Source organism: Pseudopodoces humilis, chromosome 3 (assembly GCF_049639895.1).
Source record: "Pseudopodoces humilis isolate 2021_Gansu_Grassland_sample_001 chromosome 3, ASM4963989v1, whole genome shotgun sequence".
Lineage (NCBI taxonomy): Eukaryota > Metazoa > Chordata > Aves > Passeriformes > Paridae > Pseudopodoces > Pseudopodoces humilis.
This window is the reverse complement of record NC_142202.1, coordinates 103,511,092-103,655,270: the sequence shown is the minus strand read 5'-3', so window position 1 is coordinate 103,655,270 and position 144,179 is coordinate 103,511,092. Positions and strand designations below refer to the sequence as shown.

The window sequence follows — 144,179 nt, the reverse complement described above, 5'->3', positions numbered from 1 at the left end:
AAGCAGTGCCTGGATTACTGCTTAGATTAGGTGACATTATGATATTTCTGCTGTGACTAATGTGTAGCTTTTTTACATACATTTATTTAGATTTTGTCTTCCATTTTTTTCAGCTTGAGATGTAATTTAAAGACAAACAATAAAAAACTATGCTTTCCCCACATTTCAAAAATATATTTTTAAAAGAAAATTAAAGACAAACAGTTGAATGTCTTTATTCAGTAAAGGCCCAATAACATCTCATTGCCACCCAGTAATCCAGCCCCAGCAGGAGGACACAGAACAAAATGATCTCCAGTGTGAAGTAAGTTCTTGCTGTGATTCTGAATTTTGGGATGTTTTCCTGTTTGCTTTGAACTCCACATTAAAACAAGGTAGAATAAATATTTCCAACAACAGAAGAAGACTTGAGAATGAAATATAACTCACAACTCTTCCTGCACAACAAGCCTCAGTCACTGGGAGCAGGCACAAGAACACACACAGAGTTAAAGGACTCGTGAAGATTGAAGGAGTTTGTGTTTGGAAATAAGCAAAATCTCCCACACCAGTCCTGGTCAACTTTTTACACAAACAACATGGCTTGAAGTCAAGGGAAGATTTGCCTCAGGAAGGGCTAGAGGGTTGGATTCAATATACTGTTCATTAGGGCTATTTTCCTTTTCTTTATGAGCCACATGGGAATCTATCTCCCTGGTTCAACTGACATGAACCATTTTGTTTCAACAGTATTTTACTGTTCTAGCCTGTACACTTTATTGATGTTGATTATAATTTGGTTGCTCACCAACTTATATTGAAATGAAAAGCTGCAGTCCAAACCCATTTCTGTAGTGATTTAAGAACAGCTAACACGTACAATGCTTGGACTAAACTTTCTCATTAAATACTTATTACTGAAGTTTTTATTTTTGCTAAGAAACCTTATAATACCAAAGCACATTTAACTTACATACATTTTTTAAGTGTATAACACTTCTAGATAGACTGTTAACTTAATGAGAACATTAGATAAGCAATGAAAATGATTAAACACTTAGAAGAAGTACTTGTGGAATGTCTGAAAAGAGTAAGATTCAGCCTGGACCTTATAACTTAACCATGTGCAATAATTAATGTTATATATATATATATAGATATTTAAGTTGGAGAATCTATTTTGCCTTACTGAAGATAATGAAAATATTAATGCACTGAAAACAAAAATAAACTTTTCTCCCTAAAAATCACTTCATTTGTCAACTTCCTTGCTATGAGCCAGTTGGGGAAAAAAATCTCAGCATGTCTTTTTTTAGATCATATTTTTAAGATTGATCAGAGTACAATTGTAAAAGGAATGAAAATTTGGAAATTTATTGGTTAACTATTTAGTTAATAAGCTAACACACACTTTAACATCTCTTAAAGTTCAAAATACATTTCTATGTGTTGCCATTTGTTTTTGTTTATATAAATCAAGAAAGGTATAAAAATATTATGCCAAACTCTAAAACCATAATTGCAGTCTTACTGAGCAAACACAATTTTTTCACATATATTTTCTTTCCCCTTGAAAGAGACATGAAACAGACCCTGGACTGAACATTACTTAAATCAGTGTATTGCTAGAGGATGGCTTTACAGTCCAAGATGAAACATGACCTAAGATCCTATCTAGAACAGATGTGAACTGTAGACTATCCATGGTCAAGGAGAAAATTTTCATCTGGAGCAACTGTTTCTACCTAAGTGTCTACAGTGGGACATCTCTGAAGGTTTCTTATAAGTATGCGGCACTCCCTCCTGAATCATGACTGATCTGATAAGACTTAAGAATTTTTTTTCCTTCCTCAAATCCAGTTCCAACTTTAAAATGCTGCCACAGTAGTGCCCCAGAGAAAACCCAAGCTCTGGAATGTGACTGTCAATATGAGTAAACTGTTAACACACCTTTGGTCTATGCCAGCTACCATTTCCCCAGATGGCAGCTGAGCCCAGTTCAAGGTGAGTACATAAATCCCAGTAGATTCTTTGGATATGGATAACCTATGTTGCAGAGAAAGTGGTTAGGTGTATGGATGTGATCCATGCTGTGCCATCTGCCCTCAGATCCCGAAATCAGTCCCTGAAACATTTTCCTGACAGCACAGGCTTAGTCTTTGTTTACAAGAAATGATACAGTAATATGGAAATCATGAACTCTGCCCTTAGGAGGATGTGGGAAATCCTAAGAATATCTCTGGAAAAGAAGAGGGTACACAAAGACTTGCCTGTGAAAAGAATGAGAGTACCTACAAACAGCTGTTGCTGAGCAAGGACAAAGAGCAATGCCAGCTATTAGTGTGCTGCTGGGGACACAGGTGGCTACAGTGAGGACAGCAGGATGGAAGGGTTGAATGGGTGGTAGGAAGAGACAAATGTCGGAGCAACAACTTTGTAGCAGTGTCCCTACAGTCCTTCTGATTGCTTTCTGATCTCCTTGTTGGAAAGGTCACTGGCCCAGAATGACTCATATCCACAGTGTTCCTACCTTGAAGTGGTTGTACTGCATCTAACAGAAAACCCACTGAGACCCAAAGACAAATACAAACAGCAAGTGCCAAGACAAGAGCATAATAACGAGGTAGGCAGCTAGTAAAACTGCATTACCTCCACTGCTCATAATTTAGGGACTTTCCAAGCTCAGCAGGTTTCTCTTGCTTTAGTTTGTCTGTTTCTCCTCTTAAATTGTGCTATATATAGCATCCTATGCCAAGGAACTCCACCACTTAACTGTACTGCAAGTGAATGAGCCTCCTGCCTGGTTTTATGCCTTCCTTCTAGCTCCTGCTAAGCAATCAAGCCTTATGGCCTCCTCAGCATCACTCTGGGCTGGATCAAGTTTACCATGATAGCCTCCCCATCATTGCTTTACCAGATGTGGGAGACCCCATTTCTTCAGCCTTCAGAGAGAATTATCCACATCTCTGCCTTTGCCTAAACTATTTTTCACTGCTGCTGTTATATTTGAGTGATTGCAGCACCGTGCACAACTATTCCAGTTTTTGTAAATTTTATAGAGGAGCACACCAAGCTCTCATTTTAAAATCCCCTATTCCATTCCTAATTTCTAACAATTGGCTTATGCTTTTGTGAACTCCTGGTAATGTGAACCGATTGTGTCCACACACTGAAGCCCTTGGAACAAAGCCTGGCTTAGCACTTGTCCCATGGGTTTGGCACAAACCGATGCACTGACCTCACATGATCTGCACAAAGTTTGCCTATCACACTCTTCCCACTGTAAGCTCACAGCTGTGGCTGCCCTGCCACATCCCTGTCAGCAGCTCAGGATATTCTCACAGTCCTTTCTTTCCTCTCATGTCCTTTGTCACCTCAGCCCAGGGTAGCCTGAGTTACCCTGCCACAAGGGCTAGATCTCCTCCTGCCCCCAAGTGGCCTAACTTCAGACTGAAATTCTGGCATTTAAGAGGACATACTTTTTCTGCTTGCCCTAAATGTGAAGAATTCATGCTTCACCATCTGTCACATTTATAATTTTCTTCATAGTGACAACATGGGTGTAGATTGTGGGCAGAAGGATGCAGTGGGAGGAAAAAAGCGTGCATCATCTAATGACGTGAGTATAAGTGGAAATAGGTTTTGTAAATAGATGTTGGATGCTTGACTGATTCACTGGATCAGTCCTCAGACTACCTAAAAAATGAACAACAGGTTGGTCAAGAAGACACCTAATTTCTCATCTCCAGAACGGATCCTGGAGGTGACCAAATACATGGCACAGACAGCCTGGGGAAGAGGGCTGCGGCTTGAAGCAATTAAAAGGTTGCTGCAAAGAGGAACAGAATAGTCTGTTCTCCAGATCCCCTGACAAGAGGAAGAAAAACAGTATGTTTAAATTGCAGGAAGGGACAATTAGGTTAGACAGTGGAAAGAACTTTCTGACGGTGAGAAGAGTTAAGCCCTGGAATTGCTCGCCTGGCAACTGGTGCTGTTTTTCTTGTTGACAGGTTGTAAGAACAGGTTAGACAAACATGCCAGGAATGGTTTAGGTCTACTTGATCTTTTCTTGGGTCAAATGGAGAGATAAGATCACTTCTGTTCTTCCCAAACTCACCTGCTACAATATTATCATTTTTCATCCCATATTTCTAAAGATAAAAATGGATTCTTTTTCCACATTTTTCACTACTGCAAAGAATAGGTTGTTGTATATGTCTAAAAATTCTGACAGACACAAAACCACATGCTGTGCTTGTAAAAGTCAGAAACTCTACAGTTAAATAAAGGATCCCTGTCCAGTTCTTCCAGTTTTGCTTCATGTGCAGAAACTAAGTATGACACATTTCTTTTAATAATACAATATTTACTCATTAAATATATTTACCCCCTTCTTTGGAAGTCTTTGCCTTTTATCTCCTGATTATTTCACAACCTGAAAAGTAAAATGGGTGTTATGGCAGAAATCTCTTTTCAGAAGTTGTAAACAGAAACCACTTCAGAATACCTCTGGTCAGAGTTCATATTTGTTTGGCTTTGATTACAAAATTACACATATCTGCTTAAAGTATTACAGCCAAATACTGGCCCAGGAGGGATTATATTCCCAGTCTTGAGATTAATGCATTGTACAGCCCCTGGTCATGAAATTTAAAAGCATTCTAAATAGTGGCCACTGGCCGTTTTATGTGACAGCCTAAATAATTAGAAAGGTCTGTTTCAATCCCATACCCATTGAGTACATTTTTGTAATGTTTTGCTGCCTGGAAATGGTCTCTGCATCAAAATGTAGCACTAAAACGAAAATTTATCCTGTATCAGCTAGGAATCTGCAATCTGTTTTATGATTCTACAAGGATGTATAAAGGAAATAAGCTATAGCTATCCAGTAGAACATTTCCACATTCAGAGATTATTCCTGAAATTTATTCCTTCGGCTTCTGTCCAAACAGTCCACACTCAATATTTTCCTCAGTGTTTTCTTGACTTCTTATAACCTGTGTGGAAATCCTCGTATTGCTGGTTGGAAATAACCAACATTACATTGCCTGAATTCACAGGCTTCGTTTCTGGCTTTAAGAGAAGCCTCATGTTTGAGATTCGTTAAGCATCTCCCCATCTCTATAGAGATCTACTGAGGTGTAAGTAGTCATTCCCAGAATTGTTTCTCCCATGTCACCTTCTCCATAAATACCCAGGTCTTTGCAGTTGATATGTTTAAGCCATGAGCATGCTCTACTTGCCACAAACTGCTTAGAGATTGTGCTCAGACTACAGTCAAAGGCTTCAGAGTTTATGTTCAAGCTTTTCTAGGAAACTCTCTCACTAGTCAAGTGTAATCCTCTGGGCCTGTCCAAAGCATCTCTAATTTAAGCTACCAAAATGCAAAGGGACAACTTTTTTGTAACCAGAGAGGTGATTATGGGATATACACCTGCCTGAACAGGACTCTCATCTGAGACAGCGTGATAAAATTGTCCTCTCCAGGATGTGCAAATTTAATCTTAAATTCTAAACTGTCAGATGGGTGCTTTTTCTGCAGGGAAATCATATGTTAAACATCTGTCTGAGCTTAAAAAACAGGATCAGGAGAAAGCTGACGGGGCAGAGAGATTGCTATGGGACAGTTACATCTTTAGAAGGTTATTTCTAAGTGTGTCTGCCTAAGTCAGCTGCTTATGCACCAAAAATCGATCCTCTTTCTATTCACAGAAGCTCCCTTCTATCAGGTGCTTCAGGCATGTGTCCTTTTGGAGTGCTGCAAATCACCTCATGTAATAGTGCTTTCCTTGTTCAAAGAAATGTGAAAATAAAAACTGTCAGTGTTATAAACATCATGAATGAGCAAAAACTTTTTTTAGGAGCTATGAAACACTATTATGAGGGACTGAATTATTCTTGTTGACAAAGGCTGATTTTCTAGGAAAATTTGCTGACAGTACAGAAAACAGTAACTCTCCGCTGACATCCTCTGTCAGTCTTAATGTAATGGCAAAGGGGTTGTTAGTAGCTCAGACACATAAAGCACTCCAGGTTTTTTGAAAGAATAACTAGATGTTGATACTCTATTTTAAATACATTTATTTCTAAAAAAATTACAAAATCTTTCATGTGGAAATTCTATTAAAAATATATACACTCAAGATGTAATACCATGGTAGTAGGGGAGGTGGGGGTGTCTTTCCTTTTGAAGCAGCAATAACATTTATGAACTTTGTATTTCCCAATTTTTTTTTCTCCACAGTTTTTTTTCCAAAGGCAGGAAAATGGTGTTTTCTAGTTCAGAGAGGATGTGTCGTGACATTGCTAGTGTCTTGGCTTTTTTTTCCTTTCCTTCCTCTTTAGGTTCTTTAGAGCTAGATACACAGAAGACAACAGTCCCATGGTTTATCTATAGTCCAGAGACTCAAAAACAATGAAGCAAGGTGAGTGAAACTTCCTGTTGATGACAATGTACCATAAAGAGAAAGAAACAAAAAAAGAAGGGAAGGTGACACAAAAAATTACAGTCATATTTGAATCATCTGTGTGATTGCCTTTCATATTTTAAAAGTTTTTAAAGATTTTTGTGACTAAAAAAGCAAAGGATATCCTGAAGAATACCTAGGAATTTCCACTTATTGTAGTTTACATGCATACCAGATCCACACAAGAGGAGCAAGATGTGCAGGCCAGAAGAACAGTGCTGGATAGCCAGGAAAAGAAAATAGGCCAGAGTAGATATCACTATGTTTCACAACTCAGTGGTGCCAAAGAAAAGGTAACAAAGACATCAGGTGTGCATGGGCTAGAGTGCAAACGAGCAGTGGGACTCCTGAAACAACAAAGTGCACTTACATCCAACTCCTGCCCTCAAAATGCACCACATATTTTAGGAGGTCTTTCAGAAGTATTAGGAAGACACTGAAGAGGAACATCAATCTGAACACATAAAAGTAGCATTGCTCTTATACAAAGCAGTGCAATAGTGGCACAAGAGATAAGGAGTAAAACTAAAAGTAGTGCATTGTCTGCAGTTAACAACAGATAAACGCAATAGCTGGCTACACAACGTACTCTACATCTTCAGAAGCCCTAAGAACACATGGGAGTTAAGGGAGACACCTTGCCAGATCAGTATGGAAGATAAAATCTGACAGTGAAACATTTGGCTGAGCAGTAGGGTAGCATAAATAACCAGAGAAAAGAACAAACTGTGCTGGACCGTTGCAGGAGATCATTCAGACTGGTAAGGAAAAGAAATCATTACTTTTTGTTACACCTTCTGAGGACACTCCAGAAGTCAGTGCAGTGGGGTTAGCAACTCCACAGGAAGATGTTTTGCCTGTATACTTTTGCTGTATACCTCACTGAAGCACCAAGGAGGATGAATGTGTTTGGTGGCAACCTGAGCTGACACATTACAACAGCAATGTAGAGAAAAAAGCACAGCTCCAGCAGGAAAATCAGTCAGAAGAGTCACACTGGATGAGATCAGTTCCAACCTGAATGGCAAAATCTGTCTCAAATATGCTCATTTCAGCTCTAAATATAATTATTTTAGTCATAGCCACTCTTGATTACTATCAGTAGATATTCCTGTGAAAAGACATTATATTATTCAAGATCTTCAAGCCAGTGCCATAAGAAAATACACCATGTTAACATCCTGGTTCTCACACACTATCTAAAAAGGGTCAATCATTATTTGTCTGATATTTTAAGCTGCAGTCACCCAACTGTCTGCAGTCACAGACAGCTTGACATGGCCACCTTTAAATTCGAGTTGTCACTCACACTTTTTGTATTACAATAGACATTATTAGAATATTGCCCATGTGAACCACTGGGGAAGTATCTGCACAGCAGCTGGAGTCAGGAACAGAATGATGGGCAAAGCAGGCAGTCAAGCAGTCCCATTAATGGACAAAGAGGATTAATAAAAGGCTGGATTTACCCACTCTTTATAACAACCTATGTTCATTCCCCTTTTCCTGTGCTTCAGCTGTTTCACCACACACCTTTCCACTGAGCAGCAGAGTAAATAAAAACTGGTCATGCTGGCTGACATTGATAAAATCAAGTTCACAGGCAGATATTTCAAGCCCTTTATTAGCAAGGCCATAAACTACATATGCTGTTTGATTAGGATATGATGAAAAGAATTTATTAGCAGATGTGTATTCAGCTACACTGTTTTACTGGCAGCTTTATGAGATTCTCTCCTAGGCTGACAGGTGCGGCTTGCCAGCTGCCTTGTACAGCAAACAGGGGATGGAGACCATGCCATGTGCAATGATTTAATCAGTTACCATCAACTGCTGGAAAATAAACAAGGTTTTGTGCATTTCTTTCAGTCCCATGTATATTAATTGAAACCAAATATTACAAATGACACTGAAAGAGAGTATTGCTGATCAGAGGAAACTTAAATTTAATACGACACAGCCATGTAATACATAAATATAATAAAGCACAGTCATGTAATACATAAATATTTGGTTAAAAGATAGCAGAATTTTGTTAAACTTGGCAATGGGAAGTCTTTTGAAGTCTCATTTGTCAGTTTCCATTCGTGGGACAGTCAAATCTAGTCATTTGGGTCACAGCTGGCAAAAGAAAGATGATCCTCTTGGTTTATTGTTCTGATACAAAATTGTCATTACAAATTGAAAACACAGAGCAAATAAAAGAGGGCAAATGGGGAACTTGTGTGGTTACATATTTTTAACTGTTGCGTCTGGCTGTACTTTGCTTAATAGGAGTTGCAGAATTCAAGATGTCTATATCCTGGGTCTCATTACTATTGTTTAAAATTTCTATGCCACTAGTTTACAATTAAAACGTTCTTTCTCAATTTAGTTCTCATATCCCATGTTTTCAGTGCTCTAAATATGTGTAACCTGAACTAATATTTTTATTAAGTGTCTGACAGATGCCTTGAAACATTTTTATTTTAAATATTTGCATGTCAAAATACAGATATAGAAGACTTTTTTCCACAGCCAAATGAGAATGTTCATACAATGTAAAGGAAAAGTAACGTTTTTCAGCAAACTGAAGAAAGAACATTTTACAGAAGATCCTTTGTTTTCTGCATGTTTTTGACAAAGCATGATTACACTGTAAGCAAGGACAAGTCAAGAAGAGCTGTAAAGCAGATAAAATATTTGTCAAACTGATTGCATAAGTAATTATAGCAGTGGTCTGTTAAAAATTATTAAAATTGAAGCCATGGAAGCATTTTGAAAAAAGTAGGCTATTCTTTGAAGTGTCAGTACATTCAAATTCTTTCTCTCAGCCTAAGCATATATTCAGATTTTAGTAGAGTTTCTGTCCTGGTTTAGAGTCAATGAATTGACTAATCCAATTCAATTCAATTCAATTCAATTCAATTTAATTAAATTCAAGACTCTCTTGAATTAGAGGTGCTAGAGAAGGAACAGCATCAGCAGCAGAAGACTTTATTCTCTGGGTTTTTTGGAGTTTTTTTGATCATAATAATTTATCTGAAGGAGATTACATTTGTTCTTTTCTATTTTAGTGGTTTGAGAGAGATGAGTTTCTAGTAGTGACAGCTAGGGTATCCAAAACTGTAATAATAACTGCAGGCCACATTAGGCAGAAATATTATGCTTTATAATGGATTATGAGGTACTGATTTGCTTTCATTTACTCCTTTTCTCTTCATGTCCTTTGTTGTGTTTTCTTGCTGAAGCACAGACCACAGTTCAGTCTTTTCAAGATTTTACAAGGAAAAGTGCATCAAGAACATGTGATCTGCAACTGATTGGAAAAAAAAGTTTAATATACACCTACCCTTGCAATCAGCTTCTGGGGATGCCTCAGAGAATTTTCCTTGAGAAGGTAGTAAGCAAGTAGTAACTCAGTCTAGACTTTTCCATGCAAACATCCTCATCATATTGCTGTTCTGTATTTCCAGTTAAAAGTTTGCCTTAGGACATATATGTATGGAAACACTCCCTGCACCTTTCCCATGGAGAGGCTTTCCATGTAACACAACAGCCTCTCCATCATCTTGGGGTCCAGGCCATGTAAGAATGGGTTCCTCTCAGAGCCTCTGTAGAGAATCTATACTAGTAAAATAAATTACATTGTGACCCCAAAGCTAATTTAGTATGATATGGTTATCTGTCTTTACCTCCAAAATAAGGTGGCCACACTCAGACTCAACATGGGGAATATCTTTATCCCATACATTATCCTCAAACCACACCTGGGAATCATCAGGGAGAGTGCTAGTTATCTTGAGTCAAAATCAGGCAAAGCACCATTTAACATTACAGATAATGGAGTTTTAGTGTCTGTGCCTGTGCCCTGTTTAATTTGCTGGTAAAAATGAAACCTTAGGATACAGCTAAAAAGTCTGCAGTCTGGATCCACAACCACAACAGACTTCAGGATGTTATAAACCCATCATAGGATACATTTATATTGCATGTCAAGCTCAGGTCAGCATTCTGGATCTGAACTCTAACTTACAGACACTGCAAAAATTTACAGCCCTAAAACAAGGTTGCAATTCCCTCGATGGCAGGGGTTTAAGTCCTTTGGGCTCCTTAGGTCCAAGGTGAGCTAGCATATGATGTTCAGGTCTATTTTGTAGGCAGGAATGATCAAGGGCAGTTTGAGGAAGTGCCTCTATTTTCCAACATCTGGGTACAAACCAGGGTTTGCAGAAATGCCCTGTCAAGGCACCAAGGAGCATGAAGGAGTCCTACATGGCTGTTCCTTAGCCAGCAGGAGGACTGTTCACCATCACCTGCTAAGCAGGCCTCACACAGTATCCCCTAGGACATAGATTTAAGGCTATGTTTTGAGTATTGCAGAGTGAGAATATAATCCTCTGTAAGACTGTTCCATTTGTTTGCAAAGTATCAGGTGTGTCATCCACTGGACTTATTTTCCAAGCAACCTTGGTCTTCCTCTGTCTAAAAGAGAACTCTACCATGCCATGCCCTCCGTGATCTATCCCTAGTTAGCTCAGGCACAGCATGACTATCATATCAGAGATACCCTGTTCTTGTTTCATAAGCACCTTTAGATTTCTCCTACAGGCAGACAAAGGCTGCCTCTACAGAAGCAGATGATTGTTTTACATGTCAAAGTACAATCTCAACCTCTCCTCCAGTGGCTTTGGGACTTTAAAGAGCATGCATATTCTTAAGTGTCAACATGTACACATATTAAGATATAACACAAAATCTACATAGCTGGCTGTGAAACCACTCTGGTTAAATGTCTGGAGTGCAAAATATCATCTAGTTGCAATAACTGATTGATTTGAGATAAGCATATTCACTACATCTACACAGTTGTGGTCAATATTTCTGAGATATTTCTGCTTCTCAACACACGCGTAAAAGGGTAACTTATTTCTCCTTTGTGAATCTCTGCCTTCTGCTCACCTCACTGCTTCAACAGACTGGCATACCTCCAGAGAAATGCTACAATGATTAGGCTCTTCTCAGTCTTTTTTGGCCTTAATGATTTTCTAAATAGAATTAGTTTCATTTTTGCTCCCCAAACACACAGAAGCACCAGACAACATTTCATCTTCGGCACAGAGCCCCACCGAAACAAATTCCTAATGTTATTTATATGGTATTTTTATATGGAGAGAAGTTATCCTCTGGAACTCTGCCAAATATATTGTACAAGTAGGTGAGGGCTTAGAAACAGCTGCTAATCTCAGAGATGGCAACATGCTTTCATCTCCAGGGTCTTTGTTTAAATTCCTCGTTACAGATTATATACACCTCTGGATGTACTTTTCTTGGAGAGATGAATTTAACCACCTTGAATCTTGGCTTGCAGTCTAACTTCAGGATTGCTGCAGCACACCCTAGATACAAATACAAGTTTATTGAAAAGAAATAGTGAAATTCAGTGCTGGAACTAACAGTAAATTTTCAACCCCAGAATTAAAACTGCCTCTTTTTACAAAGTTGGCAGATTTCACAGAAAAATCATAAATATTTTTTAGTCTTGACATCCGCAAAAAATAAATGTTGGGTAGCAAAAAATGAATATGACTTGAGAAAATATCTTCTGAAAGTCTAACAAAATTGTTGTCACTTTTGCAGATAGCACACTTCCATTTTTAAGCACATTCTTTTTGGTACAGGCCAATGCTTCTGACCTGTCTCAGTCAATTTCCTCTAGAAATGTCCAGTCATTACACCCATGGTTTTGGTGTAGGTCAACAGAATGTAGATATGTATACATTCCCAAACCCACCTATAAGACGGCATCAAGCACACTGAATGATGTGTGATGACAAAACACACTGCTCACCTTACACTATGCCTTTCAAACACTTCTACATGTCATTAAACTCATACTGGTCACAGAAGAATTTTCTGACCATGAAAACTTGGTGGGAACTCAGTTGAGTGGTAACAGATGGAGAGCGATGAGGTTCAGTGTAACTACACATGTAAGACACGTCCTTGGTGCTCATCACTTCTTGAAGGGCTGGGCTTTGAGTTTTGACTCAAACCATGGCACACTGGTAAATGCTTCTCACCTTGTTGGCTAAATAGGAAAGTGTGTGGCATGTCCAAAACATTTCTCCTGGAAAGAAACAGTTTGGGGCTGCAATGAAGGGCAACCTGGGAATTGCTGATAAAGCTGAGGTGTTTTTCTCCTCCCAACAAAGATGCTAGAGTTAATTTGTTGTGGTTTTGTCTGCACAAGACCTATTATATGGGTTGTAATTTCACGGGATGGAGACTGTGAACTCCCAGGTCACTTGTAAACTGATCACTCCCCAGCCTCTCCTCCTTGTGCTTTTAAGTGTTTTGAGCCTGGTAAATTGAAACCTGAAGAAACACAGAGCTCTGATCTTTAGGACCTCTAGAGCAAACCTGGACTTTTGCTGATTTGCTCTAGGAAGTAACTGCTTACTTACCCCATAATTAACACCACAAAGCTGATCTTTGGAAGATAAAGTATGGGAGGTCAGAGACAGGATCAGGGAAAAGGGCTTCATTAGAACTGCAGCATTTGCGGCCTGATTTTCTTCTCATTTGCATCAGATTGATCCTGGAATTGTTCCGCTAAAGTCAGAGGTGCTAACAACTATAAAATCTGTCTGGATTAGAAGCAGGTCATTACTATCACATCTAATGGATTTTAATCCATAAATTTAGTAAAAACAGAAACAGAAATTCCTAGTTAGCTACATGACTACCCACACTTTCACTCTTATCTCACAACAGAGGCTGCATTAGCACTTCCTTACAAGTTCCAATTTACAGCAAGGTTTCAGGCACATAAATAAGTCTTCCAGTTGATTGACTTCCTTTAGCCAAGCAACTAGGTACAGCAGAATTCATAACATTGAATAACACCATTAAACAAGCTTTGTATAAAATAACTTGTTTACCAGTTTTTATTTGCATTTTGCTGCTGGAAATTGAAAGTGCTATATTGTATTAAAATGAGAAGCAGGGAAAAAAAATAAAGACAAAAAAAAAAAAAAAAAAAAGGAAAAAAAAGGAATAAGAAAGTCCAAGCTCTCAACTGGTGGAAATCAGAAAGACCACACATGGCCCTCATTTCCTCTTTGGCAGGTTGATTTCAGATTGACATACAGTTTATATTAGTGAGGAGTCAATGAAAATATGTGCTATAATAAGTAAAAGAATAAGTTGCCACTGCTAAACTAAGATTTTCATGAAAAATAACAGCTAAATAGGTATTACATATGTGTGTATATATATATATGTATATAGATATGTATTTATATATAGATATATAGATATTTAGGCATTCCTTTCCCGCATCTAGTTTTAGACTCAGATTCCTGCTTTCCACACAAATGCATTTACACCACAATTTTTTTATTGACAACCATTTATATCAGAAATAAAGAATCATTATTTTGAGGTTAGAACAAGATTTATTTATACTACAGGACTGGATCCCACCACATTTTAAAATTACTGGATGAATAGTTTTTGTGTGTCCCTCATTTTGTGTCTTTGTCACACACTGGATCCCACATTCAGTCTTTGGCATGCGATAGTTATGCATCCCAAAGATGTTTTCCTCATAAAGCTGGCTGTTTACTTTTTGCACAGCAATACCAAAAGCTAACGCTCCTTCTTTTTAAGAGGGTCAGGGTCTTTGGATCTATTTTAAAATGAAAAATGAAATAGTGCAGCTCAACTAAACTTCAGAACATAAATCAAACATCAAATAATGGAAAGTGCAGCCTCCAATTTCTTGCCCAGAATATATGAATACTGAAGATGGATAAACAGTCTGTTAATTTGCCTTCTTGTTTTAGTCTTTATCTCAAATGTAATTTTAATACACAGGAACTGAACTGCCTAAAATAAGTTCTGGCTTGCAAGCAAGAAGGCATCATATTACCAGTTATGGACATGACAGTCCTGTTTTATGATTATGCCAGGGAATATTCTGGGTGCTGCAACTCTGCCACTTACAGGTTTAAACTCTAAGAATGGTCCTTGGCACGGTTTTGTTAAAATTGCCTAGCATTTCCCAAACAATTTCCAGGCATAGTGCAGAAGTTAATATGGGACAATGACTGCTCAGAACAGGCAGATTGAAATAGTCTACATTTTGGAAATAAAGAAAACTTAATACTATGTAAATGTCATGACAATGTTAGCTGGTCCCATGGTCAGAAAAAAGGCACTTGCACTGTTTGCTCTGTAGTATAAACTTAGCCTGTATGACTAAGATACCTCAGCACAGGAACACTGTATTTCTGGATGCCTCCTCCCAGAAACCTTACCAAGTAAAAGGAAATCTGTGAAAGAGTAGCAGAAATATCCAGAAGGGGCTTGCCCCCCACATAAATCTCCACTTTAAAAACTTAGAAAGATGTGAGTTTTTAAAAGCACTTAAAACTCCAGAATGTTTTGTAGCTGACTGGGCGATAAGAGTGACAGTGTGAATACCAAAACTTTGTGCGTAAATTCCTGACTGCAAATAACAGCTGACCTGTAGACATCATATGGCTTCCACAAATATTCTTCAGTGCTGCAGAATTTTTTGAGGCACCTCCAGGAACTCCCAAAACACGTGCAGACCCTCTCTCTAGGGCTCGCCCTGGCTGAGCAGTGGATGGGGTGCAGAAACCCCTGTGAGGTGCATGCATGCTGCATAGAGCAGTGCTGTGCAAAGCACCTGGTAAAGACACGATGGCATTTGTCAGAGTGCTGAACCTTGCTTTCAGTTCAGGGATCACTCAGGCCTTTGCTTTCCAGATCTTCATTGCTCTGTGCTAATTCTTCTCTGTGATATGGAATCATAGAACTGTTTAGCTGGAAAAGACTGGGCTGTGTCTGTTGTCCACATTTCCTCTCAGGTAAGTGTGTCTCCCCCTGGGCAGAGACGGTCTCCACCCAGCTTCTCTGCTGTTCAACCTCCTCAAAAGAAATTGTACCTGTAGACCAATGTTGAGGACACTTTCCTGGATCTTTAGTCCACTGACCAAGTAAGCTTTCATTTTGCTAAAGTAAACAGGGATGTTTTAACTAACTCACAAGGTTACTCAGCTGGACCATTAGTAGAAAATGTGGCTCCGGAGCATCCCAGGTATGAGAAAAGAGTGTTTGGGGCATACATTTTCCATATAAAAGATAAGATGCATCTCATGCAAGTGAATCAAGTTTAATATAAATTAAAATAGCACTTTTTCTTTCCCATGTAACTCTTTCTCTTGATGTTCAATGCGTGATCTACTAGAACAAAGTTGACGTGAAAATGATGTACATTCACCTTCCAGAAGCTGCTGGTCTCAGAACCAATTCCATCTTCATCAGTGTGCATGCTGCCAGTATAGCTCCTAACGTGGAACAAGCAATGAAGGCCCATCAGCCCATTGTCATTCATCAGGGGCTTCTGATTATTTTACTAAGCAAAGGGCATGAAGCCATAATCAGTAAGGAAGGAATGTAAGATAATCAGAGAACCTTAAAAAGAAAACTTCATGAGTGCTATAAAGTATTCTTCAGTTCATAGGGTTCTGTTGTGAGGTTTTGTTGGTGTTTTTCTTTGAGGGGGGTTGTTCGTTTGGGTTTTTTTTTTGCCTTAAGCAGAATAAATTAATAGGGAAAAAAAAATTATTGGGGAATGCTTCTATTTTTAAAATAAAGAGCAACAGAGAACTTGTCAGATCTTGGAATCTTTATTGTTCCTTATTTTATGTACAAAATGTGAGCCGTATACTGTTGAGGACAGCTAAAGAAGGGGATTGAGTGGGAATGTTACTTGATTCAAACCTTACCGTTAACAAAACTCTCCACTGTCAAGAATCTGTCAAGAGAGTTCCTGTATTCAAATGGACAGCAAATTAAACATATCACTAACCTCAGGGAACCTAGGAATACCATAACAAGGAATATTTTTAGCCCATTTGGCTACTTGGGGGTGGTAAGTGTCTGCTCTCATTAAAATCTTACAACTGTTTCTCCCAAATGTCAAAATTGTAAAGCTGTTGACTGATGCAGCTGAGATAACCCAGGCAGTGGTATCCTAGTAATTTAGGTGACAGTAGTCTCACCACGACAGTGTGAGGGAGCTAATTTAGTTTTCAGGGAAATTAGGAATCCTTCCAAGGTAGGTATGCTGGCTTAGGATACCTTCAGAATCCAACTCATTGTCTTGAGTGTCAAGCTATGTACAGTGGGTGAAGAAATCCACTGGTCTGGCCTGGAAGCTCTGCTTTTGTCTTCACTTCATGAACTTCCTCTTCGCTTCATGAGTTTCAGGGCTGTGGAAAAACCCAGACCAGGATTTTTAGCTGAGTTAAAGCTCATGCTATGTAAAGTAGAAAAAAAATTTAAAAAAAGTTACACAGTCAAAACCAGCAGTGCAAAGAGACATCCACCATTGGCAGGAAGCCAACAGCAATGTTAGAAAATACAGAACAGAATATGTACAAAACCACCCCTGTCATTTTGTAAATGTGTGTCAGAACATGGAGAAAATATACATCTGTGTTACAAAAAATAAGGTCAGATGTGCATGTGCATGTTTTTACGTGGAAAGAGGAATTTAATTCCTTCCCTGAGTAAAGAACTTTACTCTTCCAATATTATGACTTTTTCATTGCTTGCATAGGAATAGTTCAGTAAAACATACTCTGGGCTCAATTCATTCCTACCTCTGCCTCTCTGGTGACTTCTCTGAGTCCATGAGGAAGAACCATTCACAAGTCACTGTGCTATTTTAAGCTCCTTTAAATTTTGGCACATAAAACAACTACAGTGACCAGAGGAGCTGTTACTGCTTCTGGCCCAACCATTCTCAAAGCTCAAAGAACTGAAGGTGTCTGGACCGTGAGAAGACAGTAAGCTGGAAAGTCTATTTTGGTTAGTTTTAGCAATATAGTCGAGAAAGGATTTCTTAGGAATGGGGCATTTACATGGGATTGAGAGGATGGGTGAGGAAGGAACATGTGTGCTTGTCCTTCTGCTCAACTAACCCAAATAATGTCTGGCAGAACTGAGCATGCACAGCCCACGGCAGCCAGAGCTGGCACGTTCTCAGGCTTGTCCAGAACATGAACCTAAAAAGTTTCAGATTCAGTTCAGAGTCTCAAAATGTGTGAGAAGGCTCAAAACCACCACATCTAGACTGCACTTACATAAGACTATTAAATTAATTAGTCTTGCAGCACAGTACAAAGTGTAATTCAATCCTGGTGATAGATCGGGAGATTAATCATAATTTACAGCCTTGTGAAGGCAGATACGCACATACACACACACACACAAAAGTATGTAAAAGGAAAGAAAGGAAAAGAAAAATATTCAAGCACTCAGAAACTTTAGCTTCCAGTAATAATTAAATGTATTGATGACATTTTTGAAAGATAAACAATTTCTCCCTTTTTCTCAGTTTTTTGTGGATTATAAAACTGGGGTTTGACTGCTTCCAGTTTCTAAAAAAAAGGAACTAAAAACAAAAGCAGACAACTGGGGCTTTTTTTTTAAAAAAAAAGAAACCTTGATACTTAGGATAAATTTTTTTCCTGGCTTCTTTTTTAACAATTAAAAAATATCTACAAAATTGACTTTTCCTTGAAAAAAGACTTCAACTGAAAATTCAACAACCTCCAGTGCTAGCCCTGGGCTAATATGGTCTTCTAAATTAGACATGAACATTCTTACACCGGTTTTTGAGTTTGGGGGAAGGGGGGTTGTTTGGTTAGGTTTGGTTTTCCTTTTTCTTAGTTATTGATCAGAAAAAATAACTTGAATTTCAAGAAAGTGAAACTACATTATAGTGTAGAGAACCCACAGAAACCTTTGTAGAGCATTTGAAAAATGAAAAATACCATTTTTGGCCCTAAGCCTTTCACGTACCATTCAACAGTCAACACAAAGTCAGTGGCAGATCTCCAATATTATATAACCTGTCTATAGCATTTGAAAATCATGTTCATAGCTAAAAAGTGGTTGTGTGTGCTATTACTTCTTACAGAAAAGGTGTGAGATCAGTACATTCCTTGAAATGCTTTTAATTTGTAGAGGATATCTATAATTTAATTTTTTATTTTTTTTTCTCTTTTACAATGATGTGCTATTTCTCCATTTTGGTTGAAAATCACTTACATCAATAATAAGAACAGCAGATTTGAATTCTCACAGTTGTTTACTGCAGTGACAGAAATCCCCTGAACACAATTATCTCGGATGAAGATTTTCATGTCCCTCACTCAGAGCCTTCCTAAACACAATGTGTTTTGCCCTCAGTTGACTGAGAGGGCCTGAGTTTCAGAGAATAGGGCTTCAACGCTTCCTGCAAGTGTGACAGCTTCAAAGTATGTCCAATGAGACCCTAGAACCACCAGTCATTTTGGAAAAATGTTGTTGCTGTTTCTCTGATCCATTGTCTTTTTCAGAGTGGCACAACTGTGTTTGCTGTGCACAATTCCCAACAAACTGATTGATGTGGAAGGCAAGCCAGGAAAATCTCTGCTCCACCCCACTTTGCATGTTCCACGGTTAAAAATGTTCAATAACTACCCAGATGGGGAATATATTTTTTCCTTTCTGTTCCTGTACATATTCCTTCTGCAAATTGCATTATTATTGGGTCACTTGCAGGCTGTTGAGTTCATTCTACAGCTTGTAACCCTTTGCATAGTCTCCCACCTACCACACTGCTCTGGAAATGCCACCAGTGAGCTTCTGCCATGAAATGTTCCTGTAAATAGGAACAAAGGGAGCATATGGATCCTTCGATTAATCCTTGCTACACACACACACACACACCCACACCCACACACACCACGCCCCAAATGAAACCCACGAGTGGTCAGAACGCTTTGTGTGCAGCCCTGGGCTGTAATGACATTTGTGTTATATCTTGCTCTTGTTGGGGTGTTATATAACCATCATCACTCGAGCCTACATCTTCATTCCTTCTTGGGTTACATGACCAGCACTGAGATTAGGAACAGGTTTCAAAGTATGTCCACATACTGGTAATTTATCACACACACATTACACAAATAAATAAATAATACACACATATATATCAACTTAATTGCTGCACATGTAAGTACCCGACTTCACATAATGAATACTTCAAGAAAGCCTATACCCCAACAGATATTAATTACTCTGTCTGAACTAGAGGCCCCACTTTTCTCCTAAACATGCTACATTCAGTAGACTATTAGATTTATGCTGTTGCTCATCACTGTGCTGCTTAAACATTTTATTTGCTAAAACAAAAGCAAAAATGAAAACCCCAAAGGAGAGAATTTTATTTTTTTTATAAGGGATATAGAAAAGGTAGGATAGTTTTGGAGCAAGACTCACAGAAAATTAACTTTCCAGGTTTTGTCTGCATTGTTTTATTTAAACTGTTTTGGTGTCAAAGGATAAGAATATTGCAAGTATTATCTTTGGAGGAAAGAAATCCTTCTGCCTGGATATACTTCTGGATAACTTACATAACTTTTAGTTTACACCAGTGCAGCTAAGAGATGATTATTTTTTTCTGGTAGTGGGTTTGTGCCATCACCCAGAGCTGGGTTTTTCCCCAGGAACAGACCCATCTTGGCATATCCAGCACCAGTAACAACAGAGGTACCAACACTTCCTCACAGGAGGAAATTCCAGCTTATACAGGGTCACCCTCAATTTCAGAGGAATTTTGTATGATTTAGGATCACTAAAAATTTCTGGTCTTCATCACAGCCAGTCTGAAAAGGATGCAACCTTGTAGGCTGGAGGTACATTAGACACAACCGCTCTGCTTGTGTTTTGCTCTGTTAAAAGGACACCATTATTCTAAGTCCCAAGTAATTGCCAAACAGTTACACTTCAGCAAATTTCCATGAAAGATATACAAGTCCCCAGAGATGTTCTGGCACAGGAGTGTTAAGTGCAGCATCCTTATATTTTAAGTAGGTGATTCTTTGCTACATAAATGTCCCAGTCTGATGCATGCACAAAGGTAAGATGACCCTCCAGAGACATTAAGAGGCTTTTTACCTCCTCTGTGCCTTATTCACAGGCAGGCAACATCCCACCTCCCCTCTCCAGGCTTGCTTTGCTTATTTGTGTTTATGGTACACAAGGCAGTAGATAAACAAAAAGGAGTTTTAGACACTTTCTGTTCTTAGCTAAACCTTTTAGTTACACATTAGGGAACAGAAGTGTGGTACGACCCTCTGTTTATTTGTGGTTCTTTTAAGTGATGTCCAGAGACCTACATTTCATGGTTGTTTGAAAGTTTATATAACAGTGGGAAGCTGTTAAACAGCAGTTTACCTTCACTTTTTTCTTTTTCTTTTTTTTTTATCATGTAAGGGATTTGAAATTAACACTCATTCTACAATATTATTTTAGATATTATTCAATATTCCCAGCTTTCCTCTTCCTTTAGAATTTATATTTCCTGTAAGTAATGAGAAGAGCATTCATGTAAACAAATCTAAAATATATTTGGTAACTATGCACTTTAAAATAGCCCTTGAAATTTCACTGTAAGTTGCTGTTCAGCTGTCTGTAGAAAGATAAAAAATAAAAAAAAATTGTAATTAAAAGAAAAATCTGCACTCTTCAGATTAGACCAATGAACAAGGTGAAAAGTACTTCCAAAAAGAAATATTTTCATTTTACTTCCTTGCATTCTATTCAGTAATACATAATTCAGTCTTTTAAATTAACTGGATATGTTTTTTTTAAAATACTCACAACATCCTTGCTCGTCTCCTAGTTCCTAAAGTTTGTCCTGTTCAAACACCCTGAGGATCTCTCTAGCACTACAATGCATTCAGGAAATAAGCTTTTCTTTCATATGTCTAAAATCTCCCCTTTTTTCTTTATAAAATTTGACCATAATTCTGTTTCCTTAAGAGTCAATGGTACTTTTGCTTTGCTATAGGATTCACTTCTTTTACTACCGTTATATAGTGGCAGCTCCTTCCAACACAGAACACTTCTTCCATTTAAAAAAAAAATAAAAAAAGAAATCCAAATAAAATAAATACTTTATTTAGCAACCAGATCTTAATTCAAAGTCACTTTGGGATATTGGATATGTTGTTTTCCTTCAAATCATCTTGAACCTTCAAACTAAGAAATATAAAACAATTTCAATGTAAATCATTTAGCATATAAATTTGATTTGGACTAAGAAGTAACTGTATAAAAACTGCCAAAATTTTACTGCAAAGTATGCATTTTCTTGGCTCCTTACATTAGGATGAAAGAAAATCCACTTTTTAATTATGAATTTAAGTGTTTGGAAAATAATTTTCAGCCTGAAAGACAAGCCAGTTTTGTTGTTTTTAAAATTATTTGTGTCCAGGAATTTTTCTGGGAGAACATAGATGGAATTCATAGTAAAATAAATTTAATGTAATTCCATCATTTTTTTGGAAAGCTCACATGACAGAGTCATATCCCATTAATTCACAGTGATCACAAGAAGGCCAACTGAAAACTACAGAATAATACAAACTAGAGCCAAAAAATTTAAATGGTTCACTACACAAGACCTCATTTATTTTAGGTTTAAAAAAAAAAGACATGTTGTCTTCCCCACGATAACTTTGTGCAACAACTCTAACTTAAATGACCATTCTGTAATGAAAACAATTACCTTTTAGGGTTATGAATTCTCACGGTATAATGTTATGCATTTATATTTTTTCTGGAACACTTCTGGATGCAGATCCAGACTCTGCTACAAACATGTAAAATATTCTGCACTGCAAGGCAATGACTGAAACAAAATTTCTCATCTAAAGTTGTTGAAAACTCCATAGCTCACAAATTTGTCTTATTATCATTATTAGTATTTGTCAAGCTATACTATATATATTCTTTCTATATATACAGAGAGAGAGAATATTCTATTCTCTAACTCTTCCTAAAAGAAAACCTTGGTGAGTGACAGAACTGCAAATCCAATCAAATACCATGAAAAGTGGCCATAATAAACTTTGCTATAGTGAAACTCCACTTAAGGGTGCAGCAAAATGAAAATCACGGAGCACATTTATGCTTTTTGACCGAGACAGTGCATTTACGCAGACACTTGAAACTGCTGACAGCAAAGTTTTTCAGGGAGGGAAAGAGTCACACTGAATATCTTAATAGGTATTAAGAATAATAAGCAAGATTTCTGAGAAAGCTCCCCAGTACTGCTCTCGATAGAGAGCAATCAAAGGCACTAACTGTAACTTTTGAACGTTTAACCAAAATCTGTCTCGTAGTTAAAAGACAGATGTGGTGTGAAAGCTCTAATTTACAGCTATTAACTTCCCCCTCCTCAAACATATACAATGAGAAGAAAAAAAAAAATCAAAAAGAAGAGACTCAAAAGCTATAAAGTCCTGTTTAGGCCAACAAGTTGTTACATTTCTTGAGCAAGGACAATTTTCTTAGTACAATCATTTCCTTCAACAAGGTAACTCATGTAAACACCATCAGGGTTGTACTGTTTGTTCTGTGCTGCCAGATGGGGGATATAAACCATGCAGAAACAATTTCAGATTTCCACCCTGATTAGTTCATCTTGAATATTTTCACAGTGTGAATCTGGAAGTCAGAAGTTTACATAATGGTTATAAATTAGGGAGAAATCCTGCTGCCAAGAAAGTCACACTCAAGCAAACAAACTGTCTCCTTCCTAACATGTTTTAGGTGTTGCTTATCAAACACATTCTGGGCTGTAGGTGGAAAAAGACCTTGAATTCCTCTTCGGTTTTTGGATTGCTGTTTTCCCACCGCGGGCTGTTTAGTCACAGCGGTGATTGACCCGCACCGTCCCCATCCCGCGCCCGGTGCCCGGCCCGGCGAGCAGAGCTTGCGGCAGCCTGCAGCTCCCTCCGGGGGCCAGCCGAGAGCCCACAGCCTCCCGAAACCCTCGAGGAGCTTTGAGCCATCGGCCAGAGAGAAACTTCACTCAGGAAAACATACCCCCTGCAAGTCCTCGAGTCCTTCACACCAGAGTTTTGCTACCAGGCAGCCGAAGGGGTGACTTGTCCTGCATCCCTGAACTTCTCTCATCCACGTTGTGCCTTACTGAGCTTCTTCAGAGCATAGCTTTGGCTGGTTTTTACTGTCACCCCTAAACATAAACCTTAACTCCAGTATTATTTTACAAAAACTCAACATAATGCCAGTTCTTATTAGACTCTATGGTGGCTGTGGTTGAAAGGAAAATAAAGATCACAGTGTGCCTGTAGAGTAGATAACAAATACCCAAGTCAGGCTTATGCAAAGGCAACTCTCAAGGCACAGGGAGATGGAGTAGGCAAAAGGTAAAGTTTACACATTCTTTCCAATTGGCTTGGCTGAGTGCTAAAACCAGTAAAGCACTTGCTTTTATTCAGAAATCAATTTAAAATCCATCATGTGCTAGATATATAATTGAAATTTCTGGTTATTGTAAGTACAAGGGTAAATTCTGCCCTCTGATACATGCACAAGTTCAGCTTCCCTTTAGAATCATCAGGGTTAATGTACATACATGTTAGGGCAGAGTTTAGTATTATCTCCGTGGAGCAGCGAACAACATTAGGTCAAACAGGCCGGTTTCATTTAATACTAAGCATGTTTAAGGAGAAATGTCAGAGTTCAGTTCCGCTGGCTAATGATGTAAATCAGGAATCACTGAAGCCAGACACCTATTCTGATCTTATACCCGATTTGTGTTAGGATTACCCACTGAAATAAATCAGTTCTTTACCAGGAATCCACCCTACTGACACATGAGCAGTTCATAAACTTTGCTCAGACAAGGAAATCATGCCATGCAGGTGAGTAAATTTATTTGTGTGCTTTAACTACTTGCTAAAGTTACTTCTTTTTATTGCTGCTGTTGAAGTATTTTCAGCTGAAAATTACTTCTCATTTTAAACAAAGTTTTGCAGGAAATACCAGGTTCTTTTCTCTTTCTTTCATATCCTTTTTCTTTTTCCTTTTCTATTTTTTCTTTTATTTTAGTTTTTTCTTTTTTCAGACTTTTTTCTTCCCCTCTCATATTTTTTCCCTTATTTCTTTTTCTCTTGTCTTTTTCTCTTCTCTTTCCCCTCCCTGAGACATACTAAATGAATTTTAAAAGAAGTTCAAAAATTTCTAACCAAAATGTTTTGATGAAAACACCACAGGTTTTGAGGTTTGGTTTCGTTTTTTTTCTAGCTGTTGTGTTTGTTTTGTTGTGGTGGTGGTGTGTTTTGTTGTTGTTAGAGTTTTTTTGCTGCTGTTGTTATTTTGTTATTTCGAGACAGAAAGGGCAAGTTTCCAATTAATTCATTTACCTGGTAAATGAAAAGAATAGACAAGAGAGACAAGTTTCCCAGCAGGAAACTTGCTGACGAGCGGCTGGAGCCCTGGAGCGCAGTGGACAGAATCCCACCCAAGCTCAGCATTCGGTTGCGTTTTGCCGGGGGCAAGACCTGTGCTAATACCAGAACGATCCGCTGCTCTAAAGGACTTCAAACACTAAAGCGTACATTAGGTAGCATACGCGATGCTTTCAGATGCGTTTCTCATGATCAGTAGGTTGCCGATCTGTTCGAATCCTATGCCGGACGGAGCGGGCCCGTGGCTGGGGGAGCCGGGGCGCACCTGGCGGGCTCCGGGCGAGGCCGGGCTGCTGTGGGCTGCGGCCCCTCCCGCTGCTCCGCGGCCGGGAGCTGGGGAACAGCCGCTCCTGGGAGCGGGAGCCGCTGGCCGCAGCCTGGGAGCTGAGGGCTGCTGCCCCGGGCCGGGCCGCGGCTCCCGCCCGGGGCTTGGCAGCCACGGGAGCCCCGGCCCCACCGGCCTGCTCGCGCCTTCCCCCTCACAAGCTGTGTAATGGCGCCTCCTGCCTACCGGCACAAGGAAGCGGTCTCTCCCTGCAAGCTCAGCCGACGAGCTTTTCCCCGTTATCCCGCCGAGCTCCTTCCCTGCGGGACAGGCAGGGAGCAGCGGGGCGGCCGGGGAGCTCCGGCCCTGCCTCACACCAGGGCCGCAATAGCTCTCTCAGGCCGTGGATGGGGATGGGGAGGCACCCCCAGAACACAACGGAGCGGGGCAATCACACCCTATAACCAGTTCTCCCCTCTGTGCATTGCAGAAACTGCAGAGATCCAGAGTTCAGTGGAGATGCCATGGGAGCTGAACTCCGTTTGCAGGCCCACCTTAGGGTAGATGCTGTCTGCAAGGGCCCTGCCTGCCTCCTCTTGGGTTATCATCTTCCTCTGCTTCCTGCCTGCAGACCAAAGAAAACCCCAGGCACAGGTAACAGCAGCCACCTTGGTCACTGTCCTTGGCCAGCATCTGGTAATTCTTGAGCCTTAGCACTATTCGGTGGCTATGGAACATAAGCGAGTCCTCAAACTGGGGGCAGAGTTTTCCAGAGATAGTGACTACAGAAGAAGGGGAAACTCAGAAAACGATGATGATTTTCATGCCATTCTGATTCTGTTGCACACAGCTTCAGTACAGTAAAAATTAAATTAGTTTTAAACAAGTGGCTTTTCACAGAATAATATGGTACCCAGTCTTCTCTAGAATATATTTTGGTACAAGTTATTTGCTAATATGTGTAAGGGAATCTGCCTTCATGTCTAGCCACAATTGCTTTATTTTTTTCACTACATATCAATGTGGCTCAACCAAAACTCAGTCCAAATAAGAAAGAAAATATTAAGCATTCTGGTCTGCCATACTTAACTCTGCAAATTTCTGATTTTCTCATTGTCAAAGGTTTTCCTTGTCAATTAAATGTCTAATACTTCCACTAAGTATGATATGAAGTGTAAATATTGTAAATATAATTAGGACTTCTATAGGTGCTTTTAAACATGAGGTATAAGAAACAGTCCTGGTTCCACTCAGTTATGTTTTTCAGTCCTGTGAATGATATCTAGCTGTTCTATGAATGCTGATGAAACTGAAATGCATAGACATACCATAACTGCAAGCATTTGGATCATCATATAAAACAAATGTTCTCAGAATCTCCAAGACTCACACTCCACAACGCTTGGCCTGTCTTTTATAAATACAGTGAACTCAAGGAAGAATGTGTAAACTCTTCCTTCACACACCTTTGCCCTGATTTTCTCCTTAGTAAAGGAAGAACCTCAGCTTAACCTTAGCAATTACATCTGTGGTGACTGTACATCTGCAGCCTTTCAAAAGACAGTTGCTCTCTCTCAAGCTCTTCCTTTAGGTCCTAAAGAAACACAGACCATGGACTAAATGTGATTTAAATGGAGGCTTTCCCACCAAGGTGGAAAAAGATACCTTATTCTCAACAATGATACCTCTATAACCCATCTCTCATGTTCAGAACATCAAATTCTGGTCACAATGTTGTTTCTGAGTCACTTCAGTGCATGACAAGCATTTACAACCTATTTCTGGATTTCACAGACAGATGTCTGTCAGGGTAATTCAGGTGTGAAGTGAGCTTGTGCACTGGCATCTGCATTTCACATAGTACTTATCTCTCCATTTAATGATATCTTTATTCTTTTTTTCATTCAGAAAAGTCCTGTGGGCATGTGGCCTACAGTCAGACAGCTGCTGTTCAGGATTTTTAATGTATTCACCACTCTCAGGACAAAATCTTGAAAAGGGAAAGGTTTTTCTGAGTTTCCACTAAAATCTCTGATGTGTACAACAGGGACACCAAATATTTACTTTTGCTTTTTTTTTTGTTTTGTTTTGTTTTGTTTTGTTTTGTTTTGTTTTGTTTTGTTTCAGCGATGCATTTAGTTTCATTTAAATGAGAGAAGTGAAAGTGAAAAGTAAAAAAAAAAAAGTACCGTGTTTGATAATTTCTCCATTTAAATCTTGAAAAGGCTTTGACATCAGCTGGAGAATGGAGGGGTGGGTAGAACCCCTTCCCAGGACTACTGCTTGCTGGAATCAATTTCAATTTTCTGGAAGACTGGTTTCATACTGCCATATCACATCAGATTACATTCTGATTATTATATCTTTTTGACATTAAGAAAAAAGAGTATTTTGCTAATATTTTTTGCATAATTTACAAAAATATAACTGAATTCAACAGGCTTATTGCTGAAAACCATAAAACCACAAGAAGTAGAAATGTGTTCATATGTGTATTTCAATGTGACAGCCAAAGCTTTGCCAGCTTTCTCAAAGCTATTCATGTGCTTATTGGTCAGGTTAGAGCTAATTGGCCTCTTCAAAAATCAAAAAAGAGGTAACCACTGAAGAGAAAACCTCTTTTTTAGCTTTTAGCTTTATCTCTAGGCTAGAAAATACCATTAAAATTCCCAGCCATCACTACTGGCTTATGAAGCCATGTTAAAGTAAATAGGAAAATATCTTTTTAATTCTATAGTCTTCAAAAACACTAAAAGAAATCTTGAAAGGTTTTGACCTCAATGCAAAACAAACAAATGAAAAAAGTTTTAAGCTGAAACTGATGGACATTTCTGCCCCCCATGCACAAAAGAAAAAAAAAATAGTAAATGGTTTGCTTTTCACACTGAGTATGCAATATTACAAGACATAAGGAAATCTTTTCTGAAAGTCAGAAACATCTGTAACTACAATTACAATGCCTATAGTACAATATGATTCTACTATTTAATTGGAGAACTCACTATACAAGACACTTAAAACAGAATCAAAGCAGGCTTTTTTAATCAGCAACATCTATTTCAATCCTCTTTATCAAAGACAACGTGGGCAACTCCCTGGCTGACAGCAGTGGGACCAGGTTTGTAGCTGATAAGTCACGAGATTTGTCATAACACACCAAAGAAGTGGGCTGTGGTCCGATCAGGCATATGTTGGCTCTGAGGAGGCAGGGATGCTGTCTTGAGACACCAGGTCTGTGGTTGCAGCTGGAAGGGAGCTGGCAAGTTTAGCTCCTTTAACAGCTCCATCTCTGTGACTGCTTATGGGGGTGATTCAAGAGCATCAAGATCTGCTCAAATTCCTCACCAACACCCTCCAACCACCAAAAGTGGAAGATGGGAGAGGGACCACACATGGCCACTGCTCCTGCCTGTTAACAATTAAAATGTGCTTGCAAAAAATTAACAATGAAAATCTTAGCTGTGTCATATTCGTTCCCTCACACATGAATTATGAGGTGAGCCCTTACTTTTGTACGTATTTGTGATACCACACTTCCCACACTGTAATGTAGGCTCCTTTTTGTACTTACTCAATGTAGGCTGGCTGGCAGCAAATGATGCACTTTGGGTTTCTATGAATATGTTATATGCACATAAATTTACTATGGTGGGAGGAAGAGAGCCCATGGGTCAGGAACATTAATAAATAAGAAATAGAAGTAATAGCCATTCTTGTCTTCTCAGCATGCTGAAAATGGCATTGTGTGAACCACCTGCACCCTATATCTGCTTGCATATATGAATGCTCCAAATGAAAATTAAACCAATTAAACCAATAGCTATGGGCTGCCTTTGGGCAGTAGCAGTAGCTACTTAGGTTTCCCTGTGTCTGTCCTCAAAGTAAAGAATTGGTTGCATTTCATCCCCTTGATACATTGAGCAAAAAAATATTTCACAGAGTAGGAAACAGCAGCAAGAGCAAAGTGTTTCAAGTGGAGACTAAAGCAGAGGTTCCCATGTTCTCTGTGCCCCACTCGTCACTCATCAATTTGGCGTGGTGTGAGGTGCCAGCATCCATCAAGCTCTGGGCAGCCACCTGTGGTCTGAAGATTTACAGCAAGGCTGGTCACTCTGCACTCCCTTTGTACCCCATGGGCAGGAGTAAGTACTTCTAGGGTACCAGGTGACTCAGCTGACAAGTAGTTATTAAAATTGCATTGTTCCCTTCAGAGCAGCACTTATTTAATCTCTGTTGTTAAAGAGGACCCAGAATGACTACCTCAGATTTAGGTAGCTATGCAGTAAACAGAAAATTGAGAGTCCTTCCACCCCAACTAGGAAAAGCAAGCTAGCAAGTGATCTTGGTTTTTTTTTTTTTCTTTAAAGGCCATGGAATCATGGAATATTTTGGGATGGAAGAGACTAGGAAAGATGCCCTCCTTGATTTGCTGCTTGTTGACAGAGGTCTCATAAGTGAAGTGGAGATTTGTGGCTGTTTTGGCCACAGCAACCATGAAGTGTTTGAGTTTAAAATCTATTGACAGGAGAAGTGCCAGCAAAACTTCCACCCTGGACACAAGGAGAACAGGCTTCAGACTGTGCAGGGAATTAGTGAATAAGGACTTGGGAAAACGCATTGGAAGGGCCGGGGTCCATCAGTGCTGGTTGCTTTTTAAGGACCGCCTCCTAAGGGCATAGGAGTAGGCAATTCCTAAATGTTGGAAGGGAAAGAAATGAGGCAGAAGACTAGCTTTGCTGAAGAGGGATCTTTTGGGGCTAAGGCAAAAAAGGAAGGACCATGGTTCTGAGAATTATAAATTCCCAATCAAATCTGAACTTGTGGGGGATCTGCTGCTCCAGCTGGATCCCTATAAGTCTATGGGGCTTGACAGGATTCCCCCTGCCATGGAGGCATTGGAACTAGTAGATGTTTGAAGTTACTACTTAGTTCTTAGTTTTAACTTTTTTCCAAAACCACATCCATTAAAAATTCAGATGGAATACACTGTGGTGTGCTGACATGCTTGCACGAAGAACAAGGATTCTGCTTTTCTGCTTTTTTTGTGGAAGAGCCATTTTGAGGAGTTTCTGGCCTGTTGGGAACTTTAATGAAGTGGAAGAAAAGGACTAGAATGAAAAAGATAAACTGATGCACACATAATCATCACAAGGAAACCTTTAGATGCTCAAAAATGTAGGTTAGTTCATCAGCTATCTTTTATTGGTAATGTTTCTTGACTTCCAGAGTAACACAGGAATTTGCCTCAGCTGACACTACTGCTGCTTCTGAGGGCAATTCCTGCCCCAGTGGTGGTGGCCGTGGTGTGGCCAGAACCAGGTGGCACTGCCAGAGCTTCCCTGGAGCAGGGACAGGGGCTTCACCAGGAACTCTTGTGAGTAGCAGAAAAATCCAGTCCTAGTATATTAATTCTATTTAGCATATAGGATTTGGAAGGAAGGCAGGAAGGCAGGCAGGCAGGCAGGCAGGCAGGAAGGCAGGAAGGCAGGAAGGCAGGAAGGAAGGAAGGAAGGAAGGAAGGAAGGAAGGAAGGAAGGAAGGAAGGAAGGAAGGAAGGACAAATAATTTCTTAACACTCACCTTTCAAACTAAACTTTTGCTGCATATTTTCTGTTTCAAAGTGTTTGAGCCCCTTTCCACATTTTCAAGTATAAACCTGGAAATTAACTACTGCTCTGAAGGTGAAAATATTCTTGTGGCTTTTTCAATCACTGCAGTAATATTTTGTTGTTTGTTTATATCAAGCTAGCCACATAACTCTCAGGGACAGCATCTGCATATCTAAACTTCTGCTCCAGTTCCTATGTCACCTGATGAAGGAAAATGCTCAGACTCTGAGGATTGAGCAGCCACTTCTTTGAAGCAGTTACCAGCACAGCTTCTGACTCCAGCCCTCTGCCAGCACACATTCAACCAGCCTGCAGACATCAGTAGCTGGCTTTCCCCCACTCTGAGGCTTCAAATTAAATTGCTGTTGAGACTCCATGACATAAATTAAGAACAGAAAAACCAGTTTTAAGCTTACAGCTCTGAAGAAATCACTAAATGAATTCTATTTTGGCAGCTTGCTGCTCACAACTCAGAAAATACGACAGCAAAGCAAATCACATGTCCAGTGTGTGTTTTATAACCCTGCGCAGACTAAGCCATCTTGTAGGCATATGCTTGACTATTTTTAGTGGCTGTGCTCCTGCAAATATGGCAAAGTCCTTTAGCACTGGCGAGTCACTAGGGGCTACTTGAAAAGTAGCAAGAGATGTCAGTTGCTGGAATTTTGACTGAAAATAATAATACCTGGGTTTCAGATTTGCTGCACAGATTTGCCAAAGAGCAAATGAAGTCAGCTCTGGCAATGTGACGATCTGCTGATTGCTGCCTCCAGCCATGAAAGCACAGGATCTGACTGTGTTTTATTTTCATCACCATTACTACAGCATCATTTTAAAGGTACACGATGGTTCGTGGGAATGCCAGTTTTCCAGGGTATCCATCTGGGAATCAAACTACTCTCCTTCAGTTCTGATCAGGGACTGTGGTGTGTCCAGAGGACTTATAAGTGACACGGCCCATTAGTCATAGAAACATCCCACTAAAATTAGCGGCAGCTTTTCATCTTTATGGGCCTCATGCCTCGGTCCATATGTAGAACACGCAGAATGGATTTTTCTTTTCTTGGCATGTAACCCCGTCTTTCCGGTACTTTGGTTCCAGACCTTCATGAGCAATGCAGGTGGCTTTTGTTGTTCCACAGCTCATATTCTTGACAGTTACTGCATCTACACAATACTTCTGGATTCAGCCAGGCTGAAACATTCTCACAAACAGTTACTTAAGATTACCAGCATTAGCACATAAATATAAGAGTAATTAATAACACTTTGGCTTCTTGATGATTCCTTATGCTGCTCTGTTGGCTCTATTTCAAGAGCACCTTAAAAACCAGCAGCAAGGTCTCTGCCCACCCCAATCTTGTTTTTAAGATTTCTGTAGTTTGTTTTTAAGGTGTGCAGCTGAGGCATGGGGATAAACTACTGTGATTTTCTCTTTGAGAGGCCAAAGTTTTCATGGTCACTTCTCATTTGGTACTGCATGTATTTATTCATCTGTTGGGTCCCAGATGGAGACAATTCAGACCTGGTTTTCAGAAGTGTTGGGCAATTAATAGCTTCCATGTGAGCCAAAGGGAACTGTGACTATGGGGTACTGTGCTAAATATGGCTTCTGATTTTTTGAAGAGAGCATTTAAAGAGTGTTTAATTTGTATCTTCATTCTGAATCTAAACTTATACCAAATAGAGACTTGAATTACCTGTGTCATTAACAGCATTTATGAAATGAGTGAAGGATCCAATCAGATATTTTACCTCAGTAATATATTCCAAAAAGAAAATTCAAGACTTCTCAATCTTACCCTTCTACTTGAGTTTCTTTCTTGCTGCCTCAACATATAGGTCAAACACTGAATAAGAATCTCCCTTTCTTAAGAAATAGTTACTCCAAAGTAGAGGTGAGGTTGTCAGTGGTGCTGTCATGGCACCATTGTTTTACCTGGCACACTGGATTTTATTTTCCAGTGCTATAAATACACAAATTTTCCAAAACATTGTGCATGTTTAGAAAGGCAAGAGTATGCCAAGTTGTCTTATTTGAAGTCCCCAAGTTTATATATCCCATTTTGTAAAACTGAAATAGAATATATAAACTGCCTGGATAAAACTCCAGGAGTACTTGGAGTTTACTCATAGTAGGGGCAGCACTTTTATGCCATACTGTGCAACGTATTGCAATGCAGGCAATTGCTGTTCCAATCCAGAAATAGAAAAGGTGATTCATTTTGGTTTGGAATGAAACAGCAGCATGTCTTGGTGTTGCTAATAAAAGCCTTTAGGGTTTTTCTCCCTGCAGGCTTCATTGCAATAATAGCAGTGCTTCTGTTAGCTCATTATCAGCATTGCTGGCAGTGGAGGAGGCAGAATTGGTTGCACATTTAGATTATTACTGTCATTGCAACACTTTATACTAAGACTCCTTAAACAAAGGATTTACAAGCCATGGTAGAGACAGTCCATCAATAGAAGCTGTTATAGAATCCCTTAGTACAAGGACTGATTAGCCTTTTATTAACACCCTGTGAAAAAATTGCCAACGACGCATTGTCTGTTTGTATATGAGCTGTAGTATGCAGACATTCATTTGAGGAACATGAGGGACCATTTGGGGGATTGAATCTGGTTTCCTGCAGATTACAGGTCACTACATCTTGACAGAGGAGTTCTGCATTGAGACAGCAATTTCTGGATGAGCTACTTCATCTTTCCTAGAAAACCATCTCTTTTAAACCTGAAGTTCTCAAGAATCCTTAAGCTTGAAAAAAGTAGTTACTCATGTGGTTCCAGATTTCAGATATTAAATAGTCTGCTACAGCAAAAACCCTGCCACTACTGCAACCTTCCCCCTTTTCTCTCACTTGCCTTCTTTCACTTCATTTACATTCTATGTTCTATATAAAGTAAAAATCATTACTTAAGAATTAGATTTTAGTAGAATCTGAGCTAAGGATCAGTCATGCTGATGTTATTATGAGCAAATGCCAAGCCATCCTTCGAAAACTCACATAGGCAACATCTGATGGACAGAGAAAAAGTTGAAAGGCCCAGAGGTTGGCCATAGAGAAGAGAGTATATAAGTAATGGATACATGCAGCTCCTTTCTACTTTCATACCATGGTGAGTTTTCTCCCCAGTGCTGCACCTGCAGGGTTATATCCTTTGGGAGAGCCCTCTGGGAAAGGTCTCCCTCCCTCTGAGCGAGATGATGGCTAGGCTGTTTCTAATGGGTAATTTGAAATAGTGAATTCAAATAAAACTAAGATAAAATAACAAGATAATATCAGCCATGCTACACCACGCACTGTGTGGAATTACTGGATTTTGGTGTTGTAGTATACAAGAGCTGTGAGCTCTGCCCAAGCCACTGCTCTTCCTGCATCCATGAGGTTTGTGTCATAGCCTCCCTTTTTTACAGACTCTTCCTTCCACACCCCCTCATAAGCTTCCCCTTAGCAACCCTCTTGTGCTGAGTTTTTCTGAGCACACAGAGTGACCTGGCGTAGAAACCCCAGGCAGGGTCCACTTCATATTTCCTCATAAAGTAACTTGGATCATCTCTTGTTTTTCTTGAATAAATGCAACACATTCTGCCTATTATTTTGCCAAGGTATTTTGCAACAGTAAAGCTGAGAATTGTAGAGTGGCCGGCCGGCCAGGCCAGGAGCTGTGCTTACTGCAGCAGTATTCCTCCACCAGCTGGTTCTGCTTCCCTGTAATTTGTTCAGGATTTGTGACAGGACCTCTAACTTCACCTTCTGCAAAATATTTATTAATTTCTCTCTCTCTCTCTCTCTCTCTCTCTCTCTCTCTCTCTCTCTCTCTCTCTCTCTCTCTCTCTCTCTCTCTCTCTCTCTCTGTGTCTGAGAGAAATGTTCCCCCTCTCCCTTTTTTCAGAAGAGAATTATTTGCCACTGGATTGGAAACAAATTAGTACCATGTTGGCAGGGCAGCTCTGCCTGTTTCCCAGACACATTTATTGTATTTGCTAATTCTTTTCATCAGGAAAATGGCAGAAAGGTAGAAGTGACATCAAATGTATGCAAGGAGCTCACTCAACAGAGGTAGCTCTAAAAAAGAAAGAATTCAGCTGCCGCAGTTACAAATGTGTTCCATTCATTGTGGCTGCAGTACACTCCAGACATCCAAAGGCTGGTGACTTTGGAGAATTCACATTTCAAATCAATATTGACATGTTGTTTAAAAAAATCTTCTTAATTGGAAGATAATTTTGAGTCTGGTTATTAATTACTTATTACACATACCTGCCTAATTCCTTGTCTTTTTAAAATGTTGGATTATCTACCTTAATCATTAGATTTAATTTTTGCTATGTTCCTAGAACATCTAAGGGTTCTAAAAGATTTCCTGATGAAAAGAATTTGTGATATAAAGCTAATATATGGTATAAATTGAAAATAAAGGTGGACGTAGAAATAAGAATTTTTTCAGCCCATTTTAGAAAAAAAAATGTTCAGATTTCTTACTTTACACACTTTGAGAGTAAGGCTACTTGAATCTAATGTAAAATTGAAAAGAAACAAAAAAACAGAACAAACTGCAAGATAAATGAGGTATTTTAAATCAAGCACTGTGTTTAATTTGATCAGAATTTAAATACCTTTTCCTTCATTTTTATTCTAGCAAAACTAACAAAAAAGTCATTTTGGGTTGACCTGAAACAATTTTTTCCTAAGTTGAGACAGAGAGTGGAAAGATTAGTTATTTAGACAGCTCTACTCCTAAATACAAAGACTGTGCCATTTCCAGCAGCCTATCCTTCCTGCCTTAAATGAGCTTTTCACCCTCATATATATATGTTTATAACAACTGATGAGAGAAATATTGAGTAATCACATAGATCACAGTCAAAGTTTCAAAATTCTTTTAACTATTTGACCTTCTTTTCTTGGAAGGGGTTCCTATGTGTGTGCAATTTATTCATCATTCCAGTTTATAATGAGATCTTTTTGTTGTTTATTGTGGTCATTTTTTTTTCTGTTTTTTTTAAAAAAAAGCTTCCCATTTTAATCTGCTCCATCTCCCACATTGTGGGAGATAATTTACAGTGATGTGTCTGGCCCTAAATAAGTGCAGGTTTGCTTACAGCAGGAAGAACTGTTGGAAAAAATACAATAAGTTGTCCTCAAAATAAACAAACCTTACTTTTCCATTTTGGTTCTGCCAATGGCTGTGTGATACTGAGTATATAGGAGCAGGATGCTTGCTGACCATCCTAAAAAGATGCCTAATGTTTTAGTCATGCTGAATGAATCACCTTTGCTCTGTTGGCTTACAGAGAAGCAAATAATGTTTTTCTGATTCATCTTCTAGAAAGATATTACTTTGGAGAAGCTATTTATGAACTCAAACACACTGAGAAATCTGTTTGCTCTTTAATTCCTTCCCCATTTTCCTACTTATTACACCTTTTCTGACTTAAACATGTGCAGCATAAACCTTGTGTCATGTGTTATAGGATAGAAAATCTAAAATGCTAAACACACTAGCGCTCTTTGGGTAACACCTACAATCATAATGAAGTGTTTCCTGGCACGCCACATGCTGTACCTTAAATCACTTTTATACTCAGCTCTGGAAGTGTTCAGACTTTTTCCCAGTCTCACCTCTACGCTGGTTCCTGAGGAAAGGGAGCTGTGATGTGGTAGGCAGCCTCTGTCCAGGCAGTGGCTCTGGTGGAGGTGTTGACCACCATCAGTGTAAGCAGAATTTGGTGTTGGGCTGAACTGTTCCTACAGGAAATGGCCAGTGTTGGGACAGGAGCATCAGCTCTGTCAGCAATGCTGCAGAGTGGGGGAACCTCTGGCCAGAGCCAAGGCAGAAGGGTGAGGCACTCTTGGTGGCAGAAATGTCTTTTTCCAGCACAGCAGGCTCCAAGAAGAAAGATTTGTCCAGAGATTAGCACTAAAAGCCCTGTTCAGCACCATTGTTAAGCACATGTCCAGCTGAGAGCAAGTAAGGCACTTAAATGTCAGAAGGTTTTCTCACGCTGTTAAAATGGGTATGAACTCCAGGGGTTATTTGGCAAGATTTTTAAGAACAGAGAATGTTTAGAGAGACCTGATATAATAAAAGACAAGAAAACTGAACAAGAAAATAAGTCGTAACACAGGGAAGAAAATCCTACAATCATTGATAATTAACCAAGAATTCAATTCTGACAGAAATCGAGGAAAGATGATGTAGATTAGATATGAGTCTGAAATGAATTGGAAACACTATGTGTGTCCAAAACATGTTAAAAACACCTCAGTTGGGAAGATAATAATCTTTTTCCTTGATTATGTTGGAATTAAATGTGACAGATGTGTATTTTAATTGGCCACGAAGATCTTCATGTTCAGACCTTACATTTGCTGACTGCTGAACATTTTCCTAAACAGCCTGATCATCTTGATAGCCATGACCACCTACAGGCCATAGCTTCTATTCAAACTAGATTCCTTGTAATTTTGTCTTTATTTGAAAATTACCAAAGGGCAAGTTACTGGTGGTAAGAGAAAAACCTAAAGTTGCATTGCAAGTCTGAGAAGACATTATTTGATCTCATAGATGTAATCAACATTGTTCTCTGTAGATTTATGATGGTTCATTTATTAACAATTAATTGTATCTGCCAGTTTATTACTATCAAACTATTAACATTGCTGCTAATTTCATAGTGTGAGAACCATCCTTCTGCAACTCTGAAGATTTTATAAAGTTTTGCTACTCCAAAAAATTCAGCAGTTCTGGAAACAATTGCTTCTTTATTGCAACTCCAGGATTTACCAATATCTGTGTCCTCAGCTTTATGTAACTGATTTTAAATAAATGGATGTTAGTATCAGGATTCCACTGCCAAGCAGCAGTAAACCATCAGGGCTGGAGCTTAATCGGGGTCACAGTCCTATGTGCTGGGGATGCAAAGAAGTCTGCAAGACTTTTCAAGAATCGAGGTGAAGAAAAGGAATATACACACAGAGAAACAACATGTATAGAAGTGTACATACAAAAAATAACACTTATGTAATTATTATTAAATATTAATAATTAAATATTATTAAATAAAAGGAAAAATAAGATATGGCTAGAAGGCAAGTTCTATTAAATTAATTAAAATAATTTTTAAAGCCTGTGAGTTAAGCAGGAGTATACACAAGCATTTAATTTCTTCCTTTGATTTCAGTGGCTTCATTAATTTCTCACAGAAATGGGTTCAAGTCACTGGTGAAGCTGCAGTGAGGTAAACCAGGGAGTGGATTTCGGGAAGCTCAGCCACCTCACCCATGGATGACCTTGTTCCACAGTCAATGTAGGCAACTTGATTGACCTTTGATACCAAGACTGGGTGTTTGTATATGTCAGATGAAAGAAATGTAAATCCAGGTCTGCAGGCTAAAAAAAAAAAAAAATAGTTACAGAGGATTTTAAAGTATTAGCCAAAAATCAGTTTATATTTACTGCAGATGCTATATCTTAGGTTAAAAAAGTTCCTAGGATTAAGATCATAAAAGCGCCCTCACTGATAAAAATATTTTATAGACTATTTACAGAATAGTCTACAAAATAATATTCATCACTGTGTACACTTCTTTGGAACTTTTAACTTCCTAAAAATCAAAATAATAAGAGGCTGCAGAGAAAAATCCAGCACAGGCCAGAAGATGCACCAGATAGGACACTGTTTATCTGTTATTTGCATCTGCTGTGACTGTGAGTGAAACACAGAATATAACCTTCATTTACTAATTTTAGGAGTATCTCTGTCTATTTTAAGGACTAATTCTAAAGCAAATCTTTCTCATTCTGTCCATCTTCTGACTTACACTCATCTAAACTAGGGACATATTCACACAGCTTGGCACAGATAACCAAATATTATTTAATTATTTATTATCATTGTGGCTCCAGTTTCTTCTCTGAAATGGCTTGGATTGTTTTCCTGAAAAATGATAATTTCTTACTTTATCCATTATCCACTCATAGTTCTTATGTGAGCTCCAGGGAGGACACATAATTCTTCTCAAATTTTTCAGAAAGCTCCAGCTGAAGAATCCTGTAACTGGAGTAATTTTTATTACCTTAACACTCTTTACTTCAATCTGTATCTCTCCAAAGAAAAGCCTAAGGCCATTCTAACAATCCAGAGGATCCTGACCCTTTAAAAATCACCTCTGATCTTGGAGAAGAGCTTCCATGTTTCACATGAATGCAGCCTTCCTTCCCAATCTATTTAGATTTTTTTACAATCCCCATGTTAGCCAGGAAGTCTCTGAAGCTCAGCTCCTACCAGAATAGTTTTATACCTTATACCTTTGACAGGAACTGCTGGCATTTGCCTGCAGGAAGCTGACATGTGATTTAGGAGGGGATAAAACATGTACATGTTTGTTACTTGAATTTTACAGCTCTTCAGGGAATGAAAATCTTTTTCACAAAGGATTTAAAACCTTGGCTTTTTTCCCCACTAGAAAATTTCAAAATTCTCTGAAGGGAAATGGCTGGATGAAATTAATTTGAGGTCAATTGAAAGGTTTCAGTCTGACCAAACCCAAAATCCTTATAATTTTGTCTTTTGTATTTTTATTTTTTTTTTACATTATAATATACTGAGCAGCATAAAATATGAGATGCTATTCCTAATGCTTTAAATAAAGTCTTGAACATATGGCCTAAATGTAACTAATACATTGATGTCTAGCTGAGTTTATGGAAACCCTAAAACAACAACTGTTGGAGATGTGAAATGAGCTATTCATCCTGACTCATGTCCAGGAGTGATACTTAATAACAATGATATTTAAAATAGTTTATCAAGGAACATGACAAACAGAATAGGAGAAAAGGGCATGATACAGGAAAGACCAGGTGGTGTAAGAGACAGCTTAATTTGGTGCCAAGAACAAACTAGATTTGCTAAAACTATATTTTATAAAGTTATAAATGTTCTTATATCGTTGCATACTTATCTGCTTTCCAAGTCAAGACACACAAAACCTCCAACAGCAATAAAGCTCTGCTAAGGGGAAGAGTCTCAGGAAACAGATTTTTTGGTGCTGCCAAAACCTGCACTGGTTTAATGCACAGCCATTTGCATTGAGTGGTAGAATATTTTGGTGTATCATTTAACTGAAACCTGTTCCATCAGAGGAGCTTTCCATTCTCTCCACCACCACCACCCCATTAGCATTATAGCTTCACCAGCTTGAAGGACAGGAAGGTAATCAGGAACAGTCAACATCAGCAGATCACACACCACCAGCCCAAGTGCTTTTGATGAAGAAATAAGTGTCCGTGCAGATAACTCTGACTTCTGTAAAACTGTTCACACCATCCCACACAGTGTTTTCATGTGTAGGCTGAGGAAATACCGGCTAGACAAACTGTCTTCAAGATGGGTTGAATACTGGCCAAGGCACCTCATTCTAATTAGTGTCAGTATCAATTTGGCAGCCAGAAACAAGCAGAGCAGCCTGGGAACTGATAGTAGGACTGGTGCTCTTCATCATCTTTTGCCATGACCTGGAAAATGAGACAGAAGCCACCCTTGTCAAATGTGTAGACAATACTTAATTAACTGCAAAAGGCAGGGTTTGACACACTCTACAACTGAAGTATGAAGCCAAAGAGACCCTGACAAACTTAAAGATTAATCTAAGAGGAGTTTCACAAAATTCAGTCAGGATAAATGTAAAGGTTTATACCTGGGGCAAGCACAAGCCAGTGAGCAAATTTTCTGAACAGCAGCCTTTTTGAAAAGGACATTTGGCACTTAGGGAATACCAGACTAATGGACACGAGGGTGCTCTGATCACAAGCACAGAAAACGGTATGATGGATCACATTAGGAGGAATGTGGCCAGAGGAAGGCCAGAAGAAGTTGCCCTGCCTTTCAGCAGTGATGTGGAGGCAAAGGGGTGATTTAACAGCAGACTCTTTGGAGGACAGTTGTAAAGCTGACAATGGGACAAAACTACTCTCAGGAGAAGGAGATAATTTAACAAAGGGAAAGAGCAAAGTGCTGCAGCTTGGGAGGTTCACTTTGAACATCAGAATTCTTCACTAGGATGGTAGTGTAACACTGGAGCCCACAGAATTCTTCACTAGGATGGTAGTGTAACACTGGAGCCCACATCTGCATGGAAGGCCTGTCCTCAGAGAGTTTCAAGAATCAGCTAGACTTGACCTCAACTGGTCAGATCTACTGTTGTTGTAGTCCTGCTGTAATCAAGATACTGTACTAGATGACCTCCAGAGAGGTTCCCTTATTTCCTTGATCCTCTGATTCACTGTTTTTATAATAGCCTCCCCTTCAATATATTAGGAGTGAAAATTCAGAAAAAAGTCCCTCTCAGAATATGAAGCTGTGTAAAAATGACCTCAATATACTCTTTTAATATAGACACAAATCTTTTATAATGTAATTAGAAAATAACAGGACACAGGTGTGTGAAGTGGATCACCAAGTTAATGTGACTTGCTAAACTTTTATTGCCTAAGATAATACATAGCAGACAAGGGATTTCACTTGATTACTTTATCCTACATTCTTTACAGCAATGACAATGAGAAATCTAAATCCCTTCCTCCCTTCCTTCCTGGCAAGATCTTTACTCATCAGTTCAGTATGCAAAGGATGGGAATCATGATGACTAATAGGGATTTATTTCAGTATTCAGTCCTCTGTTTTGTGAGAGAAGGTAACTGAGTACAAGTCTGGTCACAATCTAGAATTTAGGTCCAATGTACTGGCTCAATCCCATATTAGTCAGAATTTGGTCATGACTACAAACTACAGTGTTCTTTCCTTTGATTATAGATGCATTGAAATTCTCTGTTAAGGGGAAAAAACCCCAAACATATCAGAGTCTGCTGAGGGGATATCTTATCATTTAAACTCACTACTAGTGAAACTCCACTGACTGGACAAATGTCACCAGGATATTTACTGTAAATCAGTAACTTCCCAGAAACACAATTTCCCACAGCCTTGGGAGCAGTTCAGCATTGCTTTTTAAGATATATGTAAGATAAAATTAACGTGGTGGGAAACACTACCTACATGTGATTCCCCAAGTAGACGGATAATAAACAACACAGTGAAACAGGAACCACCAGAGAAGTTTCCTCAAACAGAGAATTGGAAGTTGTTAACACAGAGATTCTGAAAATGGGCAGTTCTGGCCTCTGGAGAGACTTTTTTCAGTCTGTGTGGCCCTTGGAATATTTTCATCCAAGAGGAGTTCCCTTGGATGAGATCCTTGGAAAATATTTCCCTTTGATCTCTGGTGTATTACTCCTCTTTTGCAGCCAGCCAAAGTTTAAAACTAACTTGACTCCCCTTTGACTGATACCACTTCTACAGTCAAATATAGAATTAGTATAGAAGGGATCAGAAAGACCCCAATAAGCACTGCAGATAATCAAAAAACTGCTCATGTTGGGCAGTGGTAAAATGAAAATTTTGAATATGTCCGGAAGAGTCTTGTCTCATCAGCACCAGATGCTTAGACAGACATGGGCTATAGAGAGAATCATAAATGAGTGTAGAACTCACAGTTGCACAGAAGACAATGGAACCAGATCAACTCATACCACCTGGGAATCTGGGCTCTGAAGACTGAAGTCATAACAATGGAACTAAAAATAAGTTCCCACAAACTGGCCCACTCATCAGCACTGTATCTTGCCTTAGTGAAGCTGGAGATCTGCTACTAATACAGGCTTCTCTGCCCTAAATCATTTTTTTTGGCAGCTCATAAAATATGGAAACTCTAACACTCAATATTCCCCACTCTCTCATGATTACTGTTCAGGGACAGACTCTTTATATCAAACCGAAACTTAAAGATTGTGGCATGTTATCAAAACCATAATGAAATCTTGTGCAAGCACAGTAATCAGAGAGGGCTATTTGTCAAGACATACTGTAGAGAAAAACAAAATCCCACAGTAGAAACAGGAGTGCTTGCTCTGCCGAGAGATACTGTGAAAATGAAATGCTCTTTTTTTCCTCCTCCTTAATCAAAACTCAGTAGGAAAACAAAAACCTTACCAAATAACTTTTGCTGATAAAAAAAATGTTGGCTGGAAAGGAGTAGTGCATAATTTATACAGAAATAACATTAAAAGGGGGATTGTTCTCATAGATATTTCTGAGTGTGTGATCAAAAATTTTGGCCCTGGGGAGAGTTCATGTTACTGCCACTACTGGGTTGAAGCTGGATTTTACTCTCTCTGTGAGACAGTCAAAACCTGGGAAGTTGCTCAGGGAATGAAGGTGTGGGCAGATCTGATGTTACTTAGGAAGTCCCTGGTGAGGGCATGCCTGTGTTTTGACCCCACCTGCAGCAGGAGGTTACCTATTCTATCCACAAAATATCTGTAGAGGTTTAAACTTTACTCATTGCTTAATGAAGAAAAGCTCTGGAGGGGGAGTGACGTGCTCTGGGGTCTCCTTCTGGCTGTGCTATTGATTTGCAAGCCAGAAGCCTACTCAGTAAATCAGGGATAACATTATTAAGTTACTTAAATGGACTGTTGGGATGTTAATTACCCAGCATGTTTGCAGTCAGTCTGCCCTTCTGAAAATTAAGCCACTTGGCTGTCTAAATGATGCTTTACTCTGAGTGCAAAGATCAAACACTTCAGCTTAAATGTCCCCATTCTCAGCCCCACAAGCTTTCATAGTACCATCATATTTTCAAATACCATCCCATTTTTAGAGGAGGAGGACATGGTTAGGTCAGGATTATGTTTCAACCAGAGATCTGTAAAGATCTTAAAAGAAACAGTGCTATCTAGTGTTATTGTTTGCACAGTTGCACAAGCACTGAATTACTGACTGTGTATGTAAATGCTGATGAGTACAGGGCAGAAAGGCTGTGTGGCTACATGGGTATAACAGAATACTTTATTTTTGATCATAAGTACAATCTATTACTGTGGCAGAGCAATGCAAGGTTAGTACCTGTCAACAAGACAGCTGGAGGCCTCTTTTTCACTGATAAATGTTGAGTGCAGCTGTACTTGGCACATGCTTAGGCTGTAAACAGGAGCCATGGCTTTAACATCATTCTGATTTTTCCACTCCTGATAATTGCTGCTTCCAGTTCCTCAGGAGTGGTGCCCAGGTGGAATCCTGAAATCTATTCAAATCCAGAGAACAAATTCACTCCGAGAGCTGCCTGGCTTTGTTGACATCTGAATTCATTAATTCATCTCTATCAGGTGAAAGAATTCTAAATCCTTAATTTTAGTTACACTTAAACTCTCAGGAGTTGCTTCATTTGTGGACAACCACAGACAGAGCTGGGCTTTTCATGTTCATGGCAACATCCAATTTTTTGGGGCAGCCCACACTCCACTGAGGAAGTGGATATGATTATTCCCTAGGATGGTCTCATGGTCAGGGCACTTGCCAGAGCTGCAGTTCCACTATCCATAACCTAAATAATTTGTGACTGCAGGACTACTTTTTTTTGGATTTCAAGGTGATATGGAAAAGGTGACTGTAGAAACTAGACCCACTCAGCTCCAAGAGGTGTGCATTGTAGGAAGAAAGCAATCACACCCTGAATGAAGTACTTAGTATTTTCTATTTGTATCTGCCCCACTATACTCTTTTAGTTTTGCCAAATTTAACTATGTGACCAAGAGTAATCTGAAATATTAACATGAAAAGTGAAAATTTAAGACTCAAATCAAAGTAATGTAGGACAGCAGATATCAGAAAGAATCCACATTTTTAATTCAGAGCACTGTGGACAGCAAATCCATCAACAGGAAACGTCTTCACCTTCATTTTTCTATTTAAAAATGTAAATATTAATAGTTAGCAGAAAGGACCATAAGAAAAGGATAAGTAGACAAAAACCTCTTGACTTCCCTACAGAACCTTCAAAGTGAGACAGCTAGAAACATCCTCCTGACTCGTTGTCCTAAATCCATATCTGTTCTCTTTTCCTTGATAAATCTTTTATTTGTTTTACTTTCTCTCCACACTAAACTCTATGACCAGTTGTGCCCTTTCTTCATATCAGCTTCTGATTTTATCTTGTACCTGCCAGTTGTACAAACCTTCACAGCTTTCAACATTGCATGTCTTGTTTTGTCTCCATCTGTCACTCTGGATGCCTTACCAAAGAGCAACACTGCTTTCAGCCAAAATTCTAAAGACAATTTGTCTACAATGACAAACTAGAGGTGAAGCTGAAAGGTAAATGGATCTTTACTGTGGTTTGGGCTTTGGTTTCCTTAAAGAATGTGATTAACGTATGTTGTTCATCAAAACTCTAGGACTTGTTACAATGGTTTCTCCATGTATCCCAGGGATGCACCTAGGAGGGCTTTGAGGTAAGCTGTGAACTCATTCTACCTGACACCTATACCAACCCCAAGTGATGCAGATGCAGATTCAGTGTGCAGCTGTAACTGGTGCTGATTTGGAGCTGAATGGAACTGTTCAGCTGGCTTGAATTACCCACAGAAGCACCTGTGAGACTTGTTTGGCCTGCTCTAGGTATCCACAGCATTAGTGTCAGCATCTGAGTCAACCTTCTACACTGCTTTTAGAATCACTGTGGAGATAGAATCTCCCTTTGGAGATCCTGTCTTTCCTTGCTGAATGCAAAGGAAGCCTGTGAAATTCAAAGTCCAGTTTTCCAGGCTCAGATAACAGTTCCTGGATGTGGATATGAATGTATCTGGTGTCAAATGGTTACACAGCTGGATCTTCGTTTATAAACCTTCTCCTCAGAGCAGTCATCTGCTGATGGCAGCTAGAAAACTTACAAGCATTTCCTTCACCATGGTACATAGTGCATCTTGAATGTCCAGCAAAGAACAGACATGGCTCTGGCAGAAGCTGTAATTGTGCAGCTTCCATCACCCTTGCTGGTTATGGTAAACTTTGTAGAAGTGCACTCCTCCTGCTGTGAGGTGAGTGGACATTATATCATCACTTTATTAACAATATGTGATACATAAAAGTTACTTAATACTTTGATATTAAAGCTGCAATTAAATTTCCATTCTATTAAGTAACTCACAGAAACCATTTTAAAATATGTACATATTTATCTCTGCAAATAATTAAATTATATCGTCCAGCAATGCCCAATTTAATACTATATATAAATCTGGAAATATTATTTCCTTTAAAATTTTTCTTCATAGTGTTTTATTGATCTCTTTCTTGTCATTGCACCACTATGAAACATCTGTGGTTTTCCTTCAGCTCACTATCAGTTCCCATTTGAAAAGTCTGTAAATTCTGTGCTCCTCTAAAATCTATAGATAATTGATTCCAGGAGTGTGTGTCCACAGCAAACTGTGTAACTGCAGTTCCACTTCATTTAACAATGTACAGTTCTTTGTTAGGTAGAGATCAAAGAATATAATTTTATTAAGTTTTATTTGCCAGATTGGAAAAGAATGGGCTTGTTTTATTCAGAAAAAAAAAAAAAAAAAAAAGAGCAGGCCAAATGTTTTTCCAATAGAATATAGAGTGCAAAAGGAGGTAAAAGAAAACTAAAGGCAATTTATATATATCTTGAAGTAATTTTCAATCAACAACAGCTTTATATATATTACATTCAAAATATTTTTATCATTTCCATAGAATAATGTCATTACGAAACAATAGTAAGGGAGAAAAAGTCTTGGGAAATGCAGCAGTAAACAAGTATTTGCTGCAATGTGTAGCTCAGGAAAAAAAGAGTTAGATGGAAAATAAAAAGCAAGGTTACATTTAATCCTGTGTTTCACATCCATGCCTCTGACTTCATGCATATGAATAAAGTTGAGTCAAAGTGGCATTGTGTCTATCAGAGCTGTCAATTAACATGTGTAAGTGTCTGCAGGGTCAGGTCTTGCCTGTGTAGAGGGTGCCTAAAGTCTGGGAGCAGGAAAATACCTGATGCCTCAAGCACAATGCAGGACATCACTTCTGCAAACACACCTTGTACACCTATGTGAGGGTGATAACTTGGTGGCACTGGGTTCAAAATGCTCTGAACCATCCTAAAGTGCTTCTCTGGCTGAAAAGTCCCCTTTTTTTATTTTGATTTTTTTTTTTTAATTAAGAGAAAATATTTCAACAATTGTTTAAAGATCCTTACTGAAAATGTTTGAAAAACAGTTGAGATGAATAGATGAATAGATTAAATAGAAAAATCAAAACAGGATGTCCTGGAATGTAGCTGCCAATAGCAGCTTTCTTCTGGAATGGAGTTCTCATCTTTTCTTTGGTACTTTATTGCTTCTGTTTTAAGTTTTGGGAGGCCAGGGTATTTGTTTCTGCTTGAAAGCTTGGTAATGATAAAAAGCAGAGTCCAGCCTTCCTTCACTGTAAATTAAGTAGTTTTGGAATGTGCAATCATCTAAAAATTTGACACTGATGTGTACAATGGAACAGCTTAAATAATTTTGGATATTGACTCCACTAAAGTTTACTTAGCTGGTTTATTATTCTGTGTGACAAAATAGCATAATCCCTGATACTCATTTCTTTTATAGTCAGTTTTTTAGGTCTGGTTTCTTTAATATGTGGTTCATGTTCAGAGTGTGTAGAGTTAAAAAATTGGACTAATTATTGTACAGTGGGGCATTAAAATTAGAGCAGATTACAGCTGCTTGCCCAAGAGTTTTAAAACAAACAAACAAATAAATAAATAAATAAATCCTGACAAAGTGCAAGTGGTTGGACAACGAGTTGGTTTTTGCAATTTTGTGTTGAAAATTCTAAGCAATATGATGAAAGTACACACTTTGAAATGAAAATTTTGTCACTTTGCATTTCTTTGTATTGAAATGACTTCTTAAGCCCTTTTTCAAATTTTCCAAAATTCCAGATCTGAATAATAATTCATTTTTATCTAACAAAGTGTTCAAAAGTAAATATGAATCATTATTTAATTTTTCTTTTAATCAAAGAAATATTCCATTTTCAGATTAAAAATATCCAAGAAGAGGAATTTCCTTACATTCTTTTCATAGACCTCTAACCTCTTCAAAAAACTCAAAGTGAACATCAAAACAAGGCCAATAAATTGTTTTACAAAATGTGCTGTGAAAACAAAAAATGATGTTAACTTTGTCATAATGTGGTCTGTCACTGTGCCAGGATGAAAACTGTTTCATTTAATGCCCAACAAAAGTAGGGTTGTTTTTTTTTTTTATTCCCCAGCATCATCCAGAAAAGACAGTTTTTATTGTCTTTTGTTTCATTTTTATTTCAGACTTATTTTTGTTAAGCAGAATGTTAAGATACCTGGTTTTGGAGCATGTTTAACATCTCTATCTATTGTTAGTATTTTCCACATACCTTGCTTTTATTGTTCATAATAAAATTGACAGAACAAAAGGATTATTTTGCCAAAACTGGAGATAACCACACTTCATGAAATTCACTAATTCTGAATATTGTTAATCAATGTAAGTAATCATATTTCACATGTTCTATTGCAATATTATTTCTGTGTCTCTCAGGCTAATTTTCACAGTATTATTTGGGGTTTTTTGAGCACAACAGACTGGGAAATAAAAGTCTGTATTAATTCCTCCTCATTTTAGAAATATAACATGGAGTACTTATGGTATGTATGCTTTAGGATCACAGTTTCCCTGAGTTCTGTCTACAGTAACAGAAGATAGACAGGAGCCACCAGAGGGAGGTTGAGCCCATAGAAGGCCTATACCAAAGCAGCATATAAAACAGAAGTGTTTCTGGAAGGGAATATAGAAGAAGAAAAGAACAAGGAAGAGAAATGAAAAAAAGAAAAAAAAAGAAAAAAAGAAAGGGAAAAAAAAGAAAACAAGAAAAAAGAAGAAAAAAAAACCACACCAAAAGTTGACATTATTTTGTGATGTAAATATTTGGTTCACGTACAGTTTGATCATTGTGTTGTCATCCCCTCATCTCTAAGAGATTTTAGCAACCTAGCAAGAGAGAGACAAGAAAGATAAAGGTGGGCACTGAATTGGAAATACTTCCACCAAAGAAACATGAAATTTGGCTTGGAGTCTTCAGCCTGAGGAAGATCTTGCAGAAATGTGTACAATTATGTCCCTCAGAGAAAGTGGAGGAGATGGTCACTGTGTCTCATTTTATTTCAGGAGGGGATTTTACCAAATGAGATAAACCCATGGCAGACTTGAAAAAAAAATGTGAGGGTATGTAACAGTAAGAAATAAAATTCAGAAGTCATTGCATTGTGCTGCAGGAGTAGGTTTGAGGAGATCTGGCACACTCATGGCATAGAAATAATTCAAATCCTGCTCTCAGATATGGGGCTCTGGACAGTGTGGATGTTTGGCCTGACTCACTTTTATCCTCCTTGACTTGTTTTTCTGAATAGGTTTTTGTGGCCCACCAGTGAAGGGAAGCTTTAACTCTAGCTCACTAATGCGCAGTAATGTTTCTAAAGGTGATGGGAAGGTCTTAAAGTGCTGCCTTGCCTCACTTAGAAAATCTGTGGTGCAGCAGGGCAACTCTCTCCAAGTCTATAGCTAGCAACCAAAGACATCCATCACATCTAAACATTTTATTTTTTAACTTACACAGCTTTTTCATGAAGTTCAAATTCACAGTTCAATTATTCACAGCCTGGAAAGAGGGCATCTGCAGTCATTTGGAGGATTTGGTCTCCTGCATGGCCATATGAGACACTTCAGTCAACTTGTAGGCACAAACATAATTTCTGAGTTTCATGTGTATATATCTATGTTATCATATTCTCTCACTGTGAAAGCAGTAACTACTGTATGTGGTAAAATGATATATTGTTGTCCGCAAAATGTCTTTGGCAACAGGATGTTCACTAGCCTTGGAATTTTGCCTTGTATAAATATTTTTAATCTACTCCATGTAGGCATATTTTGGCTGCAAAATAAAGGGTTTTGGAGATTAATATATCCAAGCTCAGTTCTGCTTATACATCAAGGTTTTATTGAACTCTGCATCTAGAAACTTTGCAAAGCAGCTGGATTTTTGTTTTTTTCTTTTTTTTTATTTTTCCCGCTTTACTCAAAGGGGGATTATGACTATATCCTATTTTTATACTCTACAAATGTAGTAATTTAATCTACAGATATATTTTCATTCTTCAGATATAAACTATATAAAGCATGTTCAAATTTATGGTCATTGCTTTTCCTGTAAAGAATATTATTGGCCTCTTTTCAAATGTCCACATTTTCCCAAGGACTGTCCAAAAAGTTATTTATCAATGAATAAATATAACAATTACTTGATAGTATCAAGTACCTTTCAGCTGAGTACCTCAATGCTCTTTCCAACTATTTATTCATCCTCACCACACCCTAGGGAGATATCTTTCACCAGTCTGTTTTATTGGCACAGCGACTTGGTCTCAGGGAAGCTGCATGCCTGGTTTCAAGTCTGAGAGTCCATCATTCACAGGCAAAAACACAGCCCAAAGCTTCTGCCTCATGACTGCTCAGTGGAGCAGTGGGCTGTCTTGCTGGTAGAACTTCTGCCAGAAGAAACGTAAAGGAAGGCTAAGATAGTTGTTCTGCCCAGCTGCACTTTGCCATTTCTTTGTCAAGAGAAATTTAAGCATATACATAAATATATATACATATACACCTATATCTCATGCAACCATTTAACCGAGTTTTGTAGGTTATCTTTCTGCTGCACTGCAAGTGATGCTGGCTTTCTGAGATTGTCAGCCTTATGCTGGAGAAGATGACAGGTAAAGAGTGGGTCCCCCCACACCTCAGCCCTTGCTGCCTGAGCACAGGCAGTCCAAAAGAGGGGTTCACTACAAGGAAACAAAACTGCTGCTGGTGGAGGGGTGAAACAATATAACAGAGAGAGAGGAGCTTCCCCAGTTCAAATATCAAAGTTCTACTGAGAATACAGGAATAGCTTTCAGATGAACAATGGCCATTCACATCTTTGTCCCATTTCTGCCTCAATCTGGATGTGATAAGATGTCTGCAAATGCCAGTTCTAAATACAATTTAACAGCTGCCCAAAGTGCCACTAGTTTAAGTCAAACCTCATTTGAGAAAAAAATGTGTTTCCCTCTTCTTACAGAGCTGGAAGTTGTTGCTCACACTGGTGGTATATGCTTTTCTTCATGTAGCACTGTATACATTTCAAGTGCAATACAAGTAATATCAATTGAAAGAGACTGTTAGATCTTTTATTTATACCCGCTACCACATGAGTGTTTTCAGAACTTTGCTAGGACAATTAGTCTAGTTCTCCTGTAAGCTCATATCTCGTTACAGTACTGTCCTCAGTAGCACAGACACACATGACATCTTTAATTGGAAATGAAAGTCTGACACTGACACCAGCCTCTGCCCTTTCCAGCCCAGCTCCATGGCTTTTGTGATGTGTGAGTGTGAGAATGCAGGGCTGGGAGATGACTCTTCCCTCCCACTCTCCTGTCCCAGAATTCAGCAGAGCAGTGAAAGTACAGTTTTCATGCTTTCAGCAAACTTTAGGCAGAGCTCATATCCAAAGGAACAAAAAACAGGTGGAGGAGTTGCAGCAGTGACTAGAAGCAGGATTCAAGAAATTCAGAGTAATGCAGAATGAGAAACAGGGCAGAGCTGTTGCTTAGCAGATGACAGTGCCAGTTGGAAATATAGTGGTAACCAAGAGATGCTGTCTTTAGAGAGGTGAGGCAGTATCTGTCCTCAGCTTGACATTGCCATCACTGTTGACTTAAAATCTGTCATTGTCCATGGACTTATGACCTAATATATCCACTAGCCTGGAAAAAGGAACAAGAGTAACCCATGTCACATTGGAGTGACAGACTGCATTTTTTTCTGTGATAGAGAAAATAAACTCAATTCTTCAGCTTTTCGTGACAAGTAAACCCAGACTTCATCATGTTATTTTATCTGAGACCTTATAATTAAGTTATCTGCCACAGGTTGTATGACTTTCTGCTTAACTTCTTCGGGAGTGAGACCTGCAAAAGCATCAGGCTGAGGATTAAGAAGCACAAGATTCACTGTAGCCCCAGAGTTACTTTCTGCTGGACTGATGGGATACAAAATCATGGAGGAGAGTTGGATTTTGGATCCTATGGCACTTTTGCAGCTATACCAATTCTCACATTAAAATGAGCTGTTTGTTTATGGGCCAGAGAAATATTATCTTCCCTAAAGGAATGACATTGAAATTTTTCCTATTCCCCAGGGGCTCCTCCTGCTCTTCCTGCATGGTTTCCCACAAGAGGGGAGTGATCTGGACCATGAAATGGATGCTATTTTACGAATAGTTAGCTTCATGTGTTTACAATGTGTTAATGATAGTAAAGCATAGGAAGTCTTTAAATTAATGCTTTTGCAGACTGAGCCACTGTGTACACAGACACATTTTTCTTCCTGCCACTGCCCTTTTAGAACACAGTTTTCCCTCTAAATCACTTTTACCATAACTTCACCATCAATAAGACCAAACTACAGGCCTCTCCCACAGACATGGACAATTTCCAAATAGAGACTAGTCTTCAGCAAAAGTAGTTTCCAAGACTTGCCACAGAATAGCTTCTCTTTCCAAAAGGGAGGTTATAATATCATGTAACCTCATGTGACCATTGCTGGTTTTTTTACAATGGCCACTCTTATACACTGGAGACATTGAAAGTGCTGGTGGTAGCCCTCCTCCTGGATCTCTGCCCTTGTTCCTCCACACCTCCGTTTTACCACCACAGATGATGGAAATAATGCCTTTGCACTCCCATTGTGATATTTTGAACTGAAAATACTTGGTCTTGCCTCACAGGAGTTTTTGGATACATTCTTCTTAGCTTGACTTTGCTTACTACACCCTCCAGGATGTTATAACATTTCGTCTTCCACATTTTTATTTATTATGTGACAGCGTTGGCTTTGCTCCTTTGGCTGCACAGGATACACATTTTGTGTCCCAGGAGTCACCAGGGACCGTGTGAATGTCCCAGTAACAGAGAATGCAAATAGTACAAGATTTAAGTACAAAAATGAGGATTAAACTCTTAAGACCTTGGTTTATAATTACAGTCCTCCAGCTAACATATCAGTGCTCCTGGCTGGAGTCAAGTATTAAAAAATTCTAGTACTTGTTCAACAGGAAAGATTCAGAATAATATTGTCTTTTTGGTTATACTTGTGTAATTGAACAGTACATATTTCTGTGGTCTAAGTAGTCATGTTTCACATAATCTGTAATAATTAGCAAAGCCTTGTTGACCTATAGCGCTCTTAGCTGCAAAGTAGAGTGTGTGAATTGCTCCTTGAGGAAAATTCACCCTTAATGTAATTCCATTAACTTCATGCCCTTGAGATTTATACTGATATCTACCACTAACATCAAAGGTCTTGGATAATTAAAGTGTAGAATAAAAATTACCCTTTTCCATCCCTTAAAATTCCACCCAGGCCAGAAGGGAAATCCCCTGTGGTTTTTATTGTCCCTTCCCATAAGGATAAACAACCTTCTCTGAGAGCTCTTGTCTTTACCCACTGTGATGGTTAAATGGACACTGCTGGGTTGAAAGTAATGCTCCCAATTCTGATTCTTATTTGCACTAGTATAAATCACTAGTTCCACTGCAGAAAAATGAATTACAATGGAAAAAAAAATCAGTATAGGTGGGAAGAAAAACAGACTCTCATATTTATAGCAAAGGAAAGAGCACTATCTATATGTTATCTATAACTTGTCAGTCTCACAGAAATCTGTTTGTTCTTAAAATTTACTTATCACTCTTTACAGTGTTTAACTCAATGTTTCCATAAACTTATAGAGTTTACATATCCCAGTTATATTTTGTTCCCACCACATAGCTAAAAATTACTTTTCACTAGTTCTCTAGTATAATAAATAACATTCTTTAAAACAGTAATATCAGAGAAGTTTTCTAATATGACATTAAGGATTCTACTATTTTAAACAGTGGAAGACCACTACACGTTCCTGTTCCAAACAACATGTTGCTGTCAAAACCTAATCTTATATAAAAGTTTGGGTAATCCATATGTATCATTTCAGTAGCATTTCTGTGCCATCAACTGTATGAGATTAAGTTGAAATTTTCTTTTGTTAGTAAGACACCTTTCCTTAAAATAATTGCAAACTTCACTGCCTTTTGCAAAATTCAAAATATAAAAACACCTCATGGAGAAGAAAATCCACGTAAAAGAATTGTTTTGTCATAATGAAGATACTGAAATTTGAGGTTTGAAATTTGCATGATCAAATAATTCTTGGAAGACCACCCTCTAAGCCTTAGCCAAGGTTTCCACACTGCCCAGCCCCACCAGCACCAGGGAGGGTCAGGACCTGTGGAGGTTGGGGCAACCCTATCAACATGAGCCTTCGAAGAATAAACAGTTTCTGGTCCAACAACAACCTGTGCGGGTTGGCAGGAACATGGTAGGCTTCCAGCAGGACCCTGTTTGTATTTCATCAAAACTTCATCAGACCTGACACATTCCTATGAAATACTTCTGTTTCCCCATACTGGCATTTTCCAACAAAAGAAGTGTTTGATCGCTGGCTCCCAACCAACTCTGTTCTGCAGCGATCTGAACAAGCTGGCCCATAAACAGTAACAGGTTATTTCCAGCAGTTTACACCTGACTGACACATACTCAGCTCTCTTTCACTATCCAAACTATTCCTCCAGGCACTTTTGTTTACAGACATATCCTTTGGGAAAGAGCATAATTTAGTCTCACTAAGAAAATATATCAGTGGTCACTGATCAATGTAATATACTTTAGGGACTAAACCAGATTAAAGTGAGCCTATTAATACCACAAAATACCAATCAATATTTGAACTGTTTATCTATATATACGCTAAAAGTGCATTAGCAAAATAGCAACATATATACAAAGCTGCCCATTGTACCCACGCTGGTCCATTTTTCTTCAGTCTACAGCTGTGCACGTAGCCCCACTGGTTGTAAAATGCCAAAACACTGCTCCTGACAGATCACACCTGCTTCAAATAACACATCTCACCCCACACTAATCTACAGCTATAGGCTGGTTTTAATGATTTTAAAATGCTGGTATTAACTCTTAATGCTCAACTAGTTTTTATGGAAGCAGCAGAGTACATTTTATCCAGTTTTAATACAATCTCAATAAAACAGCTGGGAAATTGCAGTGCCAGAGAAAAGACATTCAAATCCACCATTTCCCCTATTGTAATAATAATCAGCTTGAAAAAGTCAGATAGTAAAGCAGATTGTAGCACTTTGGGGGTTTTTATACATATATTTAATTATATTGTTAAGTTCCCCATTTGAAAGCAATTAAAAAAATACTTTCAGTTCAAGATTATAAAACTACCCACTTCTGATTTCAGCCTGACATTTTTATTGGTAATCTGAGTTATAACATGCTCAGGTTCATTCCTCCTTGATTGGCTGCTGAGCTTTCTGCCAGGATTTTACAGCTTTATGGGAAAGTACAGTATTTAAAACCCCTTTAAATTCATGGGCTACTCCTGCTTCTGAAAAAGCTTCTCTTGACTTCTCAGAAATGCATAACAAGAGTCCATGTTTATTTAAATACATCTGCTTCATCCTTTTTGCTTTAATATAAAAAGTGGGCTGATGTTTTCCACGATTTCCGTTGAGTGTCCCTGGAGGTGTTTAAGGAAAGACTGGATGCAGCAATCAGCGGCATGTTGACATGGTGGTGTTCAGTCAAAGGCTGGAATCCATACATTCAGAGGTCTTTTCCCCCTAATTGAGTCTATGATTCTGTAATTCTACCCTCTTGTCAAACTACAAGATGATTTCTTTGGCTCTGGCTCCCCCTCTATCTCACCACAGCCAGTGGAGTTGTGGGGTGAGATGGGGTGAAAAAAGGACATCCCAGAGGAAGGGCTGACACCACGACAGTGTACACCAGTGCCTAAGCACTTTGAGGTAATAGCTACAACTTGATATGGGCAGAGTGGACAGGAGGTGTCAGTGCCTGGGCCTGTTGTTGGTTTCCCAGATGAGAACAAAAGTGGCATAAAGACCACTAGAATAAACCCAGACACCAGAAATGTTCCTTTTGCAGTTTTACAGGGAGACTCAGATCATATAGTGCTAGCAAGTGCAAAGAGCTTCTCTTTGTGACAAAGACAGGCACAAAAAAGCACATTGAAATGGTCTAAATTTTGTTAGCTTTGTTAGGTTCTGCAGCATTTCAGATCTTCTAAAATTCTCTTTCAAGTTAATTCCAAGTTATAATTAGAGTTTTTTTGGTTTTTATTCAGCTTTTCTTTATTCTTTTCTTTATTCTTTTGTGCACAAACCACTTGTCCACCTAGGAGGCAGGGGTTAGTGTGAGTGGAGGGGAAAGAGGATGCAGAGCTGCTGGCCCACACCGCTGCGACTGCAGGCCATGCCCAGGGGCTCTGATGGTGATGGAGCAGCTCAGTGAGGAGTCACCAGCATGGAACCAAGGACATCAGTGTGCCATCTCCTGAGAGAGTGACGCTCCCTCAGAATCTGCAACAGAAATTGGTAAAGCTTTGGCCCAAGGCAGCACAGCCATTTCTACTCTGTACCAGAAGATTCTCAGAAAAAGTTATAGTCATGATATCCTGGGTACAGTCTGTACTCAGGCCATCCCTGTGTCAGGCACTTGGCACTGCTTCTGGCAAACACTGGTCAACACCTGAGTGGCTACTGATGATAGATGGCACTGCAGTGTGGTATAGACCAAGTGAGTTTTGTAGCAGCTAAACCTCTGTCAACAAACGAGAATCATCACACCAGATTTTCAAAACATGCTTTTGATGCCTGTTAGCCAGAGACTGCTACCTTGTACTTTTTCACACCGGCAGGCTAAACCTCAGCAATGATTTTTATGCCACATAAATGCAAGTTTGTTTTTCCAGACCTTTTTAAGAAGGCAAAAAATTCACAGCTAAGTCTCCCCCAAACTTAACACTATACTTACTGAAGGAACATGGGGTGTATGAAAACATAACAGTAAGAAGCTGTTTATACCCTATAATATTATAACTCAGCTTTTGTCATAAATCTCTCTCCTTGATTGCACATACCTCCAGCATGAACTCATGCTCCTTTTGATTTTCCTCTTTATTACCCTTAGCCAACTGAGTGATGTGTGAGTTCCTGTCATGGTGCTGACTCTATTACAAAGTGCAAAGGTAATTTACATCACGGGGCTGGCAGGGCAACCAATAGCACCATGCCTGGGAGGTGTGCAGCTCCAACAAGCCTCTCTCTTTTATGGGTAATGGGGAGCAATATTTTTTTAAAAAACAAACTATAAATTCCTGTGCATAGTCAGAGGCAAGTCCTTGGAGTGAGAAAGCAGATTTACACTTATCCCCACTAGTAGCTTCGTGAGGAGTCAGCATCTTCATTTGAGTGAAAAGCCCCAAGAGCAGAGCCTGAGCCACCCCCTCACAGGCTGAATTCCTTTGGCTCATCGTGGGGGAATCAGATGAGTGGGGAAAAACAGAAAATTCATGTTTCTTTCTTCAAGAGGTTCACTGTAAACCAGGACTCCCTGGAGTCAGATCTTCAGTTTTCACACAGCTCCATACCCTGTACTACATGGAAATTTTAATTTGGTTTGGATATAAACAAACCTTTGCTCTATCTGAGTTCAGGCAGGGGCAAGAGCTCACCCAGGAGCATAGCCTGAGTGAACTGGGTTAATCTTCTGAAGGCCAGGAGGAAGCAAATCCTTTCCAGGCGGCATTCAATAGATATTCACAATATCAGTGGAAGCAACTAATTTCAGAGGCCAGTCAGCCTATACTCTCTTTACAGCCGTTAAGGAGAGATAGACACCTAAAAAGTGGTTTAGAAAAACCCTGCTTAGGCTCTTACTGTGATCAGTGCTTTGAAGAAAGCTTGCCTTTGCCCATGGTGTATATATGTTACTCCTGCCTGAGATAGGAGCCCACGGTTGGTCTGCACGAGCACACCCATCTGCTGCTCTTCATCTGTGTGACTTCAAGACTTTGGAAAATCCAAATCTCCCTGTGGCTGAGGACACAGGCACAGCATCAACCTCACCCCGGGCTCTCAGACAAATAGGGGTGGTAACATGCACACCATTGTCTGTCACTTTTGATTCAAAACACTGCAGGACACCCCAATGCCCCAAATTCTATAAGCACTAGAAAAATTTCATGTAAAAGGTCATTTTCAAAAGCAAACCTGTACCAGGCCTTCTGACAAAACCAATGTTCTGACCCCAAACTTTGCACTCAGAGAAATATGTTATTGCTCTGTTCATTGATACAGACCAATGGGAAGGGATGAAACTTGTGATAGTTCTGTTTACCTTTGAAGTTCAGCAATATGAAAGGCAACAGTGATACATGGGAACCCTCAAGTCATTTCTGCATCACAGAGGGAAAAGGATTTTCCTGCATCTTCTTCTGATTACTCATGGGCACACTGTTTTCATGCTCCAGTGAGAATGATTAAATAATTGTAGTAAAACGTTCATTAAAACAGCTCTTCCTCCAGTGTTAAAAACATTTTAATATTAGAAATATGTTTTAAAAATGTTGTGAAGTTTGATAGATACAAAATTTGGGTCCATTTGACCAAAGCTATTCAAAACAATCAGCTCCTATTTCAATTATATGTGAGTTGCATGACTAGGTAATTTTGTAAAATAAGCTTCAGCACCCATCAAACTCAAATTCCAGTGTTTGTTGAACTTCAGAAGAAACAGAGTGTTGGTGGTCACATATCTTTACTCATGGATGTGCTGCACAGCTTCACCAGATGCATTTTCTAGTAGCTTGCATGCAAGACAATTCAATATAGTCTCCTCTGCTGCCTTTTAGTGCACAGCTTAATTCAAGTACTTTCATAAAGGGGTTTATTTTAAGCCCTTAAAGTTTAGTTTATTTTAAGTGATATTAGGACTGGGGATCTTGCCATAAAAGTATAATTTTCTACCCCTCCCTTAGCAGAAATGGAAAATAATTATGCTCTGCATAACTTTAAGAGAGCCTCAGCATTAATACAATAGAAACCAGTGTAGCCTCTCTATAAATACTCTCGCACCAAACATTTCCAGAGGACTTGTTTTCGCAGCAGTAGCTTAATTCCAAAGCCATATAAATCTACCTTGTTGGTAAAACTACTGTAGGGCAATACAACACAGGCCAAATCTTCATTCCACTGACATCCATAAGACTGATAGCAGCAGAGGAAAGCAACACTCCCATATGTTTATTATATCGTATTTTATGCGGCTGTCACGCTCCACTAGCTTTGTACCAAGCTAAGTCTGACCTTCATCTTAGTACGAATGTGCAGGGCAGAGTGACTGCATGCAGGCTGCTTTACTCACCAGCCATCCCTGGGTGTTGCATTATCTCTCTCTGGGGCATGTTCTACATCTGCTTTAAGGGTGTGTTTACACTGCAGTGAGTGTAGTGTGAGCAGACATTCCTGAGTAAGCATTTTAAGGAGTATCTGAGGACTGTTTGCAGCACAGCTGTGATAGAACAGACTTCAGCACAGACTGGGGATCCCCATATTTGCTCAGTTTTAGGGCTAGTCTGCCTGAGCTCAAAACTGCTGGCCAGGACAGTCTCTCCAAAGTCCAGGGAACTTGGACTTAGTAGGTTCACTCATGATCTTGTTCTCTCGTCCTGTGCACAGAACAAGGTGGTGAAGTTGCAGAGGAATGAGCAACAACCCGTAAGCACATCCAGTATCCCACTGTCATCAGACACCATGTACTAAATCTATTATTTATTAAATATTGAATTCTAGACAGCCAGAAGAAAAATGCATAAACACTCACTTACCCCTAGGCTGCCTGGACTAAAAGAATGGTCTGTTTGCCTTTCATATTGAGACCAGACTGAGATCTTAAGATTAGTTTTTAGGAGTGTTGTAATGTTAAAGAAGCACAAGGTCATGCTTTAAAATGGGTTACTTCAGTGTAAATATCTACTGATCAACTTATGGCTGCTTTGACTGTTGTTCATGTCCTTTATAAACCTTTGGCACTTGAAGCATCCCTCAATAACCCAGGCAAGCCAGAGTGACATGAACAAAATCAAGGGTGTTCAACAAGAAGCAGAATTCAGACTTAGATCCTAAGGTGACAGAAGGGAGAGTATGAGCACATTTATGTGCATTGTTCTGTTTTACTCTTAATTTGATATTCTAATAAAATAACTTCTTCCTCCTCCCTGTAGCTCACACATTCCTGTGTTTGTTTGTTCTCTGTTAAGTCAATGAACTGTGACTGTGACTGCATCTGTGACTTAGAGTTTGCATCATTTTTTCTAACTTTCTTATCCATGTTTCAGCAATTGCACACAGGAGGAGACCTCATGTGCTAGGGTCTGCCTTTTCCCTTTCTTCTCCTCAAGGTCCAGCCAGGCCTCCCAGACTGAATTCTTGTAGATGCTATTTGAAATTATATTGGTTGCTCTGAGAAACCTGCACAGAAGGTACCAGAGATGATTTAAAGACACTACCCCTCTAAAGACCCACCTTAAGCAGAAAGTATCAAGTGTCTATCCAAGCATTTGCATCAAGTATAACCAAGGCAACCAGTGCCATCACAATCCTTTAAACATGGTATTAAATTGGATCTGAGACATCTGCAGCCTGATTTGTTGGAGGGTGCTGAATAAGATGTTTTTTTCCAAATACCTTGACTTTTTCACCACTGGAACAGGGATAAAATTAATTTCCTCCGTAAGTCTTTTGAGATCCATTAATTAATAAAAATATTTACCGAAACAAAGTTTTATAAGGAATTATATTTAATATCTTTATATCATTTTGACAAGTCCACCTGTGTTCAAAATCTGCTGTACTGGTGGAAATGAAAATTGTTGTGGCTAAAGTGTTTGTATAAATTTTATAAATATAAATATTTAGGGTTTTTTTTTATGTTTGTATCTTCATTGTCCTTAAAGAGAAAGATTTCTGTACCTGAACTTTTACAGTTGAACCCTTTGAAAACAATCTTAATTAGTAACAGTGTAGCTCTGTTGTATGGAGGAGAATTCCAGATGCACATTTAATACTTGTAATAATTTCTTTTTATGTAATGTAAGAGCTCCAAACAGTAAGCAGCACATTGCTATAGCTGACTATTTATTACACCTACTGTACAAAAGGAACCAAGTCTCTATTACTTTTTTATTCATATAGATGTTCCTATAAACCAGATAGTTAAGTGATGTATTTGTTTTGGTTTCTAGCCAAGCAGAAATATTTAAACCCTGCTTTTGGAAGCAAGAATTATCTAATCACTCACTAGCTTTTATAATAAAACATTTATCGTGGAACATTAATCCATTAGTACTTATTTTCCATCCCATCCTTTCACTAGCACCTTGCTTTGAACAAGGTTGAGTTTGGCTGTGATTTTTCCTTTTATCATATATCATAGTTACATGATGGGACACACCAACATTGAATTCAGAAAAAAATCTTGCACTTTCCTTGAACTTGGCACCCAGATGTTCTGCTTGTGCTTCCACTGTTAACAAAATAGTGCATGTGTGAGTTCTGAAATAAGTCTTTCATTGTAATGTACCAGGGTTTCATGGATGTAAGGAGGCATGTGGAAACAGCTAAGAATAATTACCTGCTAAAGAAAAATTTGTGTTTAACTAGCTTTGTTTTTTCACAGCTTTAATTTGCATAGCACATCACCAAACTGCCACACTTAAGCTCTCTGGCATTAAAGGCAAAAATTAAATGCTTCAGGGGAATTTCTGCTTTATTTTGTTTTGTTTTGCCAAATTAGAGATTAAAGGTAACCCCTGACTAAAAAGTGCAGTCCCTGACTCTGTGATGACACATCACCTATGGTGTCGTGTGGATGATCAAAGGTTAGACTTCCTCAGGCTCTTGCCAGACCTGGATTTTCAAAGCCACTGCTCAACACAGTGTCCAGCTCAGGACCAGAGGGTGACATGTCCTCTTACAGCACAAAGCCAACAAGAGGAAGGGAAGCACTCAGGAAACTCCAGTCTCATTCCATTTTCTTCAGCTCCCCCTGAAAAGAGAGAAATTAACAAAGGAAAGTAAGGTGAGAAAAGAATGAAAAAACAGGTAAGAAGGTCCTTGGGGAACAAAAACCAGAATGTCTGTGCAACTGAGAAGCTTCTGCTCATCAATGGCCTTTGTGTGCTGCTCTTCCAAGCAGCAGCTGCATGCCCAGGTAGGCAGGGATCTCTGGAGATATCTCTGGAGAAAGCTGTCTGGAGACAGCTGGTCTGTCCTCCATTCCTGGGACCAGGAACAAGGCTCAGGCTCCAAAACTCAGCTGAACCAAAGATCATTCCCCTTCATACATCTCAAACATTGCACAACATTGATGCCTTGTGCCCCCAGACAGGGTTCTGCAGGCTGGTGTCAAAGAGAGGCTGCAGCATTTGTTTCCCATTTCTATTAAGAAATATTCCATTTGTGAGCCAAAAAAGCACCTCTTTTTGTAGCATGCATTACAGAACATATGAAAATCAGAGCCAAATCCTGTGAACTCTGGGTGTAATCTTTACTGCTGGAGTAGATCCTTTGCAACCCATAGGTGTAAGAAATACTATGTCAAACTTTTATAGAACAAGAGACAAACTATTATTAATTTTAGCATTGTAAGGCCCTGATTCTCTCTACCTCTCTTTGCAGATTTAACTGAGGCCTGTGTAGAGTGCTGGCTTTAGGCAGGCTGCAGCTCAGGAAGATGGGTGACTCTAGTGACCACAGTGATTCAAGAGGCATGGGTAAGTCAAATAAAATTCATGCACAGAAACAAACTGTCCAGTGGAGAAAATTAATCCTGGGAAACAGGGAATAAAGGAGGAGAGGATTTTGAAGACCATGCATTGTTTCATTATTCAGATATAAACTTTCCCTGCTGGTTGTTAATAGATAGATGAGAGCATTGTGGTCTTTGTGGTCCCCAGAGGAAAGTGGCAGTCACCCTATAAAAGAGCCTATTACCCTGTGAGGGCTTGAGGTGTCACAAACTAACAGAATGCAGATACAGGAGTAGTTCTTTGTACATTCCAGACTTTAATCTTCATTAGAAGTCTCCCCTATGATTTTGGAAGAGAATAAATTTTTGTCATTTCACTGTTGGTTTTTAATCCTCAGATAATTAATGTGCATCCTATACCTGTACTTCTCATAGAGCTTTTATGGACATTAGAAGAAATTATGTGTGCAAAGACAGATGCAATGCAGGTTCAAAGAAAGCAAGCTAGCCACTGAGCAGAAGTCCCTAAAACAATCACTTTAAAAATTCTTTTTTGTGTCCAAGCATTTAAAAGAATACAATAATATTTTCATGGTTGGAACATGAAAAGTCAACTCTTTAATAAAGTTACATTTTCTTAACTTATTCCAATAATTCTTTCCTACTAATTTATGTGGAAGTTTTATCTGTACAATACAGGCCACATATATGCACAAGACTATATCCCTATATATTTAAAAATAGACCTATCCCTTCAGATTACTTGTATTTTCTGTATTCTAATATTTATATTTAAGATACACCTCCTTTTTTTATATATGTTGCACATTTTTATTCAAAAAAGCTATTCAGTTTTTTTTTTATCATGGGTACTTCAAAGTTATATTAAAAAATTATGTGGATTGAATATCCAGATATTACTATTAGCAAAAAAAAATATTTTCTTTCTTCCCATTGGGAAAACAGTAACTGCCTCCTCAAACCAAGTTATCAGCTCAAGAATCTGAGAATTTCAGTCATTAAAACGGTATTACCTCATTTTTTAAGTTCATTAAGTGCAGGTGTGTGTAAATGATCTGATGGAATTCCCTCAGCACCTACTGAGCCAAGGATTAGTTCAGCACTTGTGTCAAAATGAGTAGCATCAGGGCCACTCACTTTTGAAGCTGGGAGCTGCTCCCATGGGCTGCTCCAGAAGCCAGGAAGATGTAATGAAGTCAAATTCAAATCACCTTTCCTTGTCTTGAATCAGACTTGTATAAATAACAACATGTAAAATAATATGTTGTGAAATATTATACAATAATTATGAAAGAATGGAGTGCAATGCAATATACCTAGCATTGTTGAAGAGTTATGAAACCAGAAAGTGAGCTTTCTACCAGATGCTGACATTGGGACACTGTTAGGAAAACCTCTTTTGATAGTCATCATATCTTTTGATGAGCCTTCTGACCTCTCCATGTTTTGCTGGAGGACATTTCTGCATGATACAGAATATCTTACCCAGTCTGGTGCACAATTGTCCTCAGAGATGTTTACAATATGTGAGAGTCCATTCAGAGGGACCTTGACAGACTTGAGGGTTGAACCCATGAAGATCAGCAAGGCCAAAAGCAAGGTCCTGCAGCAGGCTCAGGGCAGTCCCAAGGACAAGTACAGGCTGGGTGGAGAATGGATTGAAAGCAACCGGGAGAGAAGGACTTGAGAGTGACCGTGGACAAAAAGCTCAATATGACTTGACAATGTACACTCACAACCCAAAAAGCCAACTATGTGGTCATGGAGATCAGGACAGGTGCCTGAGGACTAAAAGAAAGCAAATGTCATGCCACTCTTCAAAAAAGGCAAAGAGGAGGATCCAGGGAACTACCTGCCAGCCAGCCTCACCTCAGTCCTCAGAAAGGTGATGGAACACCTCATTCTGGAGGCCATCTCTGCCCACATGGAAGATAAGAAGGTGATCAGGAGTAGTTATGGATTCACTAAACGTGAATTCATGCTTGACCTATCTGAGTGGCTTCTAAGATGAAACAGCTGGATGGATGAAGGGAGAGCAATGGATATTGTCTACCTCAATTTCAGCAACGCTTTCAACACTGCCTCTCACCACATCCTCATAAGCAAACTGAGGAGGAGAGGGAGGTGAATTAAGGTGGATTGAGAACAGGATGAACAGCAGACCCCCAAAGGCCACAATCAGTGACACAGGGTCCAGTTGGGGATTCAATACTGGGCCCAGCATTGTTTAACTCATTCATCAGTTGCTTGGATAAAGGGGCAGAGGCTGCCTCAGCAACTTCCCTGATGACACAAAGCCAGGAGGAGTGGCTGATATCTCAGACAGCTGTCCCCCCCTTCAGAGGGACCGTGGCAGGTTGAAGGGATGAGAAGAGAAGAACAATCTGAAATTCAGGAAAGGCAAATGTAAGGTGCTGCATGTGGGGAAAAATAACCCAGCCACCATTATAGGCTGGAGGCCAACCTGATGGAAAGCATCTCTGTGAAGGTGATCAAGCACTGGAACCAATTGTCCAGAATGGCTGTAGAGTCTCCCTCACTGGAGATTCGAGAACCAAATGGACACAATCCTGCACCATGTGCTCTGGGATGACCCTGCTAGAGCAGGAAGGTTGGACCAGAAGACTCTGGTCCTTCCAACCTGACCCATTCTGTGATTCTGTGTCCTGGGCTGCAGCAATGTCTAGCATGTCCAGCAGGTGGAGGAAAGGGATTTACACCACCCCCCCTTACTCTAATCTTGTGAGATCCCACCTGGAGTGCTGTACTCAGCTGTGGGGCTCCCAACATAAGAAGGACATGGACCTGTTGGAGCAAGTCTAGAGGAGACCACAAAGATGATCAGAGGACTGGAAAACCTCTCCTATGAAGACAGGCTGAAAGAGCTGGGGCTACTGAGCCTGAAGAACAGGAGCCTACAATGGAGCAGAAGAGGGATTTTTTACAAGGGCCTGTGGGGATATGATGAGAGGTACTGTTTTAAACTGAAAGAGAGTAGGTTTAGATTAGATGTTAGGAAGAAATTTGTTACTGTGAGGGTGGTGAGGCACCAGAATAGAGAAGCTGTGGATGCTCCATCCCCAGAAGTGCTCAAGACCAGGGGCTTGAACAGGGCTTTGAGCAACCTGATTTAGTGGAAGGTGACCCTGCCCATGGCAGGGGGATTGGATCTGGGTGATTCTGAAGGTCCCTTAAAGCCCAATGATTCTGTGATATACCTGCACATTGGAGAAACAGATTCATTTACACTTGACTTTCACCAAATACAAAGGGGAAGCTTATGATCATGCAGGACTGGCCTCCTATTCATCATCTTTATGACAGAGAAACTTAACCTTCCAGGACATATAAGTATAGTGACAGACCTCAGTGTCTTCTGAGTAACAATTCAAATGAACATATTTGATTAGCTTATTTCACTTATTAATTAAATACTTATAGAAAAATTTACAGAGGGACAAATGTTTGCAAAAAATAGCTCTTATCATGTTATTCTTATCATAGGGATGAGTAGGAAGCAAAACAACACTGATAGTTAAGGTAGGTCTTCCACGAAAATTTAAATATATTTTACATCTGTATTTTCCCAGCTACAGGAAAGGTAACCCCTTTGTGATTTATCCTTCATTAGACTACTGAATGTCACTACAATCACAGGAAATACTGCATACTTTTGTCTGTATGCACTTAAAGACATAACAGGACTTATATGGGGGATATTGCTAGCACTGTTAAAATATGAAAAAAAAATCTCTCCACTTGAAAAAAAGCTGCATGGAAAAAACAATCAAAATGGCCTAAGCAATACTATCACATAATTAGATTGCCTGGCATAAGCTTAATACATGAAATGTCTTCAGTTCTCATGCTATTCTCTGTCTTGATTAAGGAAAGAACTAAAAGACCAGACTTTTTCCATTGCTAAATTTTCCATTGTGAAATTTGACGTGTTCATGACTGCAGAAGTTCTGTTAATCAATAAATCACTAGGCAACTTTGATTAATTAACTAGTCAACAACTCATAAGACGGTTCAGTCAGAACATCTGCATTTCCTTTTGTCCTATGTGATTTTTTAGTGAAGTAAAATGTGGCTGTTTATTTCCCAGACTGTTCGCTTTAAATGTTCTATGGAAGAATTATGGATTATTTTTATTTGTGCTTCAGTAGCAGCTAATAGCCTCTTCTAAGCTCCAGGCTTAATTTGTGCTAGGTTTTACATGATCCCACTTTAAAAGGCAAGGCTGGGGGTAGAAAGAGATGCAAAGTAATTCCAGGGGTGCTCATCCATACCCCCGCACAAGCCCGGAGGCAAAGCCTGCACCAGAGCTTGGATGTGTGGAGCCCTCCCACAGCACCCTGCCAGCCACGCTGCCTGTCCTGCGAGGAAACAGAATGCTCTGCTCTAAGCAAACAGCATTGTTTTCAAAGACAATTTGCCAGCATGAGCTTTCCTGTAAAAGGAACCATCTTATTAGCACTCTGGGTGGGATGTCATCCTCCAACAGGATGTCTCCCATGGAGCAGTCTAACCTGCACTCCAATGTTGAGTGCTGGATGCTGTCGTCCTTCCAAAGTCAGTGCCCAGCCCTTCTGCAGGGTATGTCAGGGCAGCAGAGGATGGCAGCAAGAAATGAAGAAACACATGGTAGGTGAGGGCATGTTCTCTGGAGAAATCTACAATTTGGATGTGCCTTAGTCAACAGAAAACAATTATGACTGTGCACAGGGCTGGGTTGCAGATCCAGTCACACTTGGATGTCTCTTGGATGCTTGTCACAGGAAATGGATCCGTGCTTTATTTAATGCTCTGTCTCACCCAGCTGACATTTCCAGACTCCCCTGATTAAGGGAGCATTGAAAACCTCCCACCCATTCACCCAGCAGAAACTTCTGAGCCACCCTTGGCTGCCCATGCACAGAACAGGTCCTATAACCTCTGTACTCAGGACTGCACCATGTTCTCGTTTATTTAAATATGTGAATTACTCTACACTAATTTCCTTACAGTGGTTCCAATTCACCTGTATGTCTCCCACTGTTTCCATTATTGCTCCTCATGATAAGTCCTCTCCTCCATTTCTGTTGTTCTCCCTCACAAATCCTTTTTGCATAAGAGGATGAGAAAAATATGAAATTTTGGGATTACTACTAGACAGAAATCCCAGTATTCCAGGCAGATCTGCTGCTGATCTTTTCAATTCTGACTTAAAAGGCATGAGTTTTCTATCATTTGCCAGAACACATGAGAAGCAAAGTGGGGACCAGGGTGTCTTCTCCCAGGGCACAAGTAGTAACACAGTTTGGTAGTCGTTACCCAGAGCACCATTTGAGACTTTGATTTCAAATACATGATAGCTCAGTTTCCATCTAAAGCAGCCAACAAACAAGCAGAGCAGAGAACATTACCCCTGATCCTTTATCTTAATAAGTTTTTGGTTTTTTTACTTGCCTCAGAAACAAAAAACAGAGGCTGCAGAGCAATATATTGAAAAAGCTGAAACATACCAACCTTTGAAGAATCACATACAAAATACTATTTTAAATCAAAAGTGTGTGTGTTGCACTTTGGACCAGGTTGCCAGCTGATGTAAAACAGTTCAGCTCCTTTAATCATATGAGGTTATGCCAATTTACATCAGCTGAGGATCTGTCTAATAATAATATGTGAAGCAGGGCTTCACCACATACTGTACTGAATGTTGGAAAACATCCTGTGCTTAAATGCATGCAGCTCTTTAACTTGGAGTATGAGACTAGCCACATTGTTTGACATAAGGGTTAGTTTTCAGATAGTGAAATTTCAGTTGCCAGGTGCCAGAGGCAATTTATCAGACACTCATAAAATAAAGATCAAAAAGCCCATCAGTCTCCCACTGCATCTGGGATCTAGGAAGGAACACTTACAGCCCCCTATCCTTTAAACAGCTCTCACTTAAAGAGCTCACTGTTTATAATAACAAGAAAAGGAGAAAGGGGTCAGGTCAAAACCAGCTGAACAGCAGGTGGTGTTATAAATTTTTTTCCCCCAGTTGAAACTTTTGTGAAATAGTGGTTCAAGTGTACTCACACAAACCTGTTTCATATTTTTAATTTGTATTTTTAGATAATTTTTGGCAATTAGAATACAAGTCACAGATGATTTGACTTTTTTCTTCTGTTGTTTACTCGAATATGTTACAAAAATAATCCTGAATGATTTCCTTTCATGCTTCCCTTTTGACTGAAAGCCCTTGCTGCACATTACTGAACTCAGCTTTTAGATCCAGAACCAAAATTCCTCCAAAGTTCAAAGGGGTTTCCGAGCCGTGTTCCCGTTCATAACCAGCTTAGGTGGAATGGTGCAAGATGAGAAGTTTGGATTCAGATCTGAACCGTACTATTATTTAATATTTAATGAGCACTCACACTCAGTCTTGGCTGAAGTCAGAGACATGAACCTTGCCTTCTGAAATGTTTCAATGTCAAGGCTCTGGTGTTGCCCTCAGGTCTCCTTGCTGGGGTGGATGAAGCATCTCTCCACCTCCAAGGAATGTGTCACATTCTGGTTTGAGTCCATCTCTTATGACTTCATTCCTCAAAGACAAAACAGCCAGACTTTATCAGGCAAGAATTAGCCACACATGTTCAGAGTTGTCATCAAAAACTCCCATAAGAAACCCCTCAAATGAGATGAATGTAAGATACGTTGCTATTCCAGAAGTCAGTGAGTGTCACGTGAAAGCCTCATCTCTAGTCAGCAACTGACCATGACAACCTGACAAATTTGAAACACTAATGAAAATATAGCATTACCCCTGAGGACACGGGATCAGAGGAAATCTGTCCCTGGTATAAAAAAAAATCCTATGAAGTACAGAGCACACACAGCCCCCAGAGACATTTCATGGCACTGAACACACTGGAGCAGAGGGAATGTAATTTGTCTTTACTAATTTTAATCCCTTAATTTAGGTACCTGCTGAGGTTCTAAGTATAGCAAAAGGAAAAAAGAAGGCATCTAAATTAGTATCCAAATTGCATTACAACTTGGATATTCTGCATCAGCCTCTAGAGGTATTTTCCTCCATCAGTCAGGCTTGGGAGCCCTGGCTCCCACACAAAACCCCTAAATTTGATTCTTACTACAGGCAATGTGACTGACCTCATTGATAAAAGCATTATTTTCTGCAGTGTGTGCTGTTTGCTCATGCATCCATTCAAAAGTTTTCTCCCCTTGTTGCTCTTACCTCCACTGAGTCTAAGAGTTCCTTCACCACAGCTTTGATTAATGACCAGTTGTTGGGAACAGCGATGTCTCCAAGTTCACAAACACAGTGCTCATCATTTTTCAAAAATGTAAATGTTTGTCAACAGTTACTGCACAGAGGTAATAAAATCCATGGGAAAGAAGTGGTGTGCCTTGGATACAAAAAGTATGACTATCATTAGTATTATTTGCTGGCAAATGTGACTTTTGTAATAGTGACCACAATATTGTTACCATACATCAGCATCCACAGAGGCTAGTACCCCCTAATTTTCTGACTGCTATCAGGCTTCCCAAACACCTTGTCCCAGAAATCATTTTTTTATTCCAAAATATGAGTCAGGTCTCCCATCTGCTTTGGACATCCATTCAAAAAGGCTTACTTGGCCTTAATCCCAGTCACTAAATTCTGTGTGGTATCCAGTATAGAGTATGCATTATTTTGAAATGCTGTAATATTGTTATCTTTGCTTTATAACTGTGATCCCTTAGAGCTTTCCTTTGTATTTCCAGCATTCATTTCCCAGGCAGTTTTATAAAAATGTAATGAGCTGCTATTATTAAAGCCTATTAACTTATACAGGCTTGTTGCCTGATGAGAACTCAATTTTATTTTCCTTAAGCAGCAGGCCAGATTGCAATCAAGCAGTTTCTCCAGTAAGTATCCCAACAAATTCATCACCCTCTTTCTTAGTCTGAGATAATGCCACAGTAGAGACCAGGCCAAAACTTTTATTTTTCAAAGTTACAACGAAAACATATTTACTCTTTTCACAGTAATTGGCTGTAGTAAGGTAGTCCTTTCCTTCATTTCATAGTTTCTTTTCCTTTTCTCCAACTTTCATCCCAGAAGCTAGATTGAGATATTTATGGATTGTGCTGAGCTCATGGGTTTTAATTAAGATTTCTACATACCTGAATAATTTCTATTTCTAACTTACCTCTTCATGCAAGACTAGCATTAGACTCGTGCAGCATGTTTAGGCACAAGACCACACAAGGCAGGAGGCTTTGCATTCCAGGTCACCATCTCCAGAGGCCAGAGCACAGCAAGAGCTGCCAAATTGGTTTAGATGGGCCCCAGCTCCGCCTGCAGCTGTCAGGGCCCTCCCACGCACTGACAAAAAGAGATTTTCCCACCCTCCTCTGACCTCCAGAGATGTGCCTAGTATGGAAACCTGCTGAAAGCACCGAGGTGTTAGGCATTTCTGCTTAAAAGGGCTGGAGGAGGAGGAGGAGGAAGACCTTGCAATGAAAGCACAAGGTTGTCTGGCTTCAGTTCCTAGTCCTGTTGCCCATTGCTTGTCTGACCTTACATTTTACTCCCTCTGCTATTCTGTTTTGACTCTGTGTTTCATAAAGCATGAGACAAGAACTTCTAGCTGTGATTCATGGAAAAACACAGCCATCAAACTGTGCTCAGGTTGTTAGTGAACTTTGTGAAGATAGGGAAAGACTTTGAAAAATAAGGGCAGGGGGAAAAGTTTTTCAATATAGACAACAGAACACAAAGACCAGATTAATTACAAGTTATACATTTAAAAAATATTCATAGTTCAGCAGCATGGATTTGTGAATCTGCTCTTACTTCTAAAAAAATGGTGTTTCATGCAAACTGGGCTCCTGAATCTCAAAAAACCAACATCTTCTGGCACTGCAAATATCTCATGAGATTCCTTAATTGAATCACTTGTGAGTGTTCATTTAACTGGAATTCCTAAATTCCCTTGGCATTCATCTAATGATATCTGAGCTAGTTTAACAAGCATTTCACAAATGCCAGGCCTAAGACAAAATGCTGCTTCAGGTTGTCTCCATGGATAGGACATATATGGGATGGCTGAGCAAGATTTTCATGACAGACCCTTCAGCAAAGGATCCAGACAACAGTATATCCCTAGCAAGGAAGTCACTTTGAAGGAGGTTTGTACATTTACTGTGCAGTCAGCTGGGGAAAATATAGTGTCATTTAAGGCATCTACTAAAAGACTCAATCTCCCTAATTTTAAGAACAACAGAGAGGCAAATGGGACTTCCTCTAGAGCAGGCACAGGTTACTGAGGCAGGTGAGACACACCTCCCATCACCAAAGGAAAACTGACCTAGTTTTATGTAAGGCCTTTCTATGGCACCAAAGAGAACCACCTCACACATCACTCTTTCACATCTATTTTTGAACTTGGCTCTGCCCATGCATCTCCTTAAATCATCTAAGAAGCCAAACAGAACAGTCCTCAGGGTATCAAATTTAGATCTCCCCTTATACATTTTCTGCATACTAAAACCAGAAGAGATTATTATGGTCACTTGATCTGTTATACACCACCTACATTTGCTTTCATAATATATTTTATGATAAAATACTGGCTTTTAAAGCAATTAATTTCTAATTATACACTTTCAAACTCCATGTTTCCTTAGCTAAGCTGTTCTATACTGTCATTAATTATAGCACAGATCAAGTTTCACACTACAATAACTTGGAGGAGTATGATTTAAAACAGAACTTGTGAAATTACCACTTCTGAGTATGCTGGTGTGGAGCTAGACAGCAAAATATATGCCTTCATACAAAAATTGACATACCTATTTCTGATGCGAGCCCTTTCATTAAATGGAGTCAAATTATTCATTTTTGCTATTCAAAATTCTACAAATTCCATCCAGTAAAACTCAGGTTCAGTTCTTGGCTGCTTCTTTATGCTGGCTCTATGATTTTCTCAAATCTAGCTTTTCCACTCATTAAAGTCATAGCTAGATTCTCCTTTCCCTCCTGTCCCTCTGCTCCCAAATCCCTTCACCAGCATGTCTGATAGGTCTTATCAAGCCAGAAGCAAGCTCTTTACTCACACCAGCCAAAGCTCTGGAATACGGTTCCCACCTACCTCTGCAGCCTTCCCTCTGCCCATTCCCACGGTCTCTCTCCAAGCACCTCCCAAGCCTTCAGCCTATCTGCTCCAGTTGGCTCTTTTCCTGCTCTCTGTGGTCCTCAGGAGCTGCCAGCTGGCCTGCTTTTCTGTCTTCCTCAGAAAATTAGATACTTTTGCTGTCCCCACTACCTCATGTGGAGTCAGGTTCATGTAACCCCATCTTTAGAAGGAGAGCTCTAAACCCATCTTTTTTCTCTTGCCTTGCTGTTGACACCATTTCTGGGGCCAGGCCCCGGTAAAAGGAAATCGAAAAGTTGTGCACAGTTCTTAGCAAAGGTGTAATGAGCTGGCTGGTGAACATCAGCTGCTGGATAGAATCTAAGCTCCTTGATGGTTTTATGAGCATGTCACCAAACACTGATTTGCCTGAAGTTCCAAATATTCATTGTTTGTTTGGGAGGCAGAAGCATCTTAGTTGTATGCAAAGATGGTGAAAAAGCAATCCAGAGCTGTCACTAAAAAGAGAAGAATTTGTTAAAATTGTTGCCAGAAAAGTATTTAATTTACAAAAGAAAAAAGAAGCTCTCTCTCTCCCTTCAGTATTTAAAAGTCCCGACTGGCCATGCGGTTTTGTTGCAATGTCTTAGGTGGCCACTGGCTTTTTGTTTTGGAGCATTAATACCTAGTTTACAAATCGCCAAGTGTTGAACTACTAATGATATGGTTATTTAATGTTTCTAGACAAAGGGAATTACTTCTCTCATATATTATGAGAACTAATCATCATGGGAAGAAAAGGAAAAGTTGGCTACTGAACCAGAGGAACTAACAGATCCATTACTTTCCTGGAAATGTTTCCTTTTAGTTGGCTAATGTGCATTATGAGCTAACGATAATGCTGCACATGACTGTATGGAGGGGATGACCTTTTTCTGTCTATTCTCTGAGAAGACAGACATAATCTATCTCTGTTTCAGACAGCACACAGCACATTAGTATGTTTTAGTGTCTATTTACACTAGAACTGGGTGCTAGGACAGCTCAGTAATTTCCAAATCACAGATGGTTCATGTCTGGGCCATTCAACATACAGCCTGCACCCATTTTTGTGGACATACCCAAAATGAAAAGCTCAGTCCTTTGAACGTATTTCTCATCCTTTTTGATTATCTAGCCAGGAAAGTTGTTGTCTTAGAAGACTTATTTTCAAGCTGCCTTCTGGGAGTGAACTTGATTTCATTTGCCAGGTGAAAACTAAAAGAAATCAATATCCATTTCCCCCTGTGCCTTTCTCCCAGATGGTGCTCTAAACTTGGGTTGCTTTTATTTCCTCTATTCTGACAGAGCTGGCTCATTCTTACTCTTCCCAACTTCATCTTATTTTTGACACCCATGATATGATGGAGGGGTCAAAGAACTCAGCTCAGCCTTTTTTGTTCTCAATCAGTAGGAGAAAATTATCTCATTCTAGAAGTGTGTTCTCTTCCTTCTTTCATTCCCTCCCTCCACAAGCACAAAAAGAGAAGTGGAGAAATATCTGGTAACAACACAAGACAGGACTGGAAAATTGCTGTATGAATATCACCATGTCCTGTAAGGTTTAAATGATACTATATGTCCTGCAGAGGAAAGTACTTCTGGCCAAAATAATTTTTACATCCCCATGCCTCCTAGTTTGAAACATTGTTCTGTTGAGGAGAAAGGTTTATTTTTTTTTATGTACTTAAAAATTATTATGGTGCTGAAATTACCCTCTCATAACAACAATCTCACAAATATGTTGTCATGCAAATCCTTCTGACATTTGAAAATTTGCTTTGTTCTTCAGGCTGTTAACCATCTTTTACAGAGAATCTGTGAAATCTGAGGGTGAAGTAGCATATATGTTTCATAAAGAAATCTATTTTAGAGACAGCATTATGCAGGAGGATAATTAAACAGGCCTCCTGAATTCCTCTGTGTGTGGGGCAGGGCTGCACTTGTCTTTGCATGCCAGGAAATACCTAAGATGAAGCATGGGACAGTCAGTTTTCAGGTTATGCCAAATTCTGTATAGAAAGAAGAAATGAGGGTTAGGGACTATGTGAAAAGCTGAAGGCTTTGCTCTCTGGTTTGGTCCCTGATTTAAAGCAGTCAATTTTTTTACGGAAAACACAGAAGGAAATTTTTATTATGCTTGTTGATTGACTGCCTCTGGCCCAAGACAGTAAATGAAGCACAGTTACTCTTGGATTGTACCCAGTTTCACCATTACTGATTGATCTTCCAAGGAGAAATCAGCACGAGAGACTCGTCGCCTGCTACTGCTTGGCAGAGAGGAGATGGCAGTGTCAGGATGGGACCAGAGCATCAGGAAGGCAAAAACACACTTCTGAGAGCAACTCAGATTTAATGACAGCTTTTTAATTCACCTGTGGCATTGCATCCTTTACAGCTGCGAATGCTTCATTAAATACCAGGCATTGTTTAAAAATAAGTTTGCCAAGCTTTTTTTTTGTTTTCCTTTTAAGTCTAGAGCCAGCAAAGAAACTGCTTTCTAGACAACAGAGATAGCTTAACTTCAGCAAATGTACTAATACTGATAGTGCCAAAGAAGAAACACATCTCTGACAAGGACTGAGCAGAGGCTGCACAGCAGATAAGGAAATGATTTTTTTAAATGAAGCCAGAGGAAAATGGAATAAAGATAAAAAGACTTTATAGTCTTTTTGTTCGTTTTTTTTTCCAAGTGACAAAAATCTGCCATATTAATAAAAAATCAACAGGAATTCCTCATTAAGGAACAAAGTTGTCTTGAGACTTGTTTATCAAAAAAAATATTCTAAGAATCTGTTTTAATTAAGAACATTACTTCTATCTTTTACCAAGTGCAATCTTATATTTGGCACGGCTTTAGTAACAAGCAGCAGATATTTAAACAAATGGGATTTTAGCCATGGAAGACTGACGATATCTATCCACTTGGTTTGTTTAGAGTCCATTCACACCTTGACTGATATCTATAGGGCTTGTGCAGATGTAGCAAGGCAAACGCATGCTTTACTTTGTATTGTTGGTTCTCTCCTACACAGGAGTGGGTTGGTACTGCAGGGCACCAGCAGAAGCCTGATTACACAATGCCACTCTCTCCCCCTTCTGGCAGGAAGAGCAAGGCAGGACACAGCCCCAGCAGTGATAAATAGCTGCAGAACTGTCCCTTCTTATATGACACAAATCACAGTTTCTGTGTTGTGGAGGAGTTCATTCCTTTTAATTCCTCCTTCTTTTTCTCCCTTAAACTTCTTTCCCCTCACAGGCAGGTTTGTCCCAGCCAGGCACACCTGGGCAGTCCCACGTGTCCTTCCACCTTTGCACTGTGGGAGAAAAAGAGTCCTGGAGTTCTGTACTTCAGAAAGGTAGAGATTTAGCAGTGCATTCAAAACAGACCTCCTCATTTAAAGCAGCTACCTAGTGACTTCAGTAGTTAAACTTCAAGTGCTATTTTGGAGAAAAGCGTGGGAACGGAGATTTGCTAGATGTGCCCCAAAGGAGAATTTGTCTGGTTTTAGATTGTGAAATACTCCAGCTTCTGGTATTGTTGTTCCTTTTTATTTCTCAAAGTAAACACATATTGCTACTCTGATGTGTCTGGTCCTTCAAATGTTAACACACAAGAGTAAACTTTTATGGTTTCACAGATCAAAGGGTTGTACAAAATTAAGAACATGCATAAAGTGTTTGCAAGGTCAGGAATGCAATTGACTGTGCCCAAAATAAAAATTCAGAGAAATTACAGAAAACTTTGTAGAGATTTTCCTCATCTTGAATTCAAATGAATACATCAGAATGGCCTGAAGCTGAATATGAAACCTTGGAGTTTCAATCTGCTCCATGAAATCTCTGTCTAAGGCAAAGAATAAACTTACACAAAATGAAATTCTGGTTCTGGCTCTGCAAACTAAATGCCTGTGCTTAACTTTATGAACAAAATCTTTGATGTCTGTGGGTTTACTGTCTAATGGTTTGTCACACACTGGATCTGTGTGACTTTTTTACAGTTTGGCATACTTAGATGTACTTTTTTTTTTTTGCAGAGCGCTAAAAGGAATCATTGGTCTTATAAGTTTAGCTTTCATTCCAAGGGATTTCTTAAATACCTGGATTTTGTTGAGCAATCCATAATATAAAAGTTCTTCCTTGCAGTTGAAAAACACAGCTTCTCCAACACTGGCTGCTGTAATTCACATGCATATAATATTGCTATCAGCTGCTTATTTACTTAAAAAATGTTTGATTTATCTCTCTCTCTCCTACTTAGCAAGATTAAAGGCTTAGATGTTCTGTTATACCATACCATATGTTAAGAGGAAAGACTAATTTTGGCTGCCTACAACATTCCAAGCCCTATTTAAATATTAGCTAAAAGCTCAACTTGTATAAATGCTTAAATCTGCAGATGTAGAACTTTGATTAACAAAGTCCTTTAAGGACCAAAATCTGCAATTTACTGCTTTTGAAAAGTCTGCCATGCTCCAGGGAGATGTACTGATTCTTGATGGAGCCCTAGCAGGACTCACTGAGGTATTCACAGGATCTGTTCACACCCACTGAATTTCACTTAAGAATAAGTCCATGGAACTCCCCTAACCACATCATTATGATGGTTAAAAAGCTAAAAATTAAAGCAAATTTCTGCTTTTCTCCTGCTTTGCTCACTGACAACTACAAGCAAATGCTTCTATTTTTTTCCTGTAAATGCTTCTAATTTTTTTCTGTATTCTGTTCCCCTTGCCATTAAATGAGGCCTGAGTGAGGGTTTGCTTTCTGGTGGGTATCACACCATGCAAGCACAGGGATGAGAGTGAGAAGAACTGCTGACATCAGCCTTCTGCCAAAAGCTCATGAGCTGGAAGGTCAGATTACACAAATCAGCCCTGTGATAAGATGCTAAGGGGAGATGATCACATCCTGATCAACTGGAAGAGTTCAGTAACTTTTTACAGTGCATTCTCAGAAAGCTGCTAGGATTAAATTTATAGACACTAAATTAAGTAATTGTTGTTCTCTGATGGGTGTAGATTCAGAAAATCTCCATGCTTACAGAATTTTGGGGCTGTGGGTTGCTGCAGTAGGCAAGGAGAATCAACTGCTCTGGGTTTAGTGAGTGGCATGTTTCAATCTCAAACATCATTTTTGTTTGAAGAAATCAGAAAAATATTTTTTTCCATCCTGATGAACAGCTTCAAGAGTTCTTCTTTGTTTATTTGCTCATTTTCTGTTTAGCTGGTGGATTGTTGTTTCAGATTGTTTGGTTTGGTGCATTTCTCCTCCCTCTGTGATATTGCACATTGGAAACCTTGGGACAGAACAGCACTCTAAGAGGATACAAAGGATTCCCTTGCCCAGCTGGGCCCTCTGCATGAAGATTAAGGCATAGATTAAATGATACAACCCTACTCTCTAGCACTGAGTGTAGTGAGATATAAATTCACATATATTGGTATTTTAAATTATAAATATAATGCCATTAAACTCCGTTGTTGTAACTGGTATTATTTAAAATCAGAAAAGAAAATATAAAACCTGTGATCTTTATAGCACACCTTTTTATGTCATGAAATCATCATGTTTTGCTTAAGTACCCCTCTTTCCATAAAGATTCACTTGCTAATCCTTCCATATCTTAACTAGACACTGGATCTGCTTTGCTGCATGACTGATCCATGTCTCTCTCATGTGCATGTATGTTACCATCATTAGATACAGGTGAGATCACCTCAACAGTCACAGAAAGATTAGTTACTCTGAAATTCCTTCAGTCTTTCACTAGAAGTCAATCTAAAGCTCTGCATTGGAGCATAAACACATCTTTATGAACTTTTCTTTTAAAACGTGCATCTTGCTTACAGTGACTTCTGAGGGTAAGCAGTAGCCAATTGAGTTTTAATGTGGCACTGTAAATATATGTGTTCCACAATGCCTTGTAAGCACAACGCACTCCAGCTGATGATCTACATCAGACCACGCATCTGGCAACCATCAAGAAGATATTAAACCTGCTGCCTTGAAGAAAACACCACCAGCAAAGTCTGATTATATTAGAAATCACATACAAATACATACTTACATTTTGATATGTGAATTGTAAAGTGTATAAATGTCTTCATGCATTTATGTATGTCCCAGCCACACATGGTGGGTGACCCTCCAGATCCCACCTGTTGGGACCAGTCCCTTTGTATACTTCACTGTACAGCCAGTACAGCCAGTAAATCACCATCAGGCTGAGACAGTTCCTAGCAAGATGGGAGAGGCAATGATCAGAGAATGCACATGTTATTGGCCAGTCCTGGGAATTATCTTTATAATTAACAGACACAACTACAGATTCTGGTATATTAAGGAAAAAGTCACTAGGGGCTACTGTACATTAGAGAGACACAATCATGCCTTGCATCACATATGTAGCACTTTTCAGTTTTCTTAGTTATTGATACAGATATAGGTACCCTTTTTTATTTTTTTATGTTTCTTTAACTAGTTGGATATGCTGTTTTTTGAATGATTTGCTAAAATACCAGTGAATTTATACACATGTAGATTAATGATTTTAAAGGACCATATTTGTGCTCAGGACTATGCCTTAACTATTTATTATTGGATATATTTTCAATTGTGTATTTGCTAATTTATCAATTGCTTTTATAAAATTTTTACCAATTCTTCATTCCTGATCCTCTAAACATACTACTTGGCTTGGTAACTGATGTTTCCTTTAACCTAAAAGAAATTAGAGACATTTACAGTGATGTGATTGTAACCATGCTGGAAAAACAGTGCCAAGTGAAAAAATACTTCTGGAATCTCAAAATATCTCCGTATTTCAGACATCTAGATGTGTTACATTCCCAAAAGAATTAGTAATTCAAGGGGCCAAAGCCCTGTCTCATTCAGCTGAGCATGATGTGCACAGCAGAGGCTGACCAGAAGAGGCTCAGCATTGCTGTAGCAGTCGATGTTGTTAACAGAAGAGAAAAGCTGGAAAGGGGATTGGTACTACTTCTCATGGAAAATTCTTATGTGTTTCCTCCCAAAGACCACATGTGCATGTCCTATGGCACCTCAGAGGGATATTTCTACACTGCTCACATCCACTGATGCTCTATTTGAAAGGTCCTAACAAGACTTGGTTCTTTCTGTCTAGGGAGAAGCTTTCCCCCAAGGGAAGCAGGACCAGAGGCATATGTTGGTTCTATGCTGAGTTCTTTCTTTACATATGTCAAAGATACAAACTTATCTAACAATGGTCTATTATGATATGTCAAAATCATAATACTATCTTAGGCTGGGCTGTTAGGATATACTAGGCTGATCTATGTCAGTATAATTTTAACTTGTTGCCAGTTTTAGAGGTGTTTTTGACTGATAATGAGATACAGGGTGGCAGATAGAAAAACAAATTGAGAACAAAGTCATGGGGATTTAAGGGAGTAAAATGCAATCAATAGCAAAATAGATATTCCTGGTGATTAAAAAAAAAAAAACCCAAACAAAAAAAACCCAAAAAACCCCAATTTTGGAAATCAGCCATTCTTAGTATAAAGTATGTGCAAGAATGAGAACCTCAGAGTGGTTGCACTTCATCTGTATACCTCCCACTGTTTTCATCACTGTAGCTCATGATGAGCCCTCTCCTCCATCCCTGTCAGTCTCCTTCACAGACCCTCATGATCTTTCCTCCTCTTATGGTTTTGTGCTTTCAAATTGCTCTAAGTCTGCCAGTAAAAACGAATGTCTAAATATATAACTGATACACCCCTTCACCTTGGGATGAATGTTTTATTGGTTTGGATGTCATCGTATTCCTCACAATCACACGTTCCTCTCTCCAGCACATGTGGAAAGCAGCTGTATCATATGGGCTTACTGCTCTTACAGTTTAAACCTGGGAGATGCAGAAGTTCAAAATTAAAACAACACAATAATAACTCTGACCTCTTCTTAGCAAGACCTAATTTTAATCATTGCAGAAGTGAAGAAGGTCAATGAGAAAGCAGGAACTTCCTGAGCAAGGAATAGTAGTTCTCCTGTCTTCAGAAGATTATATTCCAAATGAGAAATAGCACTATTACTCCGTATCTATGTGCAAAAGTTCTCAAAAAAAAGAAAAAAAAGCGCCCAGGTTTATGATTCTGTCTTCAATCTTATTGAAGAAATAGGAGCAAATATTTGCATCTGGTATAGTCAGATGGCAGAGTGCTCTAAAAAATAGCATTCAGTGTTAAACTAGAACTTTTCATCCAGAAATCTTAAAGCCATTTATGGGAGTGGATAAGGTACATTATACCCACTTCACAAGACAGAAGAATCAAGATTCAGTTGATTTAATTCACCTGCTCAAAGACAGCCCTTATTTTAACCTGAGGGACAGGACCAGATTCATGTCAATCCAAGAAGCTGAATCATATTCTTCCATTCACTCATTCTATTGTACTTTCCCATGGCAGCACATTTCACATTAGGTGATGAGGGAGAGGCCATGGGACCTTCCAGGACACCCTCATGCCATGCACACCCATCTGTGCCTGGCCCTCTGTGCTAATAATGCCCCACAAACTGGGGCATGGGTGAATAAACAGAGAACTGCTGAACACTTAGTCTACAGAAAAACTTTAAATCATTAAATCAAATGTTCGCCTAAACTTTGTCCTTTAAAGTCCATGAGCTTACATAGCCAAGACTGCAGAGACTGTAGCTTGATCAAAGTCTTTGAGTATTGCAAGTTCTTGGCATAAATTGCTCAGTGCAGCAGGAAACCCTCTCACACAGCAATGCACAGTGCTGGTGCCTGGTTGCAAAGAGCCTCCCACTCACATGGCCATCAGGACAGAAACCTTTCAGCATGACTGCACAGCACATAGCAATCAGCCAATGCTATATTTAGACTGAGAAGTTTTCTTTCACTCCAGCTGCATTGAGACTGGAAATTGCATTTCATACAAGACCCAGAATTAGTTCCTTGACTTCATTTGCTCCATTAAAACACCGCTTGCTTTCTTCTTCCCTTCTGTTGTCCTGACTTTAGTGAGCTTCAACAAAAGACCTTTTTTGTAAATGGGACTGTGGTAGGTGGGTATTTTTTTGACACATCTATCTATTCATGCTGCATAATTATTGACACATTCACTTTTACTGACAGCTTTTTTTCTCTTTCTCCTTTTAAACTTAGCATCTGCCAGTTCCGAGTTACTACACCTCCTGTTTACAGCAGTTCCTTGCTCTAAACCTGCTTTTTTTTTCTCGCATAAAGCATAATTCATGTGTTTTCCCTATGTTGTTTCAGTTAATCAAAAAAAATAAAAAAATCCCCCCAAGATACAAAAGACTAGTATCAGGCAGAAAGGGTCATGACTGTCACTTTTCAGGATAAACACAGAAAAAAATCTGTATATTTTCTCTCTTCCCAAATCTTCCCTGCTAGCATTTCCAATGGGAGTGTTCATGGCAGTCTACAGTGCTCATTATTAAGAAAGTAAGAGATGCTCTTCCAGTTCTCAGGAGCACAGGATATGCTGCAGCTGAGCTGCTTGCTCTGCTGGTCACATTGGTGCTGTTTATCATCTGAAATTATTTGTGTTGGTATTGCACCAGCAATCTTCTGGTGTCAAAAGCTTTGGGGACAGAATTTAAATAGACCTTCAAGTGCAAGTTTGGCTCGGAACATTTAATCTCTGAAAATGAGAATGTTCTGAAGCTACACTGATAATTTCACACATGTGGCCTCTTTAATCATTTTCCTCATGGAGCTGAGATGAAGAGAGGTCATGTGGCAGAGGTCAGAATCCCTGCTCCATATCAGTAACCAGGAAATCATCCAAGAACATGGCAGGGGCCTTCTTGATGGGTACCAGCATAGGAAAGGGAATCAAAATCTGAAATAGTTGTGAATTAGTAGGATATCCAGCAGAAGTGCTCAGATTGGGAAGTGGCCAGCACATGGAGACTAACAAGATAAATGTGCAGGATATGCTCACTATATTGCTAACTCATCTCCGTATCTCCTTTCTCTGCTGCACGTTTATTGCCTTTTGATGGTGTTTTCCAACAGCACTGTAACTTTTCAGTGTACAGGCTGATGGGCCACAGTGCACATATAAGAGAAAAAGTGAAGCCTGGGTTTTGAATACTTCCAGATTTCTGGGTGTATCCTTCCATTGTTCATCTTAATAAGCACATAATACTGGGATGACAGGATGGAGCAAGGGCGAGGAGATGCTGAAGGGAAGTGCAGCCATCCAGTGGTCACTCAGAGCTCAGCTACACAGCGAGAGCTGCATGGAGCTGGGATGATTTCCTGGGATTGTTCCTTAAAGCTGTGAGAGAAAAATGCTCCTTAAAGCTCTGGAAGAAAGACTGCAGGACACAAACTCACTTGACATTTTAGTGCCTATATTTTGGCTTCCATGAGATGACAGGAAATACCTCAAAACTTTAATATAAGTCTTCCCAGTAGTTAATTTACTATACAAGATAAATATGTAATATTCCTACAGTGTTACTTTAAATTTGCATTCTAGTAGTATCAAAAAGCTCAAGCTGAGCTCAAAGCCTGATTCTCAGTGATAATATAATTATTTCTAATGAATGGCAGCTTTGTCCGTAAAGATGTTAAGATCAGACTAGGAAGAAATAAAAAAGTGCCACTAGTCCTCTAAACCAGAGAGGTTTAGAGACCTCCATCATGAAAGATTTCACATGCAAAGAGTTAATATGACTTGCATGGTCACCTCAGGAATCTGTGGTCAATACATGAGGTGAATCTCTGTGTCCTGTGTTTTAGTCTAGTGTCACACTCACACACCTTTATTTTCTACACTGTGCATTCTGCATTGATAAGCTCATTGATTTAAATTCACACCACCTTACATTTGCCAAGCGGCTATTAAGAAAATCAAAGGAGCATAAAAAATGAAAAAAAACCCCAATATATTAGCAATTCAGCTATTGTGAAACAACTTTTTTTCTTGTCGCAGAAATAGAGTGGTTTGATTTCAGGGTTTTATCTTAGGTAGGACAGACAAGCTTTGTGTTTTGTGTTCCAGATATCTTTGGCCACTGAGTTGTCCATAAAGAATAAGGTATCAACTGTGTATTTTGCTGATATGTAAGAAACCGTTTTCGCAAAGTGCTTTTAGATGACTACAAAAGAGAGATAATAAAAGACTACAGAGTTATCACTGTGTAAGGACATTTGGCCTCAAAGGATCACAACTGATAAAACTATTCATTGTGATAAAGAAAGTCCATTTTTTTATTAGGAATGGGCTGATAGTGTCCAGAGCTAGGTTAGGGTTGTAATTTAGGTTTGAGAGCAAATTGGACAAATGCTCAGAAATATTAACAGGAAAATTTCTGCTGATTTCAGCAAATAAGCTGATTTTATGAAATCTGGGAATATCTGAACCAGAGAACAGGCCCCTTCCAGTACTGGATCCATCTGCTATTTTGATGTTAAACACAAATATGTATAAAATAAAGTTCACAGAGGTAGAATTCAAAATTCTGCTTGGGTCATCTTTATTGTTTAGCTTTAATTAAAAAAAAAAAAAAAATATTGTATATTATGCAGTTTTTCCAACCTTAAATCCTGGAACCTTAATGAAATCTCAGTAGTGAGCAATGAGTAGGCATGTTGAGTGTTGGACAGTCTGGGGTTAAGCCTTAAAAAAAACCCCGTCTTGTTGTGGTTCCACTATTGCTGAACAGCAAAATAAACCCTGTTGACTCAGGCTGGATAACCATCAGGTCAGCATTAAGCCCTCTAAAAACACACCACATCCTCTCTTCCTTTACACAGAATTGGTATAAAATTGACTTATTAAACCTCACTAATCTGGTCCCAAACTCCTTTCTAGTTATTATGTTAAAACAGATCTATCCCAGGAGATCTTGAGGAAAGAGGAGATGAAAGATGAACCATATTTCCCTTGAAGCATCTCCTTCTGGTCACAGATTGCTGCTGGGCACTGGCTATGGGACTGTAGCAACAATGGATCTGATCCACTGTGGCAATTCCCATAGCCTTCTTCCCAAAGTAAGCCAAGTTTTCAAACTGAGAAGGAAGGTTTCCTCTGAGAAGGAAGTGGTAAACTACATTCACAATTAATTGAAATATACCACCTTCATCTTTATCTCCTAAGGTATTTCTAACAGGTAAGAAAGAACAACTTGCTTCACAAAACTCAGAGATTTCCTCCCACAAGTTGAATCCCCTTTGCCATTCACATGAATTCTCCATCCTCCAAGATCAGAATTAATTAAAGCAGCTGTTCTTGGAAATGCTTATATTTTATACATTCATATTTCTATAAATAATTCAACTGGCAGCATCATCCTCAGGTACAAGTTCAGAGTCCTAGAAAGATGTCCATAAATATTTTTCTTGATCTGTCATGAACTGTTCTAAGAAGTGGACTGCACTATACAGCTTTAGGAGTGTTTTCTCTGGTCAAAATATCATATAAAGAGTGAGAGGTGCAAAGAGTAAGCTTCAAACCAAAACATAATGGTTACACAAATATTAAAAACACCCAAAACCCCAAAAAACAAGGTCAAAACAAAACAATGGCCCTTAAAGTAACAAAGCTAATTCAATCTTTTTTCCTGTGGCTTGGGATTTCAGGGATATATTCTCCATTTCCTCAGAAAGTATTGACAATGACTGATACTGTCTTTGAGTCACCATGTTTTTATTTATAAAGGCAACTCCTTTGCCAGTCACATTCCAGCCTTCTCCTCAAAGAGGACCCTCACACAGACCCTACATAAAAATTGAAGAAGCCTGGTATGTTTAGTAGCTCTTCCTAAAATTAACCAAAAATATCAAAATCTTTCAGAGACAAAACATGTCATCACAAAAACTCAGCTTCTCTTAGTCAAAGTCCAAGGTAAGTGATGTCCTTTTGACTGCTCCTGGAAACCATAACCCACTACACTTAAAGATCCAATTTTGCATTCTGCAGAGCTGCAAGCAGTTTACTCATGGCCAAACCAGGTCTGGCTGCAAACACTACATTTGCTTCCAATTGAGTAAAGTGAAACTTTTGTGCAAGTATACTCATACAGAGTTCCTGAATGACGTGCATCAGTGATCAGTGCTTTCTCAGTTGTGACAATAATTAGAAATGGGGTCTGAACCAAAATTCTTGGAAGTAAATAACCCCAATCTTGGATTAATTTCCAACTCAAACCCAGATGCAGCTCTAAATTTCACAAATTAGCTCCCCCTCAACACAGAGTAGAACTAAAACTACATACCAGATCCCCCAAATTCAAGAATTTTAAAATCCAGCTCTATATTTTGTGGTTTGGACACAAGTCTCTTTCTAGAGATATTTGCAAGGTTAAAACCTAGTAACAGGCAAAGAGTTTCTAGGTTTTTTTTCTCCTCAGAAAATACTTCTATATATCTTTCAGCTGGTCAAATTATCCTATTTGAAATGCATTTGTAATGACTAAGTGACCTGGTTGTGAGGCTCTATCTGATCATTTGCAGACCCTTTTAAACAACAGCTTGTGTATGACTTTAGCAGATGGTTTAGCTAACATATAATTTCTATAGGTATATAAAATAACAGTTGGAATCAGAAAGCATAATGGCCTCAAGATTCTCTCTCCATTTTTGCAAAGTCATTTTGTTCTAGTTGTTATAGCTCAGCAGCAAAAGACACACAGAGAAAATTATGTTGTGGTAAACAAAGCTGAATAAGAACATTATTTAAGTATTGTTTCAGAAACCCTATTAATTTCTGTATGAAAACGAGCATTTCCCTGATAGTCACAACAGGGAAGGTCTAAAATGTCCATATCTACCAAAGCAGTTTGATCAGCACTGATTTGAACACGGTCATAAATATCTGAAGTCTCCAGAGAAGCTTTATTTTAACAGAGTCAGCAGTAAAGAGCTGGTCTACAAAAAACAATTCCATAATTTATTTTCAGGACATAATATACTTTAAAGGATATGCATTATCAAAATTAAGAGGCAAGACATTGCTCAATGGTGCTTGGATTTTATTCCAGATAATAAAGGAACGCTATCTGAATTCACAGCTGATACTTTTCAGAATTTGGAGGGATAGAAAATCCAGAGCATAACTTCAGAAGTAAGTAGTAATTCATGCTATACTTCATCTGTATCTGACTGAGGGAGTTAGAGGGCCTTGAGAGCAAGAGAGCAAGAGGCTGCAATACCACGAGGGTACTTCACTGTGCCCCTTGCAGCCCTGATCCCAGCATGCACATCCATAGAGCAGGAAAGATAAGCTCTGCAGTTTGCCCCACAGCTTTTTCCATCAAGGTAAAAACTGAAATGGTATGTGATAACCTCTCTACCTGTGGACCTGCATTGCCTTTGGAATGAAATACTGATGTACAAGTGAAAGAAACACAACCCCTTCCTACCCCCCTCACAGTGCTGGAATGAGGCCATGGTGCTGCATGAGCTGAGCCTGCAAGGATCCTGCAAGGACCCTGCAAGGACCCTGCAAGGACCCTGCAAGGACCTGTCAGTCCTGTAGTGTTGACTCGGCCAAAGAGCCCCAGTGGGAAATTTCTGCTTTGGATCATCCCCTAGGAGAACCCACCACTCCCTCCCAACCATGGAGGAAACTGAGCTCTGTGTCTAGAGTTAGCCTTTGTTATCACATTTGCTAATCATTTATCCTCTGTTAAATGCATGGCATTATGTTCAGCTAATACTGGTTCTGCTGTGAACAGGGGTGAATGTCTTCCGTGCAGAGTTGTGGGTGTTCTACACAGGCATCAATGAGAGAATATGTCATCCTCTTGAGCAAAGTGAACATATATCAGAAAGTTCTGTCAAAATGCCTCCTCAGATGTATTTTTCTTCAATATTACAGGCCACAAAAAGGAGATACAACTTTGCAAAAAATGTTTACAGTTCCCATTACAGTTTTTATTTCCAATCTGCCCTACCTTCTCATAGTATTTAGGATGCTGTAATTGTCCAGCTCAAATCTAAAACCAATCCAAAATCATTATTAAGTGGTGGGAATAGCTCTGCTCATTGACATCTGTGAGTGTGGTGAAAGAATCCCCAATACTGTCAGAAAATAAAAAATAACAATCAACTTCAGCAAATGAAGTTTATAAAACTATCAAAACATATAAAACTATCATTGCCAGTCCTGCAACACCCACATACATGAGTCTAATTTATATGAATTTTTCCAAGCCTGAATTACCAAAGAAAATTGCTGTCATTATGGATACATCAGTGAATTGGTAAGGAACATTCTTGTTCTACTTCTCAAATTAGAACATATTGATTACTTCATACAATATTTTTTCAAGGGGAAATGTTGGTTTTGGGAAATGGATTGAAAAGCATTTGGAAATGTTTTTTGAAGTAATGAAGACTTTGTCTCTAAAAATGACCATTCTATGCCTCAAAATTGCATTTCATGAAGAAATATAGGCAACTTAAATTACAAAATATATATTGAAAACAACCAAAGTATTTCCAAATTGCCAAAACAAAATGTTACAGCTGATTTGACCCAAAACCATATCTTCTGGATTTATAGCTCATGATGTTTTTAGATTTTTGACTGCTTTGTCCTGATTCAGGACATAAACATTTTTCCATACTGTTACATTTGGCCAGAATGTGAAACCTATTTCCTGCCTGTTTCTTTTTTACTACCACACTGATGGCAGTTCTCCTAGCACGGTCACAGCTGTAAGATATTGGCTCTGCTGCAACTGTAAGGCTGCTTTTGAGATATTTTATATCAGTTCCACAGACCCAAAAGATAACTGTGCTGCAATGTTTTACTTGCTAGGATAACTGTAGATATATAATCTTACACATACACACACACACACACACACACCAGTCCATCAGATCTAGCTTGTGTTAGCCTAAAATTTGAGTTAGATTATCCCTTATTCACATCAATGAATCACTTCACTGAAAGCATTCCTGTAATTCAGCAATGTGCAAAGGGTCTCTTGGGTCCCATTTGAGCAATTTTAATGTTAACTGTAATCTATATTTTAATACTTCAATATAGTGATGGAAGATGCACTAATGCCATGGAAATTGTCTTTTATATATATATATATATCCCCTGTTCAAAAAGGAAAAAAAATAAAAAGGCAGAATTATTAGAGGGTAATAGACTTGCTGTATTCACTCTGGTAATTTTGACCTCTTTCTTGCTGCTCCAGTTGCTGTCTGTGAGCTCAGGTAAGACTGAATTCCTTCTGTGTTCCAGGACTTAGATGTGAGAAGAGCTGTAGAGGGACCACAGACTGTGTTCCTCTTCCTCAGCTGGATGTGCTTCTCTGTTTTTCAATCACAATGCAGCAGGGTATAGCCTTCAGTGGAATTTTATGGCATATCTACAAAAAAAAACCAAAAACACTTTGGGGGCTATTCCTGTATTCTGAGGACTGTTGGCAGGGTACAACTCATGTTCACAAGGGCAACATTTCTTGCCTCCAAAAGCAGAGTGTCTATATGGAACATAGTTTGCTGGAAGCAATACCCGCCCCATTAAATTCCTGCAGCAGGTCTGGGAATGGTTGGGAGAAGCCCTGTGTGGAGCAGCTCCATCGTGCCCAGGAGCACGCTGACAGTAAAGCACTACAGGCTGTGCTCAGGCTGACTCCTTCCCCAGACTGGTATTATTTACTAGCATGGGCCTGCCTGTCCAGCCCAGCATCCCAACAAGGTTGGGAAGAAAGAAAACTTTGCTGGCAAAGTTTTCCAGGACCCCCAGCCAGCAGAAAAAGAGTTACTGACATAAATATAGCAAGTGCCACCTGGAGGTTAAGCCCCAGAGACAACTCCCTGACCATCCAAAGGATGGGGGATCAGTCAGAGAACCTTGCCTTGAAAGCTCACTGAGCCCTCACCTACAACACCTAGCAAAGGGTGGAGTGATATTGGTGCTGAAGTGATATTTTGTTGGCATTGGTATCATGGAAAGACTGAAAAGAATTATTTCATCCAATTCCTAAAATAGCATTGTGATGAATTTCAGCTTGTTTGAATGAATACTGACTTTTTTTTTCCTATTGGCTGAGACATTCCTTTAAGTCTATAAATACCTAAAAGCAATTTTTTTTTGTGGTTTGTTTGTTTATATCTTACAGAGATCTTGCTAATAAAGAGAGGGCAGGGAGCATGCAAGATGGAGAGAGGTTTGACATTTCTAATTTTGCCCCTGGACAAACCACTAAACAGTTGAGTTTGCATATGATATAAATTTCTTAGCCCCTTGTGGGTAATGAGAGCTGCAGGATAATGAATCACATCATCACTTCAAAAGATAATATGTACAACCCTAATGTTTTCTAATTTCATAAAGATGACACAAGGGCAGTAGGAAACCTGCCAAACTTCAGAAGAGTTATTGAATTATATGCACAGTATCGAGGCATGACATGCATGGATGAAAAATCGGTGGTTTGTAGAAAAAAACAGAAACTGGAAAATAATATGATAATGGATAAACAGACAAACAGGGGTCCACATTTTTATTCTGTGATATTACACAGACTGACATGTCTTGTGCTTGATTAATTAGTCTCCTCCATGTTGAGATCCCCACAATGCTTCTGCGATGGTAGACAATTCTGTTCTTGCCCTCCCCATGTTTCCTTCAAACCTCTTGCAACCGCAAAAAAGATACCAGTGATCTCAAATATAGGATCAGCAGTTTCATCACATTTGTTAACAGGTAGCAGCTCCCAGCATAAAGTAAGCATATGAGCTAATAAAGTTGTGTAAACACACTGTCATTAAGCATGTGTAATAGCTATTCTAATTTGATATATTCCTGCTGTCAGCAGGTTTTGGACTGGGCTCTGGGCATTCCTGCGTGGCAGCTCAGGCAGAGGTGGCAGCCAGCAGATCCCTGGAGGCGTGCTGCCAGCTCCGGAGTGCTGGCTGCTGATGGACAGGGGGCATTGCAGAGGTGAAGCGAGCAGTGCCCCGAGAGCGCCTTTGGGAAATGCCAGCACAGCCACAGGAACAAACAAACTGCTGTGTTTGGCCTTCCTGCATCTGAGGAGATCTCTGCTTCCCTGTGTGGCCAGCACCAGCACTGAGGAGTCCAAAACACCACCAGAGCCAAACATAGCAGTTACAAATAAAATACAGTAAGAGTTTTCTTTTTTGACTACCACCGAAAAACATGGGGTTTGTGTTTGTCTTTGTCTGGTTAATGCTCCACAATTCTGCTTGTGCAAAACCAATAATAGTATTTTAGGTCTTTATTTCAAATACAGCATGGGGAATGAGACTGACCAACTTCTTTAGTTAGGGTAGGTCCCATTTCTTTTTATCCTTGTCTTGCCTTTTTACTCAAAGAGAAAAACTATTGAGAGTTGGAAAAGACATTATTAGATTTTAAGTTCAGAAAGAAATAGCCTTCTTTTTCAGAGTTGGTGCCAGAATCACTTCCAGGTATGACAAGAAATCGGGAATGAGCATCTAAATTCTGGGATTTAATTTTGCTCTTCCTCATTTGCCATCAAAATGATGAAAGACTCAGGGAATGCTTTGCACTGGAGGTGACAATGAGGATTTCAAACATCCATTTAATATAAAACAACTACATTAAAAAAGCTAAAAAATAAGGGCAAAAGGTACAGGGCTTTATTTCATCTACTGTTACTTTATCACCACTCTGAGTGGGGGCTCAAAATTACTATTTATGAGATAATTTACTCTAAATACTAAGGGAGAAAAATTTTGCCAAAACTCATGATAAGTTCTGTTTTGTCAGTGTGAAATACTTGATAATTTGTAATGCATTTAGTCATTAATCATTTTAAAGGGCTTTTAAATGGGCATGGAAATCCTTTGAGTCTTTTCCATGTACAGACATTGGATCAAGGACCTTTGCTACAAATTACTTTTGTCTGGACTTCTAATACAAAATCAACTTGAGAACAAGGGAAATACATCACTGTTAAATTTTATTATAAGACAGAGCCCTTATAACACATCATGGGAAACATTCTTGAGCTGCTCTATTAATAACAGCAGTGCCTGATTTCTTTGGTTTAAACTTACCTTTTTCACATTTTCTTGTGACATTTTCCAGATATAAATTGTTATGATGAAGAATCATTCAAAGCACGGGAAAAAGCTGTAATTATGTTTCTCTTTTCTAAAAGAGAGTGGGGCAGGAGGGGGATTATTTTACACAGATCAGTGAAGGACACCCTAATAAAGATTGGTCTGGAACATTTCTTTTTATGACAATTGACTTATCAGCAAGAGCCATTGTAGCAAATCTGGAAATTACATAATTGCCAGAAACTGTAGATATTTGACTTGGCAAGAACTTTAGGTGTCTCTGATTTATTATTGTAAGAATTTGGCTCTGCAAAGATGAAGAAATGTTTAATGAAAGAACAGTAGAATTCAAATGAAACATGCATAGATCTTGTTTTCAGAGGCCATATTTAATTACATTGTCACTTCTACTGTAACACAAATAAACTAAACTGAAAATGTCCAGGGTGACAAACTGGCAGAGAGATCAATCTGCAAGCAAATACTAATTTCAACAGCTACACACTCATCTTTTCCTTTCCATTTTGTACTACCCTTTGGGCAAGTTCTTTGTGGGTCATTCATTATACTAGATGCTATCCCTTTTAGCACAGGCAAAATAAAACTGTAAAGTTGAAAGAAACTTGTTAATGAGGAACTGCATTTTTAAAATCTGTCTTTCACAAGGCACTGAAGCCCATTCAAGCAGCAAAGTTTAAAGGCATTAGCTATTATTAAATTTAAGAGAAATGTAGGTGACTAACATCAGAGTGGTGAAGTGGGAATATTGTAAGTACTTGTTTTAGGTTTGGAGGGCTTGCATACCACAGCAATTCTGAAAACTCCCATAATTATTCTCTGTATCAGAAGACCAGGTCACCACACAGTAGATTAAGGTGAAAGTCTCTGCTTGAACCATTTGCATCAAAGAGATTTACTTTGGCAAGTCCTCCAAGAGACATTTTCCCTTTGATAAAGTTCAGCCTCTTTTTCTAGAGAAATGCTGTTTCCTGAAAATGGTTTATCATCTGCTCTTTAATATCTCCTTATGTTTCTCATGTTATCTTACTACCTCATGGAGGAGTTGCTAAGAACATCCCACAGTTTATGTGTCTTGGCATTCAGCTGGGCGGCAGCAGCTGGAATCAATGCCACCACTGTTGCTCCTGGCAGCAACCACTGACTGCTGCAAAGGGAAGAAATCCTGCTGTGGTGTGAGATCGACATTCCTATCTCCAAGAAGACACACGTGCTGGCACCGCCATCATCCATTAGACCAGAAGCTTTGAGTCTGCTATCAGGCTGGAGCTTCTCCGCTGGCACTTGGACAGACCCCATCCCTGCCAGGGCTCTGATCATCTTTGTTATGGAGGAGTGAAAAACCCTGTTAGAAAAAATGTTTCTCTCGAACTGGAAAGCTCGGATTATGTATTTCAGTGTCAGGAGATTAGGAAGAAATATAGCAAAAAGTCACATAGACCCACTTTGTTATCTCCTGATTTTTTCCCAAGAGTCAGTACTAAATAGATGCTAGTGGACATGGTGGGAAAGGGGAGATATACTAAAGAGTCTTATTTTTTCCTAAATGATGGAGATATTACTAGCAATAAACTAATATTGCTACTTATTTCTCCTGTTCCGTATCGACCCTGATATCATTAACTACTGAGGCTACATAGGCAAAGGTGTCTCCAGACACCTGAACACAGAAATCTCCTCTCCCCAAGCTTGAGCAGACTATTCCAATAAAGTTTTTAGTAAACAGGAGCAAACGAGTACCCTTGTGGTCATTAGCAACAAAATATGGAAGCATCACAAAATGGAGCACTTGTAATTGTTCAGCCTGGGCTTTCCCACCCAGTCCACGTAATCAGGAGTAGCACGGCTTGTGCTGCTTGCCATGTGCTACAGCTGAATGGGCTGGCTTATTCACTGGAGAGAATTCCATTTCATGCTGGCCTGAAGCCCTACACCAAGAGAAGAGTCAAATCTGTACTTGTGTCATTTCAGGTGAATCTTAACTAGGTTGTGTGGGGGAGTTGTGTTTGGATTTTTTTTAAAAGTTCATTTAGAACAAACTGAGAAGGGTCTGTTGGGTATAAGAAGATCTATCTATTCCTTTTTTTTTTTTCCTCTCGGTTTTCTTTAATAGCTTAATCTGTGAAGAATGTTGATTCTCAGTGCAATTATACAAATGGAAACAAGAAGTATTTTGAAATGGTAACAGGATTTGAACTGTCTACTGATTCAAGATGACATGAGACTAACTCACAAAAACCTGTCTCACAGTGTCTTACAGGAAAACATGGGCCTATTATAGATTAATTTTTTGTATGATATAAGGGGGGTTAGTATGAAAAACTTTATGGGTTTTTCAAATATTTTGCATTTTTTCCCATCTTTATTCTGACATATTATAAAACTGGTATTTAAATCCTCTGAAAAATTCCATTTATGCTATGCATTTTACTATAAATTATTTGACTATCTACCTTATTTTGCATTTCATCAGAATCATATGCAATGCATGGTCTGCTATTTAGAAGCTTTTTCATGGCAATAAAAACCCCACAAGACTTAGATTACCAGTTATTTTAAAGCTTTTTATTCAGCTACAAAGACTTCTTCATATTTGAGTAAATACATTGTTGGTAGAATACATATAGTTTATATGCTATAGCTTAGGCTGAGTAACAGTTGATTTATTATTATTATTATTATTATTATTATTATTATTATTATTATTATTATTATTGTTGTTGTTGTTGTTGTTGTTGTTATTGTTGTTATTATTGTTATTATTATTATTTCTTCAGCCTGACTGAAAATAGTTATTTTAACAAAATTTGTTCTTCTCCTCTTAGAATGTAGCTAGGGAAAAATATATAATTTGGGTTGCAATAGTATTTTAAAGCAACTTCCGTCATACTTCTGGAAGTCAAATCTGCCAAATTTTGGGCCTTTGGAAAATCTGTTTACGTATACTCACGAAAGATATACTTGAGTTAGTGAAAATCAACCTGAACTGGGAATATTCCTTTCTCACCTAGATGCCCAAAAACCTCCTGCCAACATGCTGTAATTCACAGAAAAAAAAGAAAAAAAAGAACAAACCAAAAGCAGAACCAAAACCAACCAACCAACAAACCAAGCAAAAAGAAAAAAAAAACAAACCACCCAAACAGAAGAAGAAACCAACAAAAAAATACCCATAAAAAAACAACAAAAGCAAAAGATAAAAAAAAAATCTATAGTAAAGTATCAAGAGCCTTTTGGTCAATGTTTCTGAACTATTCAGATGTTGCTATAATGAGGTAAACTAGAACTGCAGGATTTAATTGTTTTTCTTGCTTTTTCAGTGGTACCTTTTTGACATTCATGACTGACAAGGACTAATAATTTGATGTAATTCAGATGAACTGGAGATTTAAAGGGCTTTACAAAGGGTTTCTAACTTAACAATTCTTACAGGACTAAAATAAAAATATATATTGCTCAGACATAGTGCAACTTTTCCCTTTCAAAAGAGTTTGCAGCCAACAAAACAAACCCAGTTACCTTTATGCTATTTTCCATTTCTGGGATGGTCTATTAAGTGTTAAAGATTTAACTTCTGTGTGGGCTGTATGCAACCCTTGTCACCGGAGGTCTGCTGTGGCTCATTTCAGATTTCTCCTGATGAAAATATCTCATTACTGGGAGGAAAGACTTGATTTTGACTATAGAACTTAAAAGATATAGAAGAAGGTCATGCATAAGGACAAGTATTATAAAACCAATTAAAGAAGACAGTAAGAAATACCATATACAAATATCTGTGATATTATTTGAGATACAAGTATCAACAGGAACTGTGTCTCTTCAGTAGGAATGAATGGATCCAGACTGGAGAACAAATGGTACCAGTAGTGATAAGCACTACTTACTTCTGGATTTGCTAAACAACATATTTCATCACACACCTCCTGCCTGGATAAGAAGTCATGTTATTTTTACTTGATTAGCATAAGTGGGAAGGATATTAGAGAAGCAATATCTACAAAGAGAGACAGGGGTAGTTTTTTTATCAAAAATAGTAACCAAGTCAGCTGAAAATAAATTTAAGATACTAAGTAGTATTCAAAGCTTTGAGTCAAAACTAGAAAGAAAGAAAAATTGCATTAATTTACTAGCCGTGGGTATCGCAACAGTGTGGTTAGACAGTGAATTCAAGACCAGCTCAGCTCTCTGACTCAACAGTTGCAGCCTGGCATCACGCAAATCCCGATTTAAACAATCCTCTGAGTTGCTGTGATCAGACAGGGCAAAATAAAAGGACATGTCTGCAGGTCACAAAAACATTCAATGCACTTAAATTGAAACCAAAAGCTGGCAGTGGCTAAAAATGTCAGCAGAGAAGCGACAAATCTGAACAGACCACTGGGACCTGTCAGGGTCTCTCCAAATACTACACTCAATCCAATCCCCCAGTGATTCACTGAGTTTAAATACATGACCAACCCTTCCTGTCAATTTATATAACCTCCCTTATGCCACAGACCACCGAATTTCACACAATAATATACATACAAGCCCAGCAAAACAACAGAATATATGTTTCAGATGAACAGAAGCTACTTGCTGAGTTGTGCTTACACAACCAACATGCCAATGTTGGTTGCTACAGCCCGTGAGTAAACCTGACCTGACACTGCCAGGAAGAGGCAGAAGCAGCACTGGGCCAGCCTAGGCTGTACAAACACTTGCTAGCTGCCCTGTGCTCGTTACTGCTGCCACATTGACACACCAATACCCAACATTGCTACTTTGAAGACCCTTGGGTGAAGTTCCTTGGGTAATCTTTGACTGTAGTTCCCACAAGCTCTTCATCTTTTGGTAAACTGTAGCCTCTAGCTCTGGAGCCCTCCACAGGGCTTGCCAGGCAAAGTCCTGCAGTACCTTTGGAGAGACTTCACATTCATCTTTTGTTGAAAAGTCTCAGTTTCAGAGGTGTGGATTCATTCCCCCACGCTGTGCCAGCTTTACACACACACATACATTTGCCAAAGGCATTGACCTCAGTCATAGAGTCACCTGAGGCTCTCTGTGTGAAAGAGGGTGCAAGTTAAGCCTTCAGTGTAATGAACTGTGTTCTATATATATATATTTATTTTTTTTCTTTACAGAGTAAAAACATATCAAATACATCCAACTTGGAAATTTCTGTAAAGGAAGGAAAATAGGATGAAAGACGGACAGTTAATGTGTTTTCTTCAAAGTCAGGAGCTGAAGTTGATAACCCATTTATATGATCCATGATCTACTGAGATCTCATTGTCTTTTCATTCTGTGATTTTACAGCACCACTTAAAATATAGATATAGCACCATTTAAAGAGATTGTTTGTTGTAGACACTTACTACTAAATTGTAGAAGCCTCTGACTGGAAACATTACTTTTATGTTATTACTGGTGTTGTTCTTGCCATTGTTGTTATCTTTCCACACTCTCAGCAAAAATACTGAAAACGGAGAAATGTAAATACTGATTTAATACAAATAATACAACATGAAAGTCAATTTCAAGGGAACTAAAACCAGGCTGCTGAAGTGTTCTCTATCCTGATGCAAGCACAGTAAGAATTGATGAATATGTCTGAGGAAAATTCAAATTGCTAAAACAAAAGGAGAAGCCATAACATGAGAAGATTTTGAGTGTGGGTCTCACCTTCAGCTGCAGCTGAGTCTCATAACCTCAGATCATGACCCTCTGCACCAGGAAATTCCCACTAGCAGTCACACCAACTAAGTCAGCCCAGTTTTCTTGGCTCTGTGGGGGCCAAGTGCAGGAGAGTGACTGAAACACTGCACCACAAATGCACGGCACAGCAGCACAGCTGTGGGAAAGCATGTGGAGAAGGGTAACTGTGGGAGCCTCACACTTAATGCTTGAGCTTGGAGAGGTCTGCAAAAATAATCTTCCTTCTACTGAGAGGATTTGAGAAGGGAGGAGCGGTGTCATATGGGGAGCACCTTCCTGTGTGTTCCTACAGCAGCAAACACAACAGCTCCCCAGTGCTTTCTGAAGCCCTTGGAAACTAGCACAACACAAACAATAACACATTATCATTGGTTTTAGTCCTTACCTGTTTTCTCCCAAAAGCTTAACTTGCCAAAAAGAGACAAGGGACCTGAACCAGAAATGGGATACACATTCCCTGTGAAAGAGAATCACATCATAACTCAAGTAACAGAGATGTTGTCTGCAGGTTGCTGACAGGTTTGAAGCCATATCTTAGAGAAACCCTAAATCTCCTCTTCTATTTACACTTCTGTCTCTTCTTTCTCCATCAGGAGCGCTACACTAATCACTTACAATCCTCTTTTTTGGACCTCAGTGGCAACTGTGCAGTTAAAAGCACTCTCACTGCAATTAAACTTTGTCTCCTTTATTAGCAGGTATAATCACATCATCCCACACCCCTTGCTTGGAGCAATTTTATTACTATATTCTTATTCTTCATTGCCTAGGAGGTTGTAGAAAGTGTATTATTTTTATTTTTTTTTTGCATATTCATAAAGAGATAAACAAAATGTTTTGTTCTCGAGGACAGCAGCAGGATGGCTGGCCATGTAAACAAAATTCCTGTTTCCCAGTCTGCTCTGTAGGCAGAGACTGGGAAACTTACTCTTACACTTACTCTGTGGGGTAAGGCTCAAATGAGACTTGGTACGTATGTAAAGAGGAAAGGCAGCCATTCTGGTTTTGGAATACAGTGGATCTGTTTTTCCCAATGTGTCAATAGTGGCAGTTGCACAGTCAGTGGATGATTTTGCTCTGATAGCTCCTCTCTGCCATTGCTCTTGCTGTCCAAAGCCCATGGGATCGGTCTGCAGTCCCATCAGGGGTGCCCAGCAGCCCCATCAGCGTCACTCTGGTGCACACATTGTTTGATACCTTCCTCCATTCAGGAAATGGGTGGGAAAACACAGTTTGCTTGAATAGGTTTCTCTGTACACCCTAGAGCAGGGGGAGGAGAAATACATCTAATAGATTTGCTTGTTCTCCTCATTTTTTAAAACTATAACTAGCACAGTGCAATAGAGATTAAGAAATCTTTGTGGTATTTTTGCACAACCACACAAACAAAATCTAAGAATCTTTTTCAATATGATGTTCTTATTAAAGATTTTATTGAATACTTAACGTGAACCCTCGTGGACAATAGTAAAACTAAACCATGGGTATTTAATACAGACTAGAACATGTAATTACCAGAGTGAATCTTAGAATAGTTTAATGTCTTTTGTTATGGTAAAATGAATCAATAGGGTTTCAACATTTAGGTCTCAGTCTTGCACAGACAAGTGCCTATCTGGAGCTGTTTGCGTGACTAGACCCTCCATTAATTTCCATTATTAAAGAGATAATTAGTGCATAAAGAAAAATGCTCAAACAACTGTCTCTATTATAGAGAACTGAACCTAAATTTTTTCATGATATTGTATTTTTTATTCAGTAGGATCTTGGAACCCAAAGGGTTTATATGTACAATGTATCTACTTTCCATCTTATGTGTGGTTGTTTTGTAATGCAAATATTCTTCTGTTTAAGTCTGGAACAGGGACAAACCTTTCTCTGGCTCTTTTTTTGTTTTCCCTTTGTGTTTTCTAAGTGCCTACAGAGTGATTCCAATGTACCAAAGCCAAATCATGAACAGCTCAACCTATTATTATTGATATGGCTATTGTCATTTGTCTTCATTTTTATTTATACAAAAGTAAGGACTTTATTACAAATTTGTTTCTAACTCAGAAAAAAACCCACTATGACTATTTTTGAGATCATATGTGCCTTTTGTAGAGCCTTTTCTGACCACAGATTTTCAACAAGACTCCATTTTTGTACTATTTGTCATAGTCCACATTCTTGAAAAGAGAACCAGGATTGCTTGCTCACTGAATGTTTCTCAATTCTCCCTGTGGCAAACTACTAGATGGGGCAGACATATTCAGCTTTAGAGATGAGACACTGTTTTTCTACTTTTTTAGTTAGCATCTGGGTAAAAGTAATATTTTATCTGAAATTCAAAATTCTTCTCGATTTGTTTTTCATGTTACAGTTATGTGACGAGCCTCTCTTGGGGTAAAGACAGGCAAAAAATTGTTGTTCAGAATAGCTGGAAGACAGTTCATTTCTAAAAAATTTGGTTACAGTTGTATTTTCCTAGGAAAAATTATATTAAGTCCTTTCAAGAGAAGAAATCTGCCAAAAGCTAAAGATAAAACTTGGCTTCTGATTTCCGTCTGAGAAGACTAAAGAATAGGAAACTTCAGTAATAAGGCAAATGAAATTTGTATTGCAATGATTAAATTGTATTTCTTAGGGAAGAGAGATCATGGCTCAGAAAATCTTACTGAGCATTCCTCTGCACTTTTGCTGGATTTCGCTTTCCTTGTCACCTGTCTCATGAATATTGGAATGAGTCATGGTCAGAATGATGGAGGTGGAATAGATCACCTAAGAACAAAAGATCTGTCATTAGGGAATTTATGTGGCTGTTGCAAAAGAACATATTATTAAAGATCCTAGCAAAGCAATGCCAAGAGAAGACACAAGGCAGTTGCAATAGGCTGCAATTTGATGCCACAGGTTTTTGCATTCTTGTTTCCCTGCAAAACACAGAGGGTGGGAAGTGGGAGAAGAAGAGAGAGAAAATGGAAAATACTGCTGAAGAGGTACCTCAAGAAAGTGTCATGAGATTAAAAAGCAAAGTGAATACTAAAATGCGATACTGAAGGTTTCTTCAGCAGAAATAAATGCGCTTTCTAGGCATGATGCAGCTTCATCATGCACATCTTTGGCACAATAGAACTGCTTTTTTATTTCTGCCTGTGTTAGACTAAATTTGATAACAGCAAGCAGGCAAACAAAGGAATATAGACTGCCTGATATCCACACTGAGGATTTGTAGAAATCACGTAGAAATGTAGAAACACATGTACAAAATCAGCTGTTAACTGTTTTATAGAATCAGGTCCTCAATATTAGGATTGTATTAGAGGTGCTTATGCTATCTAAAAACAGGAGGATTTTAAAAATTATTTATCTGGCTGGTCAGATGTAATGTGGTAGTGTTGTCACACATTTTGTCATGCCAGGTTGACCTAGATCAAAGTCATTCTCAAGTTCCTTCCTTCTGGGAACACCACACTTAATGCTACAGGTCTCAGCATGAAAAATCACAATGAATATATGAAGTAAAAGTCAGTGCAACTGCACTCTGAAGTGACCCTGGCGTGACTCTGGGGGAGTTAGGCTCTGGAGTCTATATGTTTATGATATAACTAGGCACAATATATACTGGGATCTATACATTTAAAGAGAGATAATGTCTTTCCATTAAAAAAAAAAAAAATCTCCTAATTTTGCTCTCATTATTTTAAATATTTGGAAATATTTCATGACTCTCCAAATAGAAGTAGGTATCAAAAGAAGAAAATAAAACCACAACTTATTTTATTATTTTCAGTAATGCACTCTGAGCTCCTTGAACAAGAACATATAAATCATTCTGAGTGGTAGTTCTTAACAAAGGAAAAATATCAGCAGCTCAGGCAGGGCGACTTTCTTTTTATTTGAATACTTGTAACAGACTTCAGAGAATGTGCATGACTAACTATAAAAATGTACATACAGAAACTTTTTTTTTTAAATGTAAATTCCCTACAAATTAATGCATGATAACAAAAAATTCCTTTCCTTCCCTTTCCTTTCTAACTTAGCTCAGAAACCACAAAGTCATTCAGCTTTGGATCCATTCCTATTTTTCAGACTCCCCAGGAGGTTTAGTGAAAGCAAGATACAGCTTTTTCCTGGAACCCTGTGGGCATTACTACATGTTTTAGATGTAGATAAGGCTGCTACACTGTGCATTTGGGAAGTCAAGACTTCATTTATAAGGTGCTGAAGCTGGAAGGCTTTCATGTCAGGCCCTCAGCTCACAATCTCCAGCAAAAGAGGAAATGAAGGGTATGTCAGCAGCAGGCAGCCAAGCACAGAACAGAGACATGGCAGCTTAGTGCATATGTTCACACAGCTGAGTGCTGTGTAGAGATACCATGTGCATCTGGCAAGTGAAGTACTTCTGTTAGCATAGCACTGCTTTCAGCAGCAGCACATCAGCAGCACTGCTTGGGCCCAGTACCAGATTATCATCTTTTAATTTTCAAATATCTTGCATAGGTTAAAAGGAGTCTTCACTGTGTGATGACTCTTTTCTTGGGTGGACAGGAAAGAGGGTAACAAAAATACAAACCAGTGTTACTGCGGAGCTCTGATTTTGCTCCTGAGTAAATGCAGGGTGGTGGGGAAAACAGAACGACAAGAAGCCAGCCTGGACATGGCTCTGTAAAAGTATTGTCCCGGTTCACACAGAAAGGACAGTTCAGGTTTGTAACCACCAAAGAACTGCTTCCTGATTCCTCCTGTTCTTTTCCTCTCTTCTCCATGGGCAATGTACCCAACAATTTAAGTAGGAATATTCTCTTCTTGGACATCATCTTCTTAGACTGGTGCTGAAGTCCCTGAGAAGGACAACGGTGGTGACTGGGACCAGGAGCTGCTGTTTTGTGACTCAAACCCTTTTTCCAGGTCAGCCTGGCTGCTCAGCCTGATCTCACTATGTGGAGGGGAACAGGTGTTTTTAGTGGCATAGGACATGCTACAGGTCTGAGCTCAGACACAGAAACACACTTAAAGTGAAATATTCAGGATAAAATTAAAGGAAAAAAAATCACATCTATCAGTAGCAGAGCTACTAAAATCAGGTTTGTTCAGATTTAAGTTATGCCTTTTGCAGCTTCCTATGACAAAAGCCACTACAATGGTCCTAACTTGTTGTTTTGCATTTGTTTTCCCAATGCACTGCTCCCAGTATGTCTCCTTTTACCTCCTATTTCCAGCTCCCATCTCCAGTATGGTCAACTCTCATTTCCCATTTCTTCTAACCTCCCCATTTCCATCACTTCCCCGCGTCCAGATCCCTCCCTGGTTAGCTGGGCATCAGGCAATGTGGCAGATTTGGAGGTGGCAGATCAGCCAGGCAGTATTTGTTTGCTACTACACAGCAGAGGAACAAGCAAATAAAGTGCTTCCCCCAGTAGGGCAACAAATTGCATGTTACTGTTGGTTCTCATTAAACATTTTAACAATTTAAATCTCTTTGTGATCTTTATCTTTTCGTCAAATTTGTTTGCAGTTGAACATCACTGGGGAAAGGACAGATGGTATAATCACATAAGCCTTCTTTCACTGGTAAGCCACATTAAAAAAAGAAGGGGCAAATGTAACAAAACTATCCTGTTTCTTTTTGGAGACTGGATGATGGCAGACAGATCTGACAATCAGACACAGATTGTGTAGTGATCGGGGTTGGAATCAATATTTAGAGTCTTCATTCAAAATGTTAAAGGTCCTTTGGATGATGATCACGTGCTATGACATAGATATCGCTATGGGTCTGCTCTGCCATATCCTGTACTGGCTTAGAAGAAAATCCGATTCCTGCTTCACTTTCCACTCTCTCCTGCGGCTTATCGGTGTGGAAACTTCTGCTGTGGTTCAGATGGTGATCTGCAGAGGCAGACAGGACCATTTCAGACAGCCATATGAGTGTTAGATGCTGCCCATAGCTCTGCGTGGGACTGGATTTTAGGACCACCCCAACCTCATGTCAGAGTAACAGTTTTTGTGGACGTGAACACACTTAGCATTGCCCAAACCGCTGTTTCTTGAAGGTATTTTCCACGTGGCACAAAGGACCCAAAGTTACAGACATCGAGCCCATTTTGATTGCTAAAACATATTACGTAAGATCTCCTGGGAATTTGCTGCAGTTAACATTAAATCAATTAAGCCGTTGCAGTTAAATAATACATCTCTAATGCTGTAGGTACACTGAGTGGTAGCCGCAGGCACGGCTCCCCCGAGCACCGCGGGGGCAGCGGCCGGAGCCAAGCCGTGCTGCAAGGGGAAGGGCCGCAGCTCCAGCTCCCGCGCACCCCACGAACCCCACGATGAGGGGAGACACTGCGGGCGGGCTGCGCCTCGGGCTCTGAGAGGCGGGGGCGTCGCGGCCTTGCTGCCCCACGGGCCGGGGCCGGGGCCAGGCCGGGGCCGCTCCGCTCCACGGGAGGGCTGAACCGCTGCGGGCCGCGTCCCCAGGCGTGCGCAGCGCCAGGGAGAGGCAGCGCCGATGCCTTCCCCCGCCTGGCCGGGGCGGGGCAGGGGGGCGGCCGCTGCCGCCGCTTCCCGGTCTCCCGCTACGGCCCCGGCCGCGTTAGGAACCATGAGCGGCTCCGGCTCGGAGGAGTCGCAGCCCAGCCAGGTGGCGGAGGACCAGCAGCAGGAGGCCGAGGAGGACTGGGCGGCGGCCAAGGCTTTCTACGACAATCTGGTTACCCAGAAGGCTCGGCCGGTGAGTGCGGGCGGGCCGGGGGTCCGGGGGGAGGCTGGGGGCCCGGGGGCTGAGGGCTGCGGCCCGGCGCTACCCTGCGCTCGCTCCGCAGCCCAAGCCCCAGAATGCCATCACGGTGGCCGTGTCCTCCCGAGCACTCTTCAACCTGGTGGAGGAGCGGCGGATCTACGAAGAGGATGGGCTGGAGAAATACGTGGAGTACCAGCAGAACAACGAGAACGTCATCCTCAAGCCCGGACCGGCGTTCTACTTCGTCAAGGTAGCCGGGAGGCGGCCCGGCGGGGCGGGAGAGGGTGTGGGGTGTGGCGGGGCGCGGAGGATGCTGCGAGGCCAAATTTCGGGAAAAGGAGGAGCCCGAAGCCTCCTTCAGCGGAGATAATCCTGCCTCGGGGAGATGTTTTGGGAGTTGTTCTCCCGACGCCGAGCTCGTCGCGGCGCGGCAGCCCCGTAGCATCTCCTGCAACTCTCTGCGCGCCCTGGCCCCTCGGCCACCGCTTCTCTCCCCTCTCCCGTTCCCTCTCCTGTCCTGCCCTCCCCTCCCGCCGGCACTAATGCGGAACGCCTGCTGCAGAGCACGTACTGCTCGCGTCACTGGCACCGCAGTGGTACCCTCAGCATCCCGGTTTGTATCCCGGCTCGCAGCACCACATCCCAGGTGTGGGTAAGGAGCAACCTGCATTTCCTGCTGGACATGGGGTGTATGAAGAACCTTTCCTTTTAAAACCATTTAAGTCAAAAAAGGCCCCGAATTGTTTTAGGTTTGTCACAACCTCCTCTTCCAAAAAAACCACCCAAAACAAAACAAATAAACCAACTCACTTCCTCTCCCACCCTCCAAAACAAAAACAAAACGAAAAAACAAAACAAACAAAAGCCCCAAACAGATAAAAAATATTTTAATTTCTTTTGGTCAACTCCAATTTTTCCTTGCTTTCATTGTCACCCTGGAAATTTTTCTTGAGGACCAGCAAAAGAAATAGACTCGCTACTTCTGAGTCAGGGTTTAAGAAGAGCTGAAATGGAATATTTTGCTTTCATTATATAAGAAAAGAGGCCAAGGAAAACAGCCTGCAGCGTGGAAAGCAAGTAAAATTACAGAAAAGTGAAAAAAATGAAAATATGTATGTTTTTGAAGAGGACAGGTTTTAGTAGGACTGTCTTGAAAAGTACTGTCTACAGGGTTAGTTTTATGTCCCTTGAGAACAGTTTGATGAGCTTTACCACAACAATTTTAAAAAAATAATGAAATCATACTTGCTGACATCAGAGTTGTGGCAGAACGTTTCAGGTTTTAAAAGCAGATTTTCATTACCTCAATTTTGGTCTCAGGAATTTAAAACATTTTCTTTATAAATCACTTTCTGAACACACACAATGGAAAAATTACTTATGTCAATACCCATGGTACCGTAAATATAACATAGCTATTAGTAGCATTAATGGCACAAGCACTGTAAAGGTGTTTCTAACATAAAAGTGTGGCCATAAAATAATCCACTTGGTGCACCAGTGAGGGCAGACTGATGAGAAGTTACTGCATCTTTTCCTATATGTAGCAGCTCTGCTAGCACAGTCAGTTTTTAAGATTACAGTTCAGTGTCAAATTTACTTAGAGTATAAGCCAGATTTGACTCTTTAACTGCTCATACTTTGGAAAGCAGAGCTGTTAGCTATGCCCAACTAAATGTACCTTGACCTGTGTTCCCTTCTGATATGCTGTTTTTATTTGAATTCTTTATATTGCTTAGTTGCTGGAATCATTAGGCTAGAAAGCTGTGGCTTTGCTGAGTCATCTTTTCTACCTGGAGACAAAGAAAGCAAAAAAGAAATATTTTTCTTTTGATTTTCTTATTGAAATGTTTAAAATACTAACTTAAAAGTATTATATCTCATGCTTGTAGCACTTAAGATTTGTAATCACAGGCCAGGGTGTCCCTCGACTGCAAAGTATAAAGACACTGGACACAAAAATGGAATCCCCTCTTCCACTCACCCTTATTCTCTAATAATTTAAGAAATTGCCAGTGTAGTAGAGTATTAACAATAGAAGTGAGTTATGGCTGCATACTAAGATTTTTTTCTAGGCCTTATATCAAGCTTTAAATTAGGATTTTCCTAAGCAGTCCCTAAATAACATAGCTTTTTAAAGTGAGATTTCCAGAATTTAATTATGAAATCTGTGTTTTACTTCTGAACAACTGGCCTGACTTTTTAAAGCACCTTAATAAAAATCACTCTTTCATTCATTTGATGATTCATTATTGATTTTGTTGCTGTAATCCCAAAAAATTCCATTCAAAGGTCAAGTTGAAGTTCTAAATAGGAGAACAGATGGATACAGAGTGAGATGAGCAGATGAAAGGTCAAGGAAGCAAGAATGCCAAACTGTGGGTGTAATATGTTGGCCAATTAACTTTGAAGATATCTCAAATCAAAATCTGTCTCGTTCATTGCTGCAATTAGAAACTCAGGCTAATCATGTTGATAGGATGTGATTTTGTACTCATTACTTATGGTCTGTGACACGTGACCTGAACTGTGTCAGTAAATCAGCGTAAGTAAATTCCATACCTCCAAAAAAAAAAATTTACTCACTTCCTTTCAAGTGAACCCATTCAAATGGTTGCTGGGGGCAGCAAAGTGGAAAGGAGTAAAAGAAGTTCAGCAAGTTAAACTATCAGGTATTTTGCACTCCCCTTCAAGACAATCCTATCACTAAAACTACAGTAACTTAGGAAGGAGGCACACTCCACTTGTCTGTTGACTTCCACATTTTTAACCTGCAGGCGCTGGAGCATGTCAATGCCCGGCTTCTTGAGCTGTACCCTGCTGACGAAGAACGGTTTGATATAGTCCTGATGACTAATAACCATGCCCAAGTGGGAGTGAGGCTCATAAACAGCATCAATCACTATGGTAAATAAAATAATTACTGATGTGTAGAATTGCCAGCTGTTACATAATAATATGAATAACTTTTATTCTTCCTGTTCTGACCGGGAAAAGCAGCTTCTTTGGTATTTATTTTTGAGTGTCAGCATAAGGGAAATACTATTAGATGGAAATTGGTCCAGTACTTTAAATTTGTCAGATGTGAACCATAACTTCTGAGAAGTCCTTAAACTTTTTGATATTTGATATCTATGCTCCCTACATATACATCTTCACAGCAGTTACTCTGCTGTCTTAAGGGGAATTTTTTCCCCTGATTTCTCAATGAGAATGGGCTGATCAAACATTGTAATTGTTTGAAGTTGTGTAACTTGTTGAAATTACAATGAACATATTTTATTTTTTTTAAGTTTACTGTAAGCTAGGCTAGTGTACCTTTTCAATGGGTCCTTTCACAGGTTTGTAGTGTCAAGGCAGAGGCACACCTCATGCTGTTTTTACTTTAGGCTTAACAATTGAACGTTTCTGTATGACGGGAGGAGAGAGCCCCATTGGTTACCTGACTGCATACCTCACAAACCTGTACCTCTCAGCGGATTCTGACAAAGTGCAGGAAGCTATAGAAGCAGGTTTGAATTGATTTTATTTTGCTGTCTGTTGCAATATTTTGTTATCTGTTGAGCGTGTTCAAAAATTACAGATCTTGTGTGTCTTTCACAGAAAGTAGTGCTGCTTCATCAAATGCAGAAAGTCACCACATCATATGGTGCAAGCTTATCATTTATTTTTACTCACCAAGTAAAAATCACTTGATACAGTTCCTCTCTGACCCTTCAGCCTGTTAATAGTGACAGCTTAAATCACCCTGCACCTTTGTTCTCCCTTTCAGAAAGAAACAAAACTCCCACCTCTATTCTTCTGTTTGAATAGCATTGTCTTTTTATCAAACCTAAAGAAGCAACTTCTGTGTCCCATAAGGAGTTAAAATGTAACAAATACTTTGATTGCGTGGTCTCCTTGGGATTTCCTGCTTTTTTCTCATTTGCAGGACAGCTTGGGGACCATTTTTATATAGTTTAATATGAAAGTGGAAGGAAGCATGTCCAAGAAGATTTGGCTTCCATGCATTTGTGTTACAGAACAACCATCTCTAATTAGCTTTTGTGATCGGTCATGCTCACCATATATAAAGGTCACCACCAATAAGTTGTTGGAACCAAACTGCTGATGGTTTCATGACTGACTTTGCAGAACATGCTAACTGAAGGTCTCTGATCTGTTTGCAGGCATTGCATCAGCTACGATGTTCTCTGCCAACAAAGATGTTGCTTACTCAGACACACAGCTGAGGGTGGCTTTTGATGGGGATTCTGTTATCTTTTCTGATGAATCAGAACAGATTGTCAAAGAGCAAGGATTAGATAGATTTTTTGAACACGAAAAGCTGAATGAAAATAAGCCTCTCGCACAGGTTTGTATTTCTTGAATTTCTTGTTTAAATGGAGTTTCCAAAAGATCTGATGACTTTCATTGCTGCTGTATTTCTCCAGCTTCCCCAGTGTGGATGTGTTCTTTGTGAAAGCTGATGGCCCTATATATTTCTTTTTTGGAGAATAATCTTTAAAATGCATGTTTCACATAAAAATTTCTCTGAGAGAACTGCATATGTAACACAGTGACTTACAGCTGCCTTTTAATGGTAACATTAGAAAAATAAATGTTAGTACTGATTTATTTGATTATATTTTATCAGACTGTAGGTAATGTTAATTTTAAACACTGAGATATTCTGGTCATTAAAACAGGATATTATCTCCTTATTCCCAAGCAGAACTATGCCATTTATCTAAAAATACAAATATTTTAACATTAGCTTAAACTGAAAGACTAATTCTGCTATTGTTAAAAATGGTATAAATTCAGAATAAAAGCTTTATTTATGAAAGTACTGGACAGTACATTATATTGCAATTTGAACAAAAATGTAATTTGTTTCTATTAATTGGAGTGTAGTATAGTCATTAGTCTGGAAAGAGTTCATTGATGGCTTTGTTATTAGGTCTTCTGCTGTTTTTTGTGCAGGGAAAAAGAATTACAGCTCATGGTTCATAGTAACAAGAGTTCAGTGTTTTCAATGAAAAATTTTTTAAAGACTATAGTTAAAAGTTAATATTGTTAGAGATCTTGTAAGCCTTAATGAGAATTATTTTCCTGCTGATCCTACCATATAGTGTTATGGTTTTAACTTTTCTTCCAATGTACGCATTCCTAGTGAGGCTACGGCCCCATTTGGAGATGTTACATGGAGAATTTGCAGAGTAGCACAGCGTTAGGGAAAGGAATTCTGTTTGTAACTGGAGGTTTGGAAGAAAGCAGATAAATGATTTGGGGAACTGTGGATATATACTAAATATGCTTCTGGTATGTCATACTCAGGGTCCTTTGAAGGGTTTTCTTGAAGACCTGGGGAGACTCCAGAAGAAGTTCTATGCAAAAAATGAACGATTAAATTGTCCTATAAGGACCTACCTGGTCACAGCCAGAAGTGCGGCGAGCTCTGGAGCCAGAGTGCTGAAGACTCTCCGTAGCTGGGGTCTGGAGATTGATGAGGCACTTTTCCTAGCAGGAGCACCTAAAGGACCAATCCTGGTGAAAATCCGCCCTCACATTTTCTTTGATGACCAGATGTTCCATGTCGAAGGAGCACAGAAATTAGGCACCATAGCTGCACATGTCCCCTATGGCATTGCTCAGAAGTACCACAAATCTACATGACTGGAGGGTGCCATTAAGGATAAGGTTCTTAACTCAGCCAGCCCCTAATCTACCAATAGTTACATCTGAAAACCTCTACATTTGTGTATTGTGAGCACTGTGTTTAAAGATTTAACTTTTGGCTAGAACAGCCTTTAAAGGAAGTATTTTTAATATTGGTAAGTTTTTAATAGAGTTATTTTAATATAATTCTTAAGCAGTTTAGATATTTTTACCTGTCTCTATCTAACACTGGTTTTGATATTAGAAGATTTGTACTGTTTTTATAGCTTGAGACATATTCTGAGAGACAGGATGGTTTTATTTTATCTAAAAAAATTGTTGACAGGTTATTTATAAGAAAATTCATGCTGCAGTGTTGGTTCTTGACAGTTATTTCTGAAGTTCCCAAAAGCACAGTTTACATGTAACTGTTTACCTGTTGGTGGTTTACTGGTTAAATATGTGTTCAGTAGGTCTGTCACAACACAGCTTTGGCTTCTAGTAAAATATTACTGCATTTGGTCATGTTTACACATATTTTTTCTATATTGTTTTCTTATCTTAATAAAGCTGGCTTTACAGAACATTGTCATTTTTCTGTGTTGAGCTTTTAGCATAATTTCCTAGGCAGAGTTTCTGTAATCAGAATGTTCCTGATGTTTAGGACCAAAAGTGACCACTTTCAGTCAAATCTGTGAGCTAGAGGTCTCACCTTGACCCAACATACTTCACAGACCTGGACAGATGTCTGAGATGCTGTGAGTAACTTGGCTGGTACAAGACTACACTTTAGAGCACACCTTGATAACAGCAGATAATCTACCTGGAAATAATGCTGTTGAAAGAATTACTTTCTTCTTAACTAGATTCCCTTAGTATTTACAACTGTTCTGTGATCTGCATGCACTCGCTTTGGCAACTTCCAATGAGTTTCCAGGGAACAGGTATCTGTTGCTACATGACTTGGTATTTACACCATAGGTGTATTCTCTCTCTTTTATGCTATATTTCTGTATCTCATTATCCATTTAACTGATATCCAAATGACACCACTAACATCTGTCAGGTGGTGTTTGTTCTCTTTCTCTCCCTAGTGGAACAACTGTCCTGTTTTATTATTTATTTTTGTCATATATTCATACCAGAAGAGACAAAACCAAAAGAATGTGCTTTGCAGTGGGAGTAGAAATGGTGAATCAAGCTTGTCATGATCTGTGGTTCCTGGGTGAATTTGGCCCAGAACCTCACATTAGCCTCTGAAAGTTTGGTCTCTGTCCAGATGAACTGTCCTGTTATTGCAGAAAGCTCCTCTGCATCATTTATGGTTTCCCTCCCAGGAACACAGGCAATCATTTTAATGTTCTGGGTCCAAGCCACAAAGTTCTTTGGAAGCAAAGGCAAAAGCCTTGATCCTGCATGAAACACGAATAGAGACTGTTGGAAAGGTTTTCAAGTGTTCACACCAGTATGTGATGTTGATGGGATGCACTGCAGATTTCTGATGTACTTGGAGCTTCATGTGTGCTAAAGGCTTGGTGCCCAAAACGTATCACATTTCCCAGCCCAGCCAGGAGGTGCAGAAGACATGAATTAACTGAGGCCTGGTCATTGTCTGCCAGGATGGGATAGAGTTACCTCACCAAATGGAGATTATGAAAAATGTTATTAGCAGATGTTTTTATGTGAGAGCTCAGAGTCCACAAGGAATTCAAAAGTATTCCTTAGCTGTGGAATATAAATCGTGTGTGTACCTTTACCACAAAAGTATGGCTACAAATTTCAGAAAGACCAGTCCTGCCTTTTTGAAGCAGAACATGGATCAGCTGTTCTTCATCCATGCATTATTAGAGCTGTAGATGTTGGGAGCAGGAAATAAAAACAGCATTTGACTCTTAACCAAACAACTACATCTTGGTAATGAAAAGGTTAATGGGATCCTTAATCCCTATTGAAGTGTAGAGGTGAGTCTCATACCTGACAGGGTAAGCCTGCAAATCAGTGAATAAATTAGAAACTGAGTCATGTGGTTTATTATGTTTACATTTATTTCCAATGAACCATCCACCTACAGCAAGAATGAAGCCTACTGGCCAGAACACCAAAGCTTCCAAGTCTTTTTTTGATCTGTGCACACACGGTACTAGGGGACTACCTCTTGCAGTGTCCTCCTGACAGCACTAAGGCATGTGCGAAAAGAGTTCACAAATTTACATAGCAGAATTTACATTCTTAGACACAGAATTCAAATTGACATTAAAGTTCAGAAGCTGATGTTAAGGCCCACAATCACTTTTCCTAAATTAGTTGAGCAAAATGACCTTACATGTTTCAGATCAGATGCTGCCTTTTAATTGTCAGGCTACTGTCCCAGGCTCGATGGCTGCTTGTCTGCATATCCAGCTGGCAGCATGGTGGGGGCGTAGAGCCTGACTAGTTCATGCAAGTACCTTCCAGACGAATTTGGATGTTTGGGGAGAATTAGGCTTGCCAAGCAGCCTCTGCCTGTTAAAATTATTTTCTTCTGCTCCAAGGCACAGCTTGGCTAGTGGACCGAAATAATCTTTTTCAAGAAAATTCTATGAAGTGGGGTGGGAGCTGAGGGAAAGTGGTTTCTATTTTTGCAGACATAGAAGAGAATTGTCTCTTAATAGCATTCCAGTCCACAAAACAAAACAAACAAGCAAACAACAACCACAAAACTCAAGAAAAAAATGTCTTGCTTCTCACGCTTATCAGGCTACCATGAGTTTATGGCCTCATAACCCTAAGCCAGTCACAGTCAAAAGAGTAGAAATATTTTTCAGTAGGGGAATAGAGAAAACTGTCCTTTATCAACCTGTTTACAACACTGGAAGATGGACTCATGAAAAAGAAACTGTCATCCTAGACAAAATCTGGAGGAGGATTAATAATAAAACAGATGAATTCTGTGTGGAAACAGAACTCTGTCAGGGAAACCCAGTTCTTGTTCCCTTAGCTTCCAGGTTCCTGCACTGCAAAAGAATCCATGAAAGACAGTAAGACAAATGGGAATGTCTCCAACTACTACCAATCCCTGTGGACAAAAATGTTAGAAATAAGATTCTGAAGGTGACTTCAGATTTTTGTTTGTCTGTTTATTTACAGAATATATTCTCAGAGTGTGTTAGTTATTTCCCACCAGTTACCAAGACATCATAAACCCATATTCCCAGTTTCTTCCCATCTTTAAGACACCCTTTCAATTTCCAGGCTAGCATGTCATTTGGAGAAGCCAAAATATAAAGTATTTCAGATAAAAAAATTGGAGATGGTCAACATGTCTTCCAACATGCATTCTGGACTGTGATTTGTTCTGAGGCTGTGGGATTCAGAGGACTCCTACATCCTGAGGAGGATTCTCAGTTACACCCTCAGGCTCCTCTGCCAGATCCTGTAACCTGCACTGGCCTGCAGTATTGCTAAACACAACCTTGAGCACAATAGAGGGGTACAGAAATCTGTGGAACAGGTCAATGTCAGAAGAAATAATTTCCAGTTATTATGGTGAGTACCTGGGACCAACATCTGGATGCACACATCATTCCTGCCTACATGAGCAGCTTCTGATCACCATGAGCTCCTGAGCACAGTGCTCCTTGCACTGAAGGCTGGACTGACGTCAGCAGCACCCTCGAGGCAGTGGCCTCCCCAACATATCTGCAGCCTTCTAAGTAAGGACATCAGAGATAACTGCCAGAGTCCTCACAGCCAGGTGATGAACAGCAGATTCTTTAGCTCCCTCAAGGATTTCCTACAGAATTAATCTGTTCCTGTAACAGAGCGTTTCCTAGTTCTCCTATTTTGACATCTCATAGGCAACTACTCTTCCTTCCTCATGGTCCTTGACTGGGCGTGGTTGCAACACCTCCCTGTACATGATTTGCTATGAGAAGAATGTACGGAAGAACATCCCAATATGGCTCTTACACCATGTTAAGGATGTCAAAATCCGTGTTTCATATGCAGACGCAATGGTGTGGCCTGAATAAAACAGCCTTTGGTGTAACCATGAGGCTCACAATGGAGTGAAGGGCAGAAAAGAAGAGTGTTTTCTGTGGTGAAGACAAAGACCGAAGAGGTCTCTCAAAAAACTCAGAGTATTTAGATGTGGTGCTTATACAGCCCTTAAACTGCCTGAGAAGTGTGAGAGACAGTCAAAAAAAGACATGGTAAGGGTACTTCCAGAAGAATCTGCTGTTTCTGCTGCAGTGACATGAGCTGAGGTCAGCCTCAGAACAGACTGCAGGCATTAATAGCCTGCAGGTAGCACCAACGTGTTCTTGGGAGCTTGCTATTGCAAATAGTTGTCATGTCCAGACAAGCCACAAGAAACCTGATTAAAGGCTCATGGGTTTCCTCTTGGGTTTCTTAGTCATTTCCTCAAACGTGCCAGGTCTTGACTCAGGATAGACATGGTCCTAGCAGCCAAGTCAAGCTCATTTCTTGTCTCCCCCAGAGAATATTGTCTCCCTGTACTCTGTTCTACTGCATGCTGGTCCCTAGGTCCTCATCACAAACTTCTCTTAATCTGTCTTCTTCTGTCCTCTTTGCCTCTATCTTATCTCTAAATCTGCACTGAACTCCAGTATTGTGGGTGTTGTTTTGTTGTTTTTTTTTTTTTTTGCTGTTGTTAAACACTTTTTTTTTTAAACTTACATTGCTCTTAATCAAAATTTGGTTACCTTTTAATTTTCTCTCTGGACATTCCTACTCTTCCATGGCTAGGTGAAAAGATTTTTGAGTGGAGTAACTGCAGTGGCCATTCCTTGCTCCCTCAACGGGTTCATGCTGCCACGGTTGGGATCACCAGGGTCTGGGATTAGTAACAGTGTCTGGAAACAAGACATGGAGTCGATGGCTGGTAACAGATTTTGGGCTAAGGATTCAAAACAAATTTGGCAGAGCTGAGGGGCTGCCCAAGAGCTTCAGTGCCAGCAACTAAAGAGGTTCAATCAGGCCCCAACCTGTGCAGGTACTTGGGGTTATTCCCCACCAGATGCAGCACCCTACACTTGGCCCTATCGAGCCCCGCCAGGTTTCTCTCCGCGCAACTCCGCAGGCTGTGCAGGCTGTCCCGCAAAGGGCAGCAGAGCCCTCAGGTGTCGCAGCCCGGCCCCTCCCCGTCCCGTCAGCGCCGTGCCGCGGGCCCCCGCCACCGCCCGGCCCGAGGGCAGCGCGCAGGCTCCCGAGCCGCTCAGGGACCACAAGCCCCAGCAGGCCGCGCGCGGCCCGGCCAGGCCCAGCATGGCCGCGGCGCTGCCGGCGCTGGTGCTGGGCGCGGGGCTGCTGGTGGCCGCCTGGCGCTGGTTGCGGGGCGCGGCGCGGCCCGGGCGTGGGGGCTCCATGCGGGGCAAGACCGTCATCATCACCGGCGCCAACAGCGGGCTGGGCCGGGCGGCGGCGGCCGAGCTGCTGCGGATGCGGGCCCGCGTCATCATGGGCTGCCGCGACCGGGCGCGGGCCGAGCGGGCGGCCCGCGAGATCCGGGCCGAGGTGGGCGAGCGGGCGGGCGGCGCTGGCGAGCTGGTGGTCCGCGAGCTGGACCTGGCTTCGCTCCGCTCCGTGCGCGCCTTCTGCCACCGCGTCCTGCAGGTACGGCCGGGCCCGCGGGTCACCGCGCCGCGCTGCCCGGGCCCCGAGGGGACACGGCAGGCACGGGCTGGGCAGTGCTGGCGGCGGCTCTGTGCTCCGTGTTGGTGCCCGGGTTTCCGTGTGGGTTGGGCGAGGCTGTTCCTCCTGCCAGCGGCGCGCTCGGGGGGCTGGGGAAGCCGCTGAGATCACCTCAGGGTTTGGGAGGAGGGTGTCAGCAAATTGGCCGTGAATTAGCTCCTGGAAGCATGAACTTCGTGATAGGTCTATTTTGTTTTAAAAATATACCGGATGTTTTATGTTCTGGGAAGAAAATTGTTGTTTCTGTATGAGATAAATTATTTTTCTTCCTTTCCTCACTGATTTAACTAGCTTAACCTTTGTTGGTTTAAATTAGTGTTACAGCTCAGCTTTGCCACCAGAAAAATAAAAGTTGACAGGTGCACTGCTGACATGCTCCAGACATCCTTCTGCTACCTCCTTAGGTTGCAACCCCCCAAGGATTTAAATCTCTCACCCACCACCAGCAGAATCTAGTCAATAGACATTTTTGGATATATAAATTTTTGCAGATTCCCTGAAAACCTGAGTGTAAGTAGAACGGGGATTTCCGGTTGCTTTGCCTGACAGAAATGTGACTAGATCTGTGGAGCAGAGGGAAACACTGCTGGAGGCATTATTTCATTCCCACAGAAAGCATCTTTTGGGACTTTGATCTCACCACATCTAGCTACTCAAGTCACGAGACATGAAGTCATGGGAAGCTGGGTTTAATAAGTTCTGCTGCTGTTCAGGGATGTGCTTTTTAAGTACTTAAAAGATCTTCAGACCCTGTTGTAAGAGGGGAATAAAACAGGGACTATATTGCATTAATTTTCAAACTGCTTTTCTAAAAGTGTCAAGTTTTAAGTTCTCTAGTGGGACACTTTGTAGTCTAAATATATATATATATATATATATATATGAATCTCTCGTTTCAATGTTGTGGGAAAGCCTGCATACATGAAAGGATATAAAATTTGTGTAATAAGCACATACCAAAAAAAAAAAAAAAAGAGACATATTGTTTAACTTTGAAGAATTATATGTTTTATAGTACGAAGTATTAGAGTGGCTCTTAAGTGAGAAATAGATAAAGGAAAAGAGAGTGCTATCTTCAGAGTATTGCTGATGCCTGCATTATCACTTGAATGCACCTGAATGATGAGGGGTGCAAGCTCAAGAATATTTTCAAGAGCTTTTCCACTCAAGTTTATGTTATTTACCTTCCCTATCTGTGAGTCCTTTTTGGAGCTATGATTTTGGGATTTGTTTGGGGTTTCATGTGGTTTTTTTGTTTGGGATAAAGAAGATGTAAACATTGGCATGATGGGGAGACAGTGCAGTCCCACTGCTTAGCCTTATCTGTGGGAGCTTTACTTTGCATGATTGAAAGTGATTATATCTCTCACTCCTTGGTGTCACTGGAAAAAAAATAAAAGATTGAGATGTTGGAGGTTTCCGTGGGAAAATGGAACGTGAAAGTGAGCTTAGAGGCTGCAAGAAATAGCACTGCCCATCAAAGCAATGTTTTGTGCCCTCTTCTGCACTTGGTTGTAGTAGCTGCCTGCTTGGCATTGATCCCATCACTTGGTTATTATGTGTAGGAATTTCACAGAATAGCACATGTGGAGGTCCTGCTTTTTGAAGTGTTAAGTCTTGCAAAATAAATCCTCCAGTCAGATGTTTTTCTCTAAAGAAGAAAGAAGGATCACTTCAGTGAGCAGATCTGCAGTCAGGACTCTTCACTCCTGTCCTGATTTAGTGATAGTGACTGACCATTGTATCCCTTTGGATGAAGAGGAGGAGTTTGGTGCTCTTTGGATCGTGCCTTTGGGACCCAATTATATGAAACACTGAGCAGCCATAAGTTCCACAGAAATCAGTCTGAGATTGAAGTACTTGAAGTTTTGAGTGATCGGATGCCAGCACCTTTAACTGAATGCCAAGTGTAAATTTGGGGTTTGTTCTTTGTATCTTTGCTGCTAATGGTAGTGAAGTAAAAGAAAAATGGTGCAGAATTCATTTATGAGGTTCTCTATTTTTATCATTAAAATGGTCCAAGATTGTCTCAGCTGGTCTTCCAGTCCCTGTGCTGGGTTTAAAGAATTAAAAGCAAAGAAAACTCCCAGGGCTTTTAGAGAAAATGAATACCTTTGCCTCTGATTCATGCAAGCATAAACTGTGCTTTCACAGTTTTTTGTCAGAAGTTGGTAAGAGTGTTGAATTAGAAGCTTATTTTAATTTGGTTTTTAAAAAAAATTACAGTTTTGGTTAAATTGTGGAGCGCTTAATTTTTGAGTGGATTCTGGAGCATGAAGCGTATGATGCATATATCTAAATTATCAACGCCACCTCTCTGTTAATTACTTATATTTTCTGCTCCTGGAGAGTGTAACATACATCCTTGAGTCTGGTTTTTACTAACCTGAACCAGAGTACCGATCCATCAAATCTCATGTGCCGAGCACCTCATAGAACCTCTGTTCCTTAGTTCCTTAGACCTATTGGCCTCACATTATGTGAGTGTTCTTTTTCTGTGAGTCCTGCTCTGTAGTTCTCACCCATCAGCAGAGTGATGTGTACTGGTTTTAAAGGAAGACAAGTTTAAAATAATGAAAACATTACTTGTCAGAGTTTTTAATATCATCCCAGTGAGATGATGGGTTTACAGTGTAATGGTTCCTTTCCAGCCCTGAGGATAATTTGTTGTGCTAACACCTTGTGTTCCATGCTTGCATGTCTTTTGCACTAGATCCCTCTGCTATAGCAGAGACTTGGCGTAAATTAATGTGTGTCCTCTTGCAGTGCAAAAGATAGGTTACTTTTAAAGAGGAAAAAAAAGCATCACAAAGGTAATTTATCACTGAATTGCTGTAGAAAAAGCTGCACTTGGAGAAGCTGATGGTTGTGTTCTTTGCCTGCATTAGAGGTTGATACAGACCTGCTTTCAGGTACTTGCATCCTGCTGGGGTCAAATGTACAGTTTAGTGGTAGTAGTCGTAGTTCAACTTAAAGGTGGGGTTTTTTCCAGCAATGCTTTAAGAGAATGTCAGAAAGTTACAATTCAGAAAACTAGAAACTAAATTATTTTTTAAAAATGCCCAATGAGAAATTGAAGAAAAATAATGTTTTATATTGGAGTTCTAAAACTGAATGATTTTTTTTTTCTTTCCTCTTTAAAGGAAGAGTCAAGGCTGGATGTTCTGATAAATAATGCAGGGATATTCCAGTGTCCATACATGAAGACAGAGGATGGTTTTGAGATGCAATTTGGCGTAAACCACTTGGGCCACTTCTTGCTCACCAACCTTCTTCTGGGCCTCCTCAAAAATTCTGCCCCAAGCAGGATTGTTGTAGTGTCCTCAAAGCTTTACAAATATGGAGAGATCAACTTTGAAGACCTGAACAGTGAAATAAGCTACAATAAAAGCTTTTGTTACAGCCGAAGTAAACTGGCTAACATATTATTTGCCAGGGAGCTGGCCCGTCGGTTGGAAGGGACAGGAGTCACCGTCAACTCCCTTCATCCTGGGATTGTCAGAACAAATCTAGGCAGACATGTGAATATTCCTTTGCTGGCCAAACCTCTGTTCAACTTAGTGTCATGGGCTTTCTTCAAAACGCCTCTGGAAGGAGCCCAGACATCTATTTATTTGGCCTCTTCTCCTGACGTCGAGGGTGTGTCAGGAAAGTATTTTGGAGACTGTAAAGAGGAAGAACTACTGCCCAAAGCCATGGATGACTTGGTTGCAAGGAAACTGTGGGATATCAGTGAAGTGATGGTTGGCTTACTGAAGTAAGTGCCAGGGGGTGTCTGCAAAAAAGAATGCAGATAGCTATGCAGTGCATTTTCACAACAGTGAAACTCTCACTTTAAATGCTGTGGGAATACAGTGTATTTTGCTCAGTAAGTACGAAATAAGAGAGTGATTTATGTTGGAACTCTGTTTTGAAATGAAAGACAATCTTCAATAGACACAGGCATTCAGAAAAAATCTGAAATAAAATTTGTGGGTGTGAAGATAGTTTCTGGTGGTTAAATCTGCTTAGAAACTTGTGTTTAACAAATAAAAATTAAGCAGAAATGTGTTTTGCAATATATACTCATATTTGTCATTACATGTCTGGCTGGACAATGCAGGGTACTGATGGTGAAACACTTGTGTAAAAAATTATTTGAAAATAAGTCTTAATAATAGTCTTATAGTCTTTTTTTTTTTTTTTTTTTTTTTTTTTTTAAGCCATCATAATGACAAATAGAATAAAGAGTTTTCCTGATATCTTGCACTGTAATTGTTGAGGCCTCTGAGTGCCTTTCAAAGGCTTGTCAGCCCCATGGTTCAGTGAACAAAATCGTTGAGCCGTGTGCAGTTTTGCTGTGAAGCACAAAGTCAGCTATTTTTAGTGATGTTGCTGCTATTCAGCTTGTAAGTATACTTGGTTGTGCAAGTTGTATTTTTATTTTCATGTGTGTTGAATTGCTGTTTCTTGAAACCTTGGGTTTCAGTAAAGGGGTAGTTGCAAAATGTATAATGGTCTTGATAGGACTTTGCATGGCATGAACTGTGTAAGACCTCATGCAAATTAGACTGAAGAGAATAAGCTTCTCTGTGTGTTTGGCTTGACTGATGGCACTTTAACTCAGTAACGAGGTTCCATAAATGTCTCATACAGCTGACTGAATATTCTTTAATAAAATCGTTTAAAAAGAAGACATACAATTCATTCTTTTATTGTGGGAGATATATCAGAAACCAGCAGCCTTGATAGAGTTGTCTTGTTTCAAAGCAGAAGATGAACCCATGTGTTGGTTTAGGGAGCCTGTGGTGTGGGGTTGGTAGAAATAAAATCCAGTGAAATACATGAGTATTGCATGAGTCTGTACTGTTCTTCTGTTGTTTTGTGGTTTTTTTTAATTCCTATTACTTATGATTTCATATTGACATTTATACCTTTTTGTTTTGGTCTACATTATTGAAAAGTGCTAGTAGTTAAGATATATAGTATAAATATGGAAGAATGATTTAGAGTAATCTATGTTAATATTACTGAGAGAGGGAATCAATAATAAATGATGTATTCATTAGTTATGTAGTTATAAATACATCAGTTCTGCACTGCAGTTGGTGGTGGCCAACTAAATTTTTAAAATTCTTTCTCTTATTTTTTATTCAGACTCTCAGCATACTTTAGCTTTTGCACTTGATCTTGATTTCGTTTGCCTTCCCGTTCCCCAGCAAGAGTCTATACTGGGCAAGTGACTTGGGTGAGGCAGAAAGCAGCATTCCAGAAAATCAGAAGGCAAGCTACAAAGCAGAGCAGGTTTGTAAAATCATGTAGCAGGTTGAACTTTGCACTAACTGTAAGGCAAGGTGTAGAGGTGAATGTGTTGTCAAAGCACACTGTGAGTGTTGAGAAAATTTCTCTAAGTGATTCTGAGGGAACTGTGCTACATACTTCAAAGAAGTCCTGCTTTGATCTTCAATGATGCATTTCAAGTTTTAATTTTAAACAGTTGTAAATGGATGCAAGCAGCACCTTTAGCAGGTAGCTGAAAAATGAGGAGTTCATTAACTGCTCTGTAAGGAGTTACAGAGAAGCTGAGCCAAACTCGGTTGTGTTTTAATACTACTTTAGCAATTCTAAAGAAACACTACTGCATTGTGCCTCTGCTGAAATGTGTGTACACCTCTTGCAAGGAAAGCCTTGGATGCAAAGGTGGACAATGGAGAGGATGATTGGCCTCAAAATACTGCAGTAAAGAACTGCACTGGAACTGCCTGAAGAGCAGAGATGTCATTTTCATACTGAATCACCTACACAGGATTGCACTTGCCTTCAAAACTGCAAAGATGGATTTGTATTGAAATAGGGGATGCAGAATAGGAAGTCCTGGTTGTATGTAAGAGGCCATACTGTGTACATCTACCATGTCCTTCTTTCTGTTCTTTTGAAAAATTGTTGAAGTGTCATTGTCAAAAAGGGATCACATTCCTGTAATCTTAACTAAATTACAGCCTCATTCCAGAGTAGACCAATCCTAATGGACCCTTAATGGAGTATTAATGGATGAATATTACCTGAAAACAGTTTGAAAGGATAGATTGTAGGCTTTTTTTCAACATCTGAAATAAGTAAAATTTGTCACTTTAAAGATTGAATGTCATTTAACTGCTGTGGACTAGAAAGCTTTAATTCCTTGAGGCTGCTGTGAATGTTTCTTTATGTGATGCCTTTGTTATTCTACTGGCATCCAGGAACTAGAGTCCTCTGAGGTCGACAGATCTACAAAAGCTAAGTGCAAAACCAAAGAAGCGTCCTTATTCCAACAAACAGTAATGCTGGCTCAGTGTAGCTTAGAATCAAACATTTTGGCTAAGGCAGTATCTCCCTCTCCCCCTCCTCTCCTCTCCTCATGATTTGAGGACTGTGGGCTGAATGTCTCCTCTAGGAGCTGATAGCACTCTAAGAGAAGATCAGCACATTCACACTTGCCCCCAGTGTAGCAGTGCCTCCAGAATGATGTGGCAAGCTCTCTGTATTACTGTTGTATAACCAATTTGTATCGAGAGCATACAGCCAAAAATGTTGCATTCAGTTGCCTTCTGTCGCCATCACCATAGGTGGAGATGATGGGCGGAGGAGGTGGAGAGCCACAGCAGGGCTTAACTTTGACTGTTTGCAGACTTTCTCCACTGCAGCTTTTGGCCAGTGTCAGCAATGTTTCCAAGTGGCCCCGTTTCTCAGTGATTACATTTTATATGGCAACAACATCGCACACCAACCGCGTTCCAAAAGGCTTGTTTCAGAATTGGCATATTGACGGGTAGTGTGTGTGTCTGGTGTGCAGACACGTGTGTAGGTGCAATTTAATCTCTCAGTTTAAAAGATAGATGGGAAGAGCTGTTGGTGATTTACCAAGGAGCTGAGGTATCAGGGAGAGCGGGTCGTTAGCCCAGGAGTGTCACCTGCCACTGCTGCTCTGGTACATGGTGAAGCATTGGTCTGGGGACAGAGCCATCAGGGCTCAGTGTTGAGCTTAACTGCTTAAGCCCACATCCAGGTATACAATGTCTGTTTTTGCAGCTGGAGAACACACAGAGCTGAGGGGAGGAAACATTTCTGTGTAATGGTCAAGAGAAACAGACTTCAAGTATGTTAAGGAGAGCACTTTCTAACTATTATCACTCATAGAATTTATCACTTCACTATAATTGATTCACCTTTGGCTGCAGTCCTTTTGAAAGTATCTTTAATAACCAACTTCCCTCATGGACAGACCAAGAATTTTAAAAAGAAAAATTTCCTTTTTTTTATTTCTAAAATTCTTTATTTTGATTCTAAGTTGCAGGCCCTAGCTATCAGCCAACTCTCTCTTCACACATGTAGGTATTACAGCTGAGGTTTCTGCAAGCAAACTAAATTGAAGTTGCATGTATTTATTTTATATGCCCCATCTGTTTAAGCCAAGGGAGACTTACTTTTTAAAAAGTACTCTGAATCTGTCACCAATTTACCTTCCTTACCTTGCCACAAAGGCTAACATCTATCCCCAGGCAAAGGGACAACTCTGCTCTTTCAGTTATTCCAGTCAACACAGCAGGCAAGCTTATAAACTCAGTGAGGGTTCTCCAGTAAAAATTCTCCATCTTAATGAGATAAATGATAAGTTTTTCCATGATGCAATAAAACCAGAAGTATTTAAACTCTCCTCTTTTCAGTAGTTGCCTGGTTTGCCTAAGCTTGCTACTAAGTGAATGCTTCACAGGCTCCAAAGCCTGAGCCCTGTGAATGTGTGGTATGATTATGCTTTTGCCAAAAAATGTGAATAATTCCCACTTCAAACAGACTTAATTTCTTTTCACCTAAGGCTATAAACAAAATAAACAACTTGCAAGAGTCATACAAATAACTTTAAAATGAAAGGCCTGTTCCCTTTTTCACATAACTTTTTCCAAACTAATCATTTAGAGAGTAATTGACTTGCAAAACGACCCAGGAGGCCTCCACAGTTGAGTTATTATTTTTGATCTGTCCCAGAATGGTGCTGCTATTTCTCATAACAGAAAATGACAAGCTCCCTCTAGACTTTTTACTTACAGCTTTAGCTACCACTAGCAGCCTCACACCTGTTGTAACTGGATTCAGATCAGAGAAATTAATTTGAAAAGTTAATTAATTCCAAATGTCTTTTGTAACATGGAGAAAGGAATGCTTTCCTAATCACCTTTTTTGGGGAAAGCCTGGCACAATGACCACCAAACAAGGTTTAGAGCCTTTTCTTTCCACATTTAAGAATGATCATTTCAGGTAATGTGAAAGAAACTTAGTTACTCTGTATAAGTAAAATATTGATAGCTTATTTGCCATAAAAGATTCAGGAGGCCATCACATGCTTGAATCACTTTATCAGGGTGCTGAGCTTTTCTCGCTGCCTGCTTCTTGGGCAAAACAAGCAATATGGAATCATGATCCCACTAAAAGCACTGGGAATCAGACATCTAAATGTTTTTGCTGATCTTGATCTCATGGCTTTAAGTTTGGGCAGTAGGACCTTTACAGCCAGTTGGATGATGATTCTTTCAAGCTTGATGAATAAGGCTTTGTGCACTTCTGTGTACGTATGGCATTTTTAAAGAAATACCTCACTAATTGTGGAATTATGAGGGTGGATTGGTGGTGGCAGTAGCAGTGCTATGCATATATTAAATATCATGCAACATTCTCCAGATATGTGTGTTTTTTTCCCAAAGAAATGTCAGCCCATTGTTGCAGTTGTTGGGCTGTCTGCTTATTTGTCACCTGGACTGCAGTCTGATGATGACTGATGGTATTTAAGTTTATCTAAGTCCTGTTGCAACCTTCCCCAACAGTAGGGCAGTATCCTGAGTCCTCCTAAGTCACGGCATGACCATCCCCTCTCCAAATGCCATCTTCACTGGAGACAAGCAATGCCAGGGGCTTTCTACATGCTTCAAGGAAGGGGTCATGAACAGCATCTGCAAAATGACAAGTGACACACCTGGAGGCTCAGAACCAACATGTGCTGCAACAAGTAGTCTTGGTATCATTTTATATACTTATTTACAATCAGAAATGCCTTCTCCAGTGTACATGGATAAGTATGTTAGGTTTCAGGCTTCCCTGAAGGCCTTTATATGCAACAATGTAGGTGTACCCCATGAGGAAAGCATAGTAAATTGAAAATTGCTTCAGTACAACCAATCCATTTGTTATTCTGAAGGGCTGAGATCCTACAAGCCCAGTAAAAATTATTGATAGTTTTAGATGACACCTGACCTGGCTTTGAAAATACTTGGGAAGAGACTAGAGCTTCATTTTCCTTCAGTCTGCCCTCCTCAAAATCTTCAAAGTCCTAGATGTATCTCAGAAGAATCACCACAGATATGGGAAAAAAAGTAAGATTGCTTTATGGAGGTTTTTTGTCCATAAAATGTTGTTGTAAGTGGAAAATTTTAAAAAAATCTTATTTTATGTAGCAAGATCTATTATGAAATAATTGTATTAGCATAGCTAAGACTGGGGTCTTGGGCCAGTAGAACAGACTAAGAGATAACAAGCTCCATCTGTAGTATCAAGAGAGACAACTTGAAAACTCAAATAGAATAACTGAAAAACTTTGATTAAAGTTACGTTGTTTCTGCGTTTGGGTTTTTGGGGGGATTCTGTTTGTTTCTAGACACTTGCTACTTTTTTTTGAAAAGGCTGAAACTGCATAAAATATGAAAACATCCATGTTTCAACAAAGCAGCACGGTTCTTCACTGTGGAAAACACATAAAATGACAGGAAATGGCTTAATGTGGTAGGTGCTCATTTTTAGGGGTTCTGCTGACAGAAGTTGATGAATGAAAAAATTGTATTTCATTTTTGCCTTTTGTTCAGTAAATAGCATGGAATTTTGATGCTGCCTAGAGGGACAGCTTTGTACTGTGGTGGTCTAAACTGGGATTTTTCATTAATGTAACTCAATCAGAGTAGATGGCGTTTTTTTCTGGTTTTTTGTTAATTTTTTTTTAGGAAAAAAGCTAAAGTCAAAGAGAAGACCAGGAAAAAAGCACCACAAAGTTTATCTTTTACTCATCTGGAAGAGTTTATTTTAAACACGGAACATTGTTTGCTGCTGTGGAAATGAAAGTGAGAGAGTTGCAGCTTTCTTCCGATGCCATCTGGCAGATGATTTACTTGCGTATGGTATTCACTAATCCAAATAACCCTGTGTGTGGTAGCATTGTCTCTTTACTGATCTTGCAGCTGAGTTGGCTGAACCCTGCATGGCTCACACAAGGCTATCAACAGCACAGTACAATAGCTTGTTTAAAATTAGAACAGCATTATGGAAAGGGATGTGCCAAATTCATTGTGCCTTTACCTATATTAAGCATTTTCCTTGAGTTTGATGTTTCCTTTTCATTCTCTTCATGGTTTTATTCACTCCAGATCCACTTGAGCTTTAGCCCATTTAATTCAACACTTAGCTCAGATGGGACCAGAGCACTGAGCATCCAGCCTTAGGTTGGTATCCTTGTCCCGATGGTAATTGTATTTTCTCCTGTAAGGTTTCTACTTAGCTTCATGAAACTTGTATTTCTGCTGGGAAATAAAGCTTTCTTTAGCAGGACAGCTGTATAATGTAACCAGTAGCTTTGTGGTTAAGAAATTCTCAGTTCTTAACCTGAGCCAAAATTATCTCCAGATCAAGATATTCCTATATATCAGGCAACAGATCTAGCTACTTCATTATTATATTAATATTAATCTGCTTCCTCTTGCTGTAATATAAAATAAAGAGCCTCAAATGGTTATATCTGAAAGTGAAAAAACCTGGGGATTATGCCTTGAGAAGCAAATCCCAAGCTGTGAGCAAATAGAAGCATTCCCTTATGTCTTGTGTTTAAATTCTATGGAGAGGTGGGTATTCTGATGCTCTTCTATGCTCAAGATAATGTGAAGTCTCCCTTCTCAAGTTATTCTGAATGAGTTTTCCACAGAGCCTAACACTGTGTGCATAACAGGGTTCCTTTTTTGGATTGAAGTTCTGCTCTCTGGTCTAAAGTTCTAAAATATAAGTATTGAATGTACCTTATTTTTAGTCACTTCTAGCCTTGGATCTGGCCTTGATAGGTCATTTCAAACAGTTAATTCTGTGGTCTCATTTGCAGTTGAACAGTTTGTTAGTTGCTGATTTTCCTCAGCAGAGGATATCAGAGATAGATCAATATAACTCATACGTGAACTTAAAATACATACAGTGCAAATATTTTTGTAGGTGATAGGGAAGGAATTGAGAGCTCAGCTCTTTTCCTGCAGAGCAGCTGACACTTTAAACTCACTGGCTGTATCTGTATTCCTGGGCATTTATTGCCAGAATAATTTGTTTCCTTAATCACAATGTTCATATTACCATACGCTGTTCTCTCCCAGAAGATGTGTAGGTACATCCAAACTACTTGCTAGGAGTGTCCTTGGCCCATGCTGACTCCTGAATGATGTAAGGAGTTATTTCAAAAAGTATTAGTTGGCCAGAACCAAAATTGTGCCAGGAACTGCCAGAACTATCGAACAGCGCAGATTGAATTTCAGTGCTTGGGCTGGAGCCCTGTAACTCCTTAATGGAGTGCACTAAGCATAGCCAGAAAATGCCCTTCTTCCTTCAAATATTAATAGATAAAAGTGATTTTTCAATTTATATCCATGGCATTCAGAGGCTGGTCTAAAAAGCTGAACCATATTTTCTTTTAATAATTTTATAGTGTGAAAATTCCACTGACTTTGCTGCAATTTCTATGGACTGACCCTGTAAACACATGGGGAATTGGTATTATTCACATCACCATTTCATCATGCTTTATTAATTTCCAGTTTTATAACAATAGTCTGATCTCTTGGAACTGCATCCGCTATCATACCACTGGACTATGGAAATCTTATCAAAACGTGTTATTCTTGGATTAGAATTCAGAGTTATGCCATTTCATTTTATAGATCCATAGATTTTTTTTTTAAAGCCAGAAAAGGCCCTTAGATTATTTAGTCTGACTTCCTGAATGACACAGGACGTTTCATTTAACACAGTTAGTCCAGCAATCTGTGTTTGGCTAAGGCTTATCTTCTAGAATTATGTCCAGTCAGGATCTAAAGCCATTAGTGGTTGGGAGAATCCATCACTTCCTTTGGAAGTGCAGCCCACCCTCTTAAAAATGTGTGTTTTGAGTTTTGCCTGAATTTGTCTGGCTTTCGCTTCCAGCAATCACCTCTGATTATGCTGTTCTGTGTGAGATGAGAGTGCTGCTGTTACTGCTCACTGTTTTCTCCCTGTGCTGATACTTGCACACTCTAATTGCTGGAATCATCACTGGATGTTTTTATTAAATTCAACACACTGAACCCCTTTATTCTCTTACTGCAAGGCCCTTTTCCAAGGTTTCCAATAATTTCTGTGGCTCTCTTCCACATCCCAGCCAATGTTTCATCTCTTTTATGAAACAAGAAAACAAGAACTGGATGTAATACTCCAGTGTGTGTCCTATTATAGGCAATCCTGGTGCTTCTCAGTGTTTTTCCTCAGTTGTTCTAAAGCTATCACAAATTTAGATGTGCCTTGGGCAGCCTCTTGGCACTGAGGCCAGTTGGAATATTACAGTTTGCATCACTACTCTTGAATGGTTTTTATCTTTCACAACAGGATGTCGAATCCAAACCACTTTTTGGTGTTGCTTCCCCTCAGTTTCTGGTACTGAGTTGGTGTTTGAAAATCATCTGGGAAAATGCTGGCAGAGGCCAAAACCATGCCAGTGATGAAAACTAACCATCCCGTTGTGTGTATGTTCAAGGGCTCATCTCTAGGAACATTTCCTGGAATTTTTTTTTTTTCAATATGGTAGCCTAAAATGGTCCAGTTATCCTCAAGGCATCACTTATATTTTTAGCTTCAGTGAAAGTATTAAAGATAAGACACATTTTTCTTTATTGCTTTAGGAATCTAGAAGACAGATGTCTGACTCAAATGGTTACCTCAACTAGATGGAGATATTGTACAGTTAGAGATGTCCTGATTTTCATTCACCCCATTTTCCTCAGATGCCTGTTTTTGAACAGTTTATTTGGTAGGATTTGCCTCTCCCCACTTCACAGCTGACAGAAAAGGTACTTGGACAATTAACAGCCCAAGTCCAACTTCTCATGACAACACTTAGATAAAATAACTCCTGCTCACCTCCACTTTTGTGCATGACTCCTACTCCTATGGAGTTGACTCCTATCTGTGGTAGTTATGCATCTAAATCACAGAGTTTAGGTTTTTTTGGTTGAATTACCCATGAATATAATTGCGTGGATATGATAAACAGACTTTTAGTTAATTTTCTCTGACTCTACAGTAAGAATTGTACATGAAATAAAACCTTCTATCCTGAGTTTTCAAAATTCAAACAGTAGTGTGTTTGTGCATGCACCTGGTTGGGTGAAAGCCATGGAAGGCCCTTGCAACTGATTTCACTGTCTCCAAGAGACAAGAGCTAGTGAAGCACTTATGCTGAGCACAGCATATCCAAATTGTGAATATGAAACTAATTCAGAAGCTGTCACCAGAGGCTGTAGAGCGTGCTGTGAATTGTGGTAGTTTGGGACCAAATTCCTGCTCTGTTCACTCATACTTGATACAGGACAGTTGCTTTTTCTGGAGAGTGGAAGGGATGGCAGATATCATAACTCTTAGCCACTCGAGGTAGATCTATCAGCAAACATGAATAGCAGTCTTGATTTTCTTCTCTCTTATAAACCAGCTTTAATGTTCTTACCTCAGAAACACCTGTATTCAGGAATAATTTGAAGTTATAGCTGATTTGTCTTGAACCAGGGCAAAACCTGTTGCAGACATACAGTGTGGATTCATTATTACTTTCATTACTATTATTATCATCACCTTCAGTGACACATACAATGTTTCTTTCATCACCCTGTAAGGGAGTTAAACACTACAACTGCAGTCTAATATTTCTCAACACCTGCCCATCTGGCAAGTCTTTGTTTGCTGAAGTTTGTTCTGCCACTGTTGATTTTAGATTTGTGCTTTTACAGCTGATCAAAGAGATGAGATTACTTGAAACAGGGGTTTCCTGAGCAAATATATCGCCGTTGGTCTAGTTTGGATTTAGAGATCCCTGGCAGTGAAAGACCTCTGGGCAGATTGGGTTAGCAAAAATGGATGTGCATGTGGATATTTATGATGCCACTCTGTTATTTTTAATGCACTGTACATTCAGTATTTTCTTCCCTTTATAGTGGAAGATCATTTAGATGTTTCTTTGAAGACTAATTTAGGAATGTTGGCAAACATGTAACATGTGCAATTTATTATATTAATAATATCTGATGAAACAACAAATGTGAATAATCCTGCTGAGTACAGAGAAAACAAATGCACTCTTTTTATGCTGTAGTTTATCAGATCTTGGTAGACTACAGTTAATATATTTTGAAACAAAATATGCATGGCAAATGTTTTCATAATACTCTAATAAAAGTATTTTTCTTTCTCATTTTTAGGGTTTTTTTTTTCTCTCTCAATCTTCCCTTTGTTTTCTTCAAATAAAAAACTTACAAAACATGGATGTTACATCTGTATAAAACTAAATTCTCCTCAACTGTGAACTCTGTTCCAGTGGGTTCCTGTTCACCCTATGTACAATAAATAATATAGCATGGAAAACAATCCAAAATCTAATGTAATTCACTGAGATATTAATAAATTCTATGTTTCTTTTCTGGTATGGAGGCCAAGCAGCTGAGCAAGTTGGATCTTCACTGCTGAAGAAGATTGAAACAAAGCAGAGCACAGTCAATAGTGAAGCCATTAATATAGTGAGAAATCCATTTGCATTGTTGGCTCACTAATTTGTTTGGTGTGCTATTGATTTGATCTCTGCCAAGACAGACTAAGGGCTTGGTCACAGCTTTTTTGAATGTATTATTAGGGCTTGTATAGAATGGCTGGAAGGAAATTGTAACGGGCAGCTCATGATTGGGCTAACTTGGGAAAAGTTTGGGAATTTTGACTGTAAAAGCTGGATTCCTCTCTTTGTTCCTCCACTCCTACAAGTTGCTGAGCCTACTCCAAAGGCTTGAGGGTGCTTCACCAACAGACCCACATGCCCACTGGTATCCCACCAGGCAGGCCACTGGGCACCCTTAGTGCACCCCAGAAACCATCCTTCAGAGAAGTAAATCAGAGAAATACTTACCCAAGTGTCAGTCTTTCTGCTTAAAACTTTCCACTGCTCACTGGGGGACATTCAAAAGTGTCAGTCCCATTGATTTTCTTTTTTTTTTTTTTTTCCCTTTGTTTGTTCCTAATTCTCTTAGATGAGTTTTTCTTTAAAAAAACCCTCCTTTCTGATTGCTCACTGCCAACAGGGTAGCTAGTGCCATTGCACTGGAGGAAGTCAGCAAATGAACCCATGTGTAAATGAATGTCATTAACCATCAAATTAACTTCCTCAGCAGTGATGAATACTGTACATCATTAAAGTTCCACTCCTATTGTCAATTTGCATCTAATTTACAATTTTAGTCTAGGAAAGTTTATCCCTGTTTTTTGTTAACTAGATTAACTTTAAATACAGTACTTAAATTATGGTTTTTTGGATCTTTCAGCAAGTCAAAGTGGCTGCCAGTTCTCTAGAAATGAGAAAACTGGCTGTTTTTTATGAAACATACTGTTTTCTTGAAATTCACACTGGGGCGTGGCCATGTGTTTGTACATATGTTTCAAGGATAGATCTGCTCTCTGTTCATAAATTACAAAATTCCTTTTCATTACTCCCTATGAATTCATCCTGAATTTGATGTTAGTAAAAGACCCAGTGACATTTCGTAGAAGAAATTAAATAATTTTGTATCATTTTGCCAAGTATATTGATAATGATAATCAGCCTCTGATAGTAAGAAGATAAAAACCCCAGCCTGTAGAATTGTCTTTGGTTTTGGGATTTTTTAAAATCTTGCTCAAGATATGTTTTTACCCTTTTCACTGACAAGAAATGTGGGTCTTCTGTCACCTAGAAAAATTGATAAATTAATGGTCTCGAAGAATAAGTGGTGTTTGTGAGATTTTCAAAGTAAAGGATGTTTATCAGACTGCTTAAAATACATTGATATTAAAGTCTGAGCCAATAAGCATTTTGAGTAAAGGAAGTTTTCTGTTTAACTTTTTGGTAGACAAATAACTTATTCTCCAGTAAAATAGCTTCTTTCTTGTATTTCTAAATTTTAGAAGTAGCAAAGTAGGAAGAATATGTTCATACTTTTCTTTTGCATTTTAAAAAGGCAGGGAGAAATTAAAAATGTAATGCTACACATGCTTTGAAGGGCTAATTATATATTTTGTATAAAATACATTGGCAAACACAAATACATGTGACAGAGGACAGCTATTATTGATGTCTTCATGTCCTAGAAGGTATTTTTCTATTTTCTAGCTGGTGTCTAGACTATGGCAGTGAAATTCACCCTTTGACTAAACTTAATATGTGCACATTCTTCCCATTCTAGCCTTGGGATCTGAGTTCTACAGCTTTGGCAATGCTGCTAAATAAGACAATAAAAAGTATCCTAGAGATTTGGGATAGTGACCTTTTTCAGCAGTGTAGTGACACATATATCTAAATTCCTCTGAGGCTGACCAAAACATAGCTATTGAATTAAGGCTCAGACTACTTGGGACAGAATTAAGCTTACTTCAGATTAAACTTTCCCTCTCACGTATTTGTTATCATCTACAAGAGATAGTAGCTAATAAACATAAGCATTTTTCGTTTTAAAAGTTTTGTTTCTTCTCTTACTCAGAAAATAGATTTGCTTCTTCTGGAAAATGGAGACATCCAAATGGCAGCTCAGGAATGGCACTTCCTTTTTAAAAAGAAGAGTTGTGGCAACAGTACTTTTAAACATCGATAGCAGCAGTGGTAGGGAATCTCAGATCTGTAATAATTTGTGATGTTTTATGTATAGGTTAGATGTGAGCTGAAGTAAAACCAAGCTAGCCAGTGCCTTTGTCATGTAGCTGGTACCCTCCTTCTGGTCACAAGTGCCATTCTGGCTGAATGTTTTTCCCAGTCAAATGTAATTTCTGGAACAGGTAGTATAAAACATAGATTTTTAACTTTTATATATAATATTTGAAAAGTTGCTTTCACAGGCAAACTGCTGAAGCAGGTCAGAGTTTGTAGTTTTTCTGTCAGCACAAATTAATTTAAAGGCATCCCGTGTAATAATAATATATTTAAATTGTTTATAGGGTAGATTTTAGTAAACACTGCATAACATAGAACAGTGCCTACCATAACCACTTGATTCAGTGCCAACAGAATATCATATTTCATTGGGGCTCTGAAGAAATAGCACAAACAATGAAGATGTCTGAGGTATGTCATAATACCATGATCAAAAGGATTGTATTATTTAAATATTATAATAAGCTCAGTGATGTCTTTTGAAATAGAATTATTTTAATTCAGAAACATCTGCTTGAAAGCCCAAGGAGATTAGAAATGTCCGTTCCTGAAAACATACTAATTAAAGGCTCTAAATACTTAGAATAGTTCTATGCCTATGTAAGTTAGTTCAACTGATAACAAAACTCGACATGTTTCATATTATTTCAACTTCTTTTATTTGAACAAGGGAATAGATAAACAAAAGGAAATGATCCTGTTGTTTTTAAAATTTTGTGAAAATATAACCCAAACCAAGGTCATCCATATGGCTTGGCTGACACAAGTAGCTGTAAGGATAATATCACTTTGTAGGAACAGTGGGACTGAGCTTTCTCCAGCTCTGTGCAGTAGCAGAATGGAAAGAAAATGTAAACTGAACTGCTCCTTTATCCACCATTTTTAATGCCTCAGATATATCTGCGTCAGTAGAAGCATAAACTACTGCAGCTTCTGGGTCTCTTAATAAAAATTCCAAAAATAATTATCTTCTACTTCATGTAAAAGTATGGAATAACTGTTTTGTGTTTGGTCTGCAAGTCATCAGATGTCATCATTTTAAGTGGGCTTCACAAGCAGCTAAGTTTTTGGGGAATGGCGAAACACTTCTGTTAATTGTGGCATTACTGCTTGGAAGAAGCTGCTGTTTAGATTGCTGCTTTACAATTTTACTCGTCAAGTACAATTTCACTACACTGGCTAAGTAGAGACCTTCCTGCTAAGTAGGCCACATTGGGAAATATTGTTTTTCTTATTCATTAAAGAAAGTTTAGCTGTGTGTATGTAATCCCATGTTTCCTTGAAACATTAGGAATATAAAATACATATATAGTCAAATGCTTGTTTCAGATTTCTTCATGGCAAAAAAAAATGATGTGAGCAAGGCAAGGTCTCTGGGTGTCTGATTTGTCCTGATAGTCACACACATCCTACAGGCTGCATGTTTGGCATAGAGAAAAAAATTAATACAACCCAACACAGTCATCTGGTATTATCCTGTAGAGTAGCAAGTCAAGGTGTACATATCCCAGTACCACCTCACTTACACTTTCATTTCTGTCTTGCCACATTCAGTGTGATGCTGTCTGCTAACACTAAAGATGTTGCTAGATTCAACTCGAAGGTGGTGCTTCCTTACATTGTCTTTGATTTATAGAGTGAGTTGGTGGACACCTGGTGGCCATACAAGCCAGCCCACCACAATTTCACAGTAGATGCCCCCTGATGACTGGAGTGCATATCAAGGTGCTACTCTCAGGTGCATGGACAAACTCCAGTGTTGCAAATCTTTACATTTAGATATGTCCCAGGCTAATAGAATCAGAAGACAAAAATTTTCTGTCCAGTTTCTCTTCACAATCACGAGACTTGAGCATGGAAGAGTGAGCTCCCAGAGTGGTAAATCACCAGCTCTGTCAGGAGGAAATGCTGAGGAGCTGAATTTCAGCTGACCCTCGAGAACTTAGTCCATCATGTATGCTGTTTTAATGACTATTAAATATTTTTTAGAATTAGGTGTCTTAACCAGGACAACCTTGGGTGTCAAAACCTATGAAGAATAATGCCTTATGATGCCCAGGTAAGCAGTCCATTCAGATGGAGGCTCTGTCTGTTGTGGAGATGAGATTTACAGGCAGGACAATGGACACTGGTCCTGCTGGCCACTCTATTGCTGACACAGCAAAGGATGTCACTGGCCTTCTTGGCCAGCTGGGCACACATTGGCTCATATTCAGCTGCTGTTGACCAGCACCCCATCCAGGTTCTTCTCCTCTGGGCTGCTATCCAGCCACTCTTCCCCAGCCTGTGTCACTGCAGGGGTTGTTGTGACTCAAGTTCAGGACTCACCTTGTTAAACCTTGTGCAATTGGCCTCAGCCCATTGACCTGGCCATTTTGCCCTGGATTGGATAAATCTTGTAGCACTTACCTCACTGCCCGTGTAGGACAGCTGAGAGAACTAGTGTGCTAAAGTCGTGGAAGTGACAATTGGCTTTAGAATAACTCTAAGCAAGAATCAGCACTTCAGCCTTCACTCACATAGTGTGACTTGCACATCTGACAGATCTGACTGCAATGCTTAATCAAGGAATTTGTTTTAAATAAATAAATCTATAAAATCTGTATTTTTCCTTCCTGCTCTTCAGGTTGCAGCTGCAGATTCCTTCTCGCTGCTGTAGCTGTTCATCAAAAGAACTTTTCACAGACAGAATTGACCACATATATTTAATCTTCCAAATCAACTGTTTATGGAGACTCAGTTGGTGTCTGATGCTTAAGACATCAGTGGTAATAAGCAAAAAACAGTCACACGTGTAGAAGAAGAAACAAAGGAGTGGGTGCTTGGCGTCACTCTCTCTTTTAGCTGAAGTTCCTGTGTTTCACAGACTCTCTGGGACAGTCTCACTGGCTGCTTTAGGGCACTACCTTTGTTCTGTCTCTGTGGACTCCTCTGCAGAATCCAGACTGTTAAATGCATTTGTAACTTCCTTCAGCTCATGAGTACACATCTTTTTTCATCTGGATGTGTCTGTACTCTCAAATGACTATGTCCCCACTTCCTTCATCCATTGTGGTCCCATGACAGTCTACCCTGCACAGACACAGTGCTGTTCGCTTCTGGGCTTCCTTCATCAGTGGATTAGTTAGTTCCATTAGAAACCATCATGTGTTTTTTGGGAAAATTTTGCTTCCAGACTGCTACCAGTAGGCAGAACTGATAAATGTACCTGGCTTGGATCTCGACACAGCCCTGTAACCCTCTCCAGGCAGGGTGCTTGGACACTCCCATACACTGTGATACACCGAAGTGCGCAGCACATAATGTCTGTCTCATGCCTTGAAAATACTATTCTGGTGGGCTGCAGGACAACATAGAAATTATTCGTGACACCATAAACTGATGAAAGTTATAAAATAACCAAGTCTCACTGCCACAGAGATACCACACAGGATATCCTGTGAGGAAATCCACAGGGAAGTTCTGTCTTGTGTGTGTGGTCAGTGTGCTCTGGACAGCCTGGGTGTGACCACACTGCATCCCTGAGCTCAGATCACTCCCCAGGGAGTTTGAAGTAGCAATTGAAGTAGCTTCTGTGGCTTAGTTCTTCATCCTTCTTTCAAGGAGTTTTTGCAGAGCTGTGCTTGTAATATCATTAACTCTCATAGGATACAGTGGGCAAGGGACCTATGAAGGTACAACAGTGGGAGAAATCACTGGGGTTGTCATTGCTTTTCTTTTTTTAATCCTGATGGATCTACAAGTAGGTGTGAATCTATGCCATAATTTTAAGAATCTTTAAAACTGACACCAAGGAAATACAGGACAATATAATAAACATAGAACTGTAACTTTCTCTGAAATGGTGTTAAAAACCTGCCAAAACACTGGTTTGTAGTCTCAGGTAAAACTTTCTGGTTTTCAGCATTCAGGAGGAAAAAATTTTGCAGCTGTCCTTGGTCAAATGTCAAGCCTTCCTACCAACTGCTTCTTTTAGCTTTTGAAACCTTCCCCACAGTGTTAAACATTTACTCATGATGCATAAAGGATAAACCCTGGTGTTTCTTTTTGCCTACAGAGTTAAACATATTTAATGGACTCTACCCGCATTAAGATATTAACCACTGTTAGGAGCTCCTCTCTCTGGAAGCTTTTCAATCAGTGAAACTCCTTTCCATAAGGTAATATTTATATGTCAGACTACTCAAATTAATTCCAATGGGAGATATGCAAATCTCACTTTTCAGTCTAAATCCAACCTTTTTCCTTGTACTTTCCTTCTGCTTATTCTTCCAATCTGGATTTTGCTAATATTTTTTAGGCCTGAGCTAAAAAGAAATACACATCTCCCTTTATGGGAGAAATTATGTTAAATAACCACATTGTTTATTTTTACCTTTGGAAGTCATTCAGATATAGCATTGCTATGGTTATAGTATAAAACATCAACTGAACAGAGTAATAATAACACCCAGCTGTTAGACTAGTACTCTGCAGGTCTCAAGGTGCTTTATAAATGTCATCCATGTAATCACTCACTTTGGACAAACACAGGAACTGAAAGAACAGAAAACTCAGATTGTTTTTTCATGAATACTCGCATGCCAGTAGTAGGAATCACTTTGCTGGATTCCCAGACCGTATCTAATAGTCACTCTAGGCTGTCTTTGAACACTTGATACAAGCCCTATTCCTGCTGTAGTTTAGTAAGTTTTAGCCAGAAAACTTTTTGATGGAAATGAGAATTGCTTCTTACAAGTATAGTACTGAAACTGTTCCTCAGCTGTAGTGGCCAGACCAGTAATTTTAAGGACTAATTTTCTGCCTTGGGAATGGCTCTGGGTTCCTGGCCAAGAGCTCTGAGTACACTCTGCCAGTTCTGTGGGCTGGGATAACCAGCCAAAATCCCACTGGCGGCAACCTGGGAGTACCGTGAGTATCTCTGAGTGCGAGAGTCATCTTGGAAGCACCTCTGCATTTTACAGAACAGAGAGTCCTGGAAAAGAAGGGGAAAAGCCAAAGAATGAGATAGAAATATCACATTTTTAGTACAGATTTCCATGAGGATTTTTAGCACAACAGTCATTGCTTTGAGCATACTGAAACAGCAAAAACAAAAGTCTTCAGTGAAAGCTTACTGTATGCAGGAGAATGATGTAAATGCAACCAAAATACTTTTTAATAAGATTTTTAAAGTTTCATCTGGTGTCTTTTACACAATATTTTCTTGTGGCTATGACAGGTGACTAGGAGTTGAGACTGCTTCATAACCCTAGGGTCTGCCACATTTATTCACCTGCAGAATAATTAAATTAATGCTCCTCAGGAGCCTTTTCATACTTCAGTAACAATGCTATAGTTCTTGAAGGATTTCCAGATGAAAGATGTATTAAAGGGCAAGATAAGCTATTATCTGCAGCAATTACTACCACCCATATGCAGATTGTGGCAAACTGTTGGCCCAAGTACACGGCCCCAGCACCAACTTAAGGCTCCAGCATAAGCAGCATAACATGACAAAGGAAACATTACTTCAGATCCATATTAAGGAAAAAGAATGTTTGAATGAGATGTGATTTCAGGTAACACAGTTGATGGCACTGACCTCTGGTGCTGGAGATCTGTATCAACTTTCCTCACAGAGCAGAGCTTGCTGACCTTTGTTGGCGTTCAGTGCCATGACCATGTTTCCGATCGTGGTTCACGGCCCGTGCTGAGCCGAGCAGAGCTTAGCACACTGGTCTTGTTCTGCAAAACCAGGACAAACTCATTGATTGGCATTAACAAAATCCAATCCAGGCTTATTCAGAACCTGCCCAGGACAATTCAATTAGCAAGATTTAGCTGCCTGTTCTAGTGAATGGAGAAAGAGGAGATGCTGGGCTAAATCCTCCAGCAGTTCAAGTGGGTTTGCTGCCACTGGAGCCTGGAATGGGGCCTGTGATTGCTGTGCTCATTACAGATTCATGGAGAGTAACACCAACAAGGTCACTGTGCTCAGTTATTTGACCTCCCGCTTAACACAAGCCACAGGACTTCTCAAAATCTTTGCAAATACAAATCTCTTTTTTCCATAGAATGAAAAACCATAAACGTATCTGTTACTCAGAGGTACTTCTGTTTACATTGCATAAGGTTGGGAATAATTTGGGGTCATTCTCTAGGACTGTTAAGTGAAAGGGAACTGTTCTATCTCAGCTGGATCACAAATGAAACACCCTATAATAGGCATGGAAGCACTCGTATGGTATAAATAATATTTTTAATCAGTCATTGAAATAATAATATAAAGTTCATTTTATTACATTTGAAAAATAAATGTCTTCACCTCCCTTCATTGGGCTTTAAAGGAGGAAAGTTTTACATTCCCTGTGAAAAAAAATAAAGTAAAAAATGTTTAGAGAAAGGAATGATCTGACTGGTTAGAGATCACAAATCACTAATAATAATAAGCTCTGAATATCAGATGCCAAACAGCTGCAGAGCCTCTTAAACCTAATTCCTCTTTCTTGAAGGATATGGCAAGTTTGGAAAAGAAATGATTGCCAAACTCACCATGAAATGTGACAGAAATTTTTGTTTGAATAAATCACTGTCACCCCTGATAAAACCATTTTTAAGTGTCTTGGCATGAGGGAATGCTGCAAATTGGTTTGCACAATGAAGACAGAGCCCATGAAACCTGCAGACAGAAAACACAAGCCCAATTCACAAAGTGTAGTAAACAACCCATTCACATGGAGGAGGTGATAGGTGCAGATTTTATTGATATATTGCCAGGTATTGCGTGCTTTCCCATCACATAACAAGGTACTGTGCAGTTTATTCCACTGCAGTTTGCCACCTGGTATAACAATGTATAAAATTCAAAGAGTAATTATTTGGAAAAGTCATATGAATGTTCAAAAAAGTACATGGAAGATGATTATGCCTGTGAGTCCATTCCTCACACTTGCACTTTACAGGGCAGGTGTCAAAATTGCAACTTATATATGTAAGAATTACGGAAAGTTTTAAATCCTCAATATGGAATATTCATTCCTACCAAGTGCCAAGTATCCCAGCTTTATAGATACTGGAAAAGCAGTTCATCTACCAATCTTTGTCAGCCTCACTCATATTCCTAATACTCTCTGCTATGTAAATACAAATCACAGCGTTAATTGCTATTTTTGAGCACTTAGCATTATGGAAATATGGTGTATTACAAAAAAAAAGTAATAGAGTATCCAAGTTTCTAGAAACTTGCAGGAGAGTTATACAAGTCTCAGTCTGTTAGCAGCATCTAGAGTTCCTGCTTCAGAAAATATTTATGCTATGAAACACCTTCCTGCGCTTCGATCCATTTGCACTTTATCAGATATCAGAGCAGCAATGTAGTAAACTGTGTGACCTGCCAGTGCCCAACAAGCAAGAGGTTTTGAGTTTAGTCTGGGTATTTTTAAACAATTTCTTCTGCTCAGTGCTTTCTTTCTGCTCTTTTTTTTCTCCTGCATTGATGGTAGTTAGTAACATATTACCCTGTCATGGGGAAACATGCAGTGTCTGACTGTACCAGAAAAAGTTTTCTCTCATTTACTCTGTAGTCATTCTGTCTGCTAAATCCATTTCATCCTCCCAAGCTCCAATCAGGATCATACAGAATTCTTAATTAATACAGTCTAGTATGGTGGCAAATAGTATTTTCAGAGGGACAGGAAAGATTCCTGCTCAGTGAAAGATGAGTTTGCAGAAAAGCTGTGACCTGCACTACTGGAAAAGGCAGTTCTGTTCCAATTCTAAGTATGGCACCAGAATGATTTGTCAAATTCAAGTTACTTAATAGAAAACTGACCAATACAGATGATAAAAAATGGGTGAACAAGGAAGGATGTGGCTAAAATCCTGCTCCTCTGGGAGCAAAGCATCCCTCCTTCTTAGGATTCACATTTCTAAATGCTGCTGTGGAGCTCAGGAGCCAGGGATCAGCTCAAAAATGAATCTAGACCATTCCTTTTTTTCACAGCTGAAAAAAGAACATTTCCTCCTCATTTGTCACTACTGACAGCGCATTAGTTACAGCAATTGTTTTGGATCAAGGCTGTCACTGCTCTTTCTTCTTCATAGGTCTTTTGGAAGGATCAAATCTGGCCCTGTAGCATCACTGAGTGGGAGAAAGGGAGTCTTGGACACCAGGGAATGCTTAATATGATCCAGTTGAAGCTAAAAATAGCCCTTCCAGAACAACCCCTATGTGCTCAGTTTTCAGCTGGTGTGGCTGGTTTTGCCTGTACGCTGTCTCAGTAGTGGTAGCTGTCCTTCCAGCCCCTCCATCCACCCTCCCACACAGGTCCTACACAAACCACAGACGAGCTGAGGATGGGAGGCACCTCTCAGGTGCTCTATAAGCAGGACAGACAGTGGTGTGGGATAAAAGACAGGGAACTGCCACGTTTCATTCAGGGGGCTGAGTGGAAGAATGTTTAATTTGTGCCTTCTTTCAGGGCACAGGGATGATTTAACTGCTGGGTTTCTCAGTGCTCCCAAAACTGAGGCAGCTGGAACTGATGACCAAAGCTGAGGCACCTGGAGAACATCAATATGGACTTGACTCCATATGCAATTTAGGATGAACCTAGATGATTTAAGTTTTTATTTTAGGATTTTTCTCTCCATTTGTGATGGTGACCAAGCTGGGATACCTGTTGCTTGACCTGTCTTCCATTTTTACACCGAGATGATAAAAGTTACGTACCCACTGAGGTATGCTAACAGATAAATACATCATGGCTGGAGCCTTCTGGTGGGCATGATACAAAAAAGGGATTGTTTTACACAGTCATAACAATTTTATTATCAACCCTTTTACTCATCCAATTATGGCAATACCCCACAAAGAAGTGGGGCTTTGCCATCCTTGTTGCCGAACACCCTTACATTCATGTAAGGCAAGCTGCCAGTCTACAGTTTCCAAGAGATTGGTGTCTAGAACAGAGTAAGCAGAGGATCCTGAAAGCCTTCCAACAGAGACTTTTCCATGGGCACATGGTTTCCTCTGTCATTGGTCCTCAACCTTGTACTGTAGATAGGTTATAAAATACATAATAATTCCAAGGCTATATCTTCCCAGATATGGAGACTGTGAAGTGTTCTGGCCAGCAGTGAAAAAGAGTAAAGCAGCTGTGGATGGACGTGCACACCGATGTCCTTCCCTCTGGCTCATCCTTGTCCTTTGCTGTGCCCCTGCTGCACACCAGAGAGCAGCACTCTGGTTTGCCTGTGAGGTCCCACCAACCTGCTCACCCATCCTCCATGCTGGAGTATCACTAAGGGAAAATTTTATATCTCTCTGTAGTCCTCTTTTTATTATGATAGAAAACATTATCATATTGTTTCCTCTGATAGCTTTTATATGATAGCTTTTGACTGGTTTTGTATATTTCTAATAATTGCAACTGGTGTCTGTCTCCTTTCTAATAATAAAACAAGTATGTACAGTGACATAACAATCCAAAGAATTCCACAAATTATTTCTTTTTCCCTGAAATTCTGAACTAAAATACAATACTAAAAGTCTCGGTTTCTTTTACTTACCCTGCACCTGCAGTGCTACAAAGGGATGCTTTGGATAATGGTATTTTATCCCTCAGCCTACTGAATGTTTTAGTTCTCAGTGCTTCCAGTGATTCCCAGTTTGGCTTGAGGTTTTGGGTTGGTTTTGGTGGGGTGATTCTTTTTAGGGCTTTTTTTTTTTTTTTTAAATTGCTGCCATGAGGTTTTTTGAGGTGAGAAAATTTTCTGCATAATAGAGCACATGTCCACTTTTTCCTTGGCTGTCTTCCTCTGTTAAAAATTTTCCTATTGTCTTCAGGAGTGCCCTGGACTACAGTGACACTACTGTTATTTTCATTATGATATCACAGAAGAGCCCTAGTCATACACTGCACCACAAACTCATTTATGCAAGGACAAAATTCCTGATCTAGCTCCAAAATTGTTTTAACATTTACACAGGCCAAATTCTAAAATTATTTTTAAATGGTTTTGTTTATAAACTGGCCTCTAAAAACCTCTAGTCTTGGGTCATAACATGGTATAGGTCACTGTCTTTGACAAGTACCATAATACTTTGATGATATAACAGGATTTCTAGTATTCCATTATTTACACTCCCTTTTTATTCAGGAGCAAATTAACTTTCAATACCTGGTAGGAACCCAGACAACCAAGTGAGATTGTGGTCAGAGTTGGAGAACAGAAAGTATGAAAGGAAAGCTCAAACCACTCAGCTCTGAGGGGCATCTTCTGGCCAGGGAATCACTGGGATTGTTCTGGTTTCACACTCCTGCAGATTTTTCTGCATGACCCTGTGAGCCACATCTTTTCTGATCGCTGGATGCAGTGCACTTTTCTGACCAAGTCTGCAGTGCTGTGCACATTATCATTCACTTTAAACTGAACCCTGTTAAGATCCACTTCTAGAGGTCAGGTATCTTTGGACTAAGCAGGGCTACAGCATGTCCTCTGTTTCTGAGTCCCTGCCTGGCCATGTCTGTTGTATTGAATCCCCATGGCCTCTAGAGCATGGCAGGTACATACAAACTGCCTACCAAGAACAGGTTTTAGTCCTTGATAAACTTTGAACAGTGGCTGAGATTTGTTTGGCAAGATCAGAGACTGCTCTAAAAATTAAAAATTAGCAGATATTCAGGTTCCTCTGCTAGTACAGACATAGCCACAGTCATCCTGAGATATGCACAAGGAAAAAATGGGTCCATACAATTCTCATCCATTGAAGCCACAATAAGGAACTAGAGTCATCCTAAATTATTTAGGAGAAAGCTTTTCCCACAACCCCTTTTCTAGGACTCAGATACAAGACCTTTGTCCATAGTGAGATGACAATCTCTGATCCCAGTTTGTCCACAGGAATCTCTTTTAAAGCTCATCTAGCCTTTCTCCTCATGTGCTACCAGAGAAGTCAAAACTCTGTAAAAATGGTGATTGAGCAAATATGATCTTCCTCTCTCACTGAAAACCATTGATGGTCTGCTTACTAAGTCTGAAATAGTAGTTCTACAGTCACAAAGACGTGCTTTCATGGCTAGAAGGGTTGGAAAAGGCAGTGATGGAGGGTGAGTTGAAAAGAGAAGTTGCTCCAGAAGAGAGATGGGGAAATGTCAGGCTGGGAAGAGTGCTCCTAGAAAGTAAAACATGGTTCTGGGTGTTACACATTGCAAAGAAAGAAGAAAAATATTTGCCTCTGTTTTCTATTTTCACAAAGCATCTGTTTGCTAGGCAGGAAGGGTTAATCTCTGTCTTTAAAATACTTCAACCTGTAGGATCTGGATACATGTTCAATATATTCTTTGTCACTATACTGGGCTTAGTCTATGACCTAGAGTGGAAAAACACCTTTTATTTCAAATAAATGTGTCTTGCCATTGTATGGAGACCCTGTGGGACAAGGCAAACTGTTAGAGAACAGGATAAAAATACACATGACATTCATCACGTATTATGTAAAACAAGATAGGGAAGAATGTTGCATCCAGACAGTTTTTATATAGTTCACACTACTGAAGAGAAAACACCTCCTTGCTATTCCAAACAAAACCTTATTATAGGCAGGGTTTTCTACAATGAAACTTTGTAATAGTGGAGCTGTCAGGTGTACTTCCACAGGTAATTTCTGTGCTCTCTTATTTTCCTCTGTCAACTGAAGCTCACACATTGCAGTTCTGGGTCTCATTCCAGCATGGTGCACAATCCCTGTGAAGAATAGCATTGCCTGGTTTTGTTCTAGATTCGCAGGGCATGGGCTACTC

General features: G+C 39.5%; 2 protein-coding genes and 1 long non-coding RNA gene across 3 annotated transcripts; 2 read left to right on the top strand and 1 right to left on the bottom strand.

The window, feature by feature from the left end:
- Nucleotides 1–61,611: 61,611 nt before the first annotated feature.
- LOC148184714 (uncharacterized) lies at nt 61,612–70,708 on the bottom strand. The gene is made up of 4 exons (XR_015772110.1): nt 70,600–70,708; nt 69,639–69,810; nt 68,818–68,985; nt 61,612–61,687 (listed from the first exon to the last, which is right to left on the bottom strand). It is a non-coding gene; the product is annotated as an uncharacterized LOC148184714 (long non-coding RNA).
- Nucleotides 70,709–103,885: 33,177 nt separating this feature from the next.
- NT5C1B (5'-nucleotidase, cytosolic IB) lies at nt 103,886–110,293 on the top strand. The gene is made up of 6 exons (XM_005521925.3): nt 103,886–104,060; nt 104,152–104,319; nt 106,847–106,976; nt 107,459–107,581; nt 108,239–108,423; nt 109,389–110,293. The coding sequence occupies exons 1-6, from the start codon at nt 103,932–103,934 to the stop codon at nt 109,725–109,727; spliced, it is 1,074 nt and encodes a 357-aa protein (XP_005521982.1). The 5' UTR covers nt 103,886–103,931; the 3' UTR covers nt 109,728–110,293.
- Nucleotides 110,294–114,974: 4,681 nt separating this feature from the next.
- Nucleotides 114,975–120,073, top strand: RDH14 (retinol dehydrogenase 14). The gene is made up of 2 exons (XM_005521842.3): nt 114,975–115,322; nt 118,544–120,073. Exons 1-2 carry the CDS (start codon nt 114,975–114,977, stop codon nt 119,159–119,161), a joined length of 966 nt encoding a protein of 321 aa, XP_005521899.3. The 3' UTR covers nt 119,162–120,073.
- The last annotated feature ends 24,106 nt before the right edge of the window (nt 120,074–144,179 follow it).

Bases quoted from the DNA above. Each gene is read 5' to 3' on its own strand.
- NT5C1B (XM_005521925.3), top strand. From the start codon at position 103,932: ATGAGCGGCTCCGGCTCGGAGGAGTCGCAGCCCAGCCAGGTGGCGGAG. The intron at 104,320-106,846 runs GTAGCCGGGAGG...TTTAACCTGCAG, and splicing joins CGGCGTTCTACTTCGTCAAG to GCGCTGGAGCATGTCAATGC. The intron at 107,582-108,238 runs GTTTGAATTGAT...ATCTGTTTGCAG, and splicing joins GCAGGAAGCTATAGAAGCAG to GCATTGCATCAGCTACGATG.
- RDH14 (XM_005521842.3), top strand. From the start codon at position 114,975: ATGGCCGCGGCGCTGCCGGCGCTGGTGCTGGGCGCGGGGCTGCTGGTG. The intron at 115,323-118,543 runs GTACGGCCGGGC...TCCTCTTTAAAG, and splicing joins TCTGCCACCGCGTCCTGCAG to GAAGAGTCAAGGCTGGATGT.